The 131,915-nt window shown below is 45.5% G+C and overlaps 1 protein-coding gene and 5 gene segments (V, D, J or C); 1 reads left to right on the forward strand and 5 right to left on the reverse strand.

Annotated features, from left to right (window-relative positions):
- The first annotated feature begins 8,040 nt into the window (after positions 1–8,040).
- On the forward strand, positions 8,041–8,859 carry LOC103002219 (T cell receptor beta variable 30-like). The segment is given in 2 exon segments: positions 8,041–8,090; positions 8,429–8,859. Coding segments are annotated over 2 exon segments (474 nt in total).
- Positions 8,860–19,970: 11,111 nt separating this feature from the next.
- On the reverse strand, positions 19,971–25,155 carry LOC103002484 (T cell receptor beta constant 1-like). The segment is given in 6 exon segments: positions 19,971–20,196; positions 20,478–20,584; positions 20,756–20,773; positions 21,446–21,832; positions 24,917–25,004; positions 25,114–25,155. Coding segments are annotated over 6 exon segments (663 nt in total).
- A 2,923-nt stretch (positions 25,156–28,078) lies between these two features.
- LOC130708625 (T cell receptor beta constant 1-like) lies at positions 28,079–35,954 on the reverse strand. The segment is given in 8 exon segments: positions 28,079–28,336; positions 28,663–28,769; positions 28,941–28,958; positions 29,632–30,018; positions 32,804–32,869; positions 32,943–33,062; positions 33,228–33,283; positions 35,947–35,954. Coding segments are annotated over 8 exon segments (783 nt in total).
- Positions 35,955–36,605: 651 nt separating this feature from the next.
- On the reverse strand, positions 36,606–78,943 carry LOC102997136 (T cell receptor beta constant 1-like). The segment is given in 9 exon segments: positions 36,606–36,863; positions 37,190–37,296; positions 37,468–37,485; positions 38,159–38,545; positions 41,703–41,736; positions 44,200–44,216; positions 75,632–75,646; positions 78,456–78,743; positions 78,870–78,943. Coding segments are annotated over 9 exon segments (936 nt in total).
- Positions 53,331–56,678, reverse strand: LOC103020906 (anionic trypsin). Its single transcript, XM_007184693.2, has 5 exons — positions 56,639–56,678; positions 55,504–55,663; positions 54,276–54,529; positions 53,766–53,902; positions 53,331–53,483 (listed from the first exon to the last, which is right to left on the reverse strand). The coding sequence occupies exons 1-5, from the start codon at positions 56,676–56,678 to the stop codon at positions 53,331–53,333; spliced, it is 744 nt and encodes a 247-aa protein (XP_007184755.1).
- Positions 78,944–98,591: 19,648 nt separating the features above from the next.
- LOC130708626 (T cell receptor beta variable 24-1-like) lies at positions 98,592–99,121 on the reverse strand. The segment is given in 2 exon segments: positions 98,592–98,944; positions 99,073–99,121. Coding segments are annotated over 2 exon segments (402 nt in total).
- Between the last annotated feature and the right edge of the window lie 32,794 nt (positions 99,122–131,915).

Here is a 131,915-nt window from a genome sequence, read left to right on the forward strand (position 1 = left end):
TTTTAAATTGGATGTCAGATATTTGTATTTTATGTTGCTACATTCTGGGATATTTGTACCTCTTTAAAAAATTCTGAACTTTGTTTTGTGACACAGTTAAATTCTATGGAAACAATTTGATATTTTCAAGTCTTGCTTTGAAGCTTTGTAAGTTGTGTCTAGAATAGCCTTTAGTCTAAAGTTAACTTGCCTCCACTACAGAGGCAATACTCTTCTGAGAATTCTACTCAATGCTCTCAACTCTTGCTGGTGGAAACATCATCTATTTCAAGCCCTATGTGAGCTCTGGGATGGTTCTGCCTGATCATTTCCAGTGACATTTCCCTACCTGAAAGTAGCTTCCTTATATGCATGTACTTATCAGAACAGCTGAGGAATCACTAAGAGCCTCTGCAGATTCTAGGGCTCTTTTTCTTTGCAGTTTTCCTCTCACTGTCCTGGAATTTTAGCCACTTTGACCTCTTTAAACTCTGAACTTGAGTCTTCTCAACTCAGAGAGACAGACAGGTTCTATTTTTCACCACTGCTACCTGAAATATTTCTCAAGATAGTAAGCTGGGGCCATCATAGGGTCACCTCATTTGTTTCACTTCTCTCAGGGATCTTTGTCTTGTGCCACCTGTTGTCCAATTTCTAAAAACTATTATTTCATATATTTTGTATATTTAATTGTTTTGGGTTGGAGGATAAATCCAATCCCTGTTACTTTATCATAAATTCCCTCCATACATTGATATTTAAGCTTTAGGGAATTTTACTGTAACCGATCTTCTTGCATTATTTCCCACTCCCCCTGAACTAATCTTTCTCTGTCCTTCACTTATGTCCTGTACTTTTAGCCTCTGTACCTTTGCTCAATCCATTCCTCCTTTCCTGTTTTTTGCTCTCTCATCTTTCTCAGCCTAAAACTCTATGCCAGACTCAGAATCTGCCTCTTACATGAAAGTTACACTGATCATCGTAACTAGAAGTAATCTCTTTCTTGACCAAAGTTTTTTTTTTCTTTTTTTTTAAAAATTAATTAATTTATTTATTTATTTTTGGCTGCATTACATCTTTGTTGCTGCGCGTGGGCTTTCTCTAGCTGCGGCGAGCGGGGTCTACTCTTCATTGTGGTGCACGGGCTCTAGAGCAAAGGCTCAGTAGTTGTGGTGCACAGGCCTAGTTGCTTTGCAGCATGTGGGATCTTCCTGGACCAGGGCTCGAACCTGTGTCCCCTGCATTGGCAGGTGGATTCTTAACCACTGCATCACCAGGGAAGTCCATTGACCAAAGTTTTGGGGATTATCCTGCTTGGGTTTTGCCAAGCTTCTTGGTCTGTAGGTTGATATTATTTTTCAAATCTGAACATTTTGGCTATTATTTTGAAAACTTTTTTTTTCTGCCACCTCATCTCTTCTCTGTGTCAAAGATTCCAGTTATGTTAGGCTGCTTGATACTGTTCAAGAGGTTGCTAAGACTTTTTTCTTTTTGCTTTTGTTCAGCCTTCTGCTACTCCCTTCTTTTTCTTTTTTTTTTTTTTTTTTTTGACAGTTTCTATTGTCCTGGTTTTATGTGTACTTTTCTCCTACAGTATCTGATCTAATGTTAAGCTTATGCAGGAACTGTTTCATTTCGTATATTTTATTTGTCTGTTCTAAAAGTTCTATTTAATTCTTTTTAAAGTCTCTGTTTCTCTCCTCATGTTGTGTTTTCCTTTAAATCTTATGATAGCTATTTTAAAGTCTTACTTACCTAACTTATCATTGCATGACATTTCTGGGTCAGTTTCTGTTGACTGATACTACCACTGAGTGCGGTCACACTTTCCAGCTTCTTAGTATACCCAGTACTTTTTAACTGAATACTCAACATTATGAATGTTTTATTTTTTATTGTCTGGATCTTGTTTTCTTCTTTCAAACAGTGTGGAGCTTTATTCTAGCAAGCCGTTAATTTACTTGCAGATCAGCTTGTCTGCTTGTTCCTTTCAAGGGTTTGTCTAAGCTTTGTTAGGTTTAAGGCAGAGTAGAGCCTTATTCCAGGGCTAGTTGAATCCTACTCTATGGGCTCTCTGGGGTCTCAACTGAACGCACTGGGAATTCAACAACATCTATTCTGGGGCTTCCCTGGTGGCACAGTGGTTAAGAATCTACCTACCAATGCAAGGGACACAGGTTTGAGCCCTGGCCCGGGAAGATCCCACATGCCACGGAGCAAGAAAGCCCGTGCGCAACATCTACTGAGCCTGCGCTCTAGAGCCCACGGCACACAACTACTGAGTCCACGTGCCACAACTACTGAAGCCTGCGCGCCTAGAGCCCGTGCTCCACAACAAGAGAAAGCCATGACAATGAGAAGCCTGCGCACCGCAACAAAGAGTAGCTCCCACTCGCCACTACTAGAGGAAGCCCGAGCACAGCAACGAAGACCCAACACAGCCAAAAATAAATAAATAAATTAATAAATAAAAAGAAAAAAAACATCTATTCTAGTTGGACACAGCTTGAACATCTCTCAGCCTTGTGCAAGCTCTAGCAATTCCTCACCCTGTATTTCACCAGTAGTTAATTCCCCAGGAGTTATTCTTCATCTGGCCTCATGGAGTTTCACCCTAGTCACACACAGCTTAGTATTCAGCCAAAGACTCAAGGAACCCCTTATGTAGATTTCTGGGGCTCTTTTCCTCTTCTCTGAGCTGTCTCCTCAGCTCAGTAAGATTTCAAGATTTGCCGTGCTCTGTCTGGGTTCCTTCTCCTGGCAAAGCAGCCCAAAAAGTACCAGGCAGAAAACTGGAATGACTACAGAGCTCACTTCATTTGTTTCTCTGTCTTATACATCACAGTCTTGTACTAGCTATTGTCTAATATCAGAAAACAATTGTTTCATGTATATTATCCAGTTTTCTAGTTGTTTATAGTTGGAGGGTATAATGGGTTGAATTGTGTCCTCCTCAGAAAAGATATGTTGAAGTCCTAACCCCCAGTACTTCAGAATGTGAACTTATTTGGGAGTAGATTCATTGCAGATGTGATTAGTTAAGATGAAGTCATACTGGCATACTGTGGGCTACCTGAGTACTAAGTACTGTAGTGTCTTTATAAGAAGACAGACATGTGAAGACAGACACACAGGGAGAACACCATGTGATGATGAAGGCAGAGACTGGAGTGATGCAGCTACAAACCAAGGAATGCCAAAGATTGCCAGCAAATCACCAGAAGCTAGGAACAGGCAAGAAAGGATTCCCCTCCAGGTTTCAGAGGGAGCATGGCCCTACTGTCACCTTAGTTTTGGACTTCTGGACTCCAAAAACTGTGAGACAATAAATTTCTGTTTTTTCAAGCCACCTGGTTTGTGGTACTTTGTTACAGCAGCCCAAGGAAACTAATACAGAGGACTAGGTGGACACCTGTTTCTCCATCAGAACTGGAAGCAGAAGTTTCCAGACTCTTTTAGCATTTCCTATCTGGATGACTTTCCACCCCTTACTTTCCTCAACAGATAATAGTTACTGGAAGACAAGTATCACAGCTTATTTATTTCTGTGTTTTCCACAGCACCTATTTAACCTTGAATTTAATATGCATTGGGTATGAAATTTATGGCTTCAAACATGGGTGGGTAAAATAATTTTATTTTCTATAATGAAAATAACTTTATATCTAAGTCCCCTTTCCTTTGGGTACATGTGGTTTACTCAGGATTTTCTCAGACAGTTCATGGTTTTCCTGTTACCCCTTTCCTCCTGATGGTATCTGAGTTCTGGGGAGCTTACCAAGTATCAAGGCATCATCGGAGGGTACTTTAGTCCTTGTTTATCTTTTCTTCAGAATTCTCATTCATACTGGTTTTCAGCATCTGGCCCCACTGATAACTGCTGCCTTTTTAGTGTGTATCTGTTCTTCAGTCCCTGTTGATCCACGCAGGGTGCTCTATATGTTCCATGTCTCAACAGGGAGGCCTCTTCGGGCTTGATTTCTTCTCTCAGTTCATCTGTTTTCACATGAATGAGAAAGTGGCTACTCCTGATTATCCTGAGTTCCCTGGGGATTCTTGGAGACTACCTTGGGTCCCTCTGTCAAGAAGCATTTTAGAGCCATGTACTGGTTTCTGTTGCTGCTGTAATGAATTGCTACAAACATAGTGGCTTGAGACAGCACACATGTATTATCTTACAGTTCTATATAGTTCAGAAGCTTGACACAGGTTTCACTGAGCTAAAATCAAGGTGTCAGCTGGGCTGTATACCTTTCTGGAGGTTCTTGGAGAGAATCCCTTTCCTTGCCTTATGCAGCTTCTAGAGGCCATCTGTATTCCTTGGCTCATGGCCCCCTTTATTTTCAAAGCCAGAAACATAGCCTCTCTCTCTCTCTCTTTTTTTTTAATATTTATTTATTTAGGCTGTGCCAGGTCTTAGTCGTGGCATGCATGCGGGATCTAGTTCCCCAACCAGGGATCAAACCTGGGCCCCCTGCATTGGGAGCGCTGAGTCTTACCCACTGGACCACCAGGGAAGTCCCTAGCCTCTCTCTGACTCTGCTTGCATTGCCACATCTCTTTCTCTCACTCTTTTCTACGTTCCTCTTCCATGTTTAAGGATGCCTGTGATTACATTGGGCACACCTGGATAATCCAAGACAATTCTCCTATTTTAAGCTCAGTTGATTAGAAACCTTAATTCCAACTTCAACCTGAATTCCACTTCACTATGTAACCCAACATATTCACAGGTTCTGGGGAATAGGATGTCGACATCTTTGGGAGGCATTATCCTCTTACCACAAGCCATTTCTACTTATTGATCTCTGGTGTGGCAAATAGGTGCCCAGGGTATTGTTCTCCCCACCCTGGAAATTAGCACAATTCTCTGCCCTCCGAACTTCTGAGCTTCTGATTCTGCCCTCCCCACCTCTCTTCCATCTCTTTCCCTGATCAAGATGTAGCCAGACAGGGGCAGGATATGGAGAGGACAGAGATTGGGGAGATTTAGGAACATCTCCTTGGGTGACTCTCCTCTCTTCCCCTCAGCCCACGTAATTTTTAACTCTTCTGCAGAGGAACAAATGGACTCTCAAAGTATCTTCCAAATCTGTTGTTTAGGGACGGATTTCAGTTTTTAAATTAAAAAAAGAAGAGTTAAATGTATTGCCATTCTCTTCACGTACAGAGCTTTATCCTGTCAGTAGTGAATCATTAAGAATTCAGTGTGGGGAGAGAAACCCAACATGGTAACCAAAGGATTTGAGGGAGGCTTGCCAGAGAGAAGAACACCCACCTAAGAAAGTGTCCAGGAAGGGCAAGGAGAGAGCTGCCATAGTTCAACCTGGGCTTCAGCTCAGCTTCTCTGGCTGACACCTCCTCACAGGGGCCAGAGATATGGCTCCTCCCTCTTGGAGATCTGCTGCCACAGAGTAGAGGGACCATATCCGCATCCACATTTCGATATATGAATGACTTGAATAACTTGAATGAATAAGCAATATTGCAGATGGGAGTGGAGAACGAGGAGATATTTTTCTATGGCATCAGCCATATGGAAGGAGCTCCAAGCTAGTGAGTTGTGACAATGATTAGGGAGTCAGGAGCCAGCTGGCTACTCTCCTCTGAATGTCTCTTCACCCTCCAATCTGCTGTGCCATCTCGAGGGAAGACGATCACATTGCTTTCTATGCTCGGCGGTGACACTGAGCCAAGGCAGCCCATGAGTTACATCAGCTCTCGTGGGCTCTGCAGGACCCACACAGCTTTTGCTGGAGTGAGAGCCTGCCAGCCGAATGAGGGCATGACGTGTTCCCATCAAAAGTAAGGACAAGTCCCTCCTCCCGATATCTGCTGCCACTCTCTGTCTACCCTCCTTCCACCCGCATCCCCACTCAGGACTAACTCAATAAAAAATTCCAGGAGCAAAGATGAAGGACAGAAAGGGAAAGAAAAGGAGAAAAGAGGCTGTGTGTGTGCATGTGGGCGCATACCCATCTTGGGTTCAACCCCTCCAATCTGACGAGCATAGAGGCATATTGGGTCCTATTAACAGGTTTGTAAAAACTGAGATTGAACAATTGTAGTTGGCTATAGCTATTTTTCATCATATGTTCTAAGTGTTCATGGAACCCACACTATGCTTACCACTTGATTTATCATCATTTAAGTCAATAACATAAAAGGACTCATTAAATTTGGAAAGGATCAAAAACCAAAACCCTCTCCCACAAATACAGTGCATTCAAATGCAAACCAAGAACATGTGCTGCAGCCAAAACTCTATTAGAAGCAAGAACCCCAACAGGAACTTTGAACTGTGTTACTGCAGCAACAGCAACAATAACAAATCTCTTACATCACTAGCCCCTGATGAAATGCGAATGCATCACAAATGCCTGATTTGCTTCAGGCTTGTTCTCCCTGTTAGGCCACTTCTACGGCTCCTTTTCCCAGGGACTCACCCTAAAATACTCCACCACATCCAGCCCAAAATGAGTAATTGTTTTGAAAAATGAATCCATCAGAGGACAGGCCTGGCAAAGGCAAAGAGAAGTGGTGGAGGTTCCAAGGGACCCAATGGCTGTCCTCCAGGCATCTTGGGGTCCTATGTCTCATTTCAATAGGATGAGGTTATACCAGCTGCCTAGCAGATTCTCATCCTTAGCTACTATGAATTGATGGCTTGGCAATGCTTTTTGTGTCTCTGTCATCCTCCAGCCCCACCCTCCATCCCATCCCATGGTACATCTCCCACTCTTGACCGCAAGCACTGGGGGTACCCCAAAACAGCCAACACTTGTAAGAGTGCATGAAGTGCACCAGGCAAAATGCATCTTCAACCATTTGTAGGTACAGTAAGTCCCTTACATATGAACGAGTTTCGTTCCAAGAGCACATTCATAAGTCCAATAACGTTAGCCCAGGTGCCCAACTAACACAATCGGCTATATAGTACTGTACTGTAATAGGTTTATAATACTTTTCACCCAAATAATACATAAAAACAAACACAAAAAATAAAGAAAAGATTTTAAATCTTACAGTACAGTACCTTGAACAGTACAGTAGTCCAGTACAACAGCTGGCACACAGGGGCTGGCATCGAGTGAACAGGAAAGAAGAGTTACTGCCTGGAGGAGGGAGAGGAGGTGGGAAATGGTAGAGCTGAAGGATCGTCAGCAAAGGAGATGGAGGGCAAGCTGCAATTTCACTCACTTCTGACGTTGATGGAACGCATGTTCGAATCTTTGAAAGTTCACAATTTGAAGGTTCGTATGTAGGGGACTTATTGTATTACAATCCTTCTCTTCATTTTACAGATGAGAATGTTGAGGATGACAGTTCACTGAGGGTTCCTAAGAAGCAGAGCTGTGATTAGAACCCATATCTATTTGATTCCAAGGCCTCAATTTTCCTCTACCCCATGTTGCACTTAGAGGATAAATTAGATCCAGTGAGGCCGTTAGAGGCTCATGGAGCACAGAGGCCAACTTTGATCAGTTTAGTAGTTGATTCTGCCTGTCTAGGTCTCAAATCCTGTCTGCCGGGGATGAAGAGCATGCAGACCCCTTGACTGGCTGTCAGAGCAGCTTCTTTCCCTCAGAGCTGAGCTTTTTTGCTTTGAATACACTGAAGACCTAAATCTCTGGACCTTGATCTGCTTTTATCTCCTTTTCAGCTACCCAGGTGACATGTCCTATAGCTGGTTTCCAGCTTCAGACAGACTAAAATCCCTTTTCATCATCCTGCCAGATCAGTTTCTCTGATGGTCACAGAGATGGTCAACTGCGGGAGCCAGAGAGTCACCTCTTGTTTACAGGTAAATAATGAGTCATGAAATATATTTACATACCAGGACTTCAGAGGGATTTCAATAAAGATAACTAGTGCAGGGTAAAGCTGGTTCCCAGGGAGGATGGGATGATTCATCACACACTTAAGAAAAGACAAGCCTCATTTCCTCCCCAGTTTGAGGAGATACCTGCTCTACTTTGTGATCTCCGTGTGGGAGGAGCCTGGCCATCTCTGGACCCAGAGGAGAAGGTGTCGGCCACACTAGCTGAACTGAAGGCAGGCTGGAGCTATGCCCTGCTGTCTCCTTGCCCTTCTTCTGGGCACTTTCTTAGGTGGGTCCTCCTCTCAAAACCTCACCACAACTCTCTGAATCTGGAGTCTCAGCTATTGGTTTGCCTCTCTTTGGTACATTCCTTCAATGGTCTGGAATGAATATGGGAGTTTAATCTTAGTGGCGGGTGTGCTAAGTCTTGGTTTCCTCAATCCCCAGGAAGGAGTTTGGTCTGCCATTGCCCATTGACCCCCTGCACCCTTGGCCTTCCCAGTCTACTCCCCTCGATGGCTCCCATATGCCTGAGTCATGGAAGAGCTTGAGCCATCCCTCTCTCAGGATGGAAGGTGAGCTGGGCTGGGGTTCTTCCCTCTAAATGGCCTTTTATGCTTCCCGCAGGTGTCAGAGCTCAGACCATCCGTCAATGGCCACTTATCAGGGTGCAGCCTGCAGGCAGCCCGCTCTCCCTGGAGTGTACTGTGAAGGGGGCATCAAGCCCCAACCTGTACTGGTACCGGCAGGCGGCAGGAGGGACCCTCCAGCTGCTCTTCTACTCCGTTCGTGTTGGCCAGATAGACTCTGAGGAGCCCCAGAACTTTGAAGCCTCCAGGCCCCAGGACGACCTGTTCATCCTGAGTTCTAAGAAGCTCCTGCTCAGTGACTCTGGCTTCTACCTCTGCGCCTGGAGTCTCACACTGAGCTGGGTAGGGCAGACATCTGTGCAGAAACCCCAGCCTCTCCCAAGTCCTCGCCACCTGCTCCAGGAGCCCTCATTCAGGCGCTGGGCAGAGGACGTTTGTCACTGGGTGTCTGACTGTCAGCCGATGTAAGGGCAACTGAATCAAGCCAGATACTCCAAAAGACCTTCCCTACATCCTTAGGGAGAACAAAAGAATTTATGTGTGTAGAACCTGTGAATCGCGTATGCAGAGTCAAGTTCCCGATGGGTGGATGTCTAGTCCTAGGCTATCATACTCCAGCCCTCAAAGTGTGCTATACCTTGCCCAACACCCTATTCTCTCACGTTCCCGTGGGTCTACGCTGGGGACTGAGGTCGTGCAGATGCTGATGAGAGGGGCAGGATGCACCCGCAGTGATATGTGATGTGATGGAGGACTGGTGAGCAAATATGAGGATGCCAACTAGGGTTATTTAATTAGTTAACTTTCATCACCTGGAAAGTCTCCTGTCCTTGCTCTTTCTGAAGAGACTAGACATCTTTTGGAGGCTTGGATGAGGCTTTGAGCCAGGGAAGGGGCAAGGTGTTAATTCATAGAGGCTACAAGTGTGGCTTTGTTAATATCAGAAACGTGCACTTAGGAATGTTGATTATTGTTTCGGGTTCTAGATTTTTTTTAGTCCTGTTCTACTGTGTCTCATCCCTCGCCTTATGGCAAAGAAGGGAGCAGAGAAGCAGATGGTGATGAAAGAGATACAAGAGACAGGATATGTAATGGCAAAACCCTAAAAAAGAGAAATTACTTGGATGGAAATGAAGGAGAGTCAAAGCTTATGAGGATGGCTGGAAAGAGATACCACGGTTACCTTGGCAACTGAGCACCTTCCTCATCCCTCAGCCCCTCATCCCTCCCTCCTCCTCCTCATTCCTAAAAAGATTTTCTTGTCTAATGTCCCTTCTGTTCCACGAGGGGGCACAAGAAGTCTTAAAATACTCTGTTCCTGGCATCATTTCATTTAGGACAATTCAGACATTTGTTTACTTTCAGAATCATTTAATCTGCAGCACAATATCTGAGACAGAGACACAAAGCGATCAAGACAGTATTGAATAATGCCCAAGGGTCCTTGTTGCACTTTAAGGTCTACCATGTATTAAGCAGCTATACATGCTGGACACTCTGAGCCATCACAGGGGTTAAAAAGAAAAGTGAAATACACTCAAGACTGTGCTGGGCATGGTCACAACATGGTTTAATCAAGGCACTTGGAGTCTGAGATTCACAGATACACACTACTACATATAAAAAGGATAAACAACAAGGTCCTACTGTATAGCTCAGGGAACTATATTCAATATTCTGTAAATATGAAAAAGGATATGTATATATATGTATAACTAATCACTTTGCTGTATACCAGAAACTAACACAACACTGTAAATCAACTATACTTCAATAAAAAGAATAAAAAATAGAAATTGCAGAAAAAAATCAAGACACTTGGTTTGTTTTTTTATTTTTCCATGTGTGAAGATTTAAATTTGCTAAGTCGATCAACAATGCTAAAACCATGGAAATAAAGATGCATTTACAACTCAACTTTTGTTCACGTTTAGTAGTAAACAGCATCTTAAGCTAATGTTTGGATGTTAGCTGGTTATTGAATATAAGTGGAAACAGATCTCTCCCTGAAACAGGTTATTTTTAGTTAATAGATTTTAATATTTAGAACAGTTTTAGATTAGTATAAAAATTGAGCAGATAATAAAGTTTTCATATATGTCCCTTTCCTCCCCAGCCTACCCTATTATTAACATCTTACATGGGTGTGGTATGTTTATTATTGAACAAATATTAATATATTATTATTAACAAAAGTCCATGGTTTACATTAAAATTTACTCATTGCGTTGTACATTTCTGTGGTATTTGACAAATGTATCATGTCTTGTATTAACCATTACAGTGTCATGCAGAATAGTTTCACTACCTTACAAATGCCCTGGGCTTCACCTACTAATTTCTCTCCTCTTTCCCTGCAAACCCTGGTAACCACTGATCTTTTACTGTCTCTATATTTTTAAGGCACTTGGCTTTTGAGTTTAAATTTACTAGCTCTAATGACCTTGGGCTAATTAGCCAATCTCTCTAGAACTCATTTTCCTCACCTGTGAAACCTTTCTTATTGGATCATTAAATGTGTTAAATTAGATGGTATTTATGTTATAAAGCCCTATTACAGGGTCTAATTTTTAACAGATATTATTTTCCTCTCCAAGTTTACAAGATATTTGGATTACAACTTATCCAAAAGAAAGACTTGTTTTTTAAAAATAATTAAATTTAAACTCTGTAGTAATTATTTAAAAATGCTAAGTGTACTTCGATGGCAAACCCATGAAACTTGTACCCTACCTTCTGCTTGTTCAGATATTAATCTTTTCTGTTGGGGATTTATGCAGTCCCAGAATCCTTCTTAACAGAGGTGTTTTCCAGGGACTCATGACTATTCAAGAGAAGTTGGTAGGAGAGTTAAAACAGAGTTTTCATTCCTGTAAGCAATTCAGAAAAGTTCTAGAAAACTTCAGCAGGAGATAGAATTTTAACGATGTTGTGTTTGGGGGAGGCTAGTATTTAGATAAGAAAAATGACATTCCCAGCAGGAGAGTCAGTTTGAATAGAAATGTGGAGATCTCCATCAATATTGAAAGTTCCAGAAAAGCAGTGAGGAAACAGTCCTGATCATTGCACAAGGCAATAGAGACAGGAGGGCGTTAATAGGTAAGGGGAGGCAAGTTAAGGCGAGGCTTGAAAGCCATCTAAATTCATCAAAACAACTTACTATCCGCCATGATATCTACCCTATTCATGAATAAGAATCCTATTCCCCTAACTGCTTCCATAGCGTCTGGGAATCAGAAATCTACAATCATCGTCATCTCAGGAGACAAAGGAAACCAGCTCAAGATGGCAGATACTGCTCAGAAATGTTATCTCTTGCCAGGAATCCATCAATCTCACTCACCCCTTTGGAGAGACGAGGCTGTCTCTTTTCCAGGAGACCTTCTAACACCCTGTTCTTGGCTCTGACTTTGTAGGTGTGCCCGGACAATTCTTCCCATACATGTCATTCCCTGGCCACCGTCACGTGGAAGATCTGGGGCTTCACGTCTGGATCTTAGCTACTCACGGGATTTATAGGGAGAGACCCTGGGGCCTCTAGGCAGCTTGAGGAAGATGGGGAATGCCCAGGTTGGGAAGCTGGCAATATTAAAGTTGGGTGACTTCATAGTTGTGTCCAGGATTATACACTTTGAGCTGAGGATACTATGGCCCTTTGAGCTGCTGCAAAGCAGATTTGCCCTGTTACCTATCCTGTCGTTTCCTGTTCCCTCCTTTGAGGTGTTTATTCTGGCTGTGTGCTTTTCTATTCTCTCTGCACTGTGTTCTCCCTCCTCCTCTTGCCCAGATGAGATAGACCTTGCCCATCACACAGACTTCACAGGCCTTAGTGGTTGGGATGATACTTAGAGAAACCCAGTCACTACAGCACACAGACACCAGCTCAGACATCCAGCGACTGTCCGTTTCTCAGTCTGCTGATGATCTAGGGCTCCCTTTCCTGTGACTCATTAGTACCCACTCATTAGATGAGTGGAAGGAAGTGGGAGGCTATGTATGTGTCGAGGTTGGGGGGAGGGTGCTTAGAGGCAGATGGGGGAAGGGAGTTGTCTGAATGACGTGGGGCCAGAAGGGACCCCAATGAGGTCACAGCAGTTATTGCAGTTGTTCTGCATTCTTCACCGTCCCCAAGGTACTCCCTGCAGCCTCTGAGCTTGGGCGTAACCTCCAGCAGGTGTGGGAGTTGTGTTGGGGGGTGGGTGGTCTGCATGTTTAGCTGAGGTGCCTGGATCCAGAGACCTTTGCCTCTCCCTCTGTAGTTCTATTTCCACTGCCAGGGCGATCACTGGAGGCCCAGGTAGAAAGGACAGCATGGGAAGAAGTTGGGACAGGATGTGGTGAGCCTGGCGTTCACGGAGCTCAGAAGGTGGGGGGGCAGGAGGGACTTTCACAGGCGCCCCAGAGGCAGGACCTGGTAAATGTCAAACCACATCCTGTTGTGAGTCCCCGAGATGGTGCAGGGGCAGGTGCGTTGCTGTTGCCACTGGTGCTGATGTGACTCAGAGATAAACAGCTTGACAGCCAGCACTGGGCTCGGGCACCCCATCTCTCCCCCAGCTGTCTTCTGAAACACCCCAACCCGCTGCTCTTTACTTCCTGGCCTTTGATTCAAGGCCATTCTCCTTTCAACACTATTTTCCCCTCCTCATTCAAGGCCCTGGCCCTCTTTCCAGGTGCCAGGGCTCCAGGTGCCTCTTGTGAACTGTGGGATTCCGGGGTCAGCACTGACCCCCTTACACTACAGACAGCCTCTGAGACTGTGTCATGGGTGGGAATGGTTTGTGTCTGGGAAGAGCTTAGGTTCCCCGAGCTACCTTCTGCATGGTGATCTGGGGCCTGCAGACTTTGAATCACTGAATCTGGAGAGCAGAGCCTGACGATTCCTTAGAGATCACTTTACCCAGTCTCCTCACTTCGCAGAGGAGGAGATAGCAGCCCAGAGAAGAAAAATTGTTCTGAGCTATGCAGCTGTGGACAGCGTAGGACCAGAAGCCAATGCCCTGTGTTTTAGCAGCTCCTGGATCTCAGGCGAAGCTTAGGGGAACGTGGGCTGTATGTTGAGTGGTGATCTTGCTATGAATTTTATGAACCACTTATATAAAGATAAATAAGGCACAATGATCAGATCCGAGATGGCTTGAGGATGGGGAGGTAACTATGATGAACCACAGAGTTAGAATTCTGCAGAAACTAGAGTGTTGGAGAGATGAGCTGAAGAAACATGATAATATTAAACAAGTACGTCCTGCCACCCTGCCACCACCCCCCAAAGAGAGGAAACCAACTGTCTGAACACAGGAAGGGGACTATGTGCTCACAAGCAGTGCATGTGGAGAAGACCCAGGGTTTGAGTCAAAACTGAGCTCTGTGAGTCAATAGGATGATGTGGGTCCAGACACTGAAGAGCTGCCCTCATGGGACCAAAGCAGAGGGTATCGAGAACAGGAAGTCAAGCTCCCCCTTCCCCTCTGTAGGTCAGAACAGCACACTTTTAGCAAAGTAGGAGGATTAAAAACAAATGTAGAGGCTTCCCTGGTGGCGCAGTGGTTAAGAATCCTCCTGCCAATGCAGGGGACACGGGTTTGAGCCCTGGTCCAGGAAGATCCCACATGCCGCGGAGCAGCTAAGCTCGTGAGCCACAGCTACTGAGCCTGCTCTCTAGAGCCCGTGAGCCACAAGTACTGAGCCCACGCGCCTAGAGCCCATGCTCTGCAACAAGAGAAGCCACTGCAATGAGAAGCCCGCACACCGCAACGAAGAGTAGCCCCGACTCGCCGCAACTAGAGAAAGGCCTCGCGGAGCAACGAAGACGCAACATGGCCAAAAATAAATAAATTTATTAAAAACAAAAACCAAAAAACAAATGTAAACGTTTCAGAAGAGAGTGGCTGGGCTTTGGAGAGTAGGAGTGCTCAAAACTGTGTCATATGAGGCAAAAATTGAGAGAACTGTAAATGTTTAGCTTGAAAAATAAATCTTTAGACTAGTAATAATTATCATAATAGCAGCTAATATTATTGACACTGTGATCACAGCTTTATATGTTGTGTAGACTAAATAAGACAAAACCACCTTACGAAGTCAGGGTTGTAATTGAGCCCATTTTGCAGGCAGGAAAGCCGAGTCTCAGAGGTGGTCACTTACCGAAGATCACACAGCTGATAAGGGCAGATCTAAGGCTTGAAACTATGTCTCTCTGGCTTTAAAGTCCATATTCTCTGTTGGCATAATGTTCTCATCTATCTACTGCATACTTTTTCCATTTTGCAAACTCAAGCTTTTAAAGGTTCTGCTTGTTCTGTCTCTCATAGCTTTGTGGGCTCAAGTAGAGGTGGGCATGCTAGCTGTCTTAAGAAGGACTCTCACAGGCATATAATTATGACCAGTGCTCAGCACTACAGCGAGTTATGGAAACCTAAAGAGGACAGATTTCTTCACAGCACTGTTCAGTGACGAAGTGGCCTACCCAGACAGGTTGAGAGTTCTCTGTCCCAGGACAGATCAAGGATAACTGGGGGGATTCAAGACTCTGACATTTATGCTTCTTTACCACCCAGAGTGTCCATGGTCCAAGATCCAGTCAAGGTCAAGACCCATGGTGGGAGTGAGGGTAAAAGGGCTGAGCTGTAACCACTGGAGTGGCCTAGAATGTGGCCAGGTGGGGTCACGCCCAGGACCACCATCAAGTCACTATTATAAAACCCACTTCCTTATGTCAGCGAATCTGGTCAGGATGCGGCAGGGGATGGAACCACGGGAAGCCCTGGCGTGCAGTCTTTCTGTCTAGACCACCGTCACACTCACAGAGGAGAGCTGAGCTAAGTTAGACAAAACTTCTGTGAAAATAGTCACAGTTGTTGGCTCGCTTTCAGCTCTATTTGCTGACGTACAGATCCATCCACTCATCCATTTCCCCAAGAAGCCCTCCGAGGAGTCCAAGTGCAACAATAGATGGAGATGGAGGAGAAAAGACATGCAGCTGGGACCTTGGGGGTGGGGTGGTGTGGTGAGCAGAGACTACGTCATTTGTTGCAGGGTGGCGATTCAGGACACAACCAAGTACTGTCACAATAAATCCCCAGGAGAGCCAGAGAGTGTGGTGTGCTAAGAACCCAGGGATTTCAGATCTACAAGCAGCAAAAGAGGAGCAAGTACTCAGGATGGGAGGGGAGGATATCCAACCTTAGACTGAGGCAGGAAATGCTTTATTTTGGGGGCCAGGAGGGGGTGTATGACGTCTCACATTATGGGGTCTCAAGGCCCAGAGATCACCTTTCTGGAAACTATGGGAGTCTGCCACAAGTAATGAGAATGAACTGTAGTTAAAATTGTTGCCCAGGCTTGGTAGCCTTCTATACTGTGAGTCTTCTTATATAGCTACAGGGTAATTTCCATGGACATGGAAAAAGGGAACTTGGTGATGAAAGTTTAAGAAGAGGTCAGGGGGGCTTCCCTGGTGGTGCAGTGGTTAAGAATCCGCCTGCCAATGCAGGGGACACGGGTTCGAGCCCTGGTCCGGGAAGATCCCACATGCCGCGGAGCAACTAAGCCCGTGCGCCACAACTACTGAGCCTGAGCTCTAGAGCCCACAAGCCACAACTACTGAGCCCACATGCCACAACTACTGAAGCCTGCGTGCCTAGAGCCTGTGCTCTGCAACAAGAGAAGCCATGACAATGAGAAGCCAGCACACCGTAATGAAGAGTAGCCCCCGCTCACCGCAACTAGAGAAAGCTCACGTGCAGCAACGAAGACCCAACACAGCCATAAATAAATGAATAAATGAATAAATAAATGAAAATATTGAATTAAAAAAAAAAAAGAGGTCAGGGGGGTTGCAGATGACAGATTCATCCATAGGTTAGTGCAATGCTAAGAACTGACCTGGGGTCTTTAGCCATTTCTTGATTTACATCAGCATCTCCTAATCCCTAAATGTAATACACCGAGGTATAAGTGTGTTTTCCTTGTACACATATAGCTTCCAGAGGGGTCTCAAGTACCAATCTTCCCTTCCCACACCCATCGCTAAGCAGGTCAACCTCAGGAGGATCTTCCTGTACAGGACCATTGTGGCTGTGTGTCACACACACTGTGAGGGGCTGAAGTCGGCCAGGCTCCCCTTCTCTGGGTCACTAGGGAGGAAGCAAAACAGGGAAATGGCTCAGGGCAGGAAACGCAAGTGTTAGTATCTGTCAAGATCCGTTGTTCTTATCCCGACCTCTCTTGTTCTAAAATCCTTTTTTTCTTTTTTCTCTTCCTTACTCGTCCCTAGTCATTTACTTAAGAGAGAAAAAGTCTTTGTCTCTTGGATGGTCTCAGTGTCCTCTACCTGCCCCATCCCTGGCATCCTTACTACTCAACCTTAGTAGCCTGCCCCGCCCCCCCAACCCCCACCCCCGGGGCAGTAGGAAAGGCTGCAGGTCTTTACTAGATCCTGGTGCTGATAGGAACATTCTTCTTCTGGCCAAGTGACAGTGACTCAAACAGCCCTTCCCCACAGGAGTCCCATTCCCCCCACCAGGATGTCACCCAACATGACCAGCTGGATGCTTCCTTTCCCCTCCTAATTTCTGAGTAAATCTCTAAAGATCACAGGGTTGAGGTTCCTCTCCTGGAGAGCTACCCATGGAGGGATCAAGCTGTGCCCCTTGGAATGGTGAGAACTTGGGGGACCACAGGCATTCTTCTAGAGATGCTTGGCTTCTGAGTCTCTTCAATCAGTAAGCATGCTTTGCCCCTGTACTACATTCTGCCCACAGATCTCCTTAACGGGATGAAGTTTGGATTAGCCTAGAGACTGGGATAGGTCGACAGGCGCAGGTCAATGAGGAATTGCTTTAGTGCTTCCCATTCCAGGAGTGACTCTGGTCTCAGAAACTCCCTCTGAGCCCCTTTAATTGGAGCGACTATGTGTCCTGGTTTGCCAGGACAACCCTGGCTTACCCTTCCTCTCCCAGCATCTTATCTTTCACCCTCAATAGTATCCTCATTCGCATAATAAACGATATGATTGCCCTATATCTAATCCATCTTTGCTCAGTTTCACCTGAGGAAGAATGGACGGGTTGGCTAGAATTGGTCCAGAAGGCTCTATTTAGATTCTAGAGAAAAAGGCAGAGGCAGAAGAAATTAACTTCCCAGTTGCCTGTGAATTGAATGTTGGGCGCAGTGCTCTCTGAGAGAGACAAGGAAAGGGCTGTAAAGATTTGGGAAGAGGGGCCTCCCTGGCTCAAGGTAGGGTGGGGACCAAATGGAGTTTCTTCATCTCTATTACGTTTCCAGGAGTGAGAAGGTGACATACACAAAGTCATCCATCCTCCAGGGGACATTCGTTCCTTCGTTCCTCACCTTGACAAACCCCAGGTGCCCACCAGCAACTCCCCCCCACATCCTCCCACCTGCTAATGCCTCTGCTTTTAGCACCCCAAAGATGGCAGCCACCAAGCCCGCAGACCCTCCTCTCCCCCCCCCCCCCCCCCCCGCCTCCACCCCGACCCTCCTCACAGCTCTGCTTGCACAAACCCTTGGCTCCAACACTCCCTGCTTGGTTCGTTCCTTCTGGTCCATGCCTTATTCCCTCTGAGGCATTTGCTTGTCTCTTTAGCTGCTTATCTCCCTGTCCCACCCTTGTGAGGAACCACCACACATGTCTAAAGAATGGGAGGGGTTGCTTTTGTGGGTGCTGGTCTAGAGTCTAAACTCAGTCTCCTTTGTTTGGGGATTCTTTAGTCATTACCAAAACAAATAGACAACAACAGCAACAAGTAAAAAAACTGTCTGCAGTTTGAGAAATCTTGAGATACTCATGACTGATGGGAAATTATGGGCATGTGATAAGTTTCCCAGGCCATCCCTCCCCTGGGCCATGTCCTTTCCTGGCCTGTGTGAGCTGGGTCCAGAGAACCCCTCGTCTCCCACTCCTGATACGCAGTGTAGTGGGATGAATAATGTCACCCCAAATTCACGCCCACCCAGAACCTCAGACTGTGACCTAATTTGGAAATAAGATCTTTGCAGATATAATTTGTTAAGAATCTTGGGATGATATCCTTCTGAATTTAGGGTGTGCCCTAAACCCAATGACTTGGGTCTTGGTAAGAGAAAGGAGAAGGAAGCTTACACACAGAGATACGGGGAAGAAGGAGACATGAAGACAGAAATAGAAGGTTGGGGTGATGCCGCCATGAGCCAAGGAGGCCAGGAGCCATCAGAAATGGGAAGAAGCAAGGAAGGATTCTTCCTTAGAACTTTGGAAGTGACCGTGGCCCTGCCAACACCTTGATTTTGACTTTTGCCCCCCAGAACTGTGAGAGAATACATTTCTATTGCTTTAAACCATCAGGTCTTTGTTACAGCGCCACTGGGAAACAAATACACTCAGGAATCGAGGTGTCCTCAGTCTGTTGCTATAGGTCCCGGCCCAGACTTTGGGAGCAGCTGCTCTAAGGTCACCCAGCGATTTTGTGACCAATCACAACTTCTTGGTCACAACTTGGGAAAAACTTCCTGAATTGCCACCTTCAGAAGAATGTGCCACAGTTTCACAGCTTACCAGTCATTTGATCTATGAACTATGGTTTCTTCACCTATGAAGTTGGGAGAAAAACACCTGCTTCTGGGATCATTGTGGGGATTGGCTGGGACAACACGTGTGCCAGGGCCCAGCCCGAATCCTGGAACAAAGCAGGCTATAAGGACTCCACTTTTCCCACCCTCTCCCAGTTTTCAGAACTGCTTTCTCACCCCCAACGTTCTGCCTCAACTAACTTACCCAGAGCCTCTCTCACTGGTCCGTCTTCTGTCCCCTGATGGCATTCCTCTCCTCCCTGGGTGCAGTGTTCTACCACAGTGATTGTAACCTGCAGTAGCATTTACCCCAGTAAGAGAACCGTCTCCACCCAAGTGGGTGCACTCAACACACTACATTTGGGGTGACCTGGTCTCCATCCCATCAAGTGAAGGAGCCTGTTGGAAGAGACACTCAGGTGCAGCCCCCAGCCCCCAATGGACCCTGCTCCCCTTCTCCATTCCTCCCCAGGGCCTGACCCTATGTGCCCCACCTCCGTGAAATCTCCAGGTTTCACACTGCAGTGTTTTCAACTCTATGCCTTCTTTAGGATTCTAACTTAGGCAAAGTAGAACTAAATCTTATGCCCAAATTCTGAAACCACACAAGAAGCAAGTGTTAAGAACCAACACAGATACACTCGAAATGCGTAAGAAGTGAAACTCGAATCTGGAATTGAGAAATGATCAGACATTCTAACCTACAGGTCGCCCTGTCCTCCGTCCAGCGCTGAGCTGGGGGTTGCGGTTCACCTCCATTCATCCTTATGCCATCAATATGCAGGTTTTCCAGAGTCCAGCTCCTTGCCCTTCAAACTAACCCTACCCACTGGGGCCCAGAATACCCAGGTGTGGACCATGGGGTCCATCCTCCATCAGGATGAACAGGAGGAATCAGCATTGGTCAGAGAGGAGGGTCCATCACTCTGTATGCCTGAGGGGTGGTGATTTCCCTAAATCACAGGTAGAACAGGGAAGGGCAGAACTCCACAGACACTCCTGGGACACAGTCAAGCCCACCATGACACTTTTATTCCTTTAGTCAGTTTCAGATTCAGTGGTGAGGAGCTCAATCTGCAGGGAAGCTGAGAGAAGGGACAGATATCCGTGTAGGAAGGAGATAAAAGGTGGAGAGAGAGAAACTCTTGAGGAACACAGACTGGAAACATGTTAAGGAGCATCCAAGGTGAGGATAATGCAATTTTGGAGCTGGTCTCAGGAATCCTTTTTCTTAACCTGAGGAAAAGAGGACATTGTCAGGGTGCCAGAGGCCACCAAACAGTAGGAGTGGGTCAGAGGAAGCTGAGTCTAGGGCCTGATTTTGGGTAGAGCTAGTTGATACTCCCCATCCTCTAAAGCTACATTCTGTGATGATCTCAGACTTTCTCCCCAGTATGGCAGCCCCACTATAACTCCATTGAGGTGCCAGGACATGACTCTGAGACCCCCTCAGTTACCCTACATGATATTCCACCCTCTCCCTTCAATCACCTGTCCCATCCCGCCCTCCTCCTTACCATGGCCATCAGCACCAGGGCGCTGACCAGCACAGCATAGAGGGTGGCCTTCCCCAGTAGGATCTCATAGAGGATGGTGGCAGACAGGACCCCTTGCTGATAGGACACTGTTGGCAGGAAGGGAGAGCAGGTAGGTACCTGTGAGCAGGGATCTCTGGTCTCCTTGCCCACGCACCACCCCCCCTTCCATGACCCACCAGGGTCCATGGGTTTTGAATTCTCTGGTTCCAGAGCAAAGACCATGGGAGACGGAGACAAAGGAGCAGGGGGCCACTTACCCGAGGTCAAGCCACAGTCTGAAAGAAAAAAGGGGGAGGGAAATGGATGAGAGAGTCCATCTTCAAAAGCAGATTCAGAACTAAGCCAGCCTTCCTCAGTCCAATAGCTGGCAAGGTGCTAACTCTTGCCAACAACCATGTGAGCTTGGAAGTGGATCCTTCCCCACTTGAGCCTTCAGATAAGACTCCAGCTTTGGCTGACACCTGATTGCAGCCTCTGGAGGAAGACGAGCCAGCTAAGTTATGCCCAAATTCCTGACCCATCAAAACTACACAATAACAAATGTGTGGTATTTTGAGCTGCTTTCAAAAATATCAAGAAAAATAAAAAACTCAGCCAGACTCCCAGGCTCAGGGCAGCCTCTGGTCAGAGTCCTAGCACCACCTTCCTTCTGGCCACAGCATCCTTGCAGGTCACGGAACATGGCAGCACTGAACGGGATGAGGACCCACTGCTCAGACCCTGAGCTGTGCAGGCGGGTAGGGAGGGGGACCTTTCAGCACAGCTGAGTTGGGCTGACGATCTGGGATCTGGGGGAGGAATTAGCCCGAGGTGCCCTGTCCTCCCTCACGGTGGGCTTCCCACACCCTCCCCTTTAGTCTGCATCTAGTCTCTCTGCTCACCCCCCTGGATCTCCCCCTTTGTCTGCTCTGCCTCCCTCCTTGCTGAACCCTGCTGGAGCGGCTCACCTGCTCGGCCCCAGACCTCGGCACTGATGTTCTGGGTGACGGGTTTGGGCCCGTCCTGCTTCCACTCGTCCTCGTCCGAGACCCCGTGGAACCAGACTTGGCAGCGGAAGAGGTTGCGAGGGTTGTACCAGAAGGGCGCGGAGACCCTCAGCCGGCTGCTCAGACAGTAGCTGGAGTCACTGCGGCTGGGGTCCTCCTTGTGGGGCTGAGGGTCCGTGCTGACCCCTGTCTTGACCTGCTTCCCGTTCACCCACCAGCTCAGCTCCACGTGGTCGGGGTAGAAGCCCGTGGCCAGGCACACGAGCGTGGCCTTCTGGGTCCGGGAGATCTCAGCTTCTGACGGTTCGAACACAGCCACCTTGGGTGGGGTCACCTTGCTCAGGTCGTCTGGAAGGGAGAGGGGTTGGGAGCAGGGGTGGCCGGAGAGCCGGCTGGGCGTGGTAGGGCTGCGCCTGTGCGTGTGAGTCGGGGGCACAGGGAAGGGGGCCACGGGGTCATCGTAAAAGGAAATTGCGTAGTATTAGGTCCTGGTTGTTTGTGTGGGGGTCACCACCCGCTCCTCTGTGATTGTTCTCCCTCGGCCTGCCTGGCCTTTGTATTGACCCTACGACAGGCCTGTCCCCTGTGTCCCCAGCCCCTAAGGTGGCCTTACAAATGGCACTGCCCAACATTCTGAGTAATGTTTCTTCTTTCCCCTTATTTGATTTCTTATCCGTCAAGAAAAGCTTACCTGTCTTTTTCTCCCCATAATATGTAGTAGTTATTTAAATAGAGCACTGGATTGGAAGCAGAATAACGGAATTCAAAGCTTGGAAGTGACTTTGCCACCAACGTGACTTTAGACAGTCTCTCAATGTCTCTGCATCATTTTTCCTGCTTGTGACGGGAGAATCCCAACACCGACTGTCCGGAGCGGGGGTGGAGATGAAATGATATAAGGATTCAGAAAGCCCCTGCCCCCAGCTGGGTTACTTGTATGAGAGTCTGAGCGGCCAAGGAGTAAAGGGGGATTTGGGGCTAAGGGGGTCATTTTGGGGTTGGGGGTTTTTCTTCAGATGACAATATACAGATGGCATATTTGGGGGCACTCGTGTGAGTACAGCCTTTTGTATTAGGGTGTGCTCATGAGAATGGGAGGTTTTCTTTCTTTCTGCTGCTTTAGCAGGTCATCCTAGCCATTCCTCTGCCTCCAGGTAGCCCTGAGTTTCCTCAGCTCAGACAGATAGCCATCTCCCTGTGATTCAAATGCAGGCATCTTCAACCTTCTTTGCCCCTTTGATTCCACATATTCTACTTTTCCCTACCAGCAAGCTTCCTAAATAGGCATCTGACACCATCAGAGCAAATTCGGCTCCCGGCTGTCTCGCTACAACTAAGCCTCAGGTCTGTGGCGTCCCCCAGGGCTCCAGGTGAAGGCATTCCAGTTAATTCCCCTGCGGCCTTTTCATCTGGCTGCCTCATTGCTTCTGGGCCCTCCTACGTTCATGTTATTCTGCTCTTTGCTTTTTATCGATTGTTTTGTTTGTTTCTGAGCAATTCTGTTACAAGCAAGACACCTCATTCTAAAGAGATCTAGTTTAGGCTGGAAGATGGAGAAAATGTTCTTCTAACTGACTCTTCACATTTCCCTGGATGTGATCTGACTTCAGGGCTGGCTTCCTGGGTGTGTGACCTGTGCACACAGATTCACTTTTCCGAGGTAATGGATCATTAAAGGGCCAGGGTTTGGGACCCAGATTTACCTGGATCTGAGGTCTCCTGCTTTTCTCCACCCCCGCTGATCACAGGAACCCAGCTACCCTCCGGGAAAACACACTTCAGCTGAGCCTCATTGGCTCCATCTTAACGAGCCTAAGTACAAACAGCGCTTGCTGTTGTCAAATCATCCAGGTAAATATACCCGTATTGAGGGGTTCCTCCCCTCTGGAGCCTCAATGCTCCCAACAGCAGGTGACCTTTAAGGTCCTTTTCCAGCACTAAGAGCCTAAGATCCTTCTGGGAATGTTCCTCACCTCACAAGCAAAATATCTGCATTTTAATGTATGTCCTGCACCATCTGGCTGTTTAACCTAGAAGACATGGTGTGAGGAGGGAGATTTGGGGCCAGGGGATGAGGGGGGTACATTTGGTGAGTAAATCCACCCAGTGGCCCAGGTTCCCATCCAGCCCCCATGTGCTGTACACACAGCCTGGCCCTCAGGGGTCTGGGGCTTAGGAAGAGAGGAAGAGTTTTAAACCTAATTTTAAATCCAAACTTCTAAACAGTAAATCAACAAACCCCGCTGATTTCGATTCTCTCCCTCACTGCCTGGCGTTTCTCTTTCACCTCTCTGTTCCACACTCTTGTCTGTCATCCTTTTCCTCCTCTGTTCCCTGGAAGCCTCCATCTGCACCTCCCAGGAGCCGGCTCTGCAGGGGGCCACACCCCGTGCTCATCCCTGCCTGTTCCTGCCCCTCCGGCTCATTTTCCCCTTTGCATCAGCTACACATCCTCCTGCCCTTCCCTCAGCCCAGGCTGTCCTCCTCGGTCTTTTTCTCCAATCAAGCAGCTCTCAGAGTCCTAATAAATCCTCTCTCTCTCCAATGCTCACCCTGTCCCTAAATATCTCAGAAACAAAGAGACCAAAGCCCCCCCTTTCCCTCTGTCCAAATTCCCGTCCCGGGAGTATCCCTACCCAATACCTTCCCCACCCAATATTCCCCACCTCCCTTGCAGAGTTGACCCCCAGCTGGACAACTGGCCACGCGCCTCAGCTCCAGCCCACACCACCCATCTCTGGGGCCCCCCCAGGCGCCGGGCTGGAAGGAGGGGAGACATCCAAATCTTACCTATGACCGTGAGCCTGGTGCCTGGGCCAAAATACTGCGTATAGGAGCACAGTGAGGGGCCCCGCACTCAAACCCCCGCAGCCCCAAGGCCGCTCCCGCTCCCGGGCCCCAGCGCCCTGCTTCAGGGCTGCGAGCACACCAGGTGCCCGCGTCCGCCCCGCGCTCGCCGCCTTCCATCCTCCCCGCCGCCGCCGCCGGGCCCGCGGGCACTCACCCACCACGGTCAGCCGGCTGCCGGCCCCGAAGGGCAGGGCGGCGCCTGTAAAGCACAGCCCCGGGGCTCCCCACCCAAACCGAGGCGCGCCGCCCGCGCTCACCTAGCACCAGGAGCCGCGTGCCCGGCCCGAAGTACTGGGGCTGAGTCACGGCCCCCCAGCGCCGCGCAAAAACCCGCCGCGTCCCCGGCGGCAGCGTCCCCGCTCACCTAGCACCGACAGCCGGGTGCCCGCGCCGAAAAACAGAGGGTCGTTGCTCACAGCCCTGAGGCCCAGGACAAAAACCGGCGCTGCCCTCTCCTGACGTCCCGGACTCAGCCCAGGTCCCCACCGACCCCGAGCACAGCCCTAAATGAAGATGGGCAGCTGCCCACCTCTCTCCAGCCCGTCCTAGGGAGCGCTCAGGGACCCCAGCTGCCCTCCTTACCCAGCACAGTCAGCTTGGAACCATTGCCAAAATACAGCTTCCCGGCGTTCACACAGCCCTGGGGACTCGGGCACAAACTTAGCCTTCCCTGAGAGCAGCCCAGGAGGGTCCACCGTCCACGCCCCAAAAGCCAGAATTCAGGCGGTCATCCAGGCTGGGCAGCCCATCCTCCCTCCCACCTGGAGCACCCTTCTTACCCAGCACAGTGAGCCGGGTCCCTGGCCCGAAGTACCGCTCATTGTAGGAGCACAGTGGGAAGGGGCTACCAAGAATTCCTCCCTCTTGCCCTCCTCCCCTGGCACAGACTGGGACCACCCTCCTTCTCCCTGGCTTCTCTCTTCCCACCTCTCTCCAGAACTAGCTGGACACAGAAATCTGGGCCCTGCCTGAGGTCATCCCCAATTTGCAGAGAGTCAGCTTGGCTTGGGGATTTACAGTAGTTGTGAAATTGGAAGGGGTATTTGTGATGGAGATTTTGCTGGATTGGGAAGTGTTCTAGGCTAGACCCTGCCTCTTACTACTTCTGGGACCTGCAACCTCCCTGGCCTTCGTTTCTGCAACTGAAAAATGGGGTAATATCTTCCCCACAGCGTTGTTGTGAGTGCTTAACAAATTACACACCAGCAAGTACTTTGTCAAAGGGCAAGTTTTGTGAAAAGCACTGAATCATGATTCCACTTTAATGGCTTGATTCTTCACTTTCCTGGAAGCTGAGTGTGGAGCAGGGAGAGGCAGAGGTGATCACTGAGTCCAGATCCCTTCGAGATCACATCAGGGACCCGCTCAGGAGATCTCTCCCAGCTACTCTCCCCATGCAGGAGCCCCCCCTGGGCAGGTGGAGCTATTTTCTGAGGCAGGGCTTTTTGTAAAAGCCCTTCCTCTAACTGAATCATCGTGCCCCCCCCCCCCGAAGTCCCCACAATGTTACACTATGATACAAAAATGTCCTCTTCTATTGTCCCCCTCCCCTAACGACTGTGCAGAGGCAGGAAGTGCAGGTGGCAGAGGTTGGTCTGATTGAGTGGGGTGGGAAAAAAACTCAGAGTAATCGAAAGTGGGGAGGGGCTTGGGGAATGTCAGGGTGCTAGTGGAGGGGGAAGGGGACAGAGAGGCCCCTCCTGGAACTTACGCCACCCTGAGAAGACCTCCTATGTCATCAGGGCTCCCCTCTGGGACACACTGTGCCCACCTGCAAAGACTGGCATTTATAGTGAGGCGGGTGGGAGGAGCATCCCTAGAGCAGGTGATGGCAACTTAGGGCAGGAGGACACAGCCTGGAAAGCTCTGCGATTCCCCATTGCTTCCTGAATAGGGTCCAAGCTCCTTCCCCTTCATTAGTCCACAGATACTTAATGCACATCTACCATATGCCAGGCCTCATGCTGGTTGCAAGGATAGAGTCCACTCTCAAAGCGGGAAGCCCCAACCTGCCTTTTCAGCCTTATGACTTCCACCTTGGACCTCGCAGCCTGCTGAGCAGAAGTAACCAGAAGTACCTGACCCTGTAGTTTCATATCCTGTTCATACATCTGACTATCATGACCTCTCTCCCACATGGCTAACTGAGACCAATTCTTCCTTTGAAGAATTGCCACCTTCTCAGACTCTCCCCTGATGGTCCCAGTCACCTAGTGCTAGCCTCTGCCTGCATTTTAGGAGACAGCTCACGTTGCTGTTGAAAGCATCACCTAGTATGTTAACCGTTTCTATTCATGAATTATCCCCATTATGAACAGGGAAGCTTCTCGGGGACCCTGACCTGGGTATCTTTGTTTTCTTGAAGGTTACGAGCAAATGTTGCAACGATATGTGCTTAACGACGAGGCTCCTCTGCTCATGCATACAGGTAGACATATGTGTTCATGCATGTGTGTTGGTATGTGTGCAGACACCCATGTTAGAATGCACGCAGTGTTGCAGTAGTGGGAGGAGGCTGTGTGCTGCAGGCCTGTGAGGGGGACGATAGATGGCTGTTTCAGGCAGGCCTTAGGGTGATATCTGCTCCTGAATTGGGTCACTTTGGGCAAACTCATTGATTCATTCATTTCTTTAAAGAGGATTTATTGGGTTAGTACACTGAACCAAGGTACTATGCCACGTCGCAAGGATACTGTAATACAACACAACCTGGTCCTCAAGGAGCTGACCTTCTAGTGGGGGTGTCAGACAAGGAAAGAGGTAGTTTCCATCAACTGTGGTCAGTGGCAGGAAGGAGATGCACACAGGGTACTGTGATAGCAAAATACAGGGGGAATTTCATCCAGTTGCATGGAGTAAGGGGCAAAGATCCTCCAGAGAAGGCTACTTGCTGGGGAAGATGTCATCGCTGAATCTGCAAGGATGAGTGGGAGCTCACATATGTGTCATTCCAGGTAGAGGAGTGCAAGATGGCCTGAGAGCCAGTGACTCGGGGGTTCAGGGTGACAGGAGTGAGGGTGAGTGTGGATAAAGTGGTGGAGGACAATGGTGGGTCTTTTATGCCATCCTGAGGACTTTGGGTTACATCACCATGGTGACAATGAGAGAGTAAAGAGCTTTGGGAGGATTTCTAGAAATACCAACAGGGCTGATCCTTGGTTTTAGGGAAACTTATTTTCTATCCTCCCAGGACTGATCAGGGACATATTCACACACATTTAATTCACTAGAGTGAAATTTATAACCAGCTTTGTAACTTAAACTGGAAGATACATCTGACAATGAGAATAGATAGTAATAGTAATTTCTCTTCTTCTCACCTGGAATCACTCCTTGGTGACGAAGGAAGCTGAGGAGTGCCCTCAGGGAGACAGCGGAGAGGAGCGTGGGTGATGTATATGACACCCAGCTTTGTGGGCCATGGGGACATGACCACTCAGCAAGTGGACACAGCTCTTCCTCAGAGCATCTTTGTCCAGGTAGGACAGAAATTTCCTATAGGCAGCATCACAGCTTTTTCTAGGTTGTTCCAGAGTAAGCCTCTCTCTTCACCAATCACACCCTTTCACATGTACTTAAGTCTTCCTGACAATGAGGAGGAGTACCAGCCACAGGCTGGGACCCTGGACCCTCCTACCTGAGGGGACTGCACTTTCTTGAACACCTCTTGTTTCTACCCTGGCTGGAGTCACATGGGACTTCAGAGATGGACGGAAGAGATATCTAGACACTCACAAGGCAGACTCAACCCAGATCAGGCCATTTTTATTGGTTGAATCAGTTCAGGCCCGCCAGGGTCCCCCTTGGGCTAGGGAGATTTTGGTCATGAGTGTTTGGGGCGCATGCACACAGGGGTAGATACTGGGATGCGTGGAGAGATGAGAGCACCTCTTCTGAAGCACTGGGTAGGAATGGAAAAAGCAGAATTCACATCAGGGCAATAACAGGCTGGAAGCTCTTGGCTCCGCCTCTAAGCTGGCTTCAGGAATCCTTTCTCTTGACCTGAGGAAGAGAAAGTTCGGGGGTCACCAGGAGCCAGGAGTGCTGAGGACTAAGAGAAAGTAGGGTGTCCCACTGACATGACAAAGAGCAGGGTTTCCCCAACATCCATCCATTGGGTTTTCAGGTGACCCCAGTTTCTCCTTCACAGCATGGCGCTTGCATTGTGATCCCAGAGGTATAAGGTGTCTTCTGAGGCTTGTGGGTGACTCCCCCTCTTCCTCTCTGCCCACTCTGGTCCTGGCAGGATCTGTGTGTTCCTGGGTGTGAGTTGCTGTGTTTCAAGTGTCACCTCGAACCTGCTGGCCCCACCCTGCCCTCCTCCTTACCATGGCCATCAGCACCAGGGCGCTGACCAGCACAGCATAGACGGTGGCCTTCCCCAGCAGGATCTCATAGAGGATGGTGGCAGACAGGACCCCTTGCTGATAGGACACTGTTGGCAGGAAGGGAGAGCAGGTAGGTACCTGTGAGCAGGGATCTCTGGTCTCCTTGCCCACGCACCACCCCCCCTTCCATGCCCCACCAGGGTCCATGGGTTTTGAATTCTCTGGTTCCAGAGCAAAGACCATGGGAGACGGAGACAAAGGAGCAGGGGGCCACTTACCCGAGGTCAAGCCACAGTCTGAAAGAAAAAAGGGGGAGGGAAATGGATGAGAGAGTCCATCTTCAAAAGCAGATTCAGAACTAAGCCAGCCTTCCTCAGTCCAATAGCTGGCAAGGTGCTAACTCTTGCCAACAACCATGTGAGCTTGGAAGTGGATCCTTCCCCACTTGAGCCTTCAGATAAGACTCCAGCTTTGGCTGACACCTGATTGCAGCCTCTGGAGGAAGACGAGCCAGCTAAGTTATGCCCAAATTCCTGACCCATCAAAACTACACAATAACAAATGTGTGGTATTTTGAGCTGCTTTCAAAAAAATCAAGAAAAACAAAAAACTCAGCCAGACTCCCAGGCTCAGGGCAGCCTCTGGTCAGAGTCCTAGCACCTTCCTTCCTTCTGGCCACAGCATCCTTGAAGGTCACGGAACATGGCAGCACTGAACGGGATGAGGACCCACTGCTCAGACCCTGAGCTGTGCAGGCGGGTAGGGAGGGGGACCTTTCAGCACAGCTGAGTTGGGCTGACGATCTGGGATCTGGGGGAGGAATTAGCCCGAGGTGCCCTGTCCTCCCTCACGGTGGGCTTCCCACACCCTCCCCTTTAGTCTGCATCTAGTCTCTCTGCTCTCCCCCCTGGATCTCCCCCTTTGTCTGCTCTGCCTCCCTCCTTGCTGAACCCTGCTGGAGCGGCTCACCTGCTCGGCCCCACACCTCGGCACTGATGTTCTGGGTGACGGGTTTGGGTCCGTCCTGCTTCCACTCGTCCTCGTCCGAGACCCCGTGGAACCAGACTTGGCAGCGGAAGAGGTTGCGAGGGTTGTACCAGAAGGGCGCGGAGACCCTCAGCCGGCTGCTCAGACAGTAGCTGGAGTCACTGCGGCTGGGGTCCTCCTTGTGGGGCTGAGAGTCCGTGCTGACCCCTGTCTTGACCTGCTTCCCGTTCACCCACCAGCTCAGCTCCACGTGGTCGGGGTAGAAGCCCGTGGCCAGGCACACGAGCGTGGCCTTCTGGGTCCGGGAGATCTCAGCTTCTGACGGTTCGAACACAGCCACCTTGGGTGGGGTCACCTTGCTCAGGTCGTCTGGAAGGGAGAGGGGTTGGGAGCAGGGGTGGCCGGAGAGCCGGCTGGGCGTGGTAGGGCTGCGCCTGTGCGTGTGAGTTGGGGGCACAGGGAAGGGGGCCACGGGGTCATCGTAAAAGGAAATTACGTAGTATTAGGTCCTGGTTGTTTGTTTGGGGGTCACCACCCGCTCCTCTGTGATTGTGCTCCCTCGGCCTGCCTGGCCTTTGCATTGACCCTACGACAGGCCTGTCTCCTGTGTCCCCAGCCCCTGAGGTGGCCTTACAGTTTCCTCAGCTCAGACAGAGAGCCATCTCCCTGTGATTCAAATGCAGGCATCTTCAACCTTCTTTGCCCCTTTGATTCCACGTATTCTACTTTTCCCGACCAGCAAGCTTCCTAAATAGGCATCTGACACCATCAGAGCAACTTCGGCTCCCGGCTGGCTCGCTACAACTAAGCCTCTGGCCTGTGGCGTCCCCCAGGGCTCCAGGTGAAGGAATTCCAGTTAACACCCCTGCGGTCTCTTCATCTGGCTGCCTCATTGCTTCTGGGCCCTCCTACGTTCATGTTATTCTGCTCTTTGCTTTTTATCGATTGTTTTGTTTGTTTCTGAGCAATTCTGTTACAAGCAAGACACCTCATTCTAAAGAGATCTAGTTTAGGCTGGAAGATGGAGAAAATGTTCTTCTAACTGACTCTTCACATTTCCCTGGATGTGATCTGACTTCAGGGCTGGCTTCCTGGGTGTGTGACCTGTGCAGTCACACGGGACCCCACACTTAGAAGGGCCCCTTGTTGATTTAATGTGCTGGTGTCACCATTTTGAAATTCTAAGTAAATTTTAATAAAAGCCCTGGGTGTTCCCTTTGCGGTGGTTCTGCTTCCCATCAGGTCTGCTGCCCCACCCTGCTTTTCTCACCTTGCTGATAACTCCTCTGTCCCTAGGTCTTTACTGGCCGACCAGGTCTGAAATGGAAATCTCCTAACTTCTCTCTGCTGTCCTGGCTCCACCAGGCTTTCTGCCCCCAGCCTGGTTATTCACTCTCGCCTCAAAGACCCTGCCCCTGGGTTTCAACCAGCCCTCCAAGGGCACTATGGAATCTACTCCTCTGACCTCCTCCCCCAGCAAACTCTCAGCCCCTATTGGAAAAAGTAAAGATGCCTTTGGAGCCACGTGCGATGCTCCCCATGATGTTGACGTGATGGACCGAACGATCAGAAGCCAGACCTTCCTCACACCCTGAAGCACTGACTGCATGGCTGCACGATGAGGGCAAAGCCGGTTCTCCCTCCATGTTTGCGAGTCCCTGTGGGGTGTGGGTCGGTTTGCCCATGTGGGTGTACTGTGTGTGTCCTGGTGAGCTTCTGTTGCGTGTGCTTGGATGTGGGCTGAACTAGCCTCAGGCAGAACTCTGAAGTTTATTGGTCCTGTTCCCAGCCCTCCTCCCCATTAGCCACATGCCAAACCTGCCCCTCCTTTGGCACTGGGCTCCCCTCCCTTGCCAGTGGCCACCTAGCAGAAGGGTAGGGAGGGGACCACTGCATTACAAGAGGTTTCCTGGATACTCTCCATGTAGCTACTCTTGTAAGTCTCACAGCAGATTTGGCAGTAGGTATTGTTGATGACATTGCAAAGAAGAGGGAAGGTTCCCACAGATTCACTTGGCCAAGGTCACCAGATCATTAAAGGGCCAGGGCTTGGGACTCAGATTTACCTGGTTCTGAGGTCTCCTGCTTTTCTCCACCCTGGCTGATCACAGGAACCCAGCTTCCCCTCCGGGAACACACACTTCAGCTGATCCCCACTGGCTCCATCTTAATGAGCCTAAGTACAAACAGCGCTTGCTGTTGTCAAATCATCCAGGTAAATATACCCGTATTGAGGGGTTCCTCCCCTCTGGAGCCTCAATGCTCCCAACAGCAGGTGACCTTTAAGGTCCTTTTCCAGCACTAAGAGCCTAAGATCCTTCTGGGAATGTTCCTCACCTCACAAGCAAAATATCTGCATTTTAATGCATGTCCTGCACCATCTGGCTGTTTAACCTAGAAGACATGGTGTGAGGAGGGAGATTTGGGGCCAGGGGATGAGGGGGGTACATTTGGTGAGTAAATCCACCCAGTGGCCCAGGTTCCCATCCAGCCCCCATGTGCTGTACACACAGCCTGGCCCTCAGGGGTCTGGGGCTTAGGAAGAGAGGAAGAGTTTTAAACCTAATTTTAAATCCAAACTTCTAAACAGTAAATCAACAAACCCCGCTGATTTCGATTCTCTCCCTCACTGCCTGGCGTTTCTCTTTCACCTCTCTGTTCCACACTCTTGTCTGTCATCCTTTTCCTCCTCTGTTCCCTGGAAGCCTCCATCTGCACCTCCCAGGAGCCGGCTCTGCAGGGGGCCACACCCCGTGCTCATCCCTGCCTGTTCCTGCCCCTCCGGCTCATTTTCCCCTTTGCATCAGCTACACATCCTCCTGCCCTTCCCTCAGCCCAGGCTGTCCTCCTCGGTCTTTTTCTCCAATCAAGCAGCTCTCAGAGTCCTAATAAATCCTCTCTCTCTCCAATGCTCACCCTGTCCCTAAATATCTCAGAAACAAAGAGACCAAAGCCCCCCCTTTCCCTCTGTCCAAATTCCCGTCCCGGGAGTATCCCTACCCAATACCTTCCCCACCCAATATTCCCCACCTCCCTTGCAGAGTTGACCCCCAGCTGGACAACTGGCCACGCGCCTCAGCTCCAGCCCACACCACCCATCTCTGGGGCCCCCCCAGGCGCCGGGCTGGAAGGAGGGGAGACATCCAAATCTTACCTATGACCGTGAGCCTGGTGCCTGGGCCAAAATACTGCGTATAGGAGCACAGTGAGGGGCCCCGCACTCAAACCCCCGCAGCCCCAAGGCCGCTCCCGCTCCCGGGCCCCAGCGCCCTGCTTCAGGGCTGCGAGCACACCAGGTGCCCGCGTCCGCCCCGCGCTCGCCGCCTTCCATCCTCCCCGCCGCCGCCGCCGGGCCCGCGGGCACTCACCCACCACGGTCAGCCGGCTGCCGGCCCCGAAGGGCAGGGCGGCGCCTGTAAAGCACAGCCCCGGGGCTCCCCACCCAAACCGAGGCGCGCCGCCCGCGCTCACCTAGCACCAGGAGCCGCGTGCCCGGCCCGAAGTACTGGGGCTGAGTCACGGCCCCCCAGCGCCGCGCAAAAACCCGCCGCGTCCCCGGCGGCAGCGTCCCCGCTCACCTAGCACCGACAGCCGGGTGCCCGCGCCGAAGTACTGAGTGTTTTGGCTCACAGCCCTGAGGCCCAGGACAAAAACCGGCGCTGCCCTCTCCTGACGTCCCGGACTCAGCCCAGGTCCCCACCGACCCCGAGCACAGCCCTAAATGAAGATGGGCAGCTGCCCACCTCTCTCCAGCCCGTCCTAGGGAGCGCTCAGGGACCCCAGCTGCCCTCCTTACCCAGCACAGTCAGCTTGGAACCATTGCCAAAATACAGCTTCCCGGCGTTCACACAGCCCTGGGGACTCGGGCACAAACTTAGCCTTCCCTGAGAGCAGCCCAGGAGGGTCCACCGTCCACGCCCCAAAAGCCAGAATTCAGGCGGTCATCCAGGCTGGGCAGCCCATCCTCCCTCCCACCTGGAGCACCCTTCTTACCCAGCACAGTGAGCCGGGTCCCTGGCCCGAAGTACTGCTCATTGTAGGAGCACAGTGGGAAGGGGCTACCAAGAATTCCTCCCTCTTGCCCTCCTCCCCTGGCACAGACTGGGACCACCCTCCTTCTCCCTGGCTTCTCTCTTCCCACCTCTCTCCAGAACTAGCTGGACACAGAAATCTGGGCCCTGCCTGAGGTCATCCCCAATTTGCAGAGAGTCAGCTTGGCTTGGGGATTTACAGTAGTTGTGAAATTGGAAGGGGTATTTGTGATGGAGATTTTGCTGGATTGGGAAGTGTTCTAGGCTAGACCCTGCCTCTTACTACTTCTGGGACCTGCAACCTCCCTGGCCTTCGTTTCTGCAACTGAAAAATGGGGTAATATCTTCCCCACAGCGTTGTTGTGAGTGCTTAACAAATTACACACCAGCAAGTACTTTGTCAAAGGGCAAGTTTTGTGAAAAGCACTGAATCATGATTCCACTTTAATGGCTTGATTCTTCACTTTCCTGGAAGCTGAGTGTGGAGCAGGGAGAGGCAGAGGTGATCACTGAGTCCAGATCCCTTCGAGATCACATCAGGGACCCGCTCAGGAGATCTCTCCCAGCTACTCTCCCCATGCAGGAGCCCCCCCTGGGCAGGTGGAGCTATTTTCTGAGGCAGGGCTTTTTGTAAAAGCCCTTCCTCTAACTGAATCATCGTGCCCCCCCCCCGAAGTCCCCACAATGTTACACTATGATACAAAAATGTCCTCTTCTATTGTCCCCCTCCCCTAACGACTGTGCAGAGGCAGGAAGTGCAGGTGGCAGAGGTTGGTCTGATTGAGTGGGGTGGGAAAAAAACTCAGAGTAATCGAAAGTGGGGAGGGGCTTGGGGAATGTCAGGGTGCTAGTGGAGGGGGAAGGGGACAGAGAGGCCCCTCCTGGAACTTACGCCACCCTGAGAAGACCTCCTATGTCATCAGGGCTCCCCTCTGGGACACACTGTGCCCACCTGCAAAGACTGGCATTTATAGTGAGGCGGGTGGGAGGAGCATCCCTAGAGCAGGTGATGGCAACTTAGGGCAGGAGGACACAGCCTGGAAAGCTCTGCGATTCCCCATTGCTTCCTGAATAGGGTCCAAGCTCCTTCCCCTTCATTAGTCCACAGATACTTAATGCACATCTACCATATGCCAGGCCTCATGCTGGTTGCAAGGATAGAGTCCACTCTCAAAGCGGGAAGCCCCAACCTGCCTTTTCAGCCTTATGACTTCCACCTTGGACCTCGCAGCCTGCTGAGCAGAAGTAACCAGAAGTACCTGACCCTGTAGTTTCATATCCTGTTCATACATCTGACTATCATGACCTCTCTCCCACATGGCTAACTGAGACCAATTCTTCCTTTGAAGAATTGCCACCTTCTCAGACTCTCCCCTGATGGTCCCAGTCACCTAGTGCTAGCCTCTGCCTGCATTTTAGGAGACAGCTCACGTTGCTGTTGAAAGCATCACCGAGTATGTTAACCGTTTCTATTCATGAATTATCCCCATTATGAACAGGGAAGCTTCTCGGGGACCCTGACCTGGGTATCTTTGTTTTCTTGAAGGTTACGAGCAAATGTTGCAACGATATGTGCTTAACGACGAGGCTCCTCTGCTCATGCATACAGGTAGACATATGTGTTCATGCATGTGTGTTGGTATGTGTGCAGACACCCATGTTAGAATGCACGCAGTGTTGCAGTAGTGGGAGGAGGCTGTGTGCTGCAGGCCTGTGAGGGGGACGATAGATGGCTGTTTCAGGCAGGCCTTAGGGTGATATCTGCTCCTGAATTGGGTCACTTTGGGCAAACTCATTGATTCATTCATTTCTTTAAAGAGGATTTATTGGGTTAGTACACTGAACCAAGGTACTATGCCACGTCGCAAGGATACTGTAATACAACACAACCTGGTCCTCAAGGAGCTGACCTTCTAGTGGGGGTGTCAGACAAGGAAAGAGGTAGTTTCCATCAACTGTGGTCAGTGGCAGGAAGGAGATGCACACAGGGTACTGTGATAGCAAAATACAGGGGGAATTTCATCCAGTTGCATGGAGTAAGGGGCAAAGATCCTCCAGAGAAGGCTACTTGCTGGGGAAGATGTCATCGCTGAATCTGCAAGGATGAGTGGGAGCTCACATATGTGTCATTCCAGGTAGAGGAGTGCAAGATGGCCTGAGAGCCAGTGACTCGGGGGTTCAGGGTGACAGGAGTGAGGGTGAGTGTGGATAAAGTGGTGGAGGACAATGGTGGGTCTTTTATGCCATCCTGAGGACTTTGGGTTACATCACCATGGTGACAATGAGAGAGTAAAGAGCTTTGGGAGGATTTCTAGAAATACCAACAGGGCTGATCCTTGGTTTTAGGGAAACTTATTTTCTATCCTCCCAGGACTGATCAGGGACATATTCACACACATTTAATTCACTAGAGTGAAATTTATAACCAGCTTTGTAACTTAAACTGGAAGATACATCTGACAATGAGAATAGATAGTAATAGTAATTTCTCTTCTTCTCACCTGGAATCACTCCTTGGTGACGAAGGAAGCTGAGGAGTGCCCTCAGGGAGACAGTGGAGAGGAGCGTGGGTGATGTATATGACACCCAGCTTTGTGGGCCATGGGGACATGACCACTCAGCAAGTGGACACAGCTCTTCCTCAGAGCATCTTTGTCCAGGTAGGACAGAAATTTCCTATAGGCAGCATCACAGCTTTTTCTAGGTTGTTCCAGAGTAAGCCTCTCTCTTCACCAATCACACCCTTTCACATGTACTTAAGTCTTCCTGACAATGAGGAGGAGTACCAGCCACAGGCTGGGACCCTGGACCCTCCTACCTGAGGGGACTGCACTTTCTTGAACACCTCTTGTTTCTACCCTGGCTGGAGTCACATGGGACTTCAGAGATGGACGGAAGAGATATCTAGACACTCACAAGGCAGACTCAACCCAGATCAGGCCATTTTTATTGGTTGAATCAGTTCAGGCCCGCCAGGGTCCCCCTTGGGCTAGGGAGATTTTGGTCATGAGTGTTTGGGGCGCATGCACACAGGGGTAGATACTGGGATGCGTGGAGAGATGAGAGCACCTCTTCTGAAGCACTGGGTAGGAATGGAAAAAGCAGAATTCACATCAGGGCAATAACAGGCTGGAAGCTCTTGGCTCCGCCTCTAAGCTGGCTTCAGGAATCCTTTCTCTTGACCTGAGGAAGAGAAAGTTCGGGGGTCACCAGGAGCCAGGAGTGCTGAGGACTAAGAGAAAGTAGGGTGTCCCACTGACATGACAAAGAGCAGGGTTTCCCCAACATCCATCCATTGGGTTTTCAGGTGACCCCAGTTTCTCCTTCACAGCATGGCGCTTGCATTGTGATCCCAGAGGTATAAGGTGTCTTCTGAGGCTTGTGGGTGACTCCCCCTCTTCCTCTCTGCCCACTCTGGTCCTGGCAGGATCTGTGTGTTCCTGGGTGTGAGTTGCTGTGTTTCAAGTGTCACCTCGAACCTGCTGGCCCCACCCTGCCCTCCTCCTTACCATGGCCATCAGCACCAGGGCGCTGACCAGCACAGCATAGACGGTGGCCTTCCCCAGCAGGATCTCATAGAGGATGGTGGCAGACAGGACCCCTTGCTGATAGGACACTGTTGGCAGGAAGGGAGAGCAGGTAGGTACCTGTGAGCAGGGATCTCTGGTCTCCTTGCCCACGCACCACCCCCCCTTCCATGCCCCACCAGGGTCCATGGGTTTTGAATTCTCTGGTTCCAGAGCAAAGACCATGGGAGACGGAGACAAAGGAGCAGGGGGCCACTTACCCGAGGTCAAGCCACAGTCTGAAAGAAAAAAGGGGGAGGGAAATGGATGAGAGAGTCCATCTTCAAAAGCAGATTCAGAACTAAGCCAGCCTTCCTCAGTCCAATAGCTGGCAAGGTGCTAACTCTTGCCAACAACCATGTGAGCTTGGAAGTGGATCCTTCCCCACTTGAGCCTTCAGATAAGACTCCAGCTTTGGCTGACACCTGATTGCAGCCTCTGGAGGAAGACGAGCCAGCTAAGTTATGCCCAAATTCCTGACCCATCAAAACTACACAATAACAAATGTGTGGTATTTTGAGCTGCTTTCAAAAAAATCAAGAAAAACAAAAAACTCAGCCAGACTCCCAGGCTCAGGGCAGCCTCTGGTCAGAGTCCTAGCACCTTCCTTCCTTCTGGCCACAGCATCCTTGAAGGTCACGGAACATGGCAGCACTGAACGGGATGAGGACCCACTGCTCAGACCCTGAGCTGTGCAGGCGGGTAGGGAGGGGGACCTTTCAGCACAGCTGAGTTGGGCTGACGATCTGGGATCTGGGGGAGGAATTAGCCCGAGGTGCCCTGTCCTCCCTCACGGTGGGCTTCCCACACCCTCCCCTTTAGTCTGCATCTAGTCTCTCTGCTCTCCCCCCTGGATCTCCCCCTTTGTCTGCTCTGCCTCCCTCCTTGCTGAACCCTGCTGGAGCGGCTCACCTGCTCGGCCCCACACCTCGGCACTGATGTTCTGGGTGACGGGTTTGGGTCCGTCCTGCTTCCACTCGTCCTCGTCCGAGACCCCGTGGAACCAGACTTGGCAGCGGAAGAGGTTGCGAGGGTTGTACCAGAAGGGCGCGGAGACCCTCAGCCGGCTGCTCAGACAGTAGCTGGAGTCACTGCGGCTGGGGTCCTCCTTGTGGGGCTGAGAGTCCGTGCTGACCCCTGTCTTGACCTGCTTCCCGTTCACCCACCAGCTCAGCTCCACGTGGTCGGGGTAGAAGCCCGTGGCCAGGCACACGAGCGTGGCCTTCTGGGTCCGGGAGATCTCAGCTTCTGACGGTTCGAACACAGCCACCTTGGGTGGGGTCACCTTGCTCAGGTCGTCTGGAAGGGAGAGGGGTTGGGAGCAGGGGTGGCCGGAGAGCCGGCTGGGCGTGGTAGGGCTGCGCCTGTGCGTGTGAGTTGGGGGCACAGGGAAGGGGGCCACGGGGTCATCGTAAAAGGAAATTACGTAGTATTAGGTCCTGGTTGTTTGTTTGGGGGTCACCACCCGCTCCTCTGTGATTGTGCTCCCTCGGCCTGCCTGGCCTTTGCATTGACCCTACGACAGGCCTGTCTCCTGTGTCCCCAGCCCCTGAGGTGGCCTTACAGTTTCCTCAGCTCAGACAGAGAGCCATCTCCCTGTGATTCAAATGCAGGCATCTTCAACCTTCTTTGCCCCTTTGATTCCACGTATTCTACTTTTCCCGACCAGCAAGCTTCCTAAATAGGCATCTGACACCATCAGAGCAACTTCGGCTCCCGGCTGGCTCGCTACAACTAAGCCTCTGGCCTGTGGCGTCCCCCAGGGCTCCAGGTGAAGGAATTCCAGTTAACACCCCTGCGGTCTCTTCATCTGGCTGCCTCATTGCTTCTGGGCCCTCCTACGTTCATGTTATTCTGCTCTTTGCTTTTTATCGATTGTTTTGTTTGTTTCTGAGCAATTCTGTTACAAGCAAGACACCTCATTCTAAAGAGATCTAGTTTAGGCTGGAAGATGGAGAAAATGTTCTTCTAACTGACTCTTCACATTTCCCTGGATGTGATCTGACTTCAGGGCTGGCTTCCTGGGTGTGTGACCTGTGCAGTCACACGGGACCCCACACTTAGAAGGGCCCCTTGTTGATTTAATGTGCTGGTGTCACCATTTTGAAATTCTAAGTAAATTTTAATAAAAGCCCTGGGTGTTCCCTTTGCGGTGGTTCTGCTTCCCATCAGGTCTGCTGCCCCACCCTGCTTTTCTCACCTTGCTGATAACTCCTCTGTCCCTAGGTCTTTACTGGCCGACCAGGTCTGAAATGGAAATCTCCTAACTTCTCTCTGCTGTCCTGGCTCCACCAGGCTTTCTGCCCCCAGCCTGGTTATTCACTCTCGCCTCAAAGACCCTGCCCCTGGGTTTCAACCAGCCCTCCAAGGGCACTATGGAATCTACTCCTCTGACCTCCTCCCCCAGCAAACTCTCAGCCCCTATTGGAAAAAGTAAAGATGCCTTTGGAGCCACGTGCGATGCTCCCCATGATGTTGACGTGATGGACCGAACGATCAGAAGCCAGACCTTCCTCACACCCTGAAGCACTGACTGCATGGCTGCACGATGAGGGCAAAGCCGGTTCTCCCTCCATGTTTGCGAGTCCCTGTGGGGTGTGGGTCGGTTTGCCCATGTGGGTGTACTGTGTGTGTCCTGGTGAGCTTCTGTTGCGTGTGCTTGGATGTGGGCTGAACTAGCCTCAGGCAGAACTCTGAAGTTTATTGGTCCTGTTCCCAGCCCTCCTCCCCATTAGCCACATGCCAAACCTGCCCCTCCTTTGGCACTGGGCTCCCCTCCCTTGCCAGTGGCCACCTAGCAGAAGGGTAGGGAGGGGACCACTGCATTACAAGAGGTTTCCTGGATACTCTCCATGTAGCTACTCTTGTAAGTCTCACAGCAGATTTGGCAGTAGGTATTGTTGATGACATTGCATAGAAGAGGGAAGGTTCCCACAGATTCACTTGGCCAAGGTCACCAGATCATTAAAGGGCCAGGGCTTGGGACTCAGATTTACCTGGTTCTGAGGTCTCCTGCTTTTCTCCACCCTGGCTGATCACAGGAACCCAGCTTCCCCTCCGGGAACACACACTTCAGCTGATCCCCACTGGCTCCATCTTAATGAGCCTAAGTACAAACAGCGCTTGCTGTTGTCAAATCATCCAGGTAAATATACCCGTATTGAGGGGTTCCTCCCCTCTGGAGCCTCAATGCTCCCAACAGCAGGTGACCTTTAAGGTCCTTTTCCAGCACTAAGAGCCTAAAATCCTTCTGGGAATGTTCCTCACCTCACAAGCAAAATATCTGCATTTTAATGTATGTCCTGCACCATCTGGCTGTTTAACCTAGAAGACATGGTGTGAGGAGGGAGATTTGGGGCCAGGGGATGAGGGGGGTACATTTGGTGAGTAAATCCACCCAGTGGCCCAGGTTCCCATCCAGCCCCCATGTGCTGTACACACAGCCTGGCCCTCAGGGGTCTGGGGCTTAGGAAGAGAGGAAGAGTTTTAAACCTAATTTTAAATCCAAACTTCTAAACAGTAAATCAACAAACCCCGCTGATTTCGATTCTCTCCCTCACTGCCTGGCGTTTCTCTTTCACCTCTCTGTTCCACACTCTTGTCTGTCATCCTTTTCCTCCTCTGTTCCCTGGAAGCCTCCATCTGCACCTCCCAGGAGCCGGCTCTGCAGGGGGCCACACCCCGTGCTCATCCCTGCCTGTTCCTGCCCCTCCGGCCCATTTTCCCCTTTGCATCAGCTACACACCCTCCTGCCCTTCCCTCAGCCCAGGCTGTCCTCCTCGGTCTTTTTCTCCAATCAAGCAGCTCTCAGAGTCCTAATAAATCCTCTCTCTCTCCAATGCTCACCCTGTCCCTAAATATCTCAGAAACAAAGAGACCAAAGCCCCCCCTTGCCCTCTACCTCTGTTCCAGGACTAGGAGTACCCCATGCCAGGCCCTTCATCCCTTGCAGAGCTGACCCCACAGATGGCCACCTGGCAACACAGCCCAGCTCCAGCCCTCCCCACCCATCTCCGGGGACACGATGGGCTGCGAATGGAAGGCAGGGAGGCGGCCAGATCTCACCTGTGACCGTGAGCCTGGTGCCTGGGCCGAAATACCGCTCATTGGAGCACAGAGTCCCGGTCCCGCACGCAAACCCCTCAGCGCCCAGCCACTCGGCCTCCGGGTCCCAGCGCCCGGCTCCGACCTTCCATCCCGCCCCGCCGCCGCTGCCGGGCCCGCGGGCACTCACCCACCACGGTCAGCCGGCTGCCGGCCCCGAAGGGCAGGGCGGCGCCTGTAAAGCACAGCCCCGGGGCTCCCCACCCAAACCGAGGCGCGCCGCCCGCGCTCACCTAGCACCAGGAGCCGCGTGCCCGGCCCGAAGTACTGGGGCTGAGTCACGGCCCCCCAGCGCCGCGCAAAAACCCGCCGCGCATCCCGCCGCGTCCCCGGCGGCAGCGTCCCCGCTCACCTAGCACCGACAGCCGGGTGCCCGCGCCGAAGTACTGAGTGTTTTGGCTCACAGCCCTGAGGCCCAGGACAAAAACCGGCGCTGCCCTCTCCTGACGTCCCGGACTCTGCCCAGGTCCCCACCGACCCCGAGCACAGCCCTAAATGAAGATGGGCAGCTGCCCACCTCTCTCCAGCCCGTCCTAGGGAGCGCTCAGGGACCCCAGCTGCCCTCCTTACCCAGCACAGTCAGATGGGAGCCATCCCCAGAATACAGCTCTCTGGTATTCACACAGCCCTGGGACCCCGGAGCAAACTTTGCCTTCTCAGAGAGCAGCCTAGGAGGGTCCAGCGCCCACGCCCCCAAAGCCAGGGTTCAAGGGGTCATCCAGGCTGGGCAGCCCATCCTCCCTCCCACCTGGAGCACCCTTCTTACCCAGCACAGTGAGCCGGGTCCCTGGCCCGAAGTACTGCTCATTGTAGGAGCACAGTGGGAAGGGGCTACCAAGAATTCCTCCCTCTTGCCCTCCTCCCCTGGCACAGACTGGGACCACCCTCCTTCTCCCTGGCTTCTCTCTTCCCATCTCTCTCCAGAACTAGCTGGACACAGAAATCTGGGCCCTGCCTGAGGTCATCCCCCATTTGCAGAGAATCAGCTTGGCTTGGGGACTTACAGTAGTTGTGAAATTGGAAGGGGTATTTGTGATGGAGATTTAGCTGGATTGGGAAGTGTTCCAGGCTAGACCCTGCCTCTTACTACTTCTGGGACCTACAACCTCCCTGGCCTTCGTTTCTGCAACTGAAAAATGGGGTAATATCTTCCCCACAGCGTTGTTGTGAGTGCTTGACAAATTACACACCTGCAAGTGCTTTGTCAAAGGGCAAGTTTTGTGAAAACTTTTATGATTATCCCACTTTAACGTTTTGATTCTTCATGTTCCTGGGAAGCTTAGTGTGGAGCAGGGAGAGGCAGAGGGGGTTCGTTTGGGCGTCACCATCCCAATTCTCTGCTGTTAGTCTCCCTCATCTTTGCCCCTTCTTTCTCCCCCCAATGGGCACTCACTACTGACTGCCTCCCACAAGTCCCTAAGGTGGCATTATATCCTGATTTTCTTGGCTGTGTTTGAAAAGCCCTGTACTTGGGGCCCTGTAGGATTATCCATCGAATGAGTATATCTGTCTATTTTCTTCCTAGTTCAAATCCCTCTTTGGTGCATGACTATCTAACTTTTCAGACTTAGAAGTAATTACAGTAGAGTTGAAATAAGCCTGGATTTTGAGGCAGAGGATTCCTACTAGTAGCATGATCCTGAGAACTAAACTGACTTTTTCCAATGATCATTTTCCTGTTTTTGCAGGGTGTATGTGCTTATCTGTTTGAGTGACAGCACATATTAATTAGAATTAGCCATTCTTCCCCAGAAGAGATACTTTTCCCGTTGCATCTGACATATTCTTTTCTCTATACTCTACCCAACTCATGTTTTGTTTTGATTTTACATGTAACTGGCTTTGTGGAGCCCCCATGCCTCTGGCTATTATCCTATCTGATGTTCCACACTGACTGCTACACCAGGGCGCCCGGGGTGTCTGGTAGCTTGCCGAGGATGGCTGGAATCCCATGAAAGGAACTGTTCATGGGTTGAACACTTTCTTATTTCCAGTGCCCAGCAAACCTCTCTACCCGCTTTTGAATCCTAGCTCTAGCCGCGCTTTATATTCATAAAAGCAGCAAAAGCTTAGAAACGAACAAATCCCGAAGTCCTAGGGCCAGTTCATCAGAGGGTTCATATTATAAAGTCCCAGGCCCTTTGACATGCCTGACAGAAGGGAGAGAATTTCTGGAATTGTTGGAAGGCAGGCCCTCATGTGAAGACATGGAGGGATGGGAAAAAAACACGTCTACCTTTCAAGCACCCTCCTTGTTGCCAGAATGTACTGTGCCCTCTGTTTGGCTCTGTTCTGGGAATGAGTTTGTGGAGCAGAAGTATGGCAAACCCAGATGTCTCCACTTTATCCGAGTTTGGGAAATGTTTCTAATGGGAAAATTGAGCCACAGGTTTGGAAAAAGGCAAACTCTGTGACACAGTGAGGATAAACAACAAGAATGAAAAGGATGGCTACAAGAGGGTAAATCCTTTACAAAGGATTTTCACATGATTTAGTCCCTTAACAGTTTCAGGACCCCAAGAGACTACCATTGTCACCTCTGTTTTATACATCTCAGAGGGCCTGAGACAGTTTAGGTCACTTTGCAAATTGCATGAGCCCCTCCTTCCCCAGAACCCAGGCATTTTGAATCCCAGTGATTTGTACTTTCCAATTTCCATGACACTCCCTGGCACGTGCTCCCATCTGCAGGACAAAGGCTGCTCCAGGCCAACCAATCTGGTAGAACCTCTGTGGCCCACTGCTCTGGCCGTGTCTCTAACTCCAGCCCAGGCCCGTCTCACCCTTGCCCTGCTTCTCCCACCTGCCTGCTTTCTCCAGAGGGTGGTAATGGTGTGTTAGTGTTTCACGATGGGCCTCTGACTCGCTGATCTCAGCACAGATCCTGAGGTTTGAGAGCATGGGGCCTCAACCTACTTCTTTCTGCCTTTGCTGTTGCTAAGATCGTGTAAGTTTCCAGTTGTAACAGCTTATTCAGACCTACCTCCTCTGACCCCCACCAAGCGCAATGTTCCCCAGGGCCACCCCTGCAAGCTCACATGATGCCGTGACACGGACCTCGGCCCTTAGGGCTCAGGAGCCCCCCTCAAGCCACCTCAGTCTCACCAAGCTGCTCCCCTATGGCCTCCCGAGTCCTTAAACCACCTCAGGAAGACACACATGGATCTTGGAGACAGAGAAGGAGGACAAGGAAGGCGAGGACAGTGCTCTGAGCTGGAGGGAGGTGTTGGGGTGGATTTTAACATAGAAGACGGAGCTATTCACCAAAACGGGGTCAACAGTGCAGGATCAGAGTTAGAAGGAGGGGGGGAAATGGAGAAGATCAGATAAGAAAGGGAAAGTAAAGCAGCACACCCGCTGAAACAGGAGAGAGGAATCTTGGAGAACAATAAGAAGAAGAATGAGAAAACACAAAGCCGGGAGAGGAAGCATAGAAGCACAGCTCCTTTGAGCCCTCGGCCGAAGAGCCGCATCAAACACAGCAGAGCAAGCTGGAGATGCTCCGGAAGGAAAGGGCAGTTCTGACCCCCTCCTTACACCCCCCTCCCTGCCTGATACCTGTCACGGTGAGCCTGGTGCCGATCCCAAAGTGGAGGGGCGAATTATAGGAACACAGCTGCAGGAGGCTGTAGGAAAAACCCCCAGAGGTCTCCAGCCAGAGCGCTAGTCTTAGCTCCTTGAGAGCAGAGATGACCACCTTTCCCTGCCTGGACTCACGGCTCTGGACCAAAGGGATCCCACTGGGAGAAAGGCCTAAGCACACTCTGGGGAAAGAGGGGAAAGAGGAGGAGGCTTAGGAGGGGCCGATCCACGCACAGGAGAAGGAGGGATGGACCACCGACAGAAGAGTAAGGAAGCAGTTTATGGGCTGAAGACTTAGAGGACAGACAGAGGAATCAACCAAGCCTCATCTAAAGCAGCGGCAGACCCAGCTCCCTGGAAGCCCCACAGGGACCAGAGTTTACTCAATTCCCTCCCACCGGGGCTGGACAGAGAGATAGACACTCCGGGTCCAAGGGACAATGGCCCTGTCTCCCGGCTCCGGCGCCTTACCCAGGACAGAGAGTCGAGTCCCACCTCCAAAGTGCTGCACCCGGTCGCTCCACAGTATAACACGGGCGTGGCAAACCCCAGAGCGGCCGGTATGGGGCCCTTCTTTCCAGAAACGAGCTTCCCCCCAGAACTTCGGGGGGTGCTAGCACCTTCTCCGCTCACCCACACTCTCCGCCTTTTCTCTGCTGCGTTCTCAGTCCCTGCTTTCTCTAAGGGGAACTTCTAGAACTCCAGCCTTACAACACATCATCCCCAGGGAAGACCTTTACTTTCCCAGCCCAGAAAGCTTCATTCCGCTGCCAAAATACAGGCTTTCATTAGTCACACAACACTAAAGCCTGGCAGGGAAACTGTGCCTACGCCTCCCATTCCTTCCCCATCCCCCTGCCGGTCCCCCTGCAGCTCTCCTGTCCCCTTCCTTGGCGGAATTTTAACTCCCGGAGGTGGAGTGGGTGACAACTGTCCAACCCGAAGAGCTGCGGTCAGAGGACCAGTTTGGCCCCCTGTGAGACTTCTCACCCCCCTCTCCTGTGTCCATCTCCTTTCTGCGCGAGGGAGAGAAACGGCAGGACTGACAGATCCAAGGCCAGACGCTCTCCCATCTACCGTGGCCATGAGGGGCACCCTCCAAGGAGATGGAAGATGGACAAGGAGACCCCTTTCTAGCTGAGACTACTTGCCTCTCGGTAGGGAAACCCAGGCTTGGCACAGCGAGCCTATGACATTATTGGAGATGGAGGCCGTCCATCTCATTTCATCAAGACGAGAATTCAGATTTTTCTGATAAAAACATGCTTTAACCTAGGCACCCATATCGGAGGCTCCATCTGGACCCTGCCCTTCCCTGTAGGTTCCCAGCCCTCCAGTCCCAACTGGCTTACCTATGACAGTGAGCCGGCTTCCCTCCCCAAAATAGTAGGTGTCTCCAAAGCACAGCCTCCCAGATTCACTTCAAAACCTCTCCTTGGGCTTCCCTGGTGGCGCAGTGGTTGAGAGTCTGCCTGCTAATGCAGGGGACACGGGTTCGAGCCCTGGTCTGGGAGGATCCCACATGCCGCGGAGCGGCTGGGCCCGTGAGCCACAATTGCTGAGCCTGCGCGTCTGGAGCCTGTGCCCCGCGACGGGAGGGGCCGCGATAGAGAAAGGCCCGCGCACCGCGATGAAGAGTGGCCCCCGCTTGCCGCAACTGGAGAAAGCCCTCGCACGAACCGAAGACCCAACACAGCCAAAAATAAATAAATAAATAAATAAATAAGAAAATCCTTTAAAAAAAAAAAAAAAAAAAAAAAAAAAAAAAAACCTCTCCTTGTCTGCTGGGATTCTGGGAGAGGTTAGGGTGTTCATGGCTCCCTTCCCTCCCAGAGCCACCAGCCCCCTTCAAACACTCTGCATACCGTTCCAGAACTTTCCAGGGCCCCAGGACCCAGGAGCTGGGTCATCCCTTCCCTCCCACATTCCCCGAGAGTCCTCCCTCATGGTACCCACCTGGAGACCCTGGCCTTACCTACAACAGTCAGCTTGGTCCCTGGGCCGAAGGTATAGTCATAGCACATCAGAATACAGCCACCTTACAATGCACGCTTGGGACCCGCCTTCCCCTACGAGGGGCCAGGAAAGGCCTGGACTATGTCTTACCTACAACCGTGAGCCTGGTGCCTTCTCCGAAGAAGACTTCAGTGTTTGCACAGTGACGCGGAGCACGGAGGAAAACAAATGCGAGGTGTGCAGAGAGGAGGGGGTTTTGCTTGGTGCCTGGTGGACTCTGGGACTAGGAATCCCCTCCCGTGCTTTACAGATGTTGCACAGAAGAATGTTTTCGACTTTTGACTCTTGGGGCCACGGAACACGGGCAGAGTCCATCCAGCGGGCCCTGTGCCCTGTTTTTTGATTCTTCCTTAGGGTCCATCAGAAGGATGTGGGCCTGGAGAGGAGGGCAGGGTCCCAGAGACCCGTGACTGTCCCTGGAGGGCTGGGATAGTGCCGGCTTCTTCCTTCATAGAATGGTCACCTCCCATGTACCTTCCCATTGACCTTGTCCTTGGGTGGGGGGAGGGGGAGGGGTGGGATAAAGGGGTCTCTCTGAGGCCTTCACCCATGAGGCCACAGAGACATCTTCTTATGTCTGGCCTTTCTGCCTGGAAGCTTCAGCTCTGATCCAGGCCTGTCCTTCTCCACAGCCTGGGCTTGACAGGTTGACGGGGGGAAGGTGGAGACATTCTGACCCAAACCACCCTTGGGCCTGTGACCTGGGAGAAGAATGGAAGGACGGTGGGAATTGGGACAGGCAGAAAGGTTTTTGTAAAGGATTCCCGTAGGGTTGAATCACCGTGGCCCCCCTGTCCTCACAACGTTACAGCTTTATACAAAAACGTCTCCTCCCATGTGCCCGCCCCTCCAAGCTGGAGTCTGGGAGAAACCACCAGAGCAGCTGCCCCTGTGAGGGCACTGGAGGGTGAGGCGGTGACATCACCGCCCCAGGTGCAAGTGGCGGGGAGGACGGACCAGGCCAGGGGGCTCCCTCCTCATGCTCATGCCCTTCTTAGCTCCTCAGAGCCGTGTGTCTGTGCATCAGGGGCTGCTTTCCCTGGTATCCGCCCCTCTGCAAGCTGGCGTCATAGTAGCAGCCCCTTTCTATCTCGGGACTGCCCCGATGCTGGGCACCCAGAGGTCACACCTTTCAGCACTCAGTACCCAGACTCTGCCCCGTTGGCCCAATTCTGAACCTCCAGGGTGGTCTGAAGGAGAATTGGCCACTAGCTACACAGAGTTAGGGCTTTCCCAGGGGTAGATAAAGTGATAGCTGAGAGCTGTATTTCTAACCAGTGTGAGGTGAGGGGGGACCACGTGTGTCATCAGCTGCTGCACATCTCACTGTGGACTTTAGACATTCGAGTTCAGTGGAGGGCGTTGGGGGAACCAGATGTGGAGAACTGAATGAATACGGCCTCAGGAATGTTCAAATACAATCACACGGCCAAGCGATCATGGTCAAGGTCTTCTCCCTCTTTTCCCTGAAGGGCAGAAACATTTTACGTTTTTGGTAGATATTTTATCCTCCCTGAGCAAGATTACCTAGAAATTGAACCTCCAGCTGAGTGGTCTGCATCTCATTTCACTAGATGGTGCTTCCTTTCGTTGCCTTTTAAACTATGACAACATCTAGAAGAAAAAAAGACACTCGACCACATAATGATAACACACTTACAGGGGGAAATAGACGCAGAATCAAAAGATAAAGTATGCTTACAGTATGGGAAAAACATTAGTGATTCTCATCATGAGGGCTGATCTCCCCATGATGATGAACTCCTAGAAATCAATTAGAAAATAATCCAGAGCCCAATAAAAATGGCAAAGAACAGAGGTTCAGAAAAAAAGATCCAAATGGTGCTTAACCATAGGAAAAAGAAATCTTGCAATGATAAATACAAAGTAAAACTGCATTGAAATGTCACTTTTCACCAATATGATTGACAAATTGAATTATGGAAGACCATTCTATTGGCTAGTTTCTGGTGAAATATGCACTTTTACACATTGATTGCTGGTGGGTGCAAAATAATACAACTCTTAATGGGAGCAATTTGGAAATACCTATAAAAATTACAAATGTGCTTACCTTTTCACCTAGAAATCCCACCTTTGAGAGTTTACCCTGTAATTATTCTTGCATACAAAAAAAAAAGTGCGTAAAGTATTTGCATTATTTGGAATAGCAAAAAGATTGGGAAAAACTCAAGTGCCCACTAGTAAGGGGTTGGGTAAATAAATTGTGATACATTCACACAGAATATTATTCAATGCTAAAAAAGAATGAAAATGTTTCATACTGCTATGGAAAGTTTTCTAAGATATAATGTTAACTGGATAAAAACAAGCTGTAGAATAAGGTTCCTGTATGCTACCTTTGTCTAACAAAATAAGAATAATACTTATTGGGCTTCCCTGGTGGCGCAGTGGTTGAGAGTCTGCCTGCCCATATAGGGGACACGGGTTCTGAGCCCTGGTCTGATAGGATCCCACATGCCGCGGAGCAGCTGGGCCCGTGAGCCACAGCTACTGAGCCTGCGCGTCTGGAGCCCGTGCTCCGCAGCAAGAGAGGCAGCGACGGTGAGAGGTCCGCGCACCACGATGAAGAGTGGCCCCCACTCGCCGCAACTAGAGAAAGCCCTCACACAGAAACGAAGACCCAACACAGCCAAAAATAAATAAATAAATAAATAAAGTGTAAAATTTATATATTAAAAAAAAGAATAATACTTACTATTAAAATAAGAATTATACTTCTGTTTGTTTGATGCTGCATGAAGAAACACTGGAACGATACAAAAGCGATGGATAAAATGATTACCTGTTAAGAATGAGTGGATAGCTGATTCACTTTGTTATAAAGCAGAAACTAACACACCACTGTAAAGCAATTATACTCCAATGAAGACGTTAAAAAAAAAAAAAGAAAAGAGTGAGTGGAGGAGACAGAGTATAAGGAAAATTAACATTTCTCAGTGTCAACTTTACTGTGTTGATTTTTGAGCCATAGATAGCTATTTTATTTTAAATAGATAACATAGCTATTATCTATTTTATTTTAAAGTAAAACAATAACATTTTAAAAGAAAAACAGCAGCAAAATACTGCTTTAAGTGATATTTTAAAATCTGCCACTAGAAAAAAAAGATACTTGTTTTATTTACAAACTCGTTTTTTCCAAAGAAGACCAGTTTATACAAGAAGCTGTTGTACTGTCTTGAATTTGCTCAGTGAGTCTGCAATCACCTAGGAGGCTCGTGAAAAATACATATTTCTGAGTAGTCCCCAGGATACTTTGAGCTCAAAATCTCTAGGTTTATTAATTTGCATTTAAATAAACAATTAAGCACAAAATGACCCTGGGTACTTCCACTTCTGCACCAGTCCTGGGACCCACTGCTTGTCCTTGAGGAGAAGGGCAGCTGTCAGCTGGAAGCACAGCAAAGTGCTGTCTGGTGGTGCGAGAGCTGGCCGCAACTGGCACGACTCCTAGAATTTAGGGAAAAAGGAAGAAGAGGAGACAGTCTGTTTATTTAACTCAGGAATAGTGACAGATCTCACAGTAGCCCAATAAAAGGCCATCAATTGCTTTTATCAATCGGAAGGTGGCAAGGCCTCTTCCTTGTTCCCTTTCCACATTGAGGAACTTTCATCAATGTACTGATTTACTTTGATCTAGTTCCATATGGTATTTTCCTTATTAACCCTTTTTGCCTGTCACTAATTTACTCCCTAAGAGTTTCCTTTTGACCATCTAGCTGGGGACTCTCATCCCGACTTGGACTTACAAAGAATACCACCCTGTCTTGGTTTCACAACTACTTTTTATCCTGATGGGGTTTGTCCCAGATCTTTGCCACTGTGTCACTCACTGTTAGTAGCCCAAGTGCCCACGAAGCTTTTTTTGGGGGGTTGGGGGGCGGGGTGAAAGGAGTTCAGACCAGTCAGGCAGGTGCCGAGTGAGGTCATTCATTGTCTTGGGCAGCAGGGGGAAGCCTTTCCTTATTTTTTGTTAGACCTAAGCGGCTGTACTCTCAGCACGGCCACCTGAGGGGGCGAGAAGAATGTGTATAGTGATCAGGGGACCCGAGGGGAAGCTGGTTAGTTACCTGTGCGCCTTTCTCAAGGTGTGTGTTGGGATGTAGGGAGGAGATACGCAAATAACACATATGTGTAATTTCTGAAAACTTTCAAGTCCGTTAATTGACCCATTTGAACCCAAACTTTGTCTCCTCATTTCCCCAGATTAAACTGAAATCTGAAGAGGCTAAAGGGCGCGGGATGAGGAGACAGGGCTGGAACCAGCACCCAGGCTTCCTCGCTTAAGTTCCGGGGGCTCTGCTGGGCACTGTACCTGAGCCGCTGGGGCCCCGCTCCTCAAGCAAGTTCATCTCCTGTAGCCAGACTGCGGGGCTCCCACCCACGCCCTCTACTTACATCTGTGGACCTTGGGCAAGTTACTGAACCTTTTTAAACTCCAGTCTCCTTATCTGTAAAGTGGGAATGATGATGACGATAAATAAAATAAAATCTCCCTTATGGAGCTCTTGTGAGACCTAAATAATACACGTAAAGTTTTATCACTGTGCCTGCATATAGTTAGTAAAGACGTTCGTGACTGTTGTTTTCACAGAGAGTACTGGTCTAGGGCTCTCTCTACCACACTGGTTCCCAAGCTCTGGCATCCCTCAGGATGACTTGGAAGTCTTGTTAAAAGCAAGCTGCTGGACTCCATCTTAGAATTTCTGACTCAGTAGGTCAAGGGTGGGGACCTAACAAGTTGCATTTCTCCTAAATTCCCAGGTGATTCTGGTGCTGTTGGTCCAGGGACCACACTCTGAGAATCATTCTTCTGGAAGGCTCTTCCTTTCTTCAGTACGTTTGCCTCCACTCCTAGCTCATCGTTCATTCATTTATTCAATCACGGCGTGCCTACCATAATCCAGATGTCGTTTAATCAGTAGATATACCAGGATGAGTAAGGCAAGATTTCTTCCGTGAGAAGCTCATGGTTGAAGGACAAGGTAGATACATCCATATACACTCAGCAGCACGAGCAGAACTGTGATAGAAGAAAGCATGGAAGAGAAGGAGGACTCCTTACTCAGACCAGAGGGTCCACGGGGCCAGGGCAGGGATGTGGAGAAGAGGATGGGGAGCAGGAAGAGTCAAAGGCTTTTCTGAAGAGGGTGAAGGGGTGGGTGGGAAGCGCGTCAAACCAGATGGACCAGTCGTGTCCAGAGCTAGAGGCCAGAGGTTCATGCTTGTTGGAGGAAACCCCCAGGACTTCTGAGCGTTGGAGCACAGCAGGGGAGGGGAGGGGTGAGGAGACGGAGGCTGGAAACATAGGCAGGGGCAGAGCAGGAAGAACCCTACGTCTCCACGATGAGGAGCTTGGCTTCTACTTCGAAAATGTGAGAGATCAGGAAAGGTATTAACCAGGAATCAAATAACGGGCCGGACCTCTCTGAGCGCAGGGTTAGAAGACGGGCAGGAGACCAGCACCCCACAGGAAGTGCTGTGAGGCAGGGGATGAGCTGGAGAGATGTTGAACAGCAGAGCTGATGGACCATAGTTGCAGCTGGAGAGCCCACGAGATGGGGTAGGGGAAGCAGGGGCTGGGCTTTGGGACCAGGCAAATAGGGACTCAAAACTCCAGATCTGCCATTTGCTGGATGAGGGATGTGGGTAAACTAATAACCTTCTCTGAACCTCTGTTTCCTTGTCTGTACTGCTGGAATAATAACCACCCCAGAGGGGAGAGGGAACTAAATCTGAAAGTGCCTATAAAGTACTCAGTATGGCGTATTCATGTCAGTACCATCACATGGGAAGAACAGAAGGCAGATTTCTCAGGAGCGTGAGGGATGGAGACCCAGGGAGCTCTTGTCTTCCTCAGACACATGAGATGGTCGTTGGGAAATAGGGGCCAATAGGGTCTCCCGCTGCCAGGAGAGAACACAAGCTGCGGCTCGGAGGGGACTCAGAAGAGGCCAAGGTGATTGGCACAGGTGCTTCCCTAGGTGTGGGTACCAGTGAGAGGAAGTACGGGATCTTACAGACCATGCCTACGTGTGCACACATCAGCACTGCACTCAAGACGCAGAGAAGTACCAAGGCCAATGCAGCCTTTCTGAAATGAATTTTCCTCTAGAAAACCTGCCCCTGATTATTATTTTCTGGATTCCTTCTCTTCACGTGCTGCTATACCAATGTGCCATGGAAGACACTTTGGGAAGTGGAGTACTCTGCTCATCTGTAAGGGGTAGGGCCCTGTCTGACCTCAGATGGGAGGAGATGTTTCCCAGAGTGAAGGGGCCGGAGGGAGCAGGTACAGGCCTGGGCAGTTAGAGCAGAGTCACTTTATTAGCATAATGATGGCAGAGGGGCGGGGGCTTTAGCTGTTGGCAGCGATGGTCTGCCGAATCCAGTTCACATAGTTGCAGACCTTGGTGTAGACCCCAGGCTTGCCCTTCTGGGCACAGCCAGAGCCCCAGGAAACAATGCCCTGGAGCTCTCCGTTGCAGGCCACAGGGCCGCCAGAGTCACCCTGGGGAGGAAGCGGTGGGACAAGGTTTATAAAGAGAGAAGAAAGGGGACCCAGAGCCACACACAGTCTGAACCTTACAAGACCCCGTTCCTGTCGGCTCTGTTGCTCCACATCTCTCCACAGTCTGAAGAGATGCCACACACACTAGCCTCCCTGGTTCCTCCACGGGACCACCGCCCAGGGACCTCCTCTACCAGCCCCACAGCCCTGGGCGTTCAAATCCCGTTCCCAGGGGGGCCTGTGTGTCTGGGCAGCGGTCTCAGAGCGGTAGGGTCAAGTCACCTGGCAGGAATCACTTCCTCCCTCGAGGAAGCCGGCGCAGACCATGTTGTCAGTGATCTGTCCAGGGTACGAGGCTTCACACTTGGCCTGACTCAGCAGTGGGGTGTCCAGGCACTGCAGCAGCTCGGGGTAGTTGACTTTGAGGAGCAGGAAGAGATCAAGGAAAGGAAAATGTGGGTCAGGCCAGGACGGGTTGGCAAGCCAGTGCTGAACCCTGAGGGTGGCCAGGAGAGGCCTCCAAGGAATGATGGGTTTCAGCTCCCAGAAAGCTCACTGCAGACCCCTCCCTAGAGGTGCTAATAGCAAGGGCTACATCTGTCCTGGCTTTTGATTCTTGGGCTCAACTCCTTGACACTTTGCGTCTCTCTGGTACCCAGCAGAGAGCCCTTCGTGTAGTAGGCACTTGATGTGAATTTGCAGACTGGAAGCAAAGGGGTCCCAGCTCAGGGGATGCTCAGTTCTGGGCAATGTGGGTAGGTTGGAGGGTGAAGTCGTGAGGGTCCCACTCACCTCCAGAGCTCAGGGTGTTGCCCCAGCCGGAGAGGAGGCACTGGGTGCCGGCGGGTGCGCAGGCGCTGGGCAGAGCTAAGGTAGACACCCGGGCATCAATGACCGCAGGCGAGGAGAGCTTGATCAACAAGATGTCATTGTTCAGAGTCCAGCTGTTGTAGTTGGGGTGGCGGATGATCTTGGCCGCGTCAATGAACTGCTCACGGCCCTCCAGGACGTCGATATTGTGTTCTCCCAGCCTCACCTGGATGCGGCTATTGCGGGCGAAGCACAGTAAAGGCCTTTTGTCCACATCCCTGCGTCCCCCAGGGTTTTCCCTGCTCGCAGGTGGTGGTGTGGGAATGTCACAGGGCAGTAGAGGGGCAGTGGGTCAGGGATGCCGTGAAGGGGTCCCGCTGGGGAGGCTCCTCCACTTGCTTTTCCAGCCGCCCTTCCCACGCCTCTCATGCATTCAGTGCCGTGGGTGCAACCGAGCCACTTCGAGTTCCCCGGGCATCCTTCATCCTCTGCAACCTTGCGAACTACACGCGGTGACTTCTACTCCCTCCGTTCTCGCTCTGCTAAGTGCCATCGTCCCGTATGATCTAATCCAGCGCTTCTCAAAGTGCAGCATCAGCCTCAGCTGGGAACTCATTCTCAGTTCCCACCCCAGACCTGCTGCATCAGAAACGCTGGGGGCGGGACCCAGCAATCTGTGTTTTAACAGGTCCTCCGGGTGATTCTTATGCGCACTCAGGTTTGCAAACCCTTGGTCTTGGCAGTGATTCTCAGCTCTGCCCAGAGAGGAGAACTGCCAGAGGCAGTTAAAAACTCCCCAATACTCAGACTCTCTTCCTAAAAATTCTGAGTCAAATAGGAACTAGGCATTTGTTTTTATTGTTTTTGTTTTTGTTTTAACATATCTCAGGTGGTTTTAACGTGTAGCCAACTGGCAAAGGTTACTTGTGTGAGGTCCTCGCCTGTTTTTCTCGCTGGCCATTCCTACCGCAAAATGGTCCGTCCCTGCTTTTATGACCCGCAGCCCTTGCTGTTTGATCTATTTATTTGGGGTGTCAGCGGCTTCCTATCAGGTGCCCCTCTTTACCCGCAGCTCCTGTGAGTCAGCTGCCATTGTCAACTTCTTCTCTTCCCCATCATCGTTCCCGACTTCAGCAACCCCCCACACAGACCCCGGCTCTTCCAGAGGGCCCTGGGCGGTGGGCTTTGTAGTCAGGGGCCCAGCACTTACGACTTGTAGCAGTGAGCCGCGGACACCACCCATCGGTCACTGATGAGGGAACCCCCGCAGAAGTGGTAGCCAGAGTTCAGGGACACCTGGTAGGGGACGGAATTCTCCGCGCAGGTGTAGCCCCCTATGATCTTGTCATCATCGTCCATGGGAAAAGCAACTTGAGACAGGAAGGGAGAAGCCAATTCAACAGGAGGGGTGGGGGTGGAGCCCAGAGCCCCGCGGCTGGACCTTGCTGATTGGGATTCCTGAAGGAGCACAGCGATGAGAGTGGGGACGGAAGGGAGCATCGCCGGCTTGTCTCACAGGAGGCAGTTCTCCCGAGTTGCTCTGTGTGCCTGCAGGGCACAGAGCTCGGCACCCTGCAGGGGCTCAGGCCCAGACCTCCACTGGGGCCAGGGCAAGGACAAGAAATGCCCCTCACAGTGCATTCCGTGCGATAGGGTCTGAATGGGGTCCTCTCACCCACCGAATGCTTCTTTCTCTCTCTTACTCACCACCAGTCTACTCCCCACTGCAATTTCAGCCCCAGCTTGTCATGATGGGATGGCCTAGGTAGGAAGATCTGACTGCGAAGCCCTGGCTGTACCCAGCTCCTCCCCTAGCTCACATCTGCGCAGCGAGGCCGGGGACCCACTGCGCGGGACAAAGGTAGTTACGGTTATCGGCCAATAGAACAGTGATTTGCAGCTGTGGCTTTACATCCGGGCATCTGCAAACTACCTGGGAAGCTTAAAAAGTCAATGCATGGGCCACACCCCAGGCCAATTAATAAGACTAGAATGAGTCATCTTTCCACCTCCCCAGGTGCATCCGAGGTTAGGGACAGCTACCGTGGAGCTATCCTAGAGCCTCAAGTCCTGGCTCATTTCACAAACCATCCCCACCTGGTCTCCCTTTCTCGCCTCTCCCAACAAAGCCCCAAAATTGATGGATGAGGGAGATGGGAGTGGAGTCCGGCAGAAGGTGAGAGAATGAGGCTTAAAGAGAGCCCCAGAGTGGGAAGGAGGGGTGCTGGACAGGGAAGGTAGGATCTCAGCACACAGGGAGAACAGGAAAGGTAGCAGGAATGGTGGAGCGTGTATCTCTCCCAGGACAGGGGCAAATGGGGCCCAAAGCAACGCATGGGACTCACCGGCAGCTCCCACAAAGGCAAGAATCAGCAGTGGATTCATGGTGGAGAAGTGTAGTTGAGTGGCTGATGGAGAGCCTTTATACCTCCCGAGGAGAGGGAGTGGGTGTGTAGGTGAGGGTGGAGGGTCACCACACCCCAACCCCGTACAAACACACCTGCAGCTTTCCTTTTCCTGGAGTCTTGCATCAGTTCTACTATGTTTGGCCACTCTGTGGATTCATGGCTTGTGGGTGATAAGGAAACAGCTTCTGAGGACAAGGAGGAAGACAAGCTGATTCCGAGGAGGACTCTGGGTTGAGGGAAACAGGGAAAGCTGAGACCCCACATATCACAGCTGGGCCTCCTTAAGCTGAGGAGGTGAGGCTTAGGAGGAGGGAGAGTGACCTGGGCCCCTGAGAATCCTCTGACCTCGTGGAGCTTTACTCGACTAACTTGAAGGAAGGGCTGATATTTGTAGCAAACTTGGCTGCTCAGTATCCTGGTCCCACGGGAGGAAAGAAGTCTTGACTAAGTCATACTTGTAAACGTGAAGACCCTTCTCAAGTCTAAACCACTGGGTAGGAAGGTCAGATCCAAAGCCTTGGGGAACCAGGATCCCAACATCAAGAGGTGATGAGATGGGGGAGGCAGAGTTTCTTGTGAGTCTGGGCTTTCGAACTGGCTTCCTTCCTACCAAGGCTTGTGGAAAGGGGGACATTTGGAAGGAGGAGGGTCCAAGGGGTAAGTAGGTATTTACCTGATACATTGGGGGACACGGAAGACCACTACCACATTGCTCCTCTTCCTCACTATCAAGACACTGGTCTTTCTCATCGCCCATGCTGCCATGGGTTCTCTTTAAGCAGCCTCCTGGTCACCATGGGAATCTGCCCTGACGGTGATGAAGATTGCCACCACCTGCTAGGAGCTTGCTAGCCTGAGCTAGAATTATATGCTCCAGATCAGATATTAGAAAAAGTTTGAACAATGGTAAATTTGGGTCCTGATCAGGGAAACAGCAGTAGGTGGAGAAATTGGCACATGATAAAGGTTGAGTATTGGGTGATTGAAAACAACATTGAAGGTGGGGGAGTTCTGGAATTTTCTATTTTTGATGCAGTGGGACTATTTTGCTGGGCTCAGTGCAGAGTGGATCTTGCCAGAAATGATCTCAATTTGCAAACTGCCATAGTCATCAAGACACAGCTCTGTAATTTATTGAGGCACAACCTGGCCAGAGGGGTAGAGATGTAACTGGTGTCTGTGCTTGAGTCTAATGACGTGAACCAGGTCGAGGAGCCTTCCCATGATGAAGCTTTTCCTTCTCAGCTCTTCTGAGCTCAGGGTTCCTGAGAGGCAGGAGTGGGCAGAGTTCACATACGAATTCTCAGAAAGGTAAATATGAGTGAATGTTCTGGAAATGGTGAACAAAGTCAGAAAAGCTCAGAAGTCTGGTGGTGAGCCAGGAAGTAGGCTGGAGGGATAGAGTAAATGGAAACAGAATTAATTGGGGGAGATGCAGGTGGGGCTTGTGGGTGGAGAGGGACCCACAGGCTGTCTTCTGATTCAGTGCCTGGCACGGCTGGAAGCCAGCTTCTCCAGGACAGGACACCCAGAGCTCTGAGCTCTCCCCATCCTCACTGCACACCCTCTAATACCTGATGGGCTCATATCTAGGCAGGAATACTGCTATATTTGTACAGTGCCTGACAGCTTTTAAATGAAAGAGCTTTCACTCACACAAGTAGCAGTGGTATGCTGATTTTCATTTGTGTTGAGTTTCAAGTTTCAGTTTTCATAAATGTTTTAATCTTGAGGTGTGCAGAACAAGATTATTTCCATTTACAGAGGATGAGACTGAGAATCAGAAAGATTTTGTCTTGTCCGAGAATACAGATCTAAAACTGGCAGAGCTGGCCTCAAGGCTACTGGAAGACGGGGAAAGTACTGTGAAGCATGGGAATCGCTGCAGATGGCAGCTAAGGGGTCAAGTCAAGGGACAAACTACCTCCGGATCCCTCCTGATGCTTGCCTCCCTGGCAGAAAGAGAAGCTTGAATTAATCTTCCACCTGGCACCTGGCCTCACAGCCCTATCTTGCCATGGCCTTGGGCCCCTCTGGGCCACGTTGAAGGCACAGGTAGCTCGCTCAGGTTGTGGAGTCTCCATAATAGAGGCTTTTTCATAAATATCATGAAATATGCTATTTTGTTTTGTCCCCATGTTGTGGGGTCTTCATAGGAAGCCTTGCCTTAGAGGATAAGGAGAGACTCTTGCTGTAGATACCAGTATGCCCTGGACAGGTACGGGGAGGTGATCTTTGGTAGAAGATAGGAAATTATCCTGGGAAAAGGGAGAAAGTTTTTGAATTGGTGCTTTGTGGCTCTGACTCTGTCTGAAAGGGAACCCCCAACTGCTTGGGCTTTTCTGTGTCTAAAGCCTTAAGACTAGCCTTCTCCTGATGGTTTGCGCTCCCCCTTAGAATCAACTATCACAACCACAATACAGTATGAGGTGAGTTTTGGTCAAAGTATCAGGAGTCACCTTACAGGCAGAGAAAATAGATATAGGTGGAAACCATTACCTCATACTCTAGGCTCAGATGTGTAGGTTGGATTCCGGTGCACATTTGCCCAAATTCAATTTGAATAAGTCTCTGCAGCACTTGGCACTCTCCATTCTGAATTTTGGATTCCTTTGTCTATTTCTCTAAGACGTTCTCCTAGGACTTCCTTGGTGGTGCAGTGTTTAAGAATCCGCCTGCCAATGCGGGGGACATGGGTCCGAGCCCTGGTCCGGGAAGATCCTACATGCCTCAGGGCAACTAAGCTCGTGCGCCACAACTACTGAGCCTGCGCTCTAGAGCCCGTGAGCCACAACTACTGAAGCCCGCGCGCCTAGAGCCTGTGCTCCGCAACAAGAGAAGCCACCGCAATGAGAAGCCCGCCCAACGCAACGAAGAGTAGCCCCCCCTCGCCGCAACTAGAGAAAGCCCGCGCACAGGAACGAAGACTCAATGCAGCCGAAAATAAATTAATTAATTAATTAAAAAAAAAAACATTCTCTTGGTTGATTTTTAGCTCTTGGCACATCAAGCCACTGGCTTTTCATTATGGTAATCGTGGATCATTTCTGTGCGCTTTACTACACCAAATGTGTGTGAGTCTTTCATGGACCTTTTTCACTTTATTATCACAACCACCTATGGGGTTGCCATTTTATAGATGACAAGATGAGCTTTATAGAGGTGAAGTAACTTTCTCAAGGTCACACAGCCAGTAAGCTGTAGAGATGGGATTTAAGCATGGCAGCCCAACTCCAGAGCCTGTAAATTCTACCACAGAACGTTTGGCTTCCCTTCCCCTTATTTGATCCTCACACAGCCTCATGAGTTGGGCAACAGATACCATTTTCTCCTTTTTACCAATGAAAAATCTAAAGCTAAGAGGTTAAGTGACTTCTCCAGGGTGACCCCGCTAAGGAATCCATAAATGACACCAGAACCTTTCCCTGTGGAAGCTAAGTTCATTCCCATCATGTTGCTACATAGTGGAGTCTTTCAGATCTCCTATTGGTCTGAAAAGTAGATTTTTGTCAGATTCCAAATCGTTAGTTTCTTTTTAAAAAATACTTCCCTCCCCCAGCGCCCCAGCTCAGGTATTTCTCCTCAGCTCTTAGTCAACTCCTCCTTGGCCCCCAGGGTCATTTACTACCTCCAACCAGATTGGCAAATTCTCTGCTGTCTTTCCTCCAAACTCCCAACTCCTTCCCGCCTCCATCATTTTTTCTAAACTACATATTTTGCCCATTGTGCAATTTCTCTTTATCCACTAAGAACTATTTTCTTGAATGTTGCAGCCTGGGAATCACTGAATCTGGATAGTGAAGGGGTGGTCTGTGTGATCCAAAAACACTGAAGGGTGAGACAGAGGCTAGAGGCACAGACTGGTCATTGGCTGGTTGGCCAAATGGAGTAGTCTGTTCCTCCTCGCCACCCCCCTCCTGCTCCCCACCTTGAAGCAAGGAAGATGGGTACGTCTACTTGCATATTTTATCTAGTCTTCAGGCTGATATAGAGGGGCGAATGGGGGAGTCTCTAGCAATTGAAGCTTTTTATCTAAAGATAGATTGGTTCCTATACTATAATGGTCTTTTTGTTCACATTTCAGTCATTCCTTGTCTCATCCCTGGGCTTATTAATGCTGCTTAAGTGACTCCAGAGTCTACTGAAGAGTACTCAGAGGAGAGCCAGTAAGGAGTTTGGGAGGAATACCCACGTGGCTGTGATTGTAGCAGCCATGACTTGTACCATGATACTCAGAGTTGAATAAATGACAGGTGTATTTACTTTTCTAAATCATATTAGATCCAGATTGAGCCCTACAAGTCAAGTTCAGTGGTAAGCCCAGTCAACTGAGCTCCCTCCACTCATTTAGCTTTTAAAAACTCTAGACTCTGTTGTCCATTTGGAAGGCAGCCAACTGGTCAGCCCACTTCCTATAGGCCGACCTATCCAGGAGGATCTTCAAAAGGCTCCCAAGTCTCAGAACTGAGTGTTCAGTCCACACAGGAACCAACACAGCTCCAAACTGAGGACCGTCCAAGTTCAGGGCCACTGTGTTTGAGCAGATTCTGGGCTTGCCTCTCTAGAACCCATCATATCTGTTCCCTTTCCCAGCCTGGGGGTGGGGCGGAGCATAGGGAGCTGGCACACGTTTTTGGGCCACCATTCTACCTAAGCAGAAAGGTGAAAGCCTCTGTTCCCTCCCTGTTAGAACAATCTAGTTCTTTTTTTTTTTTTTAACAAACTCTTTCTCTTTACCAAGGGCCGTTAATATCTGCGTCATTTTTTTTTAATTTTATTTATTTATTTTTTTGACTGTGTTGGGTCTTCGTTTCTGTGCGAGGGCTTTCTCTAGTTGTGGCAAGTGGGGGCCACTCTTCATCGTGGTGCGTGGGCCTCTCACTATCGCGGCCTCTGTTTTTGCAGAGCACAGGCTGCAGACGCGCAGGCTCAGCAGTTGTGGCTCACGGGCCTTGTTGCTCCGCGGCATGTGGGATCTTCCCAGACCAGGGCTCGAACTCGTGTCCCCTGCATTAGCAGGCAGATTCTCAACCACTGCGCCACCAGGGAAGCCCCTAGTTCTTTTTTAATGGCCTTACATTGCCTGAACTCAAATGCTTTTTGTAGAGTTTTTTCTCCAGGGAAGTCCACATGGCTTCGCAAATTTTTCTCTTTTCTGCTGAATCATATTTATTTGCTCAATGTATTAGTTTGCTAGGGCTGCCATAACAAAATACCACAGAAATCTATTTTCTCACAGTTCTGGAAGCTAGAAGTCCACAATCAAGGTGTTCATAAAAGAAACTTTCACATATTGAGGTATGGAGAAGTCATTCTGGCTTATACATGAGTTAATTTGAATTTTATGCTAACTAAAACAGCCTGTTTGTGGCCTATCAGCCATACACTGTACATCTGCTTTAATTATTAAAGAAAAGGGCACATTGACTGGAAGTAAAAATGTCTATGTTAAAAAATAAAATGCCTCTTTTCCTGGGACACCAGCGCTGATATTCCTTCGATGATAAGACACCTTCTCAGGGACCAAGGACATACTGACTCACTGTACGTGTTGATGTTTTTTTTAAACCTTGAAGGAATGTACCCCTGACTTGCTTAATGTTCTTTGTTCTGACAAGATATAAAACTGGGTTGAAAACCATGCTTCTCCGGAGCAGTTCCTCAGAGCTATCTGAGAGGCTGTCTTCTGGGCTATAGTCCTCAGCTTGGCTCAAATAAAACTTGTTTCTATTCCTATTACAGATTGTGTATTGATTATTTTCGTCGACAGTGTCCACAGGGTTGTTTTCTACTGAGGCCTCTCTCTCCTTGGCTGGCAGGTGACCTTCTTCTAACTGTGTTCTCATGTCGCCTTTCCTCTGGGGCACATCCCTGGTGTCTCTCCGCTTATGTCCTAATCTTTTCTGATAAGGACACCAGCCAGACTGGATTAAGGTCCACTCTAATGCCCTCATTTAAATTATTTCTTTAAAGATCCTATCTCCAAATACAGTTACACTCTGAGGGACTGGGGGTTAGGACTGCAGCATAGGAATTTTGGAGGAACACAGTTCAGTCCATAACACTAACTAAATATTTACTGAATTCCTGTGATGTTCCTGTAATTTCTCTAAGCTTTATGGAAACAGCAATGAAGAAGACACAAAAGGTCCTTGCTTTCATGGCATCTATGTGTATTTATGCGCGTTCGTGTCCACACATATGTAAGGAGGTATAGCTATGAGAGGCAGACAGTAAATTAAAAATGTACATATACATATAAAATGTGTATATAATGCATACAGTTGACCTTTGAACAACATGGGGTTTGAAATGCACTGGTCTGCTTATACATGGATTTTTTTTTTCCAATAAATACTATAATATTACACGATCTGAGGTTGGTTGAATGCACAGATGTGGAACTTCGGCTACAGAGGGCCACCTATAAAGTTATACATGGGTTTTCAACTGTGCAGAGGGTTAGTGCCCTTAACCTGCACCTTGTTCAAGGATCAACTGTATATTTATATCAGACTATGGTGATTAGATGTTATTAAAATAGGATAAAGTGATAATAAATGTGAGTAACTGGTGGCTGGGTCCACAAGTGCTATATTAGGTAAGAAGGTCAGGAAAGCTGTCTTAGGGGAGATAGTATTTGAGTTGAGAACCTGAATAAGAAGATGCCAGCCCTGTGAAGGTGGGGTAAGCAGGGCTTTCATCATTCCCTGCTGAGTCTATAACAGAAATAAATTGACACATACAACCACTGCTTTTTAAATTAAATTACCCTATCATCTAGCATATGGATATTTACCTTGCTATTAATTTTAATTGTAAAAACTGATATTTAAAGGATGGTCAGCAATACACTGAAATATTCTTATCAGTTAATGTAAAGTATATTTTTTGACATGAAATATTGTTGGCTTAAGAGAATAAATGATAAAATACATATCATATGATCTAATTTTATTTAAATGGGTGATTTTAATTTTCCTCAGTTTAATAAACTGTGTATTTCAGAAAAAAACATGCATTTATTTTGTTATTAAAATAGCTAAAATAAAGAGAAACAACTATAATAATAAATAAAATTTTCCCAGAGAGGGCAATACCTAACCTTGAGGATGGAATTGTTAGTGGTAAAATTTCATGTATCGGGCTTCCCTGGTGGCGCAGTGGTTGAGAATCTGCCTGCCAATGCAGGGGACACGGGTTCGAGCTCTGGTCTGGGAAGATCCCACATGCCGCGGAGCAACTAGGCCCGTGAGCCACAATTACTGAGCCTGCGCGTCTGGAGCCTGTGCTCCGCAACAAGAGAGGCCGCGATAGTGAGAAGCCCGCGCACCGCGATGAAGAGTGGTCCCCACTTGCCGCGACTAGAGAAAGCCCTCGCACAGAAACGAAGACCCAGCACAGCCAAAAATAAATAAATTAATTAATTAATTAATTTTTTAAACAAAAGTATTCAAAAAAAAAAATTTCATGTATCACAGTGAGAAATAAATTTAACTAGTAACTAAATTGTGTGTTTTGTCTCTACCAGGCACAGTGTGATGCTGTTTACATGGATGACTTCATCTCATTCTTATAATAATCCTCACGCCTTTCTTTTTTGGCATCATTATTATCCTTATTTTATATATGAAAATATTATATATATGTATATGAAATTGTGTAACTTGTCAAGGTCACACCTGGTGATAAAGCAGTGGAGTCAAGTTTTAAGCTCAGGTCTGCCTGGGAACAGAAATCAAGCCCCTAACCACAGTGTTTTACTGCTCCTTAGGAGAAAAGTTTGCCATTATATAGGAAGATGCTCACACCCCAAGGCTTATTTGTAGGTGAATTTGCCCATTTCCTAGGGAGCAGGGAACAGGAGGGTAAACTAGCACTTTTGATCCATGTGGTCAAGTGGGTGCACACGTGGATCCCTGCGAGCTAGAGAATCAGCATGTGTAGAAACCGGGTAAGACCCACTGGAAACTGTACAGCACTAGGGGCGTGATGGGAATCGCTTCTTCATAAAGCCAGGATACAGGAAAAGCTACACACTTAGTGAAAGGGCAAACTAAAAAAAATAACCCCACAGGCAATTGACAAGGACTATTCTTTTTCTTGGTCTTGGCTTTGGGTGGAGGATTAAAAACAGCTTCCTCTGAATATTCATGGCCACTGAGTAGTCAGCCCTTTGGGGTTTGGCATAGACACTGTATGGCCAAGAAGATGGACACTGAGAATTATAAAGGAAAACATCAGGTCTGTTGCATCCCAATTGCGTGACAGAGGCAAAAATAAATATTTCCTGGAAAGCCCACCTTTACTCCAGGATTTAGGGAATTCCCAAAGATAAATTTTATAATATCAAATTACACAATGCTCAAGGAAATAAGCCACCCTGAGTGAGAAGCAGCAGAAACCACAAGAAAACCAGGTGCATAAAGTCATCAGATGTTGGCACGAACAGATAAAAATTCCAAGTGTAAGTCTGATATCCTTAAAGAAATAAAATAACTGAAAAATACATGACGAGCAAGATTCTTCAAAAATGACTGCTCATATTTGTAGAAAGACCCAATAGATTTCCTAGAAATGAAAATATATTTTAAATTAAAAAGTCAATTGAAAAAAAAAAGTCAGTTGAAAGGTGAAATGGCTTAATGGAGTTGAGGTGTGAATTAGTAACTAGGACAGAGAGTCTAAAGGAATTACCCCTAACACAGCACAGAGAAGCAAAAAGAGGAAAAATGTGAATGAATGGCTAGAATTTAGATGATACTGGGAAAGTTGAACACAGGCTAGATCTATTCTTCAGGACTGAAGTTCTGGCCCTTGCGAAGATTTTCCTTTACCACTACGTTTCAGAACCATACTTATGTTAAACTGTAATGATCATTCCAGAATAAAATGCAACCCTACCCAGAAAACAGCCCCATAGTTTTTCAGCTAAAAATAGGGAATTCCCACAAAACCTTGAGTACGGATTGAGGGTAGGGTGGGTGTGGAATGGGAGTGTGGACCATGAAACTGGGACTTGCTCTTGAAATCAAAGTGTGCCTCCTTCCAGCTATGCTTGAATCTTGTCTTAATTATACATTTTCCACTGAATAACAGAATACTCTGTGTGTGTTCAACTTTACAGTTTTGCAAATCAACTAACACCCAGTTCTGAATGCCATAAGGCATTTAGTAAAAAGCCAGGAGCAGCTTTTCAAAGGAAGAATAGTTGTTGCCAGGTAGAAGACAGTATGGCTTTACACCAAAACTCTTTGCATCTGCCTTGTGATTCTCTTACTGGGGAATGCCACGAGCTCTACAGAGCAGCCCTATCAGCCATGGGCACTTCAAGAATAACTGAGCTACTTGGTCTATGGCCCAGGTGGCTGGGAAGCTTACATCATCGCCTCATTCTGCTACAGAACTCTGTCTTGCACTGGCCCAGCCTTACAGATTACACAGTAAATGGACCAGAGTAGCACACCCAACTGTAGTATATGTTAACTCCGAAATCCAGAAAGTCCCATGAAGCATTGCACCTCTTTCTCCACAGCAGATGATGTAAGATGCAGCAGCTTGCCCCTCACTTTGGAGGACATTCCAACATATCTCACACCTCTGGACTACTCAGAAGCTCACCAAATTGGCAGGTCCCTGAATTTTTGCAGATTTACATTGGTCTGGCATGCATATGTCATACCAAGGCATCTAGAGTGCTTTATAATTTCCATTCACCAAGAACAATCAGCATAATGCCGTCAGTGTAATGGACCAGTATGCTATCAAGATGACTAAGGGCCTTCTAAACTATATCGATAGACAACAGGCTAAATATAGCCTTGAGATAAAATACTTAAAGGGTATTTCTGACTGTGCCACTTGAAGGCAAATTGTATCTGATTGTCTTTACTGAATATTTCTAAACATTCCTCTGGAAGACATTTTATCCTCAACCTCCAGTAGCAACTCTTCCTGTCTGTGGATGGGGCCCTCCAGCGGATCCTACCAATTCTCTCCCCATCCCAGCCTACCCATTCACACCCATCCCCACCCACCAGTGCACAGGCAGCTGCATCTGCCCTAGGGCTGCGGTTTCCCCCCTCCAGCCTGCTTCCCAGGGTTCTCAGGCTCACCTGGATGGAGCCGGGTAGGAGGGAGCAGGGGTTCTTGCTGAGACCTTTGATCTGTGCCCACCACGGTGTCTCCAGCGCTGCAGAAATAAGAGCTGCTGTCTTCGGGGCTCACGTTGCTCACAGTTAGAGTTGAGACGTCAGGTGTGGGCGGCGAATGGGAAACTTGTCCTTGGTAAGCCCACTCTCATAAGTGGCCTCAGAGCCCTGATTCACAGTTGCCATCAGCAGCAAGCTCTGTCCTGGAAACTGACGGTACCAGTACATGAAGGTGAGCTGGCTATCGACCTAACACTGGATCATCACGGAGGTCCCGCATTCACAGATGTCCCTGCTTGGCTTTTGAGATAGGAGAGCACCGAACACAGAGCCTAGTTCCAGAGAGACAGAAAAACCCATGAGGGCCAACAAGCTTGTCCCCAGTCAGGAAGGTCTTTTACTATTTGCTCCAATACCACCTTGGCCCCCAAAGAACCCTGTAGCACTGCCTGCACTTTGGTTTTGTTCTGCCAACTGTTATTGCGTCAGGATCCTCTAATCCAACATCTCCCCCATCCTCTAACTGGTGGCCTCGGACACCCTACTCCTCTCCCCAACATCCACATTTACCCCAAACTTCCCCCAGTATAAGGCCATACCTAATCCCAGGAGAAGTAGCAGAAGAGTCAACATCTTTAGGTGATGGCCTTGCCTCTTCCCAGAGAAAAGGCACTAAGGCATCAAATTCAAGTTCATCTTTTGTCACCACTGTGTAGCTCATCCCTACTGGCTCTCCCTTCCCTTCCTGTCATAGGCAGTCGTGTTTCTGCAGAATATGGAGACTTGTCTGCCCCCTAGTGGAGCTGTGTGGCCCTTCACTTAGGCTGGATCTTCATTCACAAGTCTCTCAGCCTGCAATTGCAGTCTATCCACCACGTATCCACCACCTCCCCATCCATCATTACCGAGCATCACGTATGTGCTACTCCTTGGGTGTAAAGTAAGACTAGGTATGCAATATTGACCTTAGATAACTAAAGGTAAAATTTTAGAATATTAGGGAAACATAATTCAGAATATCGACTGTCTGCTGAGTCTTTATTTTGGTTGTCCCAAATTGAACTCATTTTTCCTTCCCTGATACCTACTCCAGTAAACTGGCTCCTACTCCTGAATACATTCCTCTTAATAAGTGGTACATGTATATACAGTGGAATATTAGTCATAAAAAGGAAAGAAATTGTGCCATTCGCAGAGACATGGATGGACCTAGAGACTGTCATACAGAGTGAAGTAAGTCAGAAAGAGAAAAACAAATATCGTATAATATCGCTTATATGTGGAATCTAGAAAAATGATACAGATGAACTTATTTGCAAAGCAGAAATAGAGACACAGATGTAGAGAACAAACATATGGACACCAAGGGGGGGAGGCGGGGTGGGATGAATTGGGAGATTGGGACTGACATACACACACTACTATCTATAAAATAGATAACTAATGAGAACCTACTGTATAGCACAGAGAACTCTACTCAACGTTCTGTGGTGAACTAAATGGGAAGGAAGTCCAAAAAAGAGGGGATATATTTATACATATAACTGATTTGCTTTGCTGCACAGCAGAAACTAACATAACATTGTAAAGCAACTATACTCCAATAAAAATTAGTTAAAAAATAAAAATAAAAAATAAATGGTAACCCCACTCGTCTTGTTGTCTAGGCTCAGAAATTCATCTTTTTTTTTAATTTTAAATTTATTTTTGGCTGCATTGGGTCTTCATTGCAGGGCACGCAGACTTTCTCTAGTTGTGGCTAGTGGGGGCTACTTTTTGTTGCGGTGTGTGGTCTTATTGCGGTGGCTTCTCTTGTTGTGGAGCACAGGCTCTAGACACACGGGCTTCAGTAGTCGTGGCACACGGGCTCAGTAGCTCCACGGCATGTGGGATCTTCCCGGACCAGGGCTTGAACCCATGTCCCCTGCATTGCCAGGCGGATTCTTAACCACTGCGCCACCAGGGAAGTCCCGCCTGTGTCTTCTTCCTCTTATGCTCTAGCTGAGTATCCTTACAAGGTCTGTGTAATCATCTTAGCCGTGAGCACAACCATATGCTGAGTCCCGTGTGTCCTCTTGTGAGTCTCTGAAAGTGAATCTCCAAAGTGGGGATTTTTTTTTTTCCTGATTAGGAATACTTTACTGTTTCTCTCTCTCAACATATATTTCCTTCACAGCACGTTTAGTTTTTCATACAATGTTATTTAATAACAGTAATTATTATAAGGAGTGTATTGGTTTCAGACTTTGGACCTAGACTGCCTGGGTTTCAAACCTGGTTCTTCGACTTATTCGTAGCTGCAGGCAAATTCTGGGCCTCAGCATCCTTATATGTAAAATGGGACTAATAAAAGTACCAACCTCCCAGGGTTATGGTAAGAAAGCAACAAGTTGATACATAGAAATTGGTTATAACCATGCATGTCTCAGTAAATGTAGCCATTAAAAGCATTGACTGTTATCCCTACTACTATCATCTACTGAAAACTAATTTTGTCTCAGACACTACATTAAAATTCTTCACTGATAAAGGATTTCTTTTACTCAGCAGACTTATGTAAGTCTTTGTCTTTTTAGATTGACCTTCCAAAATATTTCTGCAGGAATTGTTTTCAATGAAATCTAATCTATAAAACTAAAACTACACTTAATATGCCTTCTTTAGCCTCCACGGATATTAAACTTTCGTTCATTACCAAATATCCTACATCATCTCTATTGATTTTTTTTCTAAGCTGCATGATACTTTTGTAACAGGCATCTTACACAAATGCATCAGGCTCTGCTTACCTGCTAGGAAGGAAAAGCTACAAACTCCAGGGAAATTCTGACACTAGCCATCAATTTCTTTCCCCTGAATTCCTGATGAAATCTCTTAACCAGAAGTGGTCAGAAGAAGTAAGTCTGACTTTGTGTTCTGATTCAAGTGCTATCTTCCTGTTATGCTGTTCTTTGCTTTTGAAATGATTGGTTTTAGCATTTAGGAGATGTTATCAGACTGCTAATAGCTCCCAGCTATCCCGAGGACATCTGTGCCTCCAGGTTGGCATCTTGCATGGCAGAGTCTTGTAACAGAGAAGAACAAACCTGACTCCATATTGGATCTATTCCTTTACCACTCATCTTTGTGCTCTGTTGCCTGTGCTTAGTCACGCTGACTCTGCACCTTTGTAAAGAATGTTGCCTATAACCTGAAATATACATGATAGCCCATTCTCAAGGCTCTGCCTCCCAGGCTTGACCTTTAAAAGTATAACAGTGTTCATTCACATAGAGATACAAAGTTGCAGAACAGAGAACAACATTTATCTTGTTGGAGGTTTACGGGAACACTGACCACACGGACTTGGACAACAGCAAGAGGAAAGGATTATCGCATTCCCGCTGGGGCCGGGCCAGCGCCGAGAAGTCTGCAGCAACGAGCAATACCCGCTCCCCGTTTAGTATAAAAGAAGCCTGAGGGCTTCCCTGGTGGTGCCGTGGTTGGGGGTTCGCCTGCCAGTGCGGGGGACGCGGGTTCGGGCCCTGGTCTGGGGGGATCCTGCGTGCCGCGGAGCTGCTGCGCCCGTGAGCCACAACTGCTGAGCCTGCGTGTCTGGAGCCTGTGCTCTGCAGGAGGGGCCGCGATAGTGAGAGGCCCGCGCACGGTGATGAAAAGTGGCCCCCGCTCGCCGCAACTAGAGAAAGCCCTCACACAGAAACGAAGACCCAACACAGCCAAAAATAAATAAATAAATTAATTAATTAAAAAAAAAAAAAAAGAAGAAGCCTGAGTTTTAACTTGGGTAAGATGGTTCTTCCCATCTTCTTGGTCCGCTGGCTTTCCAAATAAAGTCGCTATTCTTTGCCCCAACACTTTTTGTCTTGATTTATTGGCCTGTTGTGTGGTGAGCAGTGTGGGCTTGGACTCGGTGACAATACGGGAAATGTGTATATAATTTTGTTAGTATTAAGGAATTAGAAATAATTTTGTTAGGTAAGGTAATATTATGCTAAGATAAGAAAATGTCATTATTTTAGAGCTTACTAAACTCTGCAGTAAAATATTACAATGTCTGGAAATTGCACCAAAATACATAAACTAAAAATGTCGGGAATAGAAGAAGGAAGGGTAGCAAAATGTTAATTACTGAATCTGGGTAATAGGACTCATTATTCTCTCTGCTTTTGTGATAGAAATTTTCCTAATAAAAAACTTGAAAATATTATACCAAGAGAAACATGGGAAGTACAAACTATTTTTATGCAATGCTTTACCATAACATTAAAATAAGTACCATAGGGGCTTCCCTTCCCTGGTGGCTCAGTGGTTGAGAATCTGTCTGCTAATGCAGGGGACACGGGTTCGAGCCCTGGTCTTGGAGGATCCCACATGCCGCGGAGCAACTAGGCCCGTGAGCCACAATTACTGAGCCTGCGCGTCTGGAGCCTGTGCCCCGCAACAAGAGAGGCCGCAACAGTGAGAGGCCCGCGCACCGTGATGAAGAGTGGCCCCCGCTTGCCACAACTAGAGAAAGCCGTCGCACAGAAACGAAGACACAACACAGCCATACATACATACATACATACATACATACATAAAAAGAATGTAAGCAGACAAGAATAGCATTTAAAAAAAAAAAGAGTTAAGTTCCTTGAAGTTTGGGATCATTCATGCTCCTTTCAGGCACAGTTTCTGCCCGAGCCCCTCAGTACTATATATTTCTCTATTTAAACATTAAATTAAAATATGCCTAATGTTTGTCAAGATGAAGAAACAAACTTGTCACTTCTGTCATACTCTATGAGCAATTTAAGATTATTTATGTTTAAAATTTTAAACAGTGAGACAATATTTACTGTGAAGTGTAAGATTTTTGTTTGATAAATACAAGTTTGGGTTCATACATGAGCTATTTCACTGAATCTGAGTAAGATTTTTAACATTGAAATGCATGAATACATTCTTATTTTGTAATTGTTGATTTTTTTAAATCTAAAGAATATGCTGATTTTTAGTGATTATTACATGACTGTTAATGAAAATAACATTGTCGTATAGGGGAGGGGGGAGGGTGGTGTTAAATATTATTTGCTCTGGCAGACAAATAGACTAGATAACGCCATGGCAGGAGGGAAAGGATTCTGGGCCTTTCTCTTACTTGTTATGAAGGAGAGAAATTCCAAACTGAAAGATACTCAGGAAAAGATTACCTTCACAGCGTCCCTTTGTCACAAGCTCTTTCCTGTCTTCACAGCAGCAGTTTGGTGGCAGAGGGTCAACATGCCTGCTCTAAGCCCAGTGACCCCAGCAGCTCATGTGAAGGGCCTCTCCCCAGGAAAACTCCCCTCCTACCCCTGGCCACCATGCCTCCTCTCTGGGGCTGGAGGTGACTGTGGATTCGAAGACTAGAAAATTCTGTGCCTGAACCTGGGATGGTGAGGCTTTTACTGAAATCGGTAAGTCTAGAGAAGAAATGGGCAGCATCTATGCTTAATAATAACATCATCCAAGTGAAAAGCTTATCTCTTAGAGACTTTACTCGTCAGCCTTGTTATCTAAGCTGCTTATAAAAAGCACTCTTGGCTGGAAAGAGAGATAAGGAGGACATATTCTGATTAGAATTCTGGAAGGCATCATAGAGTCCTTGCATTGATATTTATTGAACTCTGGCTATATGCCAGGCACTGGGAGTACAGCTATGGACCACAGAGACACAGAGATCCACGCCTCAGAGCTTCCATTCAATTCATCAACCCTTATATCACACACAATGGGAGATTTACATCAAGCAAGGACTTACTTCACTAAGACTATTGCAAAACTACAATGCATAAAAGGCATGTTGTGTTCAGGAAATGACCAGGGACCTCCTGGGGAACCTGGGAAGCGGTCATGAGATCCAGAGAAGAGCGTGAGTTTGCAGGTTGACCTAGTGGAGGAAACGTGATGGGCAACTGGAGGTTATCTCGGTAGACAGGTGATGAAATGCAGTTATCAAATAACTCCGTATAAGGTGTTGAGTCCTGAAGAAGTGAAATCCAAGGGCCAAGACCTGAAGTTGGAAAGGCAGTTTATTTAGAAATGGAGTAGAACAGGACACTCAAATGCTGTTTTGGAAGAGGGTGGGGGGAGGGGAACAGGGAAATGCGATGGGCTGGACAGCCCAGGGGGCCCTGGGGAGAGTCCTTGAAGACCAAGTGTGTCAGCTAGAAAGATGTGCTCTGCAGCAGGTGGTGTGAGGGGAGCTGGACTGATGTCAGGTGACTTCTGTAAAGGGCCTGGGTGGAGGGAGCCTATTGAAACAGCAGAAGAGAAGAAAGGAAAAGAGGATGGTGACAGCTCACCCACAGGTGCTGTCCTTTGTGTGACTTGGGGATGGACTCCTACTGACTGGGGCCCTGGAGCTCTAGATGTCTCCCCGGTGGGGGTGGAGAAAGGCTTCTGCGAGCTTCTGCAGGCGGTAGCTTCCCCTGGTAGGGGCAGGGCCCAGGAAGGCCGAGCCACCTTCCTGCTGTGACAACCTTTCTGTGCAGAGAGGAAGTGGCTGTGCAGGGTTGTGGGTTAACCGCTGGCAGAAGTGTCTGAGAAGGGCTGGACGTCTTCAGGTTGGGAGAAATGCTCAGCCTTATTTTAAAAGACACATATCTCTTAGAGACTCCCATTGTTGGTACTCCTTGCACCAAGTGAGCAATAGATTAGTTGTAGCCCCATTCCTGGCTCTTGTCTGGATCATTACATATAGGTCACAGTACATATTTTGGTCACACCACTGTCACCTTCTTTCCTGACCCTGAAACCTGATAAGCTGGGATTTTCCTGGCATCAGCACCCATGGACATTGTGGATAAAGAAAGATGGTACCTGGAGAGAGAGCTCAGGAGAGAGCTGATGTACAACCACCAGAGACAGGCTTAATGTAAGGGTCTGGCAAACCAAGCTCAAGGACATTCTACCTGTGCCCGTGAACCACCTATTCCAAGGAGACAAAGAGCTACGCTGCAGAGAAGGCCCAGTGCTCATGGAAGGTGAGTTCATGGTGGGGTGTCTGTGTTAGCTCTGGCATTAGTGAAAAAAGACCTGGGTACTAGGGAGTCAGTCTGTGATATCTTGTCTGCCAGTTGCCCCTTCTGAAGACCAGAAGGCACGCCCATTTTCTCCATCGCACCGAATGGGATTTTCAGGTACAACTGGTCAACTCGGAAGGAACAGCAGCTGGTGGCCTCTGTCTGTGCAGGTTTATAGTGATGTATTCTTATCTTTTGTCTTTTCTTAAATTTCTTAAATCTCTACACACATTATTATCTCAGCATCACAAATTTTCATTAATGTATGGTGGTTGAATTTTCTGATTATTTCCATAGTCTGGATCCTTAGGATGATTCTTCATCATCCCTACTGTCTTCCTAAACTCCTCCTCAAAATTGCTTTTACCAATTTACCCAAATCTGCAAGTTTACTTTCATCCCACTGACTCTCCTGTTACAAAGATTTCCATCTTCAATGACTTCCCCTTAGTGAGGGGCTTGCCAAAGTTCCCCTCGCCCTGAGCCCACACTGGGGGTACCTGTCCCTCTGTAGTTCGATAATTAGGTCAATTGTTATTGGGGACTACGATGTAGAAGAAGGGAAATGACTGTAAAGTCCACACCCCTTTTCTCTTTCTTTCTTCAGATCCACACCACCATTCTGGCCATCCATTTTGCTGTGCACGATTTGTGCTCTTTTTTTACCATCCTTTTATTTAGTCCAAACACTGAGATGCCTTTGTTCTCCTAGCTTAACCCAGGTCTATAATACGCTCTCTGTTTAATACTTTCATCTTTTATTCTTATCAATTTCCTTTCACTTTTTCTACATGTTTCTAAGAACATATCTCATGTCTATTTCTTGCACTTGAGGAACGTGTTGGTAATCCCAGACAAAGAAACTGGGAGGAAACTGTGGCTTCTCCATCTGAGAGTAGAGAGACCTGGATTCTGGATGTCTAGGGAAAACCTAACATTTCATATGTGTGTGTGTGTCCATGTAACTGTGTGTCATTCTATGTATGTGTATATTCCTCTTTTTAATTTATTTTTTAATTTTTGCATGTAATTTGGGTATATTTAGTTTTAATCATTTTGGTTTTTTCTCAAATATGAAGTACATCAAAACTCAGTTATATGCAGGAACCAGTTTTTAAGGATTGCTGTGAAACTGTGCTCCCTGACTATTCTTCAAAACTCCTTGGTTAGTCACATGAAAAACTGGATGAATTGGTTTTCATCAAGACTGGCAGGGGGATTAAATTTGTAGAATGTGGTGAATTGAGTGTGAAGTACCAATGGAGATTTCAAGTGACATTAACATGTAGAAAGCTGCATAAATTGAGCTGAAGCTCAGATTAGATATCTGACTAGAATACTGAATTTGATGTTATTAGAATAGAGAGTTTCATTAAAGTGATGAACTTGAATGATGCTGCTCAGGGAAAGCGTATAAAGTAATAAGAAGAGGGAAAATGATGGAATACTGGAGAAAACCATTTTTAATGGAAGAATATAGAAATGGTTGTCTACCAAGGACATTGACAATGAGTGAACCAAAAATTAAGATTGAAACAAATCATGAATAGTGTTCTTAGTCTGTTTGGCTGCTATAGCAAAATACTACAGATTGGGTAGCTTATAAACAACAGGAACTATTTCCCACAGTTCTGGAGGTTGGAAGTCTGAGATCAGGGTGCCTGCATTATTGTTGGGGGCTCTTTTCTGGTTGTGGACTTTTTGTTGTAACCTCACTTGGTGGAAGGGGCTACGGAGCTCACTGGGGTCTCTTTTATAAGGGCACTAATTCCATTAATGAGAGCTCCACCCTTATAACCTAATCATCTCCCAAAGGCCCAACCTCCTAATATCATCACATCTGCAATTAGAATTTCAACATAAATTTGTTGGCGGGAGGGCATAAATATCCAGGCCATAGCATGTTTTAACTCTAAAAATTCACCAAATTTTGTAGATATTTCTTTAGCATGTGTGAAATTGATTGAGGTAGAAGTTAGGCACTGGAAAAACATTCCATAAAGAAGACCGAGACTGGATTCCTCTTATAGAGAACAACTTAAAACCAGAACTCTCCTGGTCCTAGGAAACAAAGAGCAGAGTAACCTGGTGCCTAGGGCAGGTCTACGTCAAGAATAAGCGTATCCCAGCTCTAAGCTCTGAAATAACGGAGGGAACTAGGTTTGTGGATTCTTCATAAGTATGAAGGAATCTGTCGACATCATTGTCTCAGAGGTTCTCATGGGATGGGAGTCACCTGTGATGACTTCCAGGAACTAAGAATAAGTTATTGGATGTAGACTCTATTTCACAGGGAACAGTCTTGGTCTTATAACCTCCACTGACATATTTGATTTAATTAGTATAATTCTATTTATATTGAGAATATGATAAAAGGTATAATGGAAACCCAGCTTGGACCTAAGGAGCAGCAAATTTTGTAGTTCAGAAATGTCTGGGTAAGTATTTCAAAAAGGAGAGGATGGTCCCCTGGAAGTCTCTGTGTATGACAGCATGCGATGATCCCAGGAGAGAGCTCACCTTGAAGTAAGGTGGGGATGGGGGCGTGGCAGGGTAGACTGACCCAGTAATACAACCGTAGTTCTTGGAAAGATGAGCAGATTCTAAGCTCAGCTGGGTTTTTATTGCCAGAATTTGTGTCTCGGATGAAGTCCTCCGCATCTCCTTGTTCCAGGTTATAATTACTATTTTAGTGGTTGGTAAGGAATGTATGTAATTGAATGAACCTTTACACTAAAATCTCAGTAAGACATTGGGGATCAAGACACAGACCTGCAGTCTTGCCCCTCCAACACCGGCAAGGAAAAGGTTGAGCCAAAGTCTTCCTCTTGTACTTCATCGATAGAGGTGCCACTCCGCAGGGAACTATGCCTGGGAGTAATGATGGAACTCACTGGGAGCAATAATAGGGTCTGCTGCATTGCATTGCTTGGCAGTTGGAATGGTACAGAGCAGAAGCATCTGCCATGGCTGGCAGGTATTTTAGGGACCAACAGAAAAAGAAAAGAATCCCATGGATACAGTGGTACCTGAGAGAGGCAACATCCTTGTCAGGATGACATATAGCACAGAGTAAACAGGGGCTGGAGTAGAGGAAGAATAAAACTCTACTAGAGTACAAGATTTATCTTGTTTACATACCCATGTGAAAACCCCTGGCATCCCCCCAGAGTATGTGTGGGAGAGGACTTTGCAGGGGGCTTAGATCCTAGACTAGTAGGAGGGGTATTGGGAAGATGATCTAAGAGAAGACTGATTCCTTCATTCATTTAACACGACTCTCTTCAAGCACTCTGGTAAATATGGAGATTAAAAAAAGTAACCAGTATAGGCACGGTCCCTGCTCTCATTAATTTCAACATTTATTCACATAAATTTTAAATAGCAAACAATCAAGTGTCCTTGAGGACAGAAGCTCAGGCTGTCTTAAGAGCACATAGCAGAGGAACTAACTTAGTCAGGGGTTCGAGGAAATCTTCCTGGAGGAAATGACTTCTGAATTGGTATGCGGGGAAATCGTCAGTTAGGGATCCGGCTAGAGAGGGAGAGGAAGAGTGCTCTAGGGAGAGTAAACATCATTGGTGAAGACCCAGGAGTGCGTCAGCGTAGGATGTATTTGGGGACCTGAGGGAGGTGGACTCTGTCTGCTAGAATGGAAAGCAGTTGTGGTAACTGAAGGAAAGAAGACATTCCCGTTAGGAAGGTAGACAGGTGCAAAGACTGCGTCTTGGAGGGTGTTGAGAGGCTTGTGAAGTACCACAAACTCGAGACTTTAGCTAAGTTAATGAGAAACCCTGATGGGTTTTAAGCTCCAGAGTGGTTTGTGGGTGGGGGCAGGTAGCAAATTGGAAGGTGGTTAAGGAATCCAGGTGAGAGACAACATTTTCTGGATCACAGTGTTGTCCGTGAGGTTAGAACAATTAGTAAAATTTGCAAGGAATTTAATACTGAGAAGTCTGCAGGGGATGGATGGATTGGGTGTGGAAGGAGAGAATCTGAGAAATGGTGAGGACGACTCCTACATCTTTGGCTTGGGCATTTGGGTGGATGGCAGACCATTTGCAGAGATGAGAAAAATGGGAGATAACAGATTTAGTAAACAAGTCAGATGTGCTACTCCTCCAGGTGACAAAACCTCCAGGAATAGGACCTGGAAGGTGGGATGAAATTTTGTTGAGTGATTGGATTGAAAATGAAATCTTCAGTTTGGGCAACGATGACGCTCAGTAAGGAGAAAGGATTGCAGTGCGTGTAAAATTCCTTTTCTAGGAAAGGAATTCTTTACCCATGGTGCTAGACTTAACACAGGTAGCTTGTCCTGCCTGCACTGTGAAAAGCTCATTGTTACCGGAAGTAAGAGGAGGACACATTGCAGAGGGGCTGCCTTGCTCAGAGCCCACAGAGTTGGAGAGTCAGGGAAGGACTCCTGTGGGCACTGATGGCGGGGGAAGTTTGTCCTCTCGGTTGGGTGGGGCCTCCGGAGGGTGGGGCCTCCCTGCTCTCGTGGTTGCCCTTTTTGTGCAGAGAGCGGCTGACTGTGCCGTGCTGTGGATAAACTGCTGGCACAGAGGTACAAAGAGGTCTGGTTGGTGCTGGCCGATGCCAGGGTCAGGGGGAAATCTGGCTTCTTTTTTCGAGAGACAATGTAGCCATCAGGGACATCTCCCTTTTCAACCAACTCAAGATTGCTTGAAAAGTAGATCAGCTTTAGACCCAGCCCTGGGTCTTGTCGATACCAGTACATAGCATCGTGGTTCATATTCTGAGAACAAGTCAAGGTCACCCTCTTCCTCGTCTCTGTGATCTGGTGTCTCGGGCTCTGGGTCACATCGGCTTCCAGGGGGTCTGTAGGGGAAGGAGACAGAACTAGAGACAGCTGAGTAGTCGACTTGCGCTGCAGCTTCTAGGAAAGGGCTTGAGGTAAGACCTGAAAGCTATGGCCAAGGCATGCGCATGAGTTCTAGGACTCACCTGCTCCCAGGAGACAAAGCAGGACACAGCCCAGGAGCCGGGGACCCATGGCAGCATCACTCTGCCAGCCCTGGGGGCCCTAGCTGGTTTCTGTGATGTCTCTCTCTCTGCAGCTACTCGATCCTCATTTTCAGGGGAGAAGCCACTCCCATTTCCTTAGAGGGCTGAAGGGATAACACAGGTGATCAGTCGTGGCCAATGGGGGCTGGCAAGGCTTGTGATCACCGTCATTTTCCTTGTCCTCCTTTGAGGCTGCTGGTTTCTATGCATTTGACAATGTCTTCTTATTAGCACACTCTTGTCAAAGTTGAAAAATAGTTCTGTATTTTGGATCTTTATGATGAAAATTGGTATAACATTTGATTATCACTTAGAAATGTGAGAACATGAAACTCATGCTATCATCAAAACAACACTTTTTTTTTTTACTTTAGAAGTCCTCATTTCTACTCTGTAGAAAAAAAAAATCCAAGTATATTCATATCTTTGTCTATCCACAGATATATTTTTTAGCCACTACCTTTTAAAAGAGTCTCATGTGTAAAAACTTAGCCAAATCCACATCATGGGTTATTTTATTAGTCTGTATCCAGTTCATGACCCTAGACTCAGGGCTCTTCTCCTTAGCAGATTAAATTTAGTAACGGGTGTGAGTAGCTGCTTTCCTCAAGGATGGTGTTGGATGTATCCTTCTTCCTTCTCTCTCCGCTTAAAGGGGTTGTGAAAGGCAGAGGAGAGATCTGCCTTCTTCAATAACCTCTTATTTTTATCAGCCAACTCAGTTTCTTTGCTGATTGTGGGGTGTGCTTTGCTGTCTTGTGGTCTCCAGCTGGGGCTCCACACGGAAGGGTTCTGTCGCTGGATATTTCACTGCAGCCGGGCTGTCTTTTCTGCTCTGGATCTAAGTCACAGGGAGCTCTGCCTATAGCTGGGGTGTTGCAGCATCTTCTTACTCCTCCAGCCACTCACATATTGCTTCTTTTCTGGGTCATGATGTCTTCCCTGCATTGAGGTGACTTTCCAGGGGTTGCTGAGAGTATTTCCCCCCTTGAACTTTTCTTGAGCTTTGTTGGAACCAAAGTATTCTTGGGGGTGTGGGGAGGAGGAGAGGGAAGGACACTGCCCCATCCTCCTAATTGCTTCAGTCACAGCTAGAGCTTCGCAAAGCCCTTCTGTATTTTGCCGGATCATTATCATCTCCAGGCAAGAAGTGGGTCCTCATCCCAGTTCCTGGGCTGCCCTCAAACCTCAGAGATGGCTTTCTGCCCCCAACCCCTTTCATGATGGAGGTTCAGGTCCAACACTCCCTATTCCATACAAATAAGGGAGATGCAGTTTGCTATCATGACATGAACTCTGCTCTAGGGAGGAGTGTTCTTTCTTTTTATATTTCTGTGCCATTCCCTTTTGGAAAAGACTGTGGGAAGCAAATTTTGCTCTACTTCAGTCCTAGGCAAGTCCTCCATAGCCTAGCTACGGGTACAAGTGTTCCAGAAAAAAATAAAGCAGGTTTAATTCTCAAGAACCTGCCTTAAGTAAATAACTTCGTATTATTCAGTTAACGTGTCATCCCAAATCGCATCTTTCGAAATCTTTCACAGTTTACCCCCATCCACAAAGCTAAACTCACTATTTATACTCCTGTCCATTGGATTTTCCAAGGTTCCATGGTACTTCCAATGTCATCGAGGTGGACAATTACAACTCAAAGATTTATAGTTTATCCCAAGTACTTTCCATATTAGATTAACCAAAGATTTAGGAGGCAGCTGCTTCTATATTCCTAACCCCCCATGAGCTAATTCACTCTCCTCAGACCCATGCTTCTCCCCGCATCCCCATCCTGTTGGCTGTGAGGCTGCTCTGGTCTCTTCTTTCTTTCTCAACATCAACCAAGACACTAAAGTGATGTTGTTGACCTGAGTCCCTGATATCCTTGTACCAGGAGCCACTTCCTGTACCTCCCCCACCCTTCCTTCCTGGAACCTTCCCTCTCATCTCGCCTTCCCAAGGCCACCACACGCAACAGTCTGGGGAACTTCACTTCCCCAGTGTGGACCAGGCTCCTGTGTCCCTAACAAAAGCACTGGGAAGAAAACAGAATCCTCTAGATGTCCAGGAGCTCTGAAATGTCTCCTCCATCTTTTGCACTTTAATGTAATGCCTTTCACTCTACACTGTCCATCCCTTTATGTCTTCCCCTGTGCCTGATTGCTCCCAGCCTCTCCTCTGAGGAGAGTGACTCAGTGAGTCTGCTGCATCTCTTATCATCCTTCCTGGTGACAGTCTCTTGACAATAATAATTATGCCTGCCTCTACCCAATTAAGGAAACATTTCTTTAAAATCCCTGCAAGTAGAATACACTGGTCCCTTTAAATATATAACAATATTTTCTCTATGGGTGATCCTGAGCAAGGATAACAGACTACAGAATTTCACCACCCTTCAAATCCTATTTTACTTCTGCTCAGGCCATTTTTGGTTCTGAGGAAGTCATTTTACCCTGTATATTTTTCTATACTATATGATTAACTTTTCAAAAACCTTGAGAGAAATAGCTGTATATTGAGTTTTCTTTTAATTGGTGATACAGTATTCAATTTTATCAAACCTCTTATCAGTGTCTGAAATGCATTTATATTAAGGAATATGTTAGTGCCCTCTAGTGGAATAATACTGCAATAGTCAGAGTAATGGCTCTTTAAAGATGTTCAAGTCCTAATCCCTTCATTCTGTGAATGTTTAGATAGCAAAAGGGAGTTAAGGTTGTGCATGCATTTAAGGTTGCTTATCAGGTGGCCTTGAGCAGTAACTTAGATTATCCAGGTGGGCTCAATCAAATCACATGGGTCCTTAATAGCAGAGAACATTTCCCAGCTGTGTTTATAGGGAGACGAGTATGGAAGAGTCAGAGAGGCCGAATGCTGCTGACTCTGAAGCTAGAGGAAGGGAGCCTTAATGTAAGGAGAGCCTTCAGAAAGGAACAGAGACTCGCCAATGTACTGATTTTAGCCAGGTGAGACCTGCATTGGACTTCTGACCTCCAGAATTATAAGGTAATAAATTTGTGTTGCTTTAAGCCATTAAGTGTGTGGTAACTTGTTATAGAAGCAACAGAAAACAATCACCAACACTAAAAATTTGTGGCACAATGTGGTAAAAAAAACATTTAAGATGGGAAAAGCAAGGAAACCATAAACAAAACAAAAAGACAACTTATGGACTGGGAGAAAATATTTGCAAGTTATGCAACTGACAAGGGATTAGTTTCCAAAATATACAAACAGCACATACAACTGGGCATCAAAAAAAAAAACAACTCAATCAAAAAATGGGCAGAAGACCTAAATAGACATTTCTCCAAAGAAGATATACAGATTGCCAACAAACACATGAAAGGATGCTCAACATCACTAATCATTAGAGAAATGCAAATCAAAACTACAATGAGATATCACCTCACACCAGTCAGAATGACCATCATCAAAACTCTACAAATTGGGCTTCCCTGGTGGCGCAGTGGTTAAGAATCTGCCTGCCAATGCAGGGGAAACGGGTTCGAGCCCTGGTCTGGGAAGATCCCACATGCCACGGAGCAACTGGGCCCGTGAGCCACAACTACTGAGCCTGCGCGTCTGGAGCCTATGCTCCGCAACAAGAGAGGCCGCGATAGTGAGAGGCCCGCGCACCGCGATGAAGAGTGGCCCCCGCTCGCCACAACTAGAGAAAGCCCTCGCACAGAAACGAAGACCCAACACAGCCAAAAATAAATAAATAAAAAATTGGGCTTCCCTGGTGGCGCAGTGGTTGAGAATCTGCCTGCTAATGCAGGGGACACGGGTTCGAGCCCTGGTCTGGGAGGATCCCACATGCCGCGGAGCGGCTGGGCCCGTGAGCCACGGCTGCTGAGCCTGCGCGTCTGGAGCCTGTGCCCCGCAGCGGGAGGGGCCGCGATAGTGAGAGGCCCGCGCACCGCGATGAAGAGCGGTCCCCGCACCGCAATGAAGAGTGGCCCCCGCTTGCCGCAACTGGAGAAAGCCCTCGCACGAACCGAAGACCCAACACAGCCAAAAATAAATAAATAAATAAATAAAGTAGGGGAAAAAAAAATTTAAAAAAAAAAAAAAATTAAAAAAACAAAACAAAACTCTACAAATAATAAACGCTGGAGAGGGTGTTGAGAAAAGGGAACCCTCTTGCACTGTTGGTGGGAATGTAAATTGGTACAGCCACTATGGAGAAAAGTATGATGGTTCCTTAAAAAACTAAAAATAGAGCTACCATATGATCCAGCAATCCCACTCCTAGACGTATATCCAGAGAAAACCATAATTCGAAAAGATACATGCACCCCAATGTTCACTGTAGCACTATTTACAATAGCCAAGACATGGAAGCAACCTAAATGTCCATTGACAGAGGAATGGATAAAGAAGATGTGGTACATATATACAGGGAATATTACTCAGCTATAAAAAGAATGAAATAATGCCATTTGCAGCAACATGAGTGGACCTAGAGATTATCATACTAAGTGAAATAAGTAGACAGAGAAAGACAAATATCATATGATATCACTTACCTGTGGAATCCAAAAAAGTGATACAAATGAACTTATTTACAAAACAGAAACAGACTCACAGACATAGAGAACAAACTTCTGGTTACCAAAGGGGAAAGGGAGGGGGAGGGATAAATTAAGAGTTTGGAATTAACAGATACATACTACTATCTATAAAATAAGCTACCAGGTCCTACTGTATAGCACAGGGAACTATTGTCAATATCTTGTAATAAACTAGAATGGAAGGGAATCTGAAAATATATATAACTGAATCACTTTTTTGTACACCTGAAATTAACACAACATTGTAAATCAACTATACTTCAATTAAAAAACAAAGATGGGAAAAGCAGAGGAAAGGATAATACCCAGCAGGCAGGGCTCTGAGCGGTCTTACGTGGGTGAGGGGAGCTCACGAGGGCAAGGTCACTGCACACCTTGGCTCTGCTATTTTTGTGCAGGAGATGTGGCCGTGTTGATAAACTGCTGGCGCACGGAGACTCGGATGTCCGTGGAAGATTCAAGGATCAAGGGGAGATCATTCTTTTCTTCTTTCCTTTCTCTCTCTCCCCCAGTCTCCATCTCCCTGTCTTTCTTTCCCTCTGGGTGCCTGAGTGTGTTTGTGTGGTCGCCTTACAGGGGAATGAAGCTGGAAAGTGGATGAACTTCTCCGATATTCTCAGTAACAAGGAAAAATTCCAACCTCCTGCTATTTGCAGGGTGACTCCCTGTGTTACAACCCCCTTGCCTTCCTCGGCAGCAGCACCCTGGTGGCTCTGCGCTCCTTAGCAGAGGCCATGCACACCGTGCCGGCCACTGACTGTCAGACCATTCTTCCCAGGAGAACAGTCCCCCCACTGGGGCTAGCACTGACTGTGGGGCTCCCGGCTGGAACATTCTGACCCTAACCCTGTGGAGATGAGGTATTTGCAGAAATGGGGTATGTCAAGAGCAGAAACTGGTAGCATCTGCCTTTAAAAATGCATCATCTGATTCAAACTCCCATCCTTGGCCCTTTGCCTCTTAGGCTACTTGCAGAGTGGCTTTCTTCATCAGCCGCCTTCTTGCAGCTGCTTGGAAGTAGGGCTCTGTATTAGTTTTCTATTCCTGCTATAACACCTTATCCAAACTTAGGGGCTTCAAACAACACAGATTAACTATCTTACCATAGGTTAGAAGTTTGACACGGGTCTCATTAGGTTGAAATCAAAGCGTGCAGGGCTGTGTGCCTTTCTGGGAGCTTTAGGGGAGAACTTCTTTGTTTTTTTTTAACTCCTAGAGACCACTCACGTCCTTTGGCCCCCTTCCTCCATCTTCAGAGCCAGCAACAATAGATGAAACCCTCACATCACGCTGACGGCAGCCGCTTTTAAGGATGCATGAGTTTAATTGGGTCCACCTGGATAATCCAGGTGACTCTTCCTATCTTGAGGTCAACTGATTAGCAGATTTAGTTGCATCTACAAACCTAATTCTCTTTTGTCATGCAACGTATTCACAGGTTCCAAGGACTAGGGCATGGACGTTGGTTGGGGGGGTGTCATTATTCTGCCTATCAGGGACCCTTAGCCAGATAAAAGAAGGTAAGGCCAGAAACTGGTTAAACTGAAGAAATATAATTTTTTCAGGAGAGGAGAGGAAGAAAGTGCAGGATCAAATCATTGTAGACATTGCTGAATTATCTATCCATTCTTTAATGGACATATAATGAATAATGATTATGTGTCAGATGCTGTTTTAGACTACGGGTATACAGACATGAACATAAAAGACATATTGATTACGTTTGATCATTCATTGAACTTGTATGTCATGCCCCGAGGAAGCTACTGGGGAAGGAATGAAGGAAAGACAAGTCTTTTTACCATAAAGATTTTATAGCTCAATATACAATGGAATATTACTCAGCCATAAAAAGAAACGAAATTGAGTTATTTGTAGCGAGGTGAATGGACCTAGAGTCTGTCATACAGAGTGAAGTAAGTCAGAAAGAGAAAAACAAATACCATATGCTAACACATACATATGGAATCTAAAAAAAAAAAAAAAGAAAAATGGTTCTGAAGAACCTAGGGGCAGGACAGGGATAAAGACGCAGACGTAGAGAATGGACTTGAGGACACGGGGAGGGGGAAGGGTAGGCTGGGACGAAGTGAGAGAGTGGCATGGACATATATACACTACCAAATGTAAAATAGATAGCTAGTGAGAAGCAGCCGCATAGCACAGGGAGATCAGCTCGGTGCTTTGTATCCACCTAGAGGGGTGGGATAGGGAGGGTGGGAGGGAGAGGCAAGAGGGAAGGGATATGGGGATATATGTATATGTATAGCTGATTCACTTTGTTATACAGCAGAAACTAACACACCACTGTAAAGCAATTATACTCCAATACAGATGTTAATTTAGAAAGATTTTATAGCTCAATGGGAAAATAACCATATCAATAAACATTGTAACTTGGTGCTTGCAAAAAGGTAGGATCGCGTAAGGCATGGTGAGCATACAGAAGAAGGAGCCCACAATCTTCTTGGGAAAGCAGAATACATTTCCCATAATGCTATTGTTTTAGGTAATATTTGGAAGATCAAAATGAGTTTGTCAGATGTACCACACGAGGAAATTAGTATGTGCTGCACGTTTGGAGATTACCTGAGCAACTGAACTCTAGTGAAGTGAGTGAGAATGCGAGTGGCAGAAGGTATAGCTGGATTTTCTAGTAGAGCTGTGATCATAGAAAACCTTATATATGTAGGAAGTTTTCTTTACCACTCCACGTTTCCTTGCTGGGTGGTTTACTTATGTCTCTTCCCCAAACCCACAACCATACCCAGAGCTCTCCTGGCCCACATCAAGTTAGAAAACTAGAAAAAGATTTAGTGGATTGAAAAAAAAAACCAGAACTTGTCAGCATGGTACATTCAGGTGTTATGCTTTAAGACCTGGTAAATATATGGAGACAAAGGGGTGATTATCTTGTGTGTCAATCAGAGGCTGGATCTGGTCAGGTCATTTGGTTTTTCTCTTTGCTTCCTCCTATGAAAAGACGTGAAGATTCTAAAGCACTGACCCATTCCTGTTACTTACAGCACATGTCTTCCCAATGCCCAAATGTGATGGGCTTACAATGGAAAGAGATCGGTGACTCAAGAGGAAAAATTAAGATCTCTTTATCATTATCCTAGACTCTAGTGAGAACTTGACATTCTAATACAAAGATATCTTCCCGGTAAAGGATTGACATTTCTGCCATTTCAAAATATTGAAGAGATAGTCATACATTTTTTCCATGCTAATAAGTTTAGATTTTATGTATGGTAGACCAAAGAGAGCCGTTGAAGGATGCTCTGGAAGGGCGTGACAGGGGTCAGATTTTTGCAATTAGGAAGATTACACGTGAGTACAAGGCTGACACGCATTAGACCATTAGACGGAGTGAGGCTGGAGCCGGAGAGATTAATAAGGAGGCTATTCCAGTTATCTGGGGAGCTGTTAAAAAAGAGCATAAACATGGCATGGTTGCCTTGAAAAGGGATGAGAAGAAAATTTTTGTTGGAGTTAGAAATAAAAGTACTTGAATACAGATTGAATGTCCAGGGTAAAGGAGGAAGAGAAATTTAGTATAATTCTGTTTTCAATCTTGTGCATGTAAATAACTCATACTTTCTTCTTCACCAAATCAGGAAACCAGAAGGGTAGCTTGAGAGGCAAAGATGACATGTTGTGTTTAACCTGCAGGGTGAAGTGTTCAGTTCGTGTCCTGAATGGATTTAAGTTCAAATTAGGCATCAGGGTGGAGAGTACAGATCTAGGATTCATTAATTACTAGGTGGGATTCTTGTGCCCCTGTCCCCATCTTGGAATAATGGATAGCAACTACCTTACAGAGATGAAAACAAGCAGGACCCTCTGGGGCCTTCCCAGGATAGACCCCCTAACCCCTGCCCATGTCCTCTGCCTGCCTCTTGTTTATAGAAAAACTTGGCCTCCTAGGCCTTCTCTGAGTTGCAAAGAATATATTTGACCAGAGAAGTAAGAATATGCAGAAGCAAAGGATAAGAGTCAAACAAGACAAAATAATAATATTGATAGTTTAGCCATTAAACAATGTCAAGGACTTTTAGTTCCTCCCAAAGGGCTATAGATAATATTCTGAGCCATGTCCTTTGAGCTGCTTTATAGAGACTGAAACTCCCTTCAGGTGGAAGAAATTATCTGTTTGCTGCCCACAGGCATGTAGACCCCGGACTGGTTGGAACCAGAAGGTTGATGGTGTTGACTACCAATTACCTCACCACCAACCAATCAGAAGGATGTCCATTAGCTGATGTGATGTCCACAACCCCACTCCCTCACCCTGTCTTTAAAAACCTTTCCCTGAAAGCCATCGGGAGTTCAGGCCTTTAAGCACTAGCTGCCTGGCCTCCTTGCTTGGCACCTGCAATAAATGCTGCACTTTCCTTCAACACAACCCGGTGTCAGTATATTGACTTTAACTGTTTGAGGACAAGTGGGCCCAAGTTTGGTTTGGTAACAGAGAGGGAAAGAGAAGAGACTAATACCATTTTAAGAATTCTTCTCTCTCTTTAAGAAAGTACCTTTTTTCTCCTCCTCTTATTTTTTTTATCACTTTCTCCATCTACGGCAGCAGGTGGCAAGCCAATTCTGCTTCACTCATTAATATTTGTTACCCTGACATGATCCCAGTTGTCTCATTGTGGAAGGGTAGGTCAATTCACAAGAAAAACAATTTGCTTCCCAAGATTAGAACAGTGCCCAGATTATCCCAAATTTCTTCTCCAGGAAATTTTCACAAATTTGCTGATAACAACAATATCACATTATATATCATCATATAAACTGGACCTTAATATGTGTTGTTTTTCTGAGGCCCCACCTTGAAGTTGTTGGTTTTCTGACTCATTTGAATTTCAAAAGATTGTGCTTTCTCCTCCAACAATTAATCAACTGGTAATAAACTATTTCCATGTTAGGTTACTCAAAATTCATAAGGACAAGGCTAATTATATACTGCTTTCCCTCTGCAACTAATTTTATTCTCTTTGGAAAAGTTCTCTCAAACCTCACTGCATCCTTTGACTGCCGTTCTGTCTCATTTTTTTAATCCCTTTTCTCAACTCAGGGACTAAAACAACTTTGTTCCTTATCCCGAAGAATTTTTGATGTCCTTCCAGTGGAAGCCAGATCTATTCTACCTCCTCACCTTTCCCTTCTAGACCTTCCCATTCCTCCCTTTACCAAAGGCCACTCCATTCTACTTTTATATTGTGTCCCTGATAAAACAGTAGGAAGAGAACTATATCTACTGCATGGCCAAGACTCTGAAACATCTCTCGAGTAGTTGTGACTTCTAACTTAATGCAATGAACTATTTGCTCTGTGAATTTCTTGTCCTGATTTTCTTGGCATTTGTTCCCCCATGATACTTGCCTGATCCCCTCCCCTTTGAGTGTAGGTGGAACCTGTGAATGTGATGAAATATCACTCTTATTACTGTTACATTATTTGGCAAAAGGGATATTATCCAGGTGGGTCTATCCTAGTGTAATCACACAAGCCTTTTAAAAGCTGTTTTCTCCAGCTGGTAGCAGAAGGGAAGGCCAGAGAGCTTTTGGAAGCATAAGAAATATTTGATGTGCATTTCTGTTTTTGAAGATGGAGGAGACCTGAGAGAGACTGCCAGGAGCTGAGGGCAATCCCCAGGAACAGCCAGTGAGGAAACTGGGTCTCTAGTCCTACAACCACAAGGAACTGAATTCTGCCAATGATAGGGATGAGCTGGGAGGAGGAGCTGGGCTCCAGAAGAGAATGCCACCAGATGACACCTTGATTTCAGGTGCATGGGACCTTGAGCAGAGAACCCAGTCCTCCCGCCTCCACCCCTGTCTTCCTGCACTTCTGACATACAGAATTGTAAAATAATAAATTGGCATTGGTTTGACCTGCCTAATTTGCAGTGATTTGTTACAACACAGCAATAGAAAACTAATAAGTTTTGTTATCCAACATCCTCCTTTGGGGAGCTACACAGTGAACTTAAAAGTTCTGCTCCTTAATAATCCCTGGAGACAAACACATTTCTTCTTTTTCACTTCCCACCCCTCCCTCTTACACATACACATTGTCTTTCCTCCCTCTGGGTGATCTTAAATCCACACATCTGAAAACTCTTCACTACCCTCTGCATCCTCTCTTATTCATGCTCAGGCCATCCCATGTCTGAGGAAGTCCCAATCCCCTACCTATTTTCCTGTACAGCATGATCAGTCATTGAGAGATTCTTTGAAGAATCTTCGAAGATCTTCGCAAATCTGAGGGCTTTTTTTTTTTTTTTTTTTTTTTACTGAATTGAACAGAATTCAATTTCGTCAAAATTTTCTTATGTCTGAATCTGAAAATTGAAGTTTGTCCTAGAAAATATTCACATTGGGTTAATAGCGTCTAGTTGAGTGGAATATCAAGCAGAAGCAAAGATTTTGATTACAATAGGAAGGGTGTTGGAGGGACAAGAATGGGAACAGGGAAGTAAAGAATAGTAAAGTTAGGGCAGGGCTTCAGTGCAGGCTTTTGAAAAAATCTTTTAGTTGGGGTCAGGAATCTTGAGGACAGCATCCCCTCACTCCTTGGTTTGCCCCTCATTTTGTGCAGAGAGGAAGCAGCCTTGCAGCACTGTGGATTCACTGCTGGCACAGAGGTACACAGATGTCTGGTTGGTGCTGGCAGACTCCAGGGTCAGGGGGAAATATTCCAACTCATCTCGAGAGACACGATACCCCTCAGGGACATCTCCTTTCTCAGTGATGCGGGTACTAGTTGAGTAATAGATCAGCCGCAGTCCAAATCCTGGGTCTTGGCGATACCAGTACATTGAATTATGACTCATATTCTGCGAACACTGTAGAGTTAATTCCTTTCCTGTCTTCGAGACCCTGTGTCTTGGGAACTGTGTGACTACAGCATCCTTGAGGTCTGTGAGAGATAAAGCAGGGATCACATAAAGACAGGCTTGGGAGGCTACCATCCTGAGGAAACATTTTGTAGTTGGAGCCTGGGAAGCCAGTGACAGGGGTTCCTTACCTGTGCCCAGAACTCACCTACTCTGAGGAGAAAAAGGACAAAACAGCAGAGAAGCCTGTTGCCCATGGCAGCGTCAGATGAAGAATGCTGTCCGCTCCTGGGATGAATTTAATCTCTGAAACCAACAGGTTTCATCTACTTCCTGGCCAGAGACCACACCCTCCTACCCCACTGCTTCAGAAAGGAATGAAAAGCCTCTTAGACTTGACGGAATGTGATAGTTTCATTTATCCGGGTCACATAATTGTTTATGCTGTTCTCTTGAAGAATTAACATGGCAATTGTTTCCCTTTATGAATTTTCTAATTTTTCTTATACAATATATCCTTTTTGACATGGTGGGTTTGCGTCTTTTGAATTTTTACTAGGCTATTATGGTAAATTGAACAGTCTTCCATGGGCCCCTGAGTGTTTTCTCTGAACACTTTTAGAACTCTTCCATTTTGCCCTTATGCCCAACCTCGAATTCCACTCTAGAAGCACTCTAATCTCTTTAGCCAGCCTAATGTTATTCATTTACATGAATGCTGTACAATCTCTACATGCTTTCCATATAGTCCTATGTCCTCTCTTTTCCTTTAGGCTAGTTCTTAAGGGAGTGGAAAAGTGTGGTGAAGGGAATGGAGCAACCAAATGCATACAAATTTAGGAAAATCTAGTAGGTGTTTAGAGAGGATTTTCATGTGGTGTAGTAACTCATCTTACCAGAGGTTCCACCAGTTAGAACTGGGTGTGGGACAAATGCTGATGCAAGGACTTCCAGCAGCCATCTCCCTCTTGAGTGATCTAGTAACTGCTCTGAAAAAGGAGCACTTTGGGAAAAGAAGCATTTTAGGGAAATTGTGGGATGTTAGTCACCACAGACGAACTGAAGCTCAAATGTCATTGATGTGGCTTTCTGCTGTTTAACATTATTTCTAGGAAGTTTTTTTTTTTTTTTTTTTAATTCTAGGTCTCCTGAGGATGTAGCAGTGAATTGCTGTGGATAAACTGCTAGCACAGAAGTGTGAAGATGTCTCCAGGGCCAGGAAGGAACCCTCCTTCTTCTGGGAGACACTGCACTCATCGGGGAAACTTTTCCAGTGCTGCCAGCAGCAAGTGAGCAGTGGATCAGCTGTAGCCCCAATGCTGGGTCTTGGTCATACCAGAACATTCTGAAAGACATTCCAAAAAGGCTTCCCCCTCCCTGTTCTTCTCTAGATATCTAGGTTCTGGATTATGCTAACATCCAGGTGACCTGTGGGAGAAGGATGCAGAAGTTACAAGCAGTGTCCGTCAGGAGGCCCAACATTTGGGCCATGAACAAAAACAAAAACAAAAACAAAAAACCCTGTGCTGGAGCCTAGAAATCCCAGAATCTGATTTTTCCTTGCGCTCCAAGGTCTCATCCATTTCCAAAAGACAAAAAGGCCATTCCCCACAGAAGCCCGACACTCACTGTGGGATGGGAGAAGGAATAGGTCTTTTTCCAACTGTGGACAGCCTATTGGCTGTTTGCCTGTGATGTCACTGTCTCTGCCCACACCCAGAGCTCCACATCTACAGAGATGGAATCTTTTCTTCCCTTCACAGAGAACCACCAGACGTTGGACTTTCCTGATCAATTCAGATTAGGAAAAACAATTGCTCTTTGAGGTTAATACATGGTATTCCTTTGCGTTCTTTCTGACTCAGACTTAATTTTTCATCCATGACATTTCATGGAAAGCTCTAGAGGGAGACTGCCTGGATTTGAATAGTGGTTCTGTCACTTACTCTCTTGAGCAAGTAAATGAACTGTTTGGGCCTCAATTTTACTATCTGTAATTTGTGCTAATAAAAGTATGTACATTATAGTGTTGCTGTGGGGATTAAATAACTTTACATGTTAAGTGGTTATAACAATGCCTAGTATACAGTGAAGTCACTTGAGGTTGGGGTATGGGATGGGAAAAATGAGCAAGCTACTCTCTGCTGGTTATAAAGAGAACCCATTCCAAATTGAAAGTCCCTCAGGGGGTTACTTCCTGTGCCCCTTTGTCACACCTTCTTTCTTTCCTCTCAATAATAGCATGAAGTTGATTCCTGTCATTATGATGGCCCACTCAGTGTCAGGGAGGGGACTCTCCCTGGAGAATAGCTTCTTGTGGAACCCAGGGATCACTGTGGAGTCCTCTGATGGAAGATTCTATCCCTGAACCTGTGGAGGTGTGACATTTACAGAAGTGGGCCAATTCTGGAGTTATCTGCACTTAAAACTGGAATCACCAGAATAACAATATTGTCTTTATTTCCATGCCTCTTTTTCAGCCTTTTCCACGGAGGTCTCTTCATCAGCCTCCCATTTTAAGCTGCTTTGCAACAGGGCCTTTGTTTATCTGGGAAGGAGGATGAGACCTGAGACATGAGAGACTTGAGCAAATAAATAATTTGGGTGGGTGAGTAGACGATAGTGGGGCACAAATTCAGGGTCAATTCCATAAAGCATATTTGAATCTTTCATTTATTTATTGAAAAAATATTTATTGAACACTTACTATGTGCCAGACATACCACTAGATGTTAGGATATAAGCATGAACCAAAAAAAGGTCTCTGCTCCCATGGAACTTATACTTTTGTATCCAATATATCTTGCACAGCCCAAGATCCTGGGGCTACAATGTAAAAGGATATGAAGTCCAGTCTCTCAAAGGCCATACTTGCCTATGAGGACTCAGACATGACCAAAATGACAAGCCACATGGCAATTACAAAAGCTGGGGTTTCTTTAAATTGGCGTAGGAGCATAAAGGAAGGGAACACCTTATCTTTCTCGGAAGAAAGGGAAGACTTCACAGAAGTGGTGTGGTTTTAAGTAAGATTTGTAGGAAAAGAAATAATTCTCAGGTAGGCAGAGGGACAACAGATGAAGACTTCTTGTGTCGGGACAGTGGTTAATGGAAGCATAGAAGTCAGCCCCACAGGCGAGAAGAGTAGATCATGGAAGGCAGAGGAAGAGCATGTGCAAAGGCACAGGTAAGAAAGTGCCAGTTCAGTAATGCTGGGAAAACAGCAGGGATGAGGGGATTGAAGATGAGCTAGGTTTCCAGAGTCCAGATCCTGAAATACCTTTAAGCCAGGTTAAGAAATCTAAATTTTACCTTGAATGTGAAGGAGAAGCACGGAGAAATTGTGTGTGTGTGTAGAATGATCAGATCTGAGTATTATGCATATCACTCTAGTGGCTATGAGGAAGAAAAGCTGAAAGAGGCCAAGAGAGAGTGAAGAAGGAAAAGAAGGATTCTTAATCCTCCAGCGATCCTGTAAAAACACCTGACGATAGGAGATAGGTCTCCCCGATCTCAGTAAACTGAAATGCAGGAACTTCATCGATCTTTGTTATTGTTGTTGTTGAAATTTAGAGCAACATATTCCCAGTTAAGGGAGTTCTTGTCAACCGCTGATGAGAGTCTTAAGAGGTACCATTTCTTGTATGGTCAGACATAAAGTGATTTTACAGATCCTTGGCAAACAGTTTCTTCAGTCAGGTAACTGTTATTTACGTCCCAGTTCTGGGGACAACAGGTGATTAAGGCACATATAATTCCTTCTCTCAAGGGACTTGTAATCTAAAAGGGTACCCCGTTTTTTTTTTGTTGTTTTTTTTTTAATTTATTTATTTTGGCTGTGTTCGGTCTTTGTTGCTGCGCGTGGGCTTTCTCTAGTTGCGGCGAGTGGGGGCTACTCTTCGTTGCTGTGCACGGGCTCTAGGAGCACGCAGGCTCAGTAGTTGTGGCTCGCGGGCTCTAGGACGCAGGCTCAGTAATTGTGGCTCACGGGCCTAGTTGCTCCGCGGCATGTGGGATCTTCCCGGACCAGGGCTCGAACCCCTGTCCCCTGCATTGGCAGAAGGATTCTTAACCACTGCGCCACCAGGGAAGTCCCGGGTACCCAGTTTAACTGCTGTAATAAGGAAAGAAGGGAGAAATAGGCCGAGTGTAACTGAACATATAATCTTGAACCTCCAACCTATGCTTTGAAATCTCAAAATTTGCTGAAAGGGAAAATTTAAGATTTTTAGTCCCGGACCATTATTCTTTCAACAAGATCCAAAAGTTGGAAGAGAACTGGGACAAAGAAGACTGGCAGCTGGAGGAGGTAAGTAAAACAGTATGTGTGTGAGTGTGCATGTTGGGGGGTGGGGGGAGCATCGTTATTTAATTATCATACTATATAAGATAAAATAAAGGTACAGATATAACTGTTAAGACTTGGAAGATAACTAGTATCAAAATAAGAATATGCAGTAAAACTTACAATTACTAGGGAGGACAAAAGGGATTTAAAAAAATAATAATTCTAGCAAAAGAAATAGGAACTGGGGTATAGTCTCAAGCTGAGGAGGTTGGGGGATGCCTCTGCTATATGACAATAAGATTCACATTCAAGCTCCCTATATCATTGATAGTGTGGTATGTTATTCATCTCTTCTACTGGAAGTACAGTAAATATTAGGACTGGATGTTTCCACAGTGAAAGTTATGTTTCCTTGAAAGAGTCCAAATAGGAAAAATGACTTACCATTCACATATTTTAGATGAGGATACTTCATATCTTTCCTCAGTGCCAGATCCTAGAACACTGCCTGGAAACCTGAAGTGATGTACGGTTTACAAGATCTATAGAGGCTGACAAGAAGCTTGCTCTTGGGTCTTTCTTCATTGTGATGGGTGTTTGGTTGTTTCCACCAGCCCTCCAAACTGGCCCTTTGAAGCAAGGGGAAAAGAGTTCTAGGCACTCATACTCCTGCTCCCCCCTCAACATTTCTTTATTTCTGGCACATTCTAGGTCTTTGGCCTCTCTGATGTCCCTGTAGACTCCTCTCTTAGCATTTTTTGGAATTAAGCACCATTTCATGGTTTTAAATTACTCTTGCTTGCCCTGGTAGTATCAGGGCTGAATACGTCCCCCCAAACCTTAGTTCTTCTCTTTAAGCATCCTTCTTCCTGCGCTGGGTAGGGGGATCTCAGCAGTGACTGGATGTAAAATCTATATCTCACAGCACAAGTGATTAAAGAAAGAGGGAAGAATGACAGGGGTAGAAGTTGTGTTGGGAGTAGATATGAGAGAGGTTCAGGTCCTACTCAAATGAAGGGGTGCTTGAAGGCAGAGATAAACCATCTACCCCTTGTTTCCCAGTTCAAGAATAACTCATGCATGGCTCACCTTTCTGATATAGCTAGGGAAGTCTCTAGAGCAGCTGCTGAGAATTTCTAAATGTCAACATTTGAGGATACAGGAATCATCAGAGATAATTGTTACATACATCTCTATACATTTTTCATCCAGTAAAAGCAGCCTCTCTCATTTTCCAGTCTTCCTATATAATTCTGCTTAAAAGGACTTATAGGTCAAGGGGTGTAGAGGACTTAAATACACACGCACCGGAACTCAGAAAACATGGTACTTGGAAGAAAATCCTGAAGAACTACTTGAGACATATTTGAGTCTATTTTCCTTTCTTCTCTTCCTCCCTCCCTCCCGTCCTCCCTTTCTTCAATCTTTTCTTCACTAAGTCAAACATTGTACTCAGTCTAGGGATATATAATTGGAGGGACATCACTCTCAAATTAAAGAATATGGAATCTTGGGAAGAATGAGTAAGAAAGAATTATGAAAGAATACACGAACTATAGTAGTTTTGGAATGAATAGGAGCTGAGTCTTCTCTGTCTGTAGGCGTCAGAAGAGCCTGTATGGACAAGCTAACCTCTGAACTCAGAATGAAAGGATGTTCAAGAGTGAGGCAGGCAGTCAAGTAGTGGTCACCCATTTCAGGTAGAGGAGAGAGCGCTGGCAAAGGTACAGCTGAGCCATTTGGCTTGGTCCATTCAGGGAAATACAAAACATTCAGTGGAGCTAGATTCTAAAGTGCTAGAGTGGCTTTGGAAGACCTGGATATATTTCTAGACAGAGACTTGTTTGTGAAGGGCTTTGTGTGCCGGACTCAATCAGGCTGGTAGGAATGTCCAGGACAGAAGAAAGCAGATGCAGTAAGAGGCCGGTGGAGCAGTGAGAAAGGTGTTGCATTTCTTCTAGGTAACAGGTAATGAGGGCCTGCATGAAACAGAAGCAACGAGGAAGGAAAGGAGCAGCTGAATCAGATAAACTTGTGTATCAGAGACTGTGTCTCTCCCTTTAGGCATGCAGGACGTTTCCCCCCATTGCTAGGAGTGCCGCTGGCTGACGGCCCCCCTTGTGAATTGTCTTGGCTAAAGAGGCACCTCTTCCCCCGAGGGCATGCCCTTTCTCAGGGCCACCGTGTCCAACGACACGGCTGCAGTAAAGTGGGCATAAGACCTGGCCCCCTCACCTCAACTTCGGATGATTGTAAGGGCCACCCCAGCTTCCCAGCACCCTGTGGACTCAGCTTAGGCCTTTGTTGAGGCTGCAAGACAGACCCACTTCCCCTCTGCCTCTTCCGACTTCCTTCTTTTCCCTTCTATCCATGTGGATCATAAGGGCACCTTCTAATGACCTTTCTGTACACTAATGTCCCCTGCAAAGACCATTTACCAGAAAAGCAAATCTATGACAATGTGCAATATAGAAGTAATAGATTTATAAATGGATTTAATGTGAGGACTAATGGAAAAGAGGAACTTACAACCATCATTCAGGTCACTGAGATGGAAACACAGTATATGGGCCAGAATGGACGCAGGTAGGGGTGGCGAGGCAATAAATTCGGCAATAAATCACTTGAGTTTGAATTGTGGAGCATCCAGCTGGAAGTGACCAGTAGAAGCCTGAATTCACCAGTTAGAACTAAAGAAAGAAATTGTCATAATCCTGGGTGAGAAGGTTAAGGAAGAATATTTATACTGCGGAAAAAAAGAAGGCAGAAGAAAAGTCTAGGGAAATCTCCTAAAAATGTCTAGTAGACAAGTAAATGGAACAGTTATAAGCTCATGAGGGAAGAATTATTGTTACAGATGAGACTGCTGATAAAGTGTGCATAGAAAACCTGGCAACAAAACTCCATAGAAAATGGATTTTTTAAAGGGATAGCAGATGAGATAGAACTCATAAAGGAGACAGGAAAAAAAGAAGTATGACTTTTTTCCAATTAGAACAGGTAGAAAATAAAAGAAATTGGGTTCTCTGTATCTGAACTGTCACCAGGTCCTGTGGATTCTTCTGTGGAAATAATCGAGGTTTATGAGTTAAGAAGACAAAGCACATGAGGAAGGCTTCAACCTGATTCTCAGGCAGACTTTTACACCACGCTTGCAGCCCTTGATTAAGTATTTTTGTGTCTAGAGTACACTGGCTCCTAGGAGGGTCCTCCCTGCAGGGCAGTCAGGGTTATTTCCCAATGCCTTGAGAGAAAAGGGAATCTCCAAGCTCCTAGCTTTGGTTCTATGCTGGACAGCAGGCAAATGTTTTGGAATTCAGTACATCCAGAAAATGAAGCAAGTCTATCTGTTCCTGCAGGTTAAGATTGATCTCCGTAGAGATCCAAGTGTCGGGCCATAGATGAAAGATAACTTTTATAGATCACAGTCTCTGGTACTTGAATTTCACCTTCTGAGTCAGATTTAATGGTGATTAAATTTGCTTAGAATGAAGTTTTAGAAAACAAGGTAGTTTGTTTTGGGTATAAAGGCAACCAACTACAGAGCTAAACAGTAGGACTTGGAAGGACTGGGATGGGACGGGGCTGGCAGGATAAAGGTGACATCAGCAGGAACAGAATGGTCGGGGATGTTGCAAAGTGGGTGGAGACAGAGGCCAAAGGACCATTAAAAGCCACACTGTGGATGCGCTAATAAGAAATGCTTTTATTGCAAATCATGATGGTGTTCCCAAATGCTCAGGTTCATTCTCCTGGGAGGACAGTATTGGGCTAGCCCCACTAGAATAGATAAAGAGCGTCAGTAGGCAGGGGAGGTAGGTTCAGTCTAGCTTGTGGTTTCGGAGTCATCCCATGGCCTGGGGACACTGACCCAGGGTGGCCCTAAGTTCAGACTGAGGCTCACACAGCATAGAACGACCTCTAAGGATCCCACATCCCACATCTAGGAAGACTCTGTGCCCTTATGAGCAAAGGTACCCGTCTTTCTGTGTAGAGAGCAGGTGGCCAGGAAGCACTGTGCAGATACTGCTGGCACAGAAGTAAAGAGCTGTCTGGTTGGGGGTGGCGGGCTCTAGGAAGAGGGAGAACTTCGCCCGCTCCTTACGAGAGACATTGTACCCATCGGAGACATCTCCTTTGTTAATATCATTGACACCGTGGGAGTAGTAGATCAGCCGGAGCCCCAATCCTGGGTCTTGTCGATACCAGTACATAGACTCATGACCCTTAGTCTGAGAACATTCCAGTACAGTGTTCTTTCCTGTGTTTGCAATCCTATTCCTTGGAGTCTGGGTAATATCAGCATCCATCGAACCTGTGAGGAAACAAGACAAAAACTGGAGACAGAACCTAGGAAGGGTCCTTGCCGCAGTCTTCAGGGAGAAGGTTTGGCCACGACCTAGAAAATTTAAGGCAGGGATTCCCCATGTTTCCTAAACTCACCTGTTCCCAGGAGACAAAAGACCACACAGCAGAGGAGCATGGAGCCCATGGTGACGAGAGGCAGGAAGAAGATGGTCTTAGCTTTGAGTGTTGGGGGAACAGGACACGGAAATAAGAAATTGCAGGGATTCAGTCAGTGATGTCCTCGTCCCTCCCGACTTAGTGGGTTTTGGAGAAAGATGCAGCCGCACCCCTTCCCACCACATCCCCCAAGGGTCTAACCTTCTTCACTCCCTTACTCCTTAGGCGGGTGGTGCTTTAGCTTAGTGTACATCCATCAGCAGATGCTGAAACCCTTACTCCCTCCTCTTCTCTTCATGCTGCTTCTCTGCCACCTATCAGAGAGCAGTCTCTCTCCCCCTTCTCAGACCTTATCTATTTAAGTCATTCAAGGAAGTATCATCCTCCCAATTGGCTAGGCCACAGAGAAAATTGAGAATCCTCTCAAATAAAAGGAGTCTAGTCTCATTGGAAGGTTGTGACACTGTCACATTTCTATTTTTTCTGCACTTATTTATTTTTCTAACTCAGGTCTAGATAAGCTATGCAATTTGAACATATGCACTGCAAAGTTTGAGATTTTTTTTAAAAGAAGGGCAACACTATAACTTTGTTCCAAATTGACACTGTTCTTTAATGGCTGCTGCCTTTTTGGTCAATGTTTTCAAGATGCAGATCTTTACTGAAAGTATTCGCTCATTGCAGGAAGATACTCATTTAATGTGTGTATGGATTTCAAAGAAATACTAACACCTTCACTCATATCTTGAATTAACTGTAAGTGGTTCCTTAAAGACAGGTAATTTTAGCATAACATAAATTGTTCCTGATTTTAGGAGGAAAGTGTTCAGTATTTCAAGGCAGCAAATTACAAATAATAACACAGTTAAACAACAGTGGCATGTAACCCTTTGTGATGTAATAAGGAAACTGTTGTTTGCCACTTGTGCTTGTCCTGGCTCCACCCCATCTGTGGATACACCATGGCATCCCACACCAATCAATCCTGCTGCACCTCACATTGGGAAAGCCTTTTTAAAAATATTTTTCCTTTTGATTATGAAAATTTCTAACATACTCCAAGTAGACGTAATCGTATAATGAGCTTCCATGTCCCCACATTACCTGGCTTCAGTAATTACCAACTCATGGCCTCTCTCGTTTGTCCCCACTTGGTTTCTCTCTCTCCTGTGTTATTTTGCAGAGTTCCTGATTTATTTAGGAGCACCCAAGCGCATTTTCAGCCAGTGCATCATTCCATATGATACAATCCAGTGTTCTCTCCCTTCTCTCTCTTTCTGGTAGAGGTCTCCATTAATCATACCAATAGAACGGTGAATTTATTCCAGTAAATCGCTTATCCTGGGGTTCAATGAACACAAACAGGGTAATTAAAAAAAAGACTATCATCTTGGGTTTGTCCTTAATGGTAAAATATAATTGCACTCATTTGCAATTCTTAAATGTACTGTTTTGCTGCCCCCTGCTGTAGGCAGTGATTTGAGCAGAAGAGAGGTTTGAGAGCTGAATATAACCTATCATTGGGGGTGGGGGTCGCAACAGTTGAGAGAAGAGAGGACTCAGGTCGAGTGGAGTCCTACAGGAGCAGTTTGGAGATGCATGGCAAGGAGAGAAGAAGCAGAAATCATCTGGGAGCAGAATCTATGCCTGAGGAGGAGTGAGAGACTATTATCAGAGGAATGAATGGAAGAGACACCTATTGGATGGGAATGGAATGGAAAAAGACACTTATGTGTGGGCAACCAAGAGGGTCCTTGATGGCATGGACCAATATTCCCCCTACTCTGGGTAGCTCGTATGGCTCTCAAGTCTTTCTTATAACCCACTTTTCCTCTGACTTATCTTCAGACCTCTCAGAGCACAGACCTCTCATTCTCACCCACACGCCGAGCTCTTTGCCAGCTGTGTGCTGTGTATTCATGGATGTGATCCTCAGGACGCTGAAAACACTCTTATTGGGGAATTACTGATCTGTATAACAAACATCCTCTGGCACAAAGGATGCCAAAGGAGAAACGACTTTTTACTACTGGTTACTGCTTTCTGTGTCATAAGAAATTTTTGCCTACCTTCAACTCAAAAAGGTGTTTTCCTCTAGGAGATTTGTAGTTTAGCCTTTACACTTAGGCCTTTCATCCACCTCAAACTGATTTTTGTTTATGATATGAGGTATCAGTAAAGTTCATTTCCTTCCATGTGCTCATCCATTTGTTTCAACTTTATTTGTTGAGAAAATTGCTACCTTAATGCACTGAAATTTTCAATCCATAAACAGATATCTTTCCATTTTCAATATTTTCTTTAGTTTCCCTTTGTGACATTTTGTAGTTTTTCATTGAACATCATTTGCTAAATTTGTTTGTTATTGATACTATCGTATATGGAATTGTTTCCTGAAGGTTATTTTTCAGTTGTTTGCAACTCGTATAAAGACACTTGATTTTTTAATATTGACCTTGTATCTTGTGATCTTTCTAAATTCACTAATTATTTCTAGTTGTGGTTCATTGATTCTTATATAAATAATCATGTAATCTGATAATTTCACCTCTTTTTTTACAATATTTAGGACTTTTATTTCATTTTTGCTTGGCCCTATGATACTGGTTAAGACCTCCGGTATAATGTTGAAGAAAAGTAGTGAGAGAAACATCATGCCTTGTTCCCTATTATAGGAGGAAAGTGTCCAATATTCACCATTAAATAGGATGTGAGTTGTAAATTTTTCGCTGATAATCTCTACCAGATTGAAAAAGCTCTCTTCTATTACCAGTTTGCTGTGAGTGTTCATTTTGAAAGAGTACTGGATTTTGTCAAATGTTTTCTCAGCATCTATTGAGATGGTCAAATGATTATTCTTCATTATTTTGCTAATATGATGACCTACATTGATGTTTGAATGCTAACCCATTGTTTCTCTTGCAATAAATCCACTTGGTCATGATGCATTACCACTATATATGTATAAACACATACACATGTGCATACATACATATACACATATTCATTTGGATTGGGTTTGTTAATATATTGGGAAGAATTTTTTTTTTTTTTTTATAAATTTATTTATTTATTTATTTATTTTTGGCTGTGTTGGGTCTTCGTTTCTGTGCGAGGGCTTTCTCCAGTTGCGGCGAGCGGGGGCCACTCTTCATCGCGGTGCGCGGGCCTCTCACTCTCGCGGCCTCTCTTGTTGCGGAGCACAGGCTCCAGACGCGCAGGCTCAGTAGTTGTGGCTCACGGGCCCAATTGCTCCACGGCATGTGGGATCCTCCCAGACCAGGGCTCGAACCCGTGTCCCCTGCATCGGCAGGCAGACTCTCAACCACTGCGCCACCAGGGAAGCCCTGGGAAGAATTTTTTTCATCTGTGGTCATAAAGGATATTGTTCTGTAATATCTTTGTCAGATTTTGGCATTAGGGTTTTGCTGGCTTTATATAATGAGTTATGAAGTGCTTCTTCCTCTTTTGTCTTCTAAAAAAAATTAGGTAAAGTTGACCTTGTTTTTTTCCTTAAATGTTTGATAGAATTCACCAGTAAAGGAATCTGGATTTGTAGTTCCTTTGAGGGAATGTTTTTGATAAAGAATTCAATTTCCTACATATCAGGTTCTTCATATTTCTAATTTCATGTTGAGTCAGTTTGGTAAATTGTGCTTTTCAAACAATCTCATTTAATCTAAGTTGTAGAATTTTTTGGCATATACTTATTTATGATATTCTATCACTTTAATGTCTGTTGTGTCCATATTTTCTTTTTTCATCATTGATATGGTAATTTGTGTTTTTTTCCTTTTTGTCTTGATTGTTATGGGCTAAACACTTTTATCAGTTGATCAAATTATGATCATATTTTCCTCTAAATTCTTGAACATATTTTTATAATGGCTCCTTAAAATCCTTGTCTGAAGTTTCCAACATCTGTTTTATTTAGGGTTGGTTTCTATTGCCAGGTTTTTTCTATGTACAACTCATATTTTCCCATTTATTCCCACGTCTAATACTTTTTTTACTGCATGATTCAAATTGCAGATGCTACATTTTTGAGAGTCTAGATTTTCTTTTGCCTTTATTTAACAAGTGCTGCGATAATTTTCTCTAAAAGGCAGTTAATTTATTGGCAGATCAGGTAGATCTCTTTGAGGCTTGTTGAGCTTTGCTGGGGCAGTTCTAGAGTGGCTGTCACTCTAGGACTTGGGAAGCCCTTCTCCCGAGGTGTGACACCCACCAGGGGTGCCACGTGTTTTCCCAGGGTGTCAGCGAGGTCTCTCCACTCTGGCTGGTCAGGATCCGTGTCTCCCACGACTGTGTGATGCCAGAATCTCCATTTTTCTCACAGCTCCCCAGCAACTGCTCTCTGCCAGGACTTGGGGGAGGGGCGCGTTCTCTGTTATGCACCTGCTGTTACCATTTGACCGAAGAATAAAGGGGACTCCATGCAATGTTGGGAGCTCTGTTTCTGCCCAGCTCCCTTCTCTACAGCAGCTGACCCTGCAGTATCAGCAGCTTCCACAGCCCCGAGCTCTGGTCTCTCTCCCCGCCTCAGCCAGACCACTATGTTCTGCCTGGTCTCCACGTGCTTGTGCCTCAGTCCAGAAACTGTACTAAGGCAGAGACTTGTATGTTTCCTCTTCTAAGGGATGACCGCCCTCTACTGCCTGCTGTCTAATGTCTGAAAACTGTTGCTTTAAAACTTTTGTCAGGTTTTATAGTGGCTTAAGGATGTAGGACAAGTAAGTAACAACTATCCATTTTGACCCAAAGCCAAATTCCCAAGTTATCCTTATTATAATTATAGAATTACTATAATGCTTACTGCTTTTTTAAGGTTCTTGATCTCTATTGTCAAACTGACACCATTACAAGGAGTTTATAAGTGTAACCCTCTGGCTGGGCTCCTGATCAAACTGGATAACATAAGTCTTTTTTTTTTTTTTTTAATTATTTATTTATTTATTTTTGGCTGTGCTGGGTCTTCGTTTCTGTGCGAGGGCTTTCTCTAGTTGTGGCAAGCGGGGGCCACTCTTCATCGCGGTGCGCGGGCCTCTCACTGTCGCGGCCTCTCTTGTTGTGGAGCACAGGCTCCAGACGCGCAGGCTCAGTAATTGTGGCTCACGGGCCTAGTTGCTCCGCGGCATGTGGGATCCTCCCAGACCAGGGCTCGAACCCGTGTCCCCTGCATTGGCAGGCAGATTCTCAACCACTGCGCCACCAGGGAGGCCCTCTTTCATATTTCAATACTTACGTGCAGGTGCATAACTAAACAAAATGGTGTTTACTGTTGCATGCTTTTAAACTTTACATAAACGAGACATTGCTGTACATGTGTTCCCCAATGTAATTTTTCACTCAGATTTGTGAAGTTCAATCATGTTGATGTTTAGTTTTAGTTCATTCATTTTTATTACTGTATAATTTCTTCATAGCCATATACCATCATTTATTTATCTATTTTTCTCTTGATGTACATTTAGGTATTTTTTTAGCTGTTATTTTCTTTTTTTGTTTGTTTTGGCTGTTATAGGTAACGTTACACTGAATATTCTAATACATGTGTCCTAGTTTTCACATATGAAAGATTTTTCTCAGAGGGTGTAACTGCTAGGTAATGAGTACACACATCTTAAACTTTAATAGAGAATGCCAAATTGTTTTCCAAATTAGATCCACCAACTTACACTCTGTCTAGTGATTCAAGAGAGCTGTTGTTGATATGTTGCCTTTCCTTGTTATAGTCTTTTTTGCTGTAGTCATTCTTGTGTGCATATATTTCATTGGAGTCTTCATTTACATGTCCCTGATAATAATGAAATTTACTGATGTTTGCATGTTTAATGACCAAATAAATTTCTGCTTTTGTGAGGTGCTTCTCTATGTTTTTTATCCATTTTCTATTGTTATCTTTTTTGTATTAATTTGTAGAAAAATTTACAGTAACTTGTAGGTGTCCTTTATGAATTCTATTCACCAGCCTCTCTTGGATATATAAATATAAATATGGCTATGGATATAAATATAGACATATAAATTATTCTCACTATGCAGCTATTTGTTCACTCTTGCATGGTTAACTCTGATGAATTAAGTATCTTAAATTTGATATAGTCATTTCAATCAATTTGTTCATTAATGATTAAGGAGATTACAAATGATTTCCCTGCCTTGAGACCATGAAGATATGCTCCTATCCTAAAAGCTCTGTGATTTTACTACATTTATGCTCTTAATGCAGCTGGAATTGATTTTGGCTATTGTGAAATAACTGTCTGGTTTCATTTTCCTTCATACATACAAACCCAATGTTACCATCCCCAATTTGTTGGAAAATCTGTTCTTTGACTTCTAGAGTACCATCTCTGTGTGTATATGTATCACTGTCCCTATGCTAAACTACCTTTATTATTGTGGATTTATAATAATTCTTGACATTTGTTAGAGATCTCCCACTTGGTTCTTCTACTACAAGAATGTCTTAGCTATTCATTGCCCTTTGCAGCATAACATAAATTTTAGATTTAACCTAGCAAGTTCTATCAAAACCTATTGGGATTTTGATTGGATTCTGTTAAGTGTTTTAAAAACACTGAATCTATCCATCCTAAAACATAGGATCTTTTCACTTATTTAAGCCTTCTGTAATGGCTGTCAATAAGGCTTTATATATATATGTAGATATATTATTTTTTTTCATGGAGGCATTTCATTGCTTTTCTTCAATTTATTCTTAAGTCATGGATATTTGATATCTTTATTTAATTTTCTAAATCTGTTGCTTGTATATAGGTATTTATGTCTGGAATATCATTCATGTATATACTTAAGAACAATATATATAGTTCTGTATATGTATATATACATCCCATGAAATATACCTGGTTGGGAAAAATATTTGTGTACCTAATCACTCCGCCCTTTTTGGCACCATTTATTTCATACATATCCTCAGATTCTTCCTGTGGCATCAGCCATTGGTAGACAGACTCACACTCCATTTACGGAGGCTTCCCATTTCCTGCTTTGGTGGTTCGCTGGAATCTTACCTCTGTCTCATGTCTTTCTAAAGACATCTTGAAGAAACTACAATGTAAAAGCTCTTATTGTCCAGAATAAGCTAATATATTCATACCAGCTTCCCCTTTTCAGACCAGCTACCCAAGAAGTGTTTGTGGCTTTTTCTGTTGGGATTACCGTTTTTTTTTACAAATAGCAACATTAGACAACCCAAAGCTCGTACTGTACTCTCTCTTAATTCCCTCTTTTTTTTTTTACATTCCATACCTTGGTTAATGCCTACACAGTCCACTTCTGTCTTCTTTTATCTCCTTAAAGAACCAGAATACCACAGTCTATATTTCCAAATATATTATCTCTACATAAGTCTATATTTTGGGTGGACTTTTCTGGTCCCGTAGTTTAAGCCTTTATACACTGAGTTCTGCAGAACCTATATCCCTAGCCCAGCTCTATTTATGTCTGTATATACAATTGCCTACTTCCAGTTTTTATCGCATTATCCAATAAACAATTCAAACCGTACTATCCCAAATGGGAATTGCTACTGATAACATGGTCCCATTTTATTTGAAGTTGTGGCTTTGTAAGGAACCAAAATCATATAGAGACCATTGAAAAATTATATTGATGGCCTATCTGCTGATGACAACTGAATATTTCTCTCAAGTTTCAGCTCCCTTTCTTGAGCAACAGCTTATAAGACACTTCTTTACTTACATCCATGAAACCGGAAACTCGACCTGTTCAGAAACTCCATCCTGTCAACTCTCTCAAAATTGTTCTATTGGATAAAATTAGTATCTGTTGACTATATTTTCTCTTCTATAATTTTTTGCAAAGTATGACCTACTTTAATATGAATGTCCTACTCACAATCAGATGCATTTGGTGAAGCTCAAATTCTCTTAGCTTTCTCTGATCCAACCAGACAGAACTGGCTTGTCTTCCCCAGAGCCCCCAAAGAACTTCTGATTATAGTATTATATGGTATTATGTTGTGATATGATATATGCTATTACAGTGTATTATATTCAAATCCATTATAATTACTTTCTTACTAGTCTGTTAGCTCCTTAGATAAATTATCTGTTTTCTATTCAATTTTTTACCCTTTGTATTTGGAAAGGTAGTGGGACTTAGGAAAATGTCAAGAAAAAATACAGCTAAGTGTACAAGGAGTGATGAAAAACCAGATGCCCGAGGAGCAAAGTGTATCCTCTGGGTCTATTCTCGTGAGTTCTTTTTTTTTTTTTTTTTTAATGTATTTATTTTATTTATTTATTTTTGGCTGTGTTGGGTCTTCATTGCTACACTCAGGCTTTCTCTAGTTGCGGCGAGCAGGGGCTACTCTTCGTTGAGGTGTGCAGGCTTCTCATTGCGGTGGCTTCTCTTGTTGTGGAGCACGGGCTCTAGGTGCGTGGGCTTCAGTAGTTGTGGCACGTGGGCTCAGTAGTTGTGGCTCGCGGGCTCTAGAGCGCAGGCTCAGTAGTTGTGGCGCACGGGCTTAGTTGCTCCGCGGCATGTGGGATCTTCCTGGACCAGGGCTTGAACCTGTGTCCCCTGCACTGGCAGGCGGATTCTTAACCACTGGGCCACCAGGGAAGCCCCTCTCGTGAGTTCTTGATTAAGAATTCTGGGAGTGCAAGGAAGGGACGTTGTTAACAATTTTAGAGAAAGGCTATATTGGGAGCTGCAGGGCTGGAGCGGGTTTGTGCACAGGTGTGGTGTGGCCGTGCTCCACTGTGACGCTACCAGCACAGAGGTACAAGGCTGTTTGGTTGGTGTGAGCCGCCTTCACAGTGAGAGGAAACAGCCCCTTCTCCTCTCGAGAGACACTGTAGCCTTCAGATATGTCTCCTCTCTGAACATCCTTTTCAACCGTAGAGTAGTAAATCAGCCTCAGACCCTGCCCTGCATCCTGCCGGTACCAGTACATGGCGTTGTAGCTCAGAGCCTGTTTACACTCCAGGGTCACATCCCGTCCAGCCTCAGCGAGCACGAATCTCATCTGGTAGATTTCAGCATCCATGGGTCCTGTGGGGTAAAGACACAAACGTCCAGAAGGGAGCCTGACACTATCGTGAGAAGAGGGTGCTGGAGTGGGGATCTGCACCTACAGGATCAAATTTTACTGTCTGGGTGTTGGGCTCACCTGCTCCCAGAAGACAAAGGGCCACGTAGCAGAAGGTCCAGCTACCCATGGCAAGGACTAGGTATTTGTAAAGCTCCAGACACAGACTCTGAGAGAGGCCAAGGGAAGGGGCTGGGATCTAGGGCTCCCCCTGGCTCAATGTGCAGAATTGGTAATTGCTATAAGGTGACTGACTGTCACGGCTGATTCTGCACATGGGGAACTAAGGCTAAGAGAGATCAAGACACTTGCATCTTCTCTTCTGCCTAACAGAGCTCTTTATATCCCTTCTAAATGGACAAGTGCCCACATGATGAAGATACTGAAACCCCCATTTCCTGGTCAAAGTCACACTCAGAATGCCATGTGCCTGTGCACTCATTGTGATGAAAACTAGGAAAGGAAATGCCTACAGTTTTCAGAGTCTATTGCCTGTCTATCAACTGCTCTGTTTACCACCAAACTGCCAACACAAGAAGAGGTTCAAATGTTGTTTTATAAAATAGAGCCAATTCTCTCTGTCCTCTGTATTTATTATAATTGGTACAGTAGAGATGGTACAGAGGCTACTCCAGCAATTTTAGCAATAACAAAGGGCCCTAAACCCACCCTCCCCCTATGGAGGTGGATTAGAGCAGGGATTTGGGAGACAGCCTCGGCTTGAGTTCTGGCCCTGCCAAGTAGCAGCTGTGTAACCCTGGGCAAGTCTCTTAACCTCCCTTTGATTTGGTTTTCTCATCTGTAAAATGGGTATAATGAGTATCTACTTCAAAAGTTATTGTGAATATTATATAAATATAGAATTTAGAACAGTTCTTAACACAGAAAAAGCACAATATTTGTGTTTGCTATTATTACTTTCTGGACCTGTTATTTAATCCAGAGGATTTAGGAAGTTAATACTATGTCAAGGGAATTCAGATATTTACTGACATAGGATTGTGCAAACTAAAAAAACTATCATTCCCCAGCACTGAACTGAAACTTATACAATGAGTTGTGATGTTCATTGCATAACAGCATTTCTTCTCAAGAATCTTAGATAAATAAAAATACAATCATAGATTATTTCTCATCACCTGTTGTTATGTTGGTAGAAAAATGTTTTATTTTTATTTCTGGGGTCATCTGTAATAAAAGACACTTTTATGATGAAACTTGGTTGGAGTCTGGTGGCTCAGACACTGTTGCTTCCACTTTCTGGAAGAAAGGTGTCTGTGTGAGAGAGAGAGAGAGGAAATGATGTAATGATTGAGAATGAGAATCATTAGAAAGTGCAGCCCTGGGGGAGAACTCTGAGCAAGAATGCTGGCTGACAGGTTGCTTCCAACCATTGGGTGCAGGCTTGAGGCTGTCAATCACATCGGCAAAGTTGAAGATCTTACTCCTCACACATGGACCCCTTTGGTAATTCAGTAAATCCTAAGGACCCATTCTCAGAATAATGTTTTAAACTCATAAAATAGAATACATAGTAATACAAAGGACACCAATTATTCTGAAATGCAGTATTTTAAATGAAATGCAGTATTTAAATGCAGTATTCTGAAATGCAGTATTTTAAATGAAATTTATGATATTAATATATATACATATATTAGTGTATTTATGATATTAATATATACACATCTTTAAAATTCATTTGATAAAATATATCCTGGTGAGTCTGAAAACTGCCATGATTTCCAGTAGTGAGTACTGAGAGTAATGACATAGAGTAATGACATTACTCTATGTAATGTGATATGAAAATACCTGGGACTTTCATATCAACTGTAATCTATATCAAGTGTAATAACGTGCAAATCAATTTATGCAAATATGTGCACATACCTGTGATTTCTTTTACTGACTTTGTCACAGGTTCTACTAACATTGCTATGGATATTTACCCATCATGAACTAAATGCTGTGTTTTTAGTTACAGATTAGTGAAAATACAGATACATTTTCCCCAGTCAACTTCATGGATTACTGAATGCTATCATTGCACCCCTTGGAGGTCCATGGGCCTCAGGTTAGAAATTTCTGCTCTAGAAGAGAATATTCTTTGTGCTGAAATACATGGATGGGAAGCATTAGGAAGTTCATGTGTCCTCAGGAAGATTTTGTCTACAGTGCAAGTTCAGATTTGTTAAATGTGTTCTGTTTTTAAATATTAAACCGCTTTTTAGACTGATGTACAAACCTAAGGTATGACAAGAACAGGACTTACTATGATTGTGTTCTAGTCCTGGGAATATGATTCAATTTCTCTATGTATCTTCCTATGGACCATCTTTATTATCAGTTACCTTCATCACCACTGTTGTCCTCATCATCTTTGTTATCATGATGTATGTGTGATTCTTGAGGGGCATTATTGGAATAGAGAATGACAGGGACACAGTGTGGCACAGATAGACTTTCTTGCATGAAACAGTGAGGTTTATTCTCAGAAACCTTGTAACCAGAAAGAATATCCCCTAAATGGAGTAGTAAAAAGATTTACAAAGAATATACTTTAAAATCATCCCTTGCAATAGCATGTGTACTAATTCTGAGACACTTTAGATCCCAATTCTGTCCTGTTGACAGAATTTTAGACGCTTCTAGTGGATTTAAGATCCTTGTTGCATTCGTTGTTAAGTAGTGTCATGTTTCAGAGGTAGCTCAAAGGAGTAAATAATAAAAAAGTTTATGTTGTTACAAACTTTTTCCCATATTGCAAAAGATTTCACAGCCTGCTCCATTTCCATGCCCCTAATGCAGTTATTTCATATCTGGAATGCTTATATATTTCCAAGAGAAACCCTGAAAGGATAAACCAAGAAATTAATAAAAATGGTTACCTAGAAAGGCAATGAAGAAATAGGGTAGAGACGACAAGTTGAAAACAAGAGCAAGAAGAGGCATTTTCATCCGAGTATATGGCTAATCATATTAAAAGCAAGCAATCTAAACGATCCAATCAAAATAAGGAGATTTTCAATCTGCATACTGAAAGCTAAGGAACATTGGATTCATTTGGTAGCAGGACGAGGAGAAAGTTGTAGGACTAGAAACCTGGATGAAAAGGTCCATGGGAAGAACAAGAAGAGAACTCACAGATTGACCCCCAAAGCTGCAACACCCAAATGTTCTCTGTAAGTCATGTGCTTCACTGTCAAATATTCCCCTTACTTATTCTTACCTCAATTGTTTATTTCCATAAGGAAACAGTAAGTCTTCTTATAGTGTACATTGCAGAAGTTTCATAACTTTTTCAATATGTTTGAATCAGTCACTTTTACTTAAAAGCAGAGCAGTACTAACAGTTGGTCACACAGAAAATGAGGCTGGTGTTGTGATCTCAGGTACAGATGCTGGTGAACACTAACTTCTGGAGAAGATATTTTTATATAATATACTGAGGTTGAGACATCAGTTGAGAAATGTAAGAACTAAATGGAAGTGGGCTAATGTGAAGTCTTGGCAGAAAATATTTTAGTCAATAAATTCCTTGTGAGTATTAGAAGGTACATTCATAATACATTTCTTAAAGTAAATTTAGGAAAAACTTAGGAAAAAGTCAACAAAATATATGTAAGACATGTTCAATAAAAAATACAGAGCAGGGCTTCCCTGGTGGCGCAGTGGTTAAGAATCCGCCTGCCAATGCAGGGGACACAGGTTTGAGCCCTTGTCCGGGAAGATCCCACATGCCGCGAAGCAACTAAGCCCGTGCGCCACAACTACTGAGCCTGTGCTCTAGAGCCTGCGAGCCACAACTACTGAGCCCACGTGACACAACTACTGAAGCCTGCGTGCCTAGAGCCCGTGCTCCGCAACAAGAGAAGCCACCGCAATGAGAAGCCTGCACACCTCAAGGAAGAGTAGCCCCCGCTCGCTGCAACTAAAAGAAAGCCCGCATGCAGCAACGAGGACCCAACGCAGCCAAAAACAAACAAATAAACAAACAAATAAATAAAAATACAGAGCAATGCTGAGACAATTTAAAGACCTCAATAAAATAGCATGGGGGGATTTTGGGGGGAGGGAAAAATATTCTGTATCTTGACCACCATGCTGGTTACATGGGTCTAAAACTTTATCAAATGTATTGAAATATATGCTTAAAATGGGTGCACTCTATTGTGAGTATGTTATGCCTAAAAATTCCTTTTAAAACTTGTGTAATTCTAGTATTCAGGACTGAGAGAGTTGCTGAGTTTCTTGCTAAGTTGCTCTGGCAGGGACAGCTGTGAGAAGCGGCCGTGAACCCCTAAGGACTCTCTGGGTCTGGATCAATGAAATTTGCTGAGCCAGGTGATCAGGGGCCCCACGAAAGACAGGTGACTTGCTGATTATCCTTAACCCTGAAGGCACAGCTTTGCCAGGTGAAAAGCATAGAACTAGATTTTAAAATATTGTTAGAAACCCATCAAGCTTATATCCTGTGTCTTTCCTTTGCCAGATACCCTGCAAACAGGGGAATCTGAGCCCTCTTTACAGCTGCCTTCCCCTTCCTTCTGTTTATGTTTCCACCAGCTGTTTTAAACATCCCTTTCTGCTCACCCAGAGTTACCATTTACAGATTTTTCCTTCTGGTTCATGCTCTTTCAAGGTGGGTTTCCGTTAGTTCCTACCCTCCTAATATACCACTTATTTCCTGAGCTGGGTCCGTGATGAGTTTGTGTTCTAAGGAGAGCTAATGTGCAGCACTGTGGATTGGCTGCTGGCACAGAAATACAGTGCTGAGTCCCCTGCCTCAGTGGACTTGACTTCCAGGCTGCAGGGTGAGCTTCGGGGGCAGTGAGCTGAAAATCGCTGTTTGAACACATCTGTATCATCCACAATGTCTTCGTTCTGTAAGTAAACCAAAAACTCGAACCCTTCTTCTAGCTTCTTACGATACCAGTAAACATGAGTATGTCCTTTTCTGGGGACACAATGCATCTTTGCTTTCTGTTCTTTTCCTTTGACCAGATGTCCAGGACTCTGGGTGACCTCAGTGTCCATGCAGCCTGTGAGGAAAGACACAGAAAGTTCAGAAAAAGCTCAGGAAGGAGCCTGGATTTGTAGCCACAGGAGAAAGTTCTGAGACTGGAATCCAGCAACTTCGCAACATGACCTTACCTGCTCCCCAGAGAAAAAGGGCCACACAGCACAGCAGGCTGAGGCACATGGTTGGCTCAGGGGAAAAGCAGGGCAGGTGGCTTTTTCTCTAAGGCTCCTCATCCCCCATCAGCAACCTCCTTGTGACGTGGTCGCTTCCCACGGTCATCATGGTCCCCATGTACCTGAGACTCTAACATCACATAGGCTGGGAGGGCAGGGAAAGCTGGTGAAACTACTAGGGTGAATTTCAAACTGTTTTTATTCTCTTTTTCCTGATTCTGCTCTTTCATTATTTAAATAAAATCACACATCATTAATTTATTTGCTTTTTATATTTGTCAGTTTGTCTCCTCCCCTCCTCCCTTCACCCTCAGGCAATGAACAGTACAGCTGGCTGTGTGTCAATCATAGCTTCCACTGCACTTACAAAATCATATAGCAACTAAAGTTAAAAAATTAAACGTTGAACGATACAAAACAATATTTATGTTGATGATGCAATGCATCTGAGGAAACACAAAAAGGAATGATCTTGCCTGAACCAATCAGCTTAGGAGTTAGATTATCACTAAAGATTAATTCCCTGTGTTATTTTTCTAGATTTTTATTATTCTTTTTCCACCTCATCCAGGTAACCATAACCTTGAAGTTTATACTTTTATTCACTTGCTTTCCATTACTGTTTTTAGAACTTATGTAAGAATCTGTAATTTATATATTATTTAATGTTGTATGTATTTGAAATTTATGTAAGGGGGATAATTCTGTTCATATTTTTTTCTGGGACATGTTCTTTTTTTATTCAACATTATGTCTATGATATTAATTCATGTTGTTGCATACAATTTTAGATAATTCAATTTCACTAATATGTAGGATTCCATTCTATTTGTCAGAATTTATTATCCATTGTGGAATTAATGCACACTGGTATGTTATTTTCCCTAGATTTTGCTACTGCAAATAGGACTGCATTCTTATATATTTATATAAATATATCTTATATATATATTTAAGATCTATTTCTTTACATAATTAGGTGAAAGATTTTCTCTATACCTGGTAATGTAGAGATCAAGCATTAGGGTCACCATGTCAACCTAACATAATAAAACAAAATGCTTTCTAAACTATTTAACTCAAGTAAATATTCATGAGTGTTTTCAAATGTTCTACATCTAGGACTCAATAGGCATGTAATATTTCTTGAATTTTGCCAGTCTAATAGGTTAAAATGGTATCACACTGTAGTTCACATTTTTATGATTGCTAGGGAGGCGGAACATAATGTTTGTATTTATAGGCCACTAGTGTTTTCTGTACACTACCTTTTCCTTAAATTTCTTTTTGGTTGATTAGCTATTACTTATTTGTAACAGTTCGTTATATAGTCCGGGTACAAACTTTTTCATTTATTTGCGTTGTTAATATCTTTTCAATTTGTGACTTGTGTTTCAGTCTTTGTAATACTTTTTTGTTGATATTCCTTTTTACTTTTTTTTTTTTTTTAAGTATTTGTTTTTTTTTTTTTTTTTTTTTTTTTTATGGCTGTGTTGGGTCTTCGTTTCTGTGCAAGGGCTTTCTCTAGTTGTGGCAAGCGGGGACCACTCTTCATCGCGGTGCGCAGGCCTCTCACTATCGCGGCCTCTCCTTGCGGAGCACAGGCTCCAGACGCGCAGGCTCAGTAGCTGTGGCTCACGGGCCCAGCTGCTCCGCGGCACGTGGGATCTTCCCAGACCAGGGCTCGAACCCGTGTCCCCTGCATCGGCAGGCAGACTCTCAACCACTGCGCCACCAGGGAAGCCCTGATATTCCTTTTTTAGGAGAGTCTATCATTCTTCTTTGTGAGGGTATGCATTCTTTAATTCTTTATAAGCAATGCTCCTATAGCCCAAGTTCATTAAGCTATACTCCTATATTATTTACCAGACAGTTAACATTTTGAATGTTACATTTAAGCATTTAATACTTTTAGAATTTATTTTTGCTTGTGCTGTGAGAAAGAGTTTAAGTTATTCTTTCTTTCTGTGGACAGCAACTTGTCCCAGAAGACCTTATTATATATTGCATTTTTTCTATACATACATGCAGTGATGGCTCTGTCATATAAAAAGTGCCTATATATGCACGGGCCTATTTTTAATCTATTATTTTCCATTTGTCTATTAATTTTTACCTTTTTCATTATTCACTTTGTAATTCAATATTATCTTTCCTATTCTCTCCTTTTCCACTTAAATTTCAGCTTAATTTTGTCAAATTTCATGAAAATATCTTCTGTGATTTTGCTTGGTGATGCGTTGAATACATAGATGATAGTGCAGAAATTGGAATACTTTTAGTATTGGTTTAACTTATTCATGATCATGGTATATGTCTTCACTTATTTCAGATTTTTAAAATGCTTTCCTCTAAAATTTAATAATTTTCTGAATTAAAGTCTCATTTACCTAATAGATTTGTTTTTATGTATTTTTTGTTATGTTAGTATTCGTAAATGGTCTCTCTCTTTAAAAAATATATTTTTAGCAGTTGCTCATATATGGAAATAAACTGACTTTTTATACTTATGTTAAATTCAGTAAACTTATTAAATTTGTTGTTATTAATAATGCAATGCTTCTTTAGATTCCTTTGGTTCTTCTTCTAAATTTGCCATCTGTCTTTAATCACTTTTTTTCCTCTTTTTCTCATTCCCACCATTTTTTCTTGTTCTACTGGCTAGAAATTCAGCACAATCTTGATTAGAAATGATGGTGGCATTCATTTATTTATCAATTATGTTTGGAACAACTACAGGTACTGGACATGTGGTACAAGCTATGGGGGTTACAAAGTGGAAGATTAAATCCTCCTATTAAAGGAGTTATTGGCATGCCAGGATATCTGCAAGTCATTCTCTCAACTGTTACTGGACCAGGTTCATCTTGGCTGATGCACAGGAAGCCAAACTGCTGAGATGCCCAGGTTTGCAGCAGAGAAGAGGTTTGTTTACAAGGCAGCCAAGCAAGGAGATGGGAGAACAGATCTCAAATCCCCTCTCTGAAGCCAAGGGGCTCAGGGCATGTATGTGATAAAGAAGCAGGGCTGTCTCAGGTGTGAGGAGCTTGGGGCTCATGGGAAAAGGTGATTGGAAAAAAGTGTGTTAATTGTCATCCTGCACAGGGGTAACTAAGCTACCAGCCTCGGTAGGTTCATAAATGAAAGCTCTTAGCATGATCTGCGGGTGAAGTTTTTGGTCCTGATGTCAAAAGTTACCAAGCAGCAACGTGCTCACTCCCGGTTGGAGGGTCTCTGGTTCTATCCAGTCTTAACCAGCTCAGCTTGGACCAGACACAGCTGACTCTGGGCTCAGCTGAATTGCAGGCAGCTGACTCCAGACCCTGGAGAATAAGTGGGACAAAACATCTCCTGTTTAGGCTTAGGTGCCCCTTGGAGGCCATGCAAGTCTTGAAACAATCTTGATTAGTGAAGGCAGGTGAACTGGATTTGACTAATCATTACCCACGGTTCCACAACCTCTACCTAAAGGTATCTACCTGAGTTCCCTGAAGCATCAAACAACTTCTCAGATGAAGGAGGTCTGTGCTGTTCTCTAGGCTCAGAGGTGTTTTACAGAAAGACCCACATCACCCCCTAGTGGTCAAAGTTGCAAATCTTCTTCCCACTTGGTCCTTCTAATCCATGGTGTGGCAGTTCTCTCAATCCTCCCCATCTATGGTCTCTTGTGTCTAATCAAATACCAAGTCCTTTGATTTTATTTCCTGTGTTTTAAATCTCTCATTTCCCAGTATTTTTTCACCACCACCATCATCATCGTAGCTACACTGTCGCCTGCCTGCACCACTGCATTTATAACTCTTTTCTCAGCCACTGCTTTTTGCACACTGTCCGTTGTTGTTTCACACTGTAGCCAGGATGATTAAAAAAACACACGTGCATGCACACACACACTCATAAACTCAACAGTACACACTAACGTGATTGCTACAGAAGTCAAATACTTAAAACCTCAATGGCAGGGCAAGGGGCATCTGAGAACACCCTGAACATTTTGCTCCAATTTGCTGTGAACCAAAAACCATTATTAAACATTAAGGCTAAAAAAGCTCAGTGACTCCTATTAAATCGTGTGTTAAGCTCCATATCATATATCTTGATTTATAAGGTCATGGAGGGTCTGATGGGTGATGTCTGCCTACCCGTCTCCTGTCTCACCTGTGTTCACTCCCTTCCTCACCCTGCTCCTGTCACATTACTACATCTTGTCATTCATTAAACACACCAGTTCTTTCCTGCCTGAACAGTTTTTCACGGGACCTTCTATCCATGCTTATCAGTTCTTTATCCCTGGTCCCACTTAATGAACTCTAGCTCGTCTTTAGGATGTCATCGTAGACATGACATTCTCTAAGGAAACTGCTCTGTGACTCCCTTAGGTCTCCCTGGGTCATAAAAAGGAGCAACTGGGTTCATATAATACCCTGCCCGTGCGCTGAGATAAGGGCCGAGACACCAGATCCCAACAGATATTATTTTTCCCATGAGTTTGAAACTTTAACAGAGCCACAGAGACAGAAGGTAGTGGTTGCTGAGGTCTTTTATGCCTTTCTTTTAGAAAGAAGACTTAGGAGCTCCTATGCCTTAAGGACATGGGAAGAGGGGTTCCTTCTCACTACACTGCAGTTGATTCTCACGTCCCTCTAAGCTCAACCAGCATCCATCCAACCAACTCCCTTTAATACATAAGTTACTGTTTTAAGCAGAACTTGTTAGATTTTTGTTCCTTTTATCCATTTTTCACAGCTTTATTGAAGTATAATTGATGTACCAAAAACTGTATATATTTAATGTATACAGTTTAATGAGTTTGGAGATAGCATACACCCATGAAACCATCACTAAAATCAAAGTAATAGACGTATCTATCACCTCCAAAAGTTTCCTTGTGTCCCTTTGTTTCAATTTATTGTCTTTTCTGGTAAGAACACTTCATGTGAGATCTACTCTCTTAAACTGTTAAGTGTATAATACGCTATTGTTAACATTGTTAATATAGGCACAATGTCAGATGTAGTATGTCCTAGAGCACATCTCTAGAATTAATCTTGCATAACTGAAATTTTATATCAATTTAATATCTCTCCATTTCCCCCTTCCAATTGACCTTGGCAACCACCAAATGGCAAAATTTCATTCTTTTTTTATGGCTGTGTAGTATTCCGTTGTATGTATATACCACATCTTCTTATATCCATTCATCTATTGATGGACATTTAGGTTGCTTCCATATCTTAGGTATTGTAAATTGTGCTGCTATGAACATGGGGGTGCATGTATCTTTTCAAAGTAGTGTTTTCATTTTCTTCAGATATGTACCCAGGAGTGGGTTTGCTGGATCATATGAAAGCTCTATTTTTAGTTTTTTGAGGAACCTCCTTACTGTTTTCCACAAAGGCTGCACCAATTCACATTCCCAACAAAAGGGTACTAGGGTTCTCTTTTCTCCACATCCTTGCCAACTTATGTTATTTATGGTCTTTTTTATGATAGCCATTCTGACAATTGTGAGGTGATATCCCATTGTGGGTTTTGGTTTCCATTTCTCTGATGAGCAATGATGAGCAATGATGAGCATCTCTTACATGCCCATTGGCATCTGTATGTATTTTATGGAAAGTTGTCTCTTCAGTCTTCTGCTCGTTTTTTAATTGGGTTGTTGTGTTTTTCATATTGAGTTGCTTGAACTGTTTAGATATATTGGATAGTAACGCTTTATTGGTTATATAGCTTGCAAATATTTTCTCCCATTCAGCAGGTTGTCTTTTTGTTTGATCAGTGGTTTCCTTTGCTGTTCAAAGCTTTTAAGCTTTGTTGAGCTTTGTTATTCAGTTGAGACATCAGTTGAGAAGTGTAAAGACTAAAATGAAGTAGGCTAATGTGAAGTCTTGGCAAAAAACATTTTAATACATAAATTCCTTATGAGTATTAAAAAGTGCATTCATAATACATTTCTTAAAATAATTTCAGGAAAAACTAAGGAAAATTTCAACAAAATATGTGCAGGACATGTTCGATAAAAAAAATACAAAGCCATGCTGAGAGAAGTTAAAAAGAGCTCAGTAAAGTAGCATGCGGGGATGTTTGGGGAGGGGGAGATAGTCTGTGTCTTGATTGTCATGTGGTTACGTGGGTGTAAAAACTTGTCAAAGTGTTTTGAAATATATACTTAAAATGGGTGCAGTTTATTGTATGTGATGCCTCAAAATTGCTTTAAAAACTTTCATGATAATAAGTGGTGCTGGGAAACCTGGACAGCTACATGTAAAGGAATGAAATTAGGACAATCCCTAACACCATACACAAAAATAAACTCAAAATGGATTCGAGACCTAAAGGCCAGACACTATCAAACTCTTAGAGGAAAACATAGGTAGAACACTCTATGACATAAATCACAGCAAGATCCTTTTTGACCCACCTCCTAGAGAAATGGAAATAAAAACAAAAATAAACAAGTGAGACCTAATGAAACTTAAAAGCTTTTGCACAGCAAAGGAAAACATAAACAAGATGAAAAGACAACCCTCAGAATGGGAGAAAATATTTGCAAATGAAGCAACTGACAAAGGATTAATCTCCAAAGTTTACAAGCAGCTCATGCAGCTCAATACCAAAAAACAAACAACCCAATCCAAAAATGGGCAGAAGACCTAAATAGACATTTCTCCAAAGAAGATATACAGATTGCCAACAAACACATGAAAGGATGCTCAACATCACTAATCATTAGAGAAATGCAAATCAAAACTACAATGAGGTATCACCTCACACCGGTCAGAATGGCCATCATCAAAAAATCTACAAACAATAAATGCTGGAGAGGTGGTGGAGAAACTGGAACCCTCTTGCACTGTTGGTGGGAATGTAAATTGATAGAGCCACTATGGAGAACAGTATGGAGGTTCCTTAAAAAGCTAAAAATAGAACTACCATATGACCCAGCAATCCCACTACTGGGCGTATACTCTGAGAAAACCATAATTCAAAAAGTCACGTATCACAATGTTCATTGCAGCTCTATTTACAATAGCCAGGACATGGAAGCAACCTAAGTGTCCATCGACAGATGAATGGATAAAGAAGATGTGTTACATATATACAATGGAATATTACTGAGCCATAAAAAGAAACAAAATTGAGTTATTTGTAGTGAGGTGGATGGACCTAGAGTTTGTCATACAGTGTGAAGTAAGTCAGAAAAGAGAAAAACAAATACCGTATGCTAACACATATATATGGAATTAAAAAAAAAAAAACACAGTTCTGAAGAACCTAGGGGCAGGACAGGAATAAAGATGCAGACATAGAGAATGGACTTGAGGACACAGGGAGGGGGAAGGGTAGGGTGGGACGAAGTGAGAGAGTGGCCTGAACATATGTACACTACCAAATGTAAAATAGCTAGCTAGCGGGAAGCAGCCGCATAGCACAGGGAGATCAGCTCGGTGCTTTGTGACCACCTAGAGGGTTGGGATAGGGAGGGTGGAAGGGAGACGCAAGAGGGAGGAGATATGGGGATATATGTATATGTATAGTTGATTCACTTTTTTATACAGTAGAAACTAACACACCATTGTAAAGCAATTATACTCCAATAAAGATGTTTAAAAAAAACAGTCCAACAGTTCATGAACTGTTTTCAAATGTTCCACATCTAGGACTCAGTTGGCACTTACTATTGTTTTAATTTTGCCGGTGTGTTAGGTTAAAATGGTATCTCACTGTAGTTTTAGTTTGCAGTTTTAGGATTGCTAAAGGGATTGATATTTTGTATATTTATAGGCCACTAGTGCTTTGCTGTACACTGGTTGATTAGCTATCATTTATTTGTAACAGTTCTTTATATATTTTGGATACCAAACTTTGTCATTTATATATCTTGCTAATATCTTTTCAATTTGTTACTTGTGTTTTTACTCTTTGTAATTGTTTTTGTTGATATTCCTAATTTAGTAGAGTCTATCATTCTTTTTTGGGAGGATATGCAGTCTTTAATTCTTCATAAGCAATGTTCCCATAGCTCAAGTTCATAAAAATGTACTACCGTATTATTTACAAAATAGTTAATAATTTAAATGTTGCATTTAAGCGTTTAATCCTTTTAGAATTTATTTTTGCGTATGCTGTGAGAAAGAGTTTAATTTTTCCTTCTGTGGATACCACTTGTCCCAGAAGAACTTGTTGTATAGTGCATTATTCCCCTACATACCTGCAATGATAGCTCTACCATATATTAATTGCCTATATATGCATGGTGCTATTTTAAACCTATGATTTTTCATTTGTCCATTTATTTATGCCTTTTTAATTATCCTAAAATAATTAAAATATTATTGATAATAATTAAAATAATTGATAATAGTTAAAATAATTTGATGATTAGACGGGGAATTCACGTCACTTTGTACTTCTTTAATATTATCTTGAGTATTCTTTCCTCTTTCTCCACTTCAATTTCTGATTACTTTTGTCAAATTTCATGAAAATATCTTTTGTGATTTTGCTTAGTGCTGCATTGAATACATAGATGATAGTGCAGAAATTGGAGTGCTTTTAGTATTAGATTCACTTATTCATGATAATGGCATATAACTTCACTTATTTCAGCTTTAAAATGCCTTCCTCTGAAATTGAATAAGTTTCTTAATTGCTTATCTTCTAATAGATTTGCGGGTTTTTTTTGGTATTTTATATTTTATGTTACTATTTGTAAATGATCTCTCTTTAAAAATCTATTTTTCAACTGTTTGTTGCTAGTATATGGAAATAAACTGACTTTATTTTAATTTTAGTTAACTTACTAAATGTTGTTATAAGTAATGCAATGCTTCTTTAGATTCCTTTGTGTCTTCTAAACTTGCCATCTGTCTATAATCACTTTTTTCCCCCTTTTTTCTCATTCTCACCCTTTTTTCTTGTTCTACTGGCTGGGAATTCAGCACAATGTGGAATAGAAATGGTGGCGGCATTCATTTACTTACTTACCAATTACGTATGACTAGGACAACTATAGGTACTGGATATGTGGTACGTGCTATGGTCGTTACAAAGTGGACGATTAGATCCTATTTTAAGGACGTATTAGCATCCCAGGATATCTGCAAATCATTCTCGCAACTGTTACTGAACGAGGTTCATTTTGCCCTAAGCACAGGGAGCCAAAATGTTGAGACTCTGATGTTTGCAACAAAGAAAGGGTTTATTCTCAAGGCAGCCAAGCAAGAGGATGGCAGAAAAGACCTCAAATCCACCTCCCAAAAGGCAAGGGGCACTGGGTATTTATAGGGTCATGAATGAAGAAGCAGGATGGTCTGACGTATGGGGAGCACGGGGCACTCGGGAAGCTTGGGGAAAGGTTATTGGAAAAAGGTGCATGAATCATCTTTCTGCACAGGTGTAACTAAGCTAAAGTCGCTGCATGTTCATAACAGAAGTGCTTAGCAGGATCTGAGCATGGAGTCTTTGGTCCTCTGAGGTCAAAATGTCACCAAGCAGACGCTTGTGCATGCCTAGAAGGAGGGTCGCTGCTTCTAACCAGTCTTAACCAGTTCAGCTCAAACTAGACACAGCTGACTCTGGGCTCAGCTGAACTACGTGAAGTTTCCTGGAAAATAACTCAGGCAAACATCTTATTTAGGCTACGTGCCCCTTGGAGGCAAGTCTTAAAACAACCTTGATTAGTAAAGGCAGGTGCAATGGATTTGACTAATCATTACCCACGGTTCCAAACCACTACCTAAAGGATCTCACCTGAGTTCCCTGAAGTACTAACAAGTCTTCTCAGATGAAGGAAGGTCTGTGCCTGCCCTTTATGGTCAGATGTGTTTTACAGAAAGACCCACATCACCCCCTAGTGGTCAAAGGGGCACATTTCTCACATGCCCTCTGGTCTCTCAGCGCCTTCACCCCCTGCGTGGTGAGTGGGGAGTTGCTGGTTCCACACTGCGCATCCAGGTCCCCCAAGTATCAGAGCAGAATTAGGAAACACGTGGCCATCGATGCGGTGACCTGCTGGGGTACTGCAGAGATCTACTAGTATTTAGTTATGCAAGTAGTCACTAATCCCATTGATTGGTATTATTGATCAGTATCAACCTCTTGCAGCCACATTCAAGGTGAGTGGGCTCCTGAGATCTCTGTCCTAAGTCCTCTGCTCTTTTGTTTGTATATTCTATCATCAAGGGATCATATACACTTTCATTCTTCCAATTATGGAAATTGTCCTGAATTTTCACCTTCATCCAGGTCCTTTTTTTTGAGTCCCTGACTTGTACATACAACTGCTTTCTGCATATTTCTGGTCAGATTTCTGTCTCAAAGGCACCCCCAGTGTGAAGTGAATCATGATCTTCTTTCCACTGGGTCCTGCTAACCATCTGGCTGGTGATCACAACCATCCTCCCTATATATGGCCTCTTGTGTCTAATCAATTACCCCATCCCTCGATTTTATTTCCTAATTATGTTTTAAATCTCTCATTTCCCCATATTTTAGCACCACCATCATTGTCCTAGCTTCATTATTGCCTGGCTGGGCAATGGCATTGGCTGACTCTATTCTCTGCTTCATCCTTTCCACACTGCCCATTGTTGTTTCACACTGTAGCCAGAATAATTAAAAACAAAACAAAACAGTGCACACACACACACAGCAAGAACAGCAAACAACAATTACAAAAGTCAAATACTTAACAATTACAGAAGTCAAATACTTAAAACCTCAATGGCAGGGCAAGGAGTATATGAGAACTCTCTGTATCTTCTGCTCAGTTTTTCTGTGAACCTAAAACTGTTCTAAAAAATTGTCTATTAAAAAACCTCAATGGCTCCTACTAAATTTTATGTTAAATTCCACATCATATATGTTGAGGTTCCTCAATAATAACTTAGACTAAAATCTTTCTAAAGATATATTCAAACATCTTTTGCCCCCTGTGTAATGAGGAGAAAGTAATGTTTCTGGTAAAAGGACACACAAATCTTGATGTAAAGCATATAAGAATAATTTTTAGTGTTTTCGCTCATACCTTTCCCAAAGGGAGGATAATTTGATCGTCACCAGCAGTCAATTAGTCTTAGTCCGTTTTTGTTAGAAAAACAAAAGAATCTTAATTGATTTTTAAAAAATGGAACCAGAGAGAGAATTACAGATAAAAAACCAGTAAGATATTTAGAGACTATTTGAAATTGACTCTTGATCCCTCAAAAGTGTCCAATTGCTTTGCTTTCCATGTTGCAGAATGGAAACACAGGGAAGCAGCCAATCAAATGATCACCTTCAGACACCTAATGCATATTATATACTGCAGCAATTGTGTTGAGAGTCTTGTAAACCAGTTCCAGAAATTATTTTTGTGAGATGTTGAATTTCAATGCCAGTTGACTCACAACCTTGCCAATCTCTTATGTGTAAAGTAGGGTATTGAGTAAGAAATGGACATTCAGAATGGTGATATTCAAGGATATGGAAGTCTTAAAGGCTCTTGACTCCCTCAAAGCCTCTGAAATTCTCCCCATGGCCTCTCTATTACTGGAGAACACTGTGCCTCTGTTGTGTGTGTGTGTGTGTGTGTGCATGTGTGTGTGTTGGGGAGGGGGAGATAAGAGTCTATCTCTTACTCCATCCATCACTGGCTCTCAGAGGCTAAGTTGGTTTCAAATACAACAGAGCCCAGAGAGTAGAATATAGACTCAGAGCACGAAGACAAAGCATTACACTTAAAAAACTTCCCACTTGTATCATGAAAACTTTGGAGGTAATGTAGGATTTTATCTTCATGGTCATATTTCAAGGAGGACAGGACACAAATTTGGACTGGATTATATTCAGTACTACTATAGTAGTAGTAGTACTACTACTATTATATTCAGTATACCATACTTCCCTAAAATAACACATGTGAACAGCAGGCTGACTCTGATAGTCAGCTGGATTGGAAAAGGTAAGTTCGGATGCAGCATCCATCCATGCTAACTGACACTGGAATATGATCCTCTTACATTTAATGTAGAGGAAGGAAATAAATGACAGCTTGAGATAGAGATGTTATCACTTTCTAACTATGTTTCATGCCAGAGCCTAAAATGTTCTTATCTTTTGCTTGCTGTTGGTGAAGAAAGCAGTGAGATATTTAAAAAATATTTTACTAGTTCTCTAGGCTGGAAATGCTGACACAGCAGGGGGCTGCTACTAAAGTAGGTCCCTGGTTTCAGTGGAAATGAACAAAGTCTGAGGGCAGGTGACTGAACTTACGTGGGGTATTTAATCACAGTAACAAATGGACATGGTCATCATGTAGATATAAAGTGGCAGCATGTCCATTGCTGAGTTGGTTCCCATTTTTTCTGTTCAGTCCCACCTGGTCAGGGAAAAGGTCCTATCTTCATGTCTTCATTTTCACACTTGGTGTCTAAGCACCAACTCCCTGGTTTTCACTATATAATGTCCTTCATCCTGCTCTTTCACAAACTGTAATCCCTTCAGTTATTTGTTTTGTTTTTCTCTCCTTTTTGATCTCATAGACATAGGATTTGATTAGTCTTAACCCTTGGCTCATAACACACAGGCATTGTTTATTGATGCATGTTATTTATTTATTTAAAAATATAGTGGGTACTTATGAAACATCTCCCCCACTCATCCAATGATATGCAAGGTAGACCTTGACAATATTTAAATATTTAAACTATGTGGTTTACCCCCATCCCATCTCCTGCCACTCCCCATCCAAGTCCCATATTAAACATCATCCTGAACTTGGGTCATCATCCTTCCTTGCCACTGTGTGTTGGTAAATGTTTGACAACCAGCTCTCTGGAGGAAAATACAACAAGCCCTGATTTGTGGTGTCTGCTGATTACTGTGGTGTAAGCATCCCTGCTATGGCTGATTTCAAGCTATTAGCATGATGTCACTGACATTAAAGTTGGGAAGGATGTGTACAATGGGCCCTCATGAGCTGGTAAAAGCCAGTTCCAGCAACAGCTGTTTCTTGCTTTACTTTTAATGTAATCTTTTTCTAATATATTTGAGGTTGTGAAAATTATTTTCTTGATTCAGTTGTTTTCAGCTTTATAAAAACTGTCATGCTTTACAAAATCTTACCAGGGTTAGTTTCTGTAGTTGGTATTATATTGCTAAGATAACCTATAACATTGCTCATTCCTGTAGTGCATTCATTTTGACTGACGTATATAGTTTTCCACCACATGGATATACCACAGTTTATTCATTCACTCTCTTGTCAATGCATATGTGCCTTGGTTGCATGTTTTGCTACTGTGAACAGTGCTGCTGAGAACAGATTTTTATTTATGTCATCTGATAAGCACATGCAGAGGCTTCCTTGATGTAGTGGATTTGTTGGGTCATGGAATAAAGGAATGACCAACTATATGAGATAATGCCAGTGTTTCCAAATTGTTTGCATCACTTATGCTCACAGCAGTAATCCTGTGGATCCAGACCCCCTCTAACAGTTTATATTTCTAAGCTTTTTATATTTTGCTAATCAAATGGGTATCAACTTACATATCATTGCATCTTGCTTCATGTTTCCTGATCACCAGTGGAGTCAAATATCTCCTCATGTGTTTATTGATCACAGATGATTCTTCTATTAAGTGTATGTTAATATCTTTTGCTTATTTTTATCGGGCCATACAAGATTTGTGGTCAATGTGTGATTTTTCCTAGAAAAGGATTTTTTTGAGGAATTTACACTCACTGCTCCACTTACTATCTTGTGGCTTCCGACAGAAATTTCTAGTTTTGTAGACAAGAATTGTTGTCTGAAGTCTTTCTTATTTACTTTGTCTTCTCTTCCCTCTGGCACCTTTGTTGAGAGACAGAAACACATTCCCTGTGAAGGTTCGGGGCATGCTCTGTACCTGGGTTTAAAGGGTGCACCCCATCCAGTCCTACCCTATTCATTCATCAACCCCAATACTATATATAGCACATCCCTGAATTCTTTCAAGAGTGAACATCTCTACTTGGCCTCCTAATGATTCTGTTTATCTTGAGGGCCTAGGGTGGTGACAAGACAGTGCAAGACAATTTTCTTGGAGAGACAAATGCCAGAGTTTATTATAAAAATACACAGTGCATTATAGAAGCATTTTGAGATCTGCCTATAGGATTATGTGTTGATTTATCTAAGAAGATATGATTAACATATGGCAGAGTCAGAAGAAAAATCCAGGTTTTATCATTTTCAGCCCAGGGAACTTTCCAGGTTGGTTGGCCATTTATAGGACCAGCTCCATTCCCATATAGCTAGCTCTCTAACACACATCATACTTTCTCCACGCTCTGTACTCAGATATTTTCTCTCTCTCTCTACATACACATAGTCGCAGATGACTCAGTCAGAGAGGCTGTGGTTTTTCTCTCTCCACACCTCCTTCCACGGGGCTCCATGCGTTTGGTGGGGTGGGGAGTGGGAGCTGTTACAAAGGTTCTTGTTTGGGTCTCTGATCTCCACCCAGCGCTGTGTCTCTGGCACCACAGAAGTAGAGGCTGCTGTCGGCAGGATGCACATTTGTCACCATCAGAGATGAAAATGTGAGGTTTGGGTGGCTGACGGGGTACTTGGCCTTGGTATAACCTTGTTCGTATGTGGCATCAGAGCCCTCATTAGAAGTGGCTATCAGCACGAGGCCCTGTTTTGGGAACTGATGATACCAAAGCACAGTTGTGGCTTGAAAGTCCACTGAACGGCACTGGATGGTCACAGATGCTCCACTCTTACAGATAGCCCTGCTGGGATGTTGAGAGACGAGAGCACTGAGCCCAGAGCCTGCTGAGACAGAGGTCAAGGAGGTGAGAGGCCAGCAGGACAGACAGACATGACCACAGGCAGAAAAATCACAGCCATGCTCGCTCACCTTTCTCCCAGCTCCCAGAGAATCCTGTTTGTTTTGTGAAATCTTCCTATCCTAATCCCCCGTCTCTCCTGACTGGTGACTTCTCACCTTACCCTTTACAGCTCCAAAGAGCAAGGATGTCCCCTCTCATTTTGATGAGTGTAAAAAACCCACCATCTCTGGCTGTCACTTCACTCATGCCAACACACACGCACACTTGCCCAAACTACTCAGATAATAAGGCCCGTACTGGGTCCCAGAAGCAGCAGAAACACCAGCATCTTCAGGACCCAGCCTCACACCACACGTCTCTGAAGAAAGGTAGGACCTTGCTCTTCAATCTTCCTTTTTCCACCCCTAGAAGGAGGGATGACTGTTTACGTAATCCTAAAGATGCTCAAATCTGCCTCCTGGTGGTCATCGTTGCCAATGATGCAGGACCCATCGCTCTTTCTGAATAGCAAAGAACCATACAAACATTGCTGGGAGGGGCCTCAGAGATGTTCTAACTCAACTCCCAATTTTATAGAACATAAATTGAGACCTAGATCATTGAAATGACTTCAGTTTCTTAGTCTTATATAAGGAAAGGGCTATATGTTTGTGTAGTAAATGACATTATAGTTAATTCTTTACTTCTGTAACATATCCTTAAAGTAACCAAGACAACTCACTAGAACTAGTGATTAACTATGTTAATCACTAGAACTATGGCTGAACATAAGAAATCCTAGACTAGAAGCTCAATGTTTCTTCACACTGATAAGGACACTTCCTCATCTTCTCAAAGAAGTATGTATTTCATGACTATCTTTTGCCAGGCCCCTCATACTGATGGACTTAATACTAAACATATCTATTAATTACAGTCTGTATGTCTGTGTAAATCAACGTGGAGGCTATGAGGATAATTTATAGCTATTTCATCATGATACAGGTCGTAAGCTAAGCATTGGACAATGGAAATAGCTTATAGGAGATCTAGGGAATTATTTCTGTTTTGAACATGCTAGAATATGTTCTAAATGGCTCAGGCTTGGAAATGTATAGCAATTTCAAAGAGGTTAAAGATTTTTCTCCAAGGCAGTATACTTTCATTTTCATAACAACCTCCTAGTTGTGTTTTCACTTAATATTTAGTTCTTTTTAACTGGAATGGGTAACTAAAAAAAGGTGGAATTAGAATTTGATCCATCAAATTGTATTAGTACTATAGTGACATAGATTTTTATCATGGAAATGACTGCATACTACATATTACTATACACATAATACTGATATATGTATTAAAGGCCATCTGACATGCCCTTGTGGTTGCTTTTATTTTTTTATGATTGGGGTAGATCACATTAGAATGGGATCATCTCCCATTATAACTGTACTTTTTCTGCTAAGAGCAGGTGAATGTGCCTTGTAATGGATTACTTCTGGCACAATATTATGACATATGGGATTAAGTGGCCGGAAGCTCCTGGGTCAGAAGACAATCTTTCTACTCCTTTTGACGACCACCAGCCATTAGGTATATACCTGCAGTGTTTTATATTACTGTATCAACTTAACTAAGGAGGAAATAAATTTCCCAGAATTTTCTTCGGGTTATAGTTCTTGATTAGAGTTGACCTCAAAAACAGTATTTGCAAATGAAGCCGCTGTCATTATGCTCTGAAGTCATCATTGGTCCAAGGCAGTGAGGAATAGGATCAGAAGTACCCATTTTTCATGCTATGGTAGCTACTCTTCAAAGATGGTACCAGATGAAGCACACCTCCCAGTATCCACATTCCTCTAAGTCCCTTCCTCTTGAATCTGGGCTTGCCTGAATGGAGGTGATGCTATGATTTTCCAAGCTGGGTCATAAGTAGCCTTGTAGATCCCACCTGGGTCTCTTGAATTCTCACTCTCGGGGAAGCCAGCCACTAGGTAATCATTTTCACTACCCTGAGGCCACCATGCTGTGAGGAAACTCACCTAACCACATTGAGGGGCTGTGTGTAGAAAGAGAGACATGCCAGGCTGGTCCACAGCTGTTCCAGTCACCTCAGGCGAGGGATCAGGCATGTGCGGAAAGAAGCCACCTTGGATGTGCAGGCAACTTGAGCCTTAAGGTGTCTCCAGCCTCAGGGACTATCTGACCGTGACTGCATGAGAGACCCCAAGTGGGAACTGCCCAGCCGAGCCCGCTCAGCCCACAAATCATGAGAGATAATACATGTTTAAGTCACTATAGTTTGAAGTGGTTGTTGTTATCATGGTTTTTCTAAGCGTTTAAAATGAGATATAAAGTACATATAATAGACTGCACAAATCTTGAGTGTACAACGTAGTGAACTTTCACAAATGAGTACATCCTATGGAAAAACCCGAATGAATTTTTTGGCCAACCCAATATATAACTACCACCCAAATCAAGATATAGGACATTTTCAGAACCCCAGAAGCCTCCCTCATGCTTCTCTCCAAGTAAATTAAAAATGCCCTCAAATGTAGCCACTATTTTAACTTTGTATAGTCTGTACTCTGGCTTCTTTTTTGTTTAACATTATGTGTATGAGATTCATCCATGATTGTGCAAATAATATTTGTGTTTTTGCTATATTTTATCCTATTACTAAGTGTAACTCTATTCATTGCATGGTTGATGGACAGTTGGGTGTTTTCCAGCTTGAGGTCGTCACGAATAAAGCTGCTGGGATAGTATGTTTTTCTCACGTATCCTTTTCTATTTCCTCAGAGTTCTGGAATATTTCTTAAGTTTGTGTACAGTTAAATTGGTTTTCTGACTTGCCTAATTTACTACTGATTGCTTCCAGTATATTTAAATTCAGAAATTTGATTTTATTTTTCCATAAATTTTTCTTCCTAGGTGATAGATGCAATGGCTTCTTAAAACTTGCTAAGAAAGCATTTAGTGATACTTTATCTTTTTTGACTTTCATTTCATACAGTAACTCTTTTACAACTTGGTCATGGGAATGGGGGCTATTATGAAATTTCACAGCTAAAGAGTTCTTTTTAATACTAGGACCACTCTGAAAAAGTAAATGGTTCAATAGTTTTAGAGTGGACGTTTTAAAATCAAGTAAAGTCCATCTGCTTTGTTTCATAAATTCTTCCACTGACGGGAAGAAAACTGTATCCTTTCTGGTTATGCCCAAGATAAAGAAAAACAAGATTACCTATTTCTTTAAAAAAATTTTTTTTATTTTTAACATCTTTATTGGAGTATAATTGCTTTACAATGGTGTGTTAGTTTCTGCTGTATAACAAAGTGAATCAGCTATATGTATACATATATCCCCATATCCCCTCCCTCTTGTGTCTCCCTCCCACCCTCCCTATCCCACCCCTCTAGGTGGTCACAAAGCACCGAGCTGATCTCCCTGTTCTATGCGGCTGCTTCCCAGTACTATCTATTTTACATTTAAGATTACCTGTCTCTTACTGTCCTCCCTTTAATTTCCTTTCTCTCATTGGACAGATAGCCTCACCCTTTCCCAGGATTTCTGGAGCATGGCTTCTACACAGGGAGCAGAGAACTCGAGGGGCTGTGTCTGTCTCCTACTGGTCTATGACTGCATCAGCTAGCTCAGGAGAGGACTGGTTTGGAGGCATCTGTGAGCATGGTCTGGACAAAGTAAAGGATCTTAGATCCATCCATTCCCCAC

Source organism: Balaenoptera acutorostrata, chromosome 7, assembly GCF_949987535.1.
Source record: "Balaenoptera acutorostrata chromosome 7, mBalAcu1.1, whole genome shotgun sequence".
NCBI classification, from domain to species: domain Eukaryota; kingdom Metazoa; phylum Chordata; class Mammalia; order Artiodactyla; family Balaenopteridae; genus Balaenoptera; species Balaenoptera acutorostrata.

Excerpts from the sequence above, each read along its gene's own strand:
- LOC103020906 (XM_007184693.2), bottom strand. The coding sequence starts at position 56,678 with ATGAATCCACTGCTGATTCTTGCCTTTGTGGGAGCTGCCG. Across the intron at positions 54,530-55,503 it reads GCGGCTCACTGCTACAAGTC|CCGCATCCAGGTGAGGCTGG; the intron begins GTAAGTGCTGGG and ends CGCCCGCAATAG. Across the intron at positions 53,484-53,765 it reads GAGGAAGTGATTCCTGCCAG|GGTGACTCTGGCGGCCCTGT; the intron begins GTGACTTGACCC and ends CTTCCTCCCCAG.